The sequence below is a fragment of the Rosa rugosa genome, chromosome 1, assembly GCF_958449725.1.
Source record: "Rosa rugosa chromosome 1, drRosRugo1.1, whole genome shotgun sequence".
NCBI classification, from domain to species: Eukaryota; Viridiplantae; Streptophyta; class Magnoliopsida; order Rosales; family Rosaceae; genus Rosa; species Rosa rugosa.
The window spans coordinates 205490-339068 of NC_084820.1; the positions used below are offsets into that span (position 1 = coordinate 205490).

Sequence of the window (133579 nt, forward strand, 5' to 3'; positions counted from 1 at the left end):
AATAACTCTACCGGTACTTGGATTACCCGCTGGGCAGCGTTCCCGCCCGTTGCTGGTTGGGATGCCCTAGCCAGAGCCTGGGTGAGCGCCTCGTTGTGCTGATGCCTACGGTCCAGTGCTCGGGCCAGCGCTGTGTTTTCATCTTCCAGCTCCTGGATTTTCTGTTGCGTAAGGCGGTTTGTTTCCCTATCGGTACTCTGTTGTTCCCGATCGATCCTGGATTGTTCCCTGAAGGCTGCTATCTCCGCCCGCATGGACTCCAATTCCGATACCGGAGACACTTGGTCCGGGACATGCGGGTCCGAGGATCCGAGACCATGAATTTCTTCAACACCTGGTGCTTCTGCTGATGAAGTACCCGGAGAGAATATCAGTGCCCGGGCGACACTTCTATCCCCTCCTGCCGTTCCTTCCGGCTCAGTCATGATTTCTACCCCTATATCTGGCGCGCCAATGTTTCTGGTGGCTTTCTCCGGGTACCTCACACAGAATGCTATACCGCCTGGGGTATCGATGCACCTCCTAAATCCTGTACCAAGAACACACGCTTAGAGGGGTAAACCGTACCGGACGGTTTACACCTCTCCGATGCCTGAGTGAGAAGCTAATATAGGTGTACAGTAAGTAAATAGTAGACAAAGGAGTTATTACCCGTAAAAGGTGGTTGTGCTAATGCCTTTATACTCGAGCATGTGAAGGAAGTCTCCCCCATCTTCGATGTGGGACACTAGTTGTTCTTCTGATGCCATATCAGTCCTGTGTGTAAATAATTGGGCTGTGCTGACCTTGCCCAGGGTCCTCCTGGGTGCCCGGGGTGGCATCCCCAATGAACCCCGCCATGGTGGGTCGTGAACCCGACCCATGGCATAGTACATGGGAGTACCGATGGGCCCAGCAGATAGTGCCAAACTTAGTTGAGACTTCCCTAGTATGTACAACTGTAATACCCCGATAATTCAATTTAATTTCCGATGACATTTTGGAAATGATTTCGTGGTCGTGGGAGAAAGTACGAAGCTTGGAGGAGTGGTGAAATTAGTTCGAACGATTTTATTTCGAAAACGTACGTTATTTAGGGGCTCGCGAAAGTTGACTTTTTATACTTAGGGAATTTGGGAAAACTTCCTTCATGAAAGTTGTAGAGCTCTTCGACACGATCGCGTGCATATGCGGAACGCAAAAATCGGAGTTCGTATGAATTAATTATAATTTTTCGAAAAAGTTCCAGTTTTGTATAAAGCTTCCATTTTCGGAAATTCCAAAAATATTTTCTTTTTTTTTCCATTTTGGAAACTCAGTTCTCTTTTTCTCTCTCTTGAGCCGCGTCGGCCTCTTCCCTTCGCCGGCGTCTATCTTCCTCTTCCGGCCATCTCTGGACGAGCAACCACGTCTAGCAGCTTCGCCTCACTCCTCTGAAGCCATCTGTGGCAGCCTTGCATGGCGGCGCGGCCTGTACCGGCGGCGGGGAGCTCGACCCGGTTTGTTGTCGATTTTGAGTCAACGCCGATATCTCGAGTTTCCGCCCACCAATCTTCAAGATTCTTGGCTTGTTGAACTCGTCTCAACCTTCTGATCATCCTCCGAGAAGGATCGCACTTGGGGTGAACGTTTTCACGTTCGTCGGAGCTCGCCTCGATTTAGATCGAAAATCACCTGTTGATCCGTATATCTCGAGTTACAGACCACCTCTTTCGGTGATTCTTGAAGCAGTGAGTTCGCCTCGAGTTACTGAACGAATCTCCAGAAGGAATCGAAGCGATTTGTTGAAGTTTATACGTCGAAATCATAGCTCGCCGGTTTCTGCAAATTCTCGCCGGTTTCTGGAAAAATGTCGGCCACCTCGACTGTTCTAGGTAATTTCCGACCAATTCCTTTCGTTTTCAGACTTCATGCTAGTTATGAAAGTGGATCAACTCGTCATTTTGAACAAGTTTGTAGTTGACGACTTTTGCATCGGAGGTGGTTGACCGTCGTTGACCGCCGCGTTGACCGCCCACTGACCGCCGCTTGTGGCGGCGTATTCGACCATATTTCGAGTTTTTATTATCTAGGTGATGATCTACGCATCCTTACGAGCGTTTTGATATATTACAAGGTCATTTTAGAAAACGTTGATAAATAGTGGATTTACGTTTTGACGTTACTATTTAACGTTTTTACGTTTTATCTTCGGTTTACGATCCGCTATGATCCGACCGTCAGATTTACTTCAAATTTGAATATGTTGATCGTATGACTGTCCCGATGACTTTGTGTGGTCACGGGCGAAGATCCGACCGTTGGATCTTCGTATAATTGTGAAATAGTAATTCGGAAGGCGATTCGTGAAAATCTGACCGTCGGATTTTCGTATAATTTTGAGGAGATGTTTGTTAGAGTGATTCAAGAAGATCTGACCGTTGGATCTTTGTGATAATTTTGGAGGATGATCCTAAGGGCGATCCGTGAGGATTCGACCGTTGGATCATCATATAAATTCGATCTGACCGTTGGATCATCATTAAATTAGAATCCGACCGTTGGATTTCCGTATATGTGTGGTTTATGAATGAATGCTAAGTTAAGATCGTATCTGACTAGGTGATTGACGGTTTGAGTTGGTGGACGATTGTGGATTGTATTTTGAGCTGTTAAGAAGACGCAGCGGGATTAGAGGTGAGTAAATCTCACATGGTTCATATTACGAACCAAATGTCGTTAATTTCTTTATTTATATTGTGATTGAAGTGAAAATGTGTTGGAATTACATTATATCATGTAATTGTTGTTTTTTTTTGTGAGAAAACATAAGTGAGTTGAAGTGTAACATTTGAGTCAGATAAGACATTTTTTTTAAATGTTTTGATCTACGGATCTTGTCACAAGTGGTGACTGAGGCAAGATTTTCGTAAGCGTGAACCTTGGCCAAGGTGACACATTACGTAAAATTCAGTTAGAGCTCTAATCTGTCTGCCATAGTATGACATGAATCAGCGAGTTGGACTACTCGGGATTCATGAATACAGTATGACATGAAAGTAGAGAGTTGAATTACTCTTGATCATGAATACATTTTTGAAAATTTCTAGTATGACATGAATCAGCGAGTTGGACTACTCGTGATCATGAATACAGTATGACATGAAAGTAGAGAGTTGAATTACTCTTGATCATGAATACACCTTTATTATTTAAAATGTGTCGAGTGGAGACTACGATGGGCACCCCAACACCTCCACCCAACAAATTCCGGCCACCGAAACCATGAGCCAGCTCTGTCGCTGCAAGGCCGTCGCCACCAAACTCTCGCACCCCCGCCGAGAAGCCGCCACCATCCTGTCCCCGTGAGACTCCGTCCCAACCACCAGCAGAAGCAAATCGGGTCAGATTTCCCCAACCAGTCGCGCCCCCGTTATCGGCCCAGCCAGATCGCAGTAGAATCAACCCCAGACCTCCGAAACCCAACAGAACAATCCACCTCGGATCCCCCGTGAAGCTTCGACAAGAACTCAGATCCAGTTTTCGGGCGTTAGCTCCCAACCAGAGCGGACGGTCACCGGATAATCCAGCCACCAAGACGTCCACCACTGCATCCTCCAACCGAAACACTTGGTTGACGGCAAAAGGAGAAAGAGAAGCCCCAGGCCAAGGTGACTTCCCATATGAACAATCAAACACAGCAAGCAGCAAGAAACAGAGAGCCGCAAGGCTGATGATGACCATGGCCATCGAGGTTTGGGAATTTTGGGAGTTTTGTCGACAATGGAAGACTGCCGAGTAAACCCTAGCAGAGCGCTAGGTCAGAGGAATTTTTCAACAAGATCTAGTCCAGTGCCTTAACGATTAGTAATTTGGAAGAAAATTTTCAGAAGTGATTTACTCATGCATACATAAACATCTAACGATTGATTTGCCGTAATCTAATCGAAAAGTGAGTCTCCCAAACCGTTGATTAGAAAGTCCTTAACTAGTCCTTAACTCATTAAAAGAACTCCCATTAATCAGGCAACAAAACTGACAATAAATAGCAAATATTAAACATAAGAATTTCAACTTTTAACGTCTTTCACCATTTTTTGACAATCATGCGATTTAATTCAATTATCAAGTAGCAAATCGTGCTCCACAAGTTAACAATTTTGCAATTTGACAACTATCATAAATGAATGGAAGTCCATAATTCGTTCATCTCTTTCTAATTCATTCATCTCATTTTCTTGATGTTTTCTTAGTTCTCACAATTTTATAATTGCTTCTCCATATCAAGTTGGTAAAAAATAAGCTGTTTGAATTGAGCTCATTTCAAGTTTGTAAGAAATACACCTCTTGAATTAAGTTCCAATTTTTTTTTATCATTTCCAGATTCTCAGTTCTCACAATTTTATTTCTCGCGAATAATTGCTTCTCCATATCAAGTTGGTAAAAAAATAAGCTGTTTGAATTGAGCTCATTTCAAGTTTGTAAGAAATACACCTCTTGAATTAAGTTCCAATTTTTTTTTTTTTATCATTTCCAGATCAATTTATAAAAAAAAAAAAAAAAAAAAAAAAAAAAAAACCCTTAACCCACCCCACCCTTCCAGATCAATCAACTCTCTTTACTCTTTTGATTCTTGAATTTTGTCTAGAATTTCTGCATTCTCCTCTCTGTACAGAGAGAAAGTAGGGAGAAAGCCATAAAGATCTGCAGTCTTTGTTAACATTGACGACAATCGTTGCCTCGATGATATAAAGCTTCGAAAATTCTGTCTTCAGTTAGGATTCATAATAAGCATGACTCCCTTGAACAACTCCAACAACTTCTCCATATTTTGATTTTTCTCTATTTTAGGAAAAAATAAATCTTTTTTGCTCCAACAAATTTCCTATAACTATCCCTATTTTAGGGATAATGAGGAAAGAGAAAACAAAATTCTCTAAATTTACAGCAATTTCTAAAAATTTAACAAAGAATTATGAAGATTTTAGAGATTGCTGTAAGATAGAGAATCTATTGGAGTTAGAGAAGAAAAATTGCTTAAAACTTTGACTTTTGCTTCTCTATAGTACAAAAATTATAGGGAAGCTGTTGAAGTATGATGCCGAAACTTTGAGAACTAGAGAATAAAATGAACAAACCCTCGACAATGGATTGATTACTACAACACAACATATAACTTTCTTAATTATATAATAAATTTAATCCAACTTTTCTCGCAAACGGTTGAATACACTTCCACCAGAAGTTCAAACGTCAGTTCAAGCGCCTATATAAGTATTATTTTCTAAAATACTCGTACAGATAACAGATAACAGATAACAGATAACAGATGACAGACAACAGCCACTGGTTTGATTGCTCAAGAAAAAGCCAAGGCCAAAGCCAAGGCCCCTCTCTAGTCCTGCAAATAGAAGTTGATGAAATTCATTACAGGAACAAGACAATATTTGAAAGACAAATCAAGCAAATAATTAGGATACTAGAGTATATAAATTCGAATGCATGTGAAGATGCAACGTGACACAGTTTTGTTTGAAATGGATGACATCTTCGGCAGGTATTTGCCAGATTCAATATTAATAATCTGTAAGCAGGGTTATGATGCTGCTAGAAGTTGCGGAAGGGATAGCAAATGTACGTTGGAGGGGTACATTGTCACTAACAATGATACAGAACCATAATACATATAGGTACCATTGTCTAGTCCTTGAGAGATACCAGTCTTATGTATCCAAGGCAAGTGCATTGCACAACCCACATTGGTGTGCCCAAAATCATGGCCCCTTTATCAGTGGTTCTATGATCTTACATGTTTGTAGATACTTGTTTCATGGTCTGGTTCAAGTAACAGATCTAGAAGAGCTATTATTTGTCTTCATAACTATGTAGAGAATGTAATATTTGGCCCCTTTATCAGTGGTTCTATAATCTTACATGTTTGTAGATACTTGTTTCATGGTTTGGTTCAAGTAACAGATCTAGAAGAGCTATTATTTGTCTTCATAACTATGTAGAGAATGTAATATACGTACTACTACGCAGCAGGAGAATCAAAATCCAGTGAAAAGATTACATACCTCATCATCGTCATCATCGTCGCCACCATCTTCCTTGCTCTTCTTGAGGCGTGTAGTACCACCCTCCTTGACAATGGGTAACTTCATGGCCCCAAAGGGAGTATCAACATCGATATGGCCTTTGAAGGTATAACCAGTACCCTTACCCCGGATCATATCCCAGAGCGCAGAGCCAAAATCCTTTGGCCTGAAGGTAATAGGAACGTCAACAAAAGTGATACCCTTCTTTTCAAGGTTGGCAGATTTGGAGAGCTCAGCGCCTCCAATGCTGACCTCGCAGAGCCAAATCTCGTAGTCTAAAGCATTGAGGCCCAAGTCAAAGTCATTCATGTTCTCGAGCTTCAAATGGAGCACTGCAACAGTTTCTTCAAAGGAGAATTTCTGAAACTTGATTTTGTCAACATCAACATCAGGTTTGTAGGGGATGGGGATCTCTCCAGTTTTCTCAACTGGGAGAGTGAGCCTGCCAAGAACAGGGACATCCACAATGAGATCAACCTTGATCCTGTAGGGAATGATGCTTCCAGGCTGGATATCATTGTAGGTGCTCTTGATGTCATCGTAAATCAAGTGAAGTGGAACTTTGACAGTCTCTTCTCCATGGGCCTGGATTGTTCCAGCGTCCGGGATCAATCCGGACACCAGTTTCCTACCATCACTTTCAATCAAGTAGTTTATGTCAATGAGCGGGATGGGCACCGGATTTGGGTTCTTAATAAGCACATCAACCACAATCTCTGCCTTCTCCAGATTTATGCAAGGGATGTGAATTGCAGCGACATCTGCAGTCGGCTTACCAAATCCGATAGCTCCCTCGATCTTCTCGCCAATGTCATGAATGAAATCCTTCACCTTATCTATGAAGCTGTCACCCTCCTCTTCCTCCTCCCCATTGTGTTTCCGCTCTTTTTTCTCCTCCTCCTTAATGCCGCGATCTGATCTTTCTGAGTCATCATAGGATGCCATGGAACTAGTTTATAGGTCCTTGCTTGCTCGATCAACACCTTTAAAAGAGTTGATACGTACAGATTAGCAACTAAGCTCAGCAAATGATTATCAATCAATGAGTGAATACAGATCATAAAATCAATCATCGAAACGATCATCTACAAATGCAGATCTAGTACAAGGGAAGAATAAAGAGATTTGAGGAAATTTTGTTACGATCTAGCTGTACGTGTACACACACACACACACAGAGATATATATATATATATATATATATAGAGGTGAGAGAAGATGAAAGCTACATATTTCCAGACCGTTCCAACAAACTCTGATATCATAATTTTAGCGGCAGAACCAGAACAGTTAGAACTAGTTTTGGAGACTTTGGGTAATTGAAGGATCCCTTTATGTATGTATTAGATCTAGAACTAGTTATCACAATCTATCTTTTGATCAATCAGTAACAGTAACAAGCAAGCTATCGATAGATCAAAACAAATCAAATGAAATGTTGACTTTTGGAATGATGGATGGAGATCAATTCTTACCGGGGATCGATCGAGATGAGCAGCAGGCGCACAGGATCAATCAAACAAAATGAAATTTATTTGAGTATTTTACTACTTAGCACCTTAGCTTAGCAGTAGGAGCAGGCCAGCAGCTAGCTTATCTCTCAACTATGGACTACACTTATATATATTCAGGGCTCGTCTTCTCTCATGAATGAATTTCACCAATAATAATTGCTGATTAATCTTCCAAATGGAGCCTAATAATAAGTAAGTATTGCCATTACATCCGCATTCTATCTACAGACACAGGTGAACTGGCCCCACGTACACGTATCACAATTTATTTTCTCCTTTTTCTTTCCTTTTTCAAAAAAGGATGTGGCTTGGATATACTAATGCCATCCCATTCTCATTAAAAGCGGCTTGATATATTCCAAAACAACAAAATTATCGTTTAAAACCATTATAGTTTCATTTTTGTTTAAGTAAATCCAGAATATGTGTCTGGCCCAAACTCGAGGTTACTTGCTCTAGTTGTAATATGGTTATGAATTAGAGATATTCACGGAGATATTCATAGATATCCGATTAATTGTACAATTATTATATTTCCTTGTACAACTCTGATTCTATGTCTTGTAATCCTCTATATAAGACAGCACGCCACGTCAGCAAGGAGGACCCACTGCCACGTCAGCATCAGTGTCACGTCAGCCTCCGGTCAACGACTTTTCCGGCCACTTTTTCCAGTCAAATTTTCCGACGACCTATTTCAAGGTATTTTTTTACTAAAAGTTCCCGTTTTTTTTCAATTTCTCTTCTTTTTCGGGGACTTGCAAACTCCCTTCTTCTACCCCCCTTTCTTCTTCATAGGGGAGACCAAATTAAGTCGAACTGTGGGGGTTCGTGCTCACTCCAAGCTTGGAGCTTGTAGAGTCCTCCAAACTTAGAGTTTGTTGAGATAAAACGATCGACCGCAAACATCATTGTTTCAATCTAATCTAACCCCTCTTGGAATTGAATTTCTTGGAAGCGACTACGCTCGGAAATTCCTAATTTCTTGGAAGCAACTACGCTCAGAAATTTTATTGTTTTCGTGGTAGCTTTTTTCGCTCCGAAACTAACCATTTTTCTTGTTCTCTTTCAGGATGAGTAACCTGAACAAATTGGACTTTGCTCAATTGGGAACAACTAGCTCTGGATATCAAAGGTGGGTTTGTGATGTCCGCCAGCATCTCAAGGTCGATGGAATCATGGATACGATTCTCGAGCCTAGCCAGGACGTGCTAACTGTTGAGCAAGCTCAAGCTTTGGAAGCAAATAGAGCAGCCTTAGAGGCAAATAAGGCGAAAACTATCATCCTAATGACTCGTTATATGGATGATTCGCTCCAGTACGAGTGTATGAATGAAGAAGACCCCAGAATACTGTGGGTCTCACTCGAAGAAAGATTTGGCAACGTCCGTGACTCCCTGCTTCCTGACCTAGAAGTGAGATGGCATAGCCTCCGCTTCTGTGATTTCAAGTCAGTTCTTGACTACAACCCGGAAGCAATTCACATTAAATCCTTAATGGAATTCTGTGGTAAAGAGATCACAAATGCGATGTTGATTGAGAAGACTCTCTCTCTACCTTCCCCGTCTCTGCATTGATGGTTGCTAAGAACTATCGAATTGATGTTACTGCAGGACAGATCACAAGGTTTCATGAGCTCATTGGAGCTATGAATGTCGTTGAAAAGCATGACAACATCCTTGTGAAAAACTATAATTCGAGATTCGTGGAAACATAGCATATTCCATAATCCAATTATAGTTGCGCCCCTAAGAGAGGGTGCCAAGAGCGAAACCCTAATCTTAGTAATACTTCTGGACGTTCTGGTCCATATAATCGCTCTGCTAAGGAAGGTAACCGCCAAAATAGGCGAACACGAAACCGAAGAGGTCAATGTGGAAAGAGAGAGGGAGGCAACGCCTTTGGTCATGTTGGTGGCGCCACCAACACTAAGAGTCATCTAAATGACGCTTTCAAAGTGCCTCAATCAATGGAGTCTGAGCAAAGAGATGTATGTTCTCGATGTGGAGTATCCGGTCATTGGGCACACATTTGTAGAGCTCGTGAAGAAATTGTCACCGCCTACAAAGCATATTGTGAAGCAAGAGAAGCTCACTATGTGGAACAAGAAGGTCAAGAAGATGATCTAGAGTGAAGAATTGAAGACTACAAATCTGGCTGGGATCAATAGATTGCCAATTCTGTTTAAGTCTTTATTTTTCCAAGAGATGTAATAGGCAATTGTCATATATTTTTGTAGTAAATGAGAATGGTTTAGTATTCCTTCAAAGTAGGCTCACCCAAAGTAAGTGTGATGTCTAGGAAGGTTATGAGATTAGTGGTACTTCACGAAGTGATTCGTGAATGTATATGGATTGGATCCATAGTTACGCATGTTCGAACAATTGTGGTTTAAAGTCTACCACAGATGAGCCTACGTGCATATAGGATAATGCTGCTTGTTTTGAAGCAAAGCTACATCAAAAGCGACCACACCAAGTATAATCAGCAACAACAAACTCTCCTCAAGATCAAAGTGAACTAGGTTCGATCTGAGAACAGTATGGCAGACTTGCTCACTAAGTCATTGCCTAAATTCCACTTTCGAGAAACATGTTGGTAGCATCGTTTGCTGAAGTTATCCAAACTCCAATGACCATAGTCGTCAGGGGGAGGTGTCTACATGTATGGTCTCGAAATGTGAAGGGTGTGTTGTGCTCTTTTTCCCCTTCGACCGAGGTTATTTTTGTCCCACAGGGTTTTTGTTACTCGGCAAGGTTTTTAATGAGGCAACGAGAGGAGCACCACGTTTAGGCGACACATGGGGGAGTATTCAAGTAAATCCAGAATATGTGTCTAGCCCAAACTCTAGGTTACTTGACCTAGTTATAATAGGATTTAGAATTAGAGATATTCTCGGAGATATTAATAGATATCCGATTAATTGTACGATTATATTTCTTTATACAACTCTGATTTTATGTCTTTGTAATTCTCTATATAAAGAGGCCCCTATTATCAATGAAAGTACGACTCAATTCTCTCCCAATTTCAGTTTTCCTTAAACAATTTTGACAATATCCCAACTGTTTTCGAAACTAAATTATCAAATATTGATAATAATCATGTCACAATTGCCATTATATCTATATCTATATCTATATAGCGAAGGTGAAGCACATTGTGATGGTTTAGAGGACAGGTGACCCAAGTCCGAGTCAAGTTTAGCGACCACCAGAACCGATTCATCACCACGACAAACGTCAAGGGATCAGTCAGGGAGGCAACATCCTTAATTTCACTAAACTATATCTCATTTTCCAAAATTTAAAGGTCATGACATTACAATAGTTGGACTTACAAGTTACAACGATATTTTCAATCACCATGACAAAGGGCGCCTAATAAAATGTACTTATCTGCCTTTGTTTCGTCACAATATCACATTTCCCCCCTCTCTCTGACCTTCGTATTGCATACTACGTCTAAAGGTGCTCCTTCAAAATTTCTCTTAGGCAGTCTAGCTGCTCAAACCCACCTTCAAGTTCTTCCCACTTCAAAAAACAGACAAGCCATTATGTTAAAAAACCATACCTAGAAATTTGCTAATGATGAATCAGGAACTTCAAAATTTAGTGGTTCTAAAACTTAAACAATTGATGCAATGATCGAGTCAATCTGAAATAAAAGTCAAGCTATGTGGTTTTAACATGTACCTGTGCACTGTGCACCTATGCTCAGCACAAAGAAACTCAACAAGATAAATTTCTAAATAGTCCATGGATGTGAGAACTCACCTCTTGATGAGACAAAGACACAACTTTCCAACCAGCAGCAGTTATGTAGCGGCGTTTGAGTATAGTGTGTCCCAAGGGAACCCCTGCACAAAACAGAAGGTGATCAATTTGGTTAGAAGAGCAATTATTTGACTCAAATGAACCCAAGCAAACAGACATGCCGTACTATTACATTCAGGATACTCACCAGTATTTCTTGAGAAATGAGTTGGGCCATCAATCTCCATAGCAATCTTCTTATCAATTACAACAGCATCCACAGTGTACCCGTCCACATCATACTCTTTGATCCAATCAAGGCCAGTGCTAACAAGAAGATGAGCGACCTCCTTTTGAAAAGACGAAGTCATTTTCTGATTAAATCTCTTAGTTTTACCGGCACGTGCTATTTTCTCCTCAAGATCTCTCTTTAAAGATAAATGAAGATGTGGGTACTCAAGCTTCAAGCACTGGTTCACTAGATGAACTTGAGAAGCAAACATGATATCCTCCCTATACTGTTCTGAAATTTTTTGCTCTTCAAATTGGCAAAGAGTCCTCCACACATGGGAAAAAAAACTGCGGTCCATTTGTCCTAGAACAGCATAAGACCACGCTATGTTCCCAAGCTGATCCCTTTTGAAACTGAGCACAGGAGCGTGTGCAATGCCATTGATGTCAAGATCTCCTATGTTGTCCACACCATTTTCTCGGTTGAAATTCGATTGTTCTTTGTTTGGGCAGCATATAAATTGGTTTGCATCTTTGAAAACATTATCTAAAGATTCAAGCAAAGGTTCAGCAGACTCATGTAAAGAAGCAAAAGCCCACAAAACCTGAGCAAGCTCTTGCTCTTGGAAAGTGTGAATTATAACTGATGCCCTCTTTGATAACTCAGGAAAAAGATCAGAAGCAGAGTGCTTCATGGAAGCAAAAGCACCAGCGATATTAGCCACATTCTGTGAATTAAACTCCCCAACCTTGGTTAAGGCCACCTCTGCAACTCTATCCATTTCTGACAAGTAAAGCAGCTCACCTCCTATCTTAGACAATGCCCACGAGATATTAGAAATACCTTGAGCTGAACACTCTGGTAAGGCTGTCATTGCTATTCCTACAAGCATAGACATCTCTCTTTGACGAGCAAAAGCCAACCTACGTGTCTCTAGCATCGAAACTTTCTCCATGTTCTTAGCAATTCGATGAAGAGCAGTGGCAATGTTCAAAGGAGAAAGGGGAGAGGGACTCAAGCCTTTTCCCACAGCCATGATTGTCTCAGCAGTAACCTCCAATACTTCTTCTGCAGTTTGTGCTTCAACAATTGCTTTGTTCAAGTTGATTTCTTTCTTACGATCAGATGGCCCTGAGAATTGGGAAAGCCTCTGAACAAAATCTTGCATGGTCTTCTCCTTTTTCTCTTCAAACATCCCACCTCCCAGCATACTCACAGTACTTGTTAAATCGGAAGAACCACCTAATGCATCTATATCTTGCATATCAAAGTCTTCCTCTGAATCAAAGTCTTCTTCGACTTGCTTGCTTTTCTTGTTCATTTTGTTTTTCGTCACCAGTTTCTTCTTGTTCTTTTTCTTTTTCTTCTTTTTGGTAATCATATCTTCCATTCTATGAGACCAGCCCTTGGCTTCAATCGACTTTAGAGCAGTCTTTCTTGCCCTCACACACCAATCCATGCCCTCAGTTTCTTGAAGCAGCCTAGATGATGTAGGTTGGTTTTTCGTCTTCTTGTCAAGCTCTCCAAGAAACTCCAATTCCCAATCCGAATTACCTCTTTCTTCTTCTTCTTCTCCATCACCATAAACACTTGTTGAGCTAATGGCATTGAAGCAATTTCTTCTTGGAAAAACCAGGTCAAGTTTTTGGGAGAGGAGCCCAGTTTTTGTCACGGGAAGCTTGTGAGCAATTTCGGGTTTCAAACGAATTTGATAAGAGAAGGCATTAAGTAATCCTTGCATGTTTACCTAACAACATTGAGATTTGAGAATAAAAAGCACAAAGCTGAGAAAGTATTCTACATGTCAATTCTAGGCAACACTTGATTTAGTGAATTAAAGGCAGCAAGAGAAAATCAAATCAAATCAAATCGCCAATTTTATAGCAGCAAACAGAAGATACCCAAAAACAATACGAACAAGGGCTACGCCAGCCTCTTTACTCCGGCAACACCTACGGATAACCGGAGAAACTGACTCAGCAGCATGTACCATTTCAAATGACTCGCTCGATTTAGCATTTCCATAAAAGCACATGAGACAAGTAGGAAACTCACCACTGTAATGTTTGTTTCGAGTTGATTTTCAACTTTGGGATGACCTGCTTCTGCTACTTCATCTTCATCTCTTTCGGTTTTCGTTAGGATAACAGCTTTGCACCCACGCAGGCGCAGCTTTTCTCTTTAAACATTCCGGATCCGGCCCACAATAGCTAGCCCACTTTTCAAGTTACCCCAAATACTACTGTTTGTAGCCTTTGGGCTTCGCTCAGTTTCAGTTTGACTAGTCAAGTGATTTTCAGTCACTATTATTATTCGAAAACGAACATACACCTAGGGATGGCAATAATCCCCATCGGGTAGGGTACCCATCGGGTATTCGACCCTAACGGGGAGAAATTCGGAGGAAATCGGGTAACGGGGATGGGGATCCCCAGTATTCGAATTCTGAAATCGGGTACGGGGCGGGGATGGTATTTTGATCCCCATCCCCGTACCCACCCAATAACAATTATCTAAAATATACATATATTTATTATATATTTTTTTGATATTATTTATAAATAAATATTTATGTAAACTTCATCTTTTTGTCAATATTTAAATTCTGTCAATATATTTTTGATATTATTCAATTTACCTTGTTGGAGTGAATGAGCAAGTTGTTAGGTTACACTAAGCAGTTGATTGTGGAATTTCTTTGTCGAATGCAAACTTTTATTGTTCTTTTTTAAGCGAGACTTGTATTTGTTTTTGTTTGATTGAAATAAAGAATTTATTTTATTTTGACGTTTGATTTTAACTTCATACTTTACAATCAATAGAGCTAGAACACCGTGTATATGAACTTACAGTTTAAATCAATTTAAATACTTGCATTGCCCAACTTAGTGTTTTTTCTTTGAACCAATTGTCCATTACACGTATATTATATGGAAAGATTTAGAAGCTAAAAGTTGAAGGGTGGAAATAGAAATTGCAAGTAATAAAATATTGTGGAATGCATGCAGTAAAATGGAGAAGAGGAATGCAAGCCAAGCAACGAAAAGAAAGAAAAGAGTGTGAAAATTACACTCCAATTATCATTTATAAATTAAAATGGACAAAAATATAAAACAACGTTTGAATAATGTCAATGTGCATAGGAAATAATGAATGAAGTTTTATTTCATCTCACTAAGTCACTATTGGTAAAAGAATGGGAAGCTGTTTTAGAATTCTCAGAGAATGGTGCCATCTGGGATTACAGCACTATTCCCTGACGAATGACATAGCCATCGGTTTCTCTGTCCCCTTCCTGGGCATTGTCTTTGTTAATGATCTGCACAAAAGACAAATCCATAGTCATCAAAAGCCTCAAGCTAGCCTGCTAAGTTATGAAGAGGTGATATGCAAATTAATATTTGCTATATTGGCTGCCTTCTGGAATCACATATATAGGTCTATGGATGAAGGAGAGGTTGTAACATATAATTAACAGAATGCTATAGAGTCTGTAGTTTGTTCTATATATATATATATATATTTCTTTTTTTTCAGTTTGCAATTAACTTATCTGACCAATGAAGGTACTGTGAGAACACCTTATACTTTTTCTATTACTTGCATTTCTTAGTAAAAAAAAAAAAAAAAAAAAAAAAAAGAGAGAGAGAACACCTTATACTTGGTACTCAAAGCATGCAAAGTGCTATTAGCTTATAAGATTCATACCACTACATTCTTGCCAATCCTTGCATTCCTTATTTGAGTATCTTCCCCAATTCCGATGGGAATGTCTGTGCCTTTCCTGTTTTCACTATCTTCTGCGTTTGGCTGTGAATAGATGTCCTTTGTAGATATAACAGAAGCAACAACATGACTAGAGGAATTTGATCTTAAAGTATGCATGTATTAATGGGACTGCCACAGAAATGAACTCCAAAAAAAAGTAAGTAATGATTTTGATTTCAATCGTAAAAAAGAAAAATGGGATTACTGCAGAACATTAATTAAGAAAAATAAGTGATTTTGATTTCAAGTACATAACTTCCAGACACCCCCTAACTTGTCACAGAAGAAAAACAATATATGCAGAGATGAGAAGCCTCTTACTTGATATAAAGTTGAACCCATGATCACTGAATCCTCGATTATTGACCCATTTCCGATTCTTGTCCTCATACCAATTACTGTACCTTTGATCCTGCAACCCTACACTTGTGCAAGTCCAAAAGTATGTTCCGGAAACATGCAAGACCCAGTCAGTCTAATCGCGGACTATATTGATCATAGTTAAGAAGAAAATCCATCATACTTTATGTATTAGTTATATCAATGCTTGTGCTTACATTAAGAATGCAACCATCTCCAACTACACTATTTGTTATTACAGAATCAGTTATAAGAGTTGGAGGCAGACAACGACGCAAAGTGTGGACTGGACTTTCTTTATCACAAAAGCTGCTATGAAATTAAAAAGTAAAGTTTATGTTAGTCGAAAAAGGGTCCAAATCTAACATGAACAAAACACTAGGACATTCAGTCTTTTCCCCTATAAAAGTTACTGACTTATATCCCACGTCTGTACTCTTTGTACTTTGCATATTTGCTTGGTATAATGCTTCAATATTTCCTCATGTCCTCCCAGTATCCATGAAATGCATAAGCTTGAATCTGAGAAGAAAGAAAGAATCTTTAGTACAAGTAACTGTACACTGAAGCAGCAAAGGCTACAGAGAATTATTTTACTTGCATATATCACAGGAGATACACATTATGTATGTTTATAAAAGGCAAGACCTTCATTCCAATGGATATGGCACCGGGAATCACTTCAGTTCTAAAGTCATTTGCCTCGGGAAAATGTTCTTCTAGGAGCCTTTTCAATGCATCTCTGTTGATGAGATAGATTCCCATACTTGTGATGCTACTTAGAGCAGTATCGTTGGATTTCCTTGAGCCTTTGGCCTGAAATTGTTCCTCTTGCAGAATACAATAAAAGAACTATTTCTGGAAAGAAGTGTGCTGAATACTACTCACTGAATGATTATCAATTAGCCCTCCCTCCAACTTCAATCTGAACTCTAGAACTTGATTTTCAGAATTCACATCTAAAAAGCCAAAACCCGGATCATGAATTCTCCTAGCAACTGTGATGTCTGCCTTATTGTTTCGATGGGCCTTGATGAGTTCCTGGTAGTCCATTTTGTAGAGATGGTAACCAGGAAGGACCAAAAACTCAGACATTGGATACTCTTCCAGCACCCATAGGCATCTTCTAACAGCATCAGCAGTTCCCTAAGATCAAGGTCTCAGTAGCTTTAGGACAGAAGAGGTAAAACTTAAAAGTATCTAATATAGGTAGTAAATAAAACTCAACTTTCAGACCTGAAACCATCCATTATTATGAGAGCTTTGATATGCTGCAATTACTTCAACAAACCCCTCATTTCCAAAACCTAGTCCAGAATAAGCCCTGGAAATGTGGGAATTAAGAGAAGTCGAGTTAAATTGTGTCAGAGCATATATCCTGTGTATATTGCTGCTAATGCAGTTGCTCACAACTGCATCAATCAGTCTATAACTTGCTGCGATAGGTATGGCTCCTTCTGATCTTCTCTTTGTCAATGGATAGAGTTGTGTTTCTGGCCCATCCCCAAACACAATAGCTGCCACACTCTGGTATGAATAAATTGAAATTGTACAAATGTAATGTAATTTGGAGATGCCTTATCAAAAACCATGTTAAAAAAGAAATGATTGCATTAGTGTAGATACAATATATTATTATACCAGCATAAGAGAAAGCAGCATTAGGAATGTCTTGTCAAAACCAATGTATAATTATCAGAAACCATGTTAAAAATGAAATGATTGCATTCTAGATACGAAGTATTATGACAATTGACCAGGATTAGTGAAAGGAGGCGTGAAAGTGTGAAAACTAAACCTCAGTTTGTTGTAGTATTTGCAGGATATAAGCAGGAAGTTAAACCTGATTAGCCGGGGGAAACAAGACAGAGGGATTTTGAGTTTGCTGTGAATTGGATACCAACAAGCTTGGAGGAACAGTAGAATGAAGCTTCAGTGAACGTTTTTCATGATTACAATAGTCTGATCGAACGATAATGGGACGCTTTGTTTGAGTACTACTACTAACAAGGGGGGGGGGGGGGGGGGGGGGGGAGGAAGACAAACCTGCAAGATCACCATGACAATGTAGAAGAGCAACTTGCAAATTAATGCATATTTTGATCTTTCAAGGCATATATTGCTTCCCTTCCTCCCAACTGAGTTAAGATTAAATAGAGAGAACAAGAAGGGCCGGAATATTTTGTTTTCTTCCGCCTCATGACTAGTGAGGAAATCTTCCTTCATGGCCAGATGTTAGAGTCTAGACACAATAAAGAGGCAAGCATTTAGTTTTTGAGAATATCATTTTTCTAATGAAGATGTCACTTAACACATGAAGGATGCCTGATATCAATGTTTTCTGCTAAGTATGTATAACTTTGATTCTAAGCTTCTTATGCCTTTTGTTGTTTCTTTATTCTTTTCAATTGTGCTCTTTGTTTCATAAGACTTGAAAGTCATTCACTAGGACTACTGCAGCGACAGCTTGTTCAACATCAAAATGCCGACTGCAAATGACCTTTTTACCCTAACACCTCTGTGCATTATATAATATGGTATTGGGAGAAAGATTGCTTGAAACGATAACCTAGTGAAGTCTGCTTTCCTTTTATTCTCGCGATGGGGGAGGGAGTAAAAATGCTTGGAAATGCAGCTTGAAGCGTTGTGGTGACTGTTGGGATTTTGGAATGAGTGGGGTTGAAGACAGGCATTCGCCGAGCTTTTATGCATCTTCCTGAGGTAGAACAAATTATACTATTAAAATCCTGTTAAATATGTAGCAATTAAGCGTATCGATCAGGACTTCACACATGCATAGACAGATTGATACAAATCCAAGTAAAGCGAGATCTTAAACATATTGGAGGAACACTAATTTTGATTTTCTTCTTCATATTTTATGTGTTGAGGGAATGTAAAAGCGACAGAATGTAATTGAGCTTATCAGTCCGCTTTTCTCAACCCTCTCAAAGCAACTGAGCTCGGTGTCCAAAACTACTCTCAAATTATTGCCCAGCAGTGCCGATAGACAAACTGTAAATCTTCAACACTTCTTGGTTTGATACTGTCAGTTAGTCGCTCCTTACCAAGAAACAACTTCTCTTAGATTGATATTGTCCGCATTTAGGTTAAATTTGGTAAAGACATTGCTTTTTCGTTAAACATCTTATCATCTTATGTAACCGCCACTTCCCAAATGTGAAAGTTCGGGTGCAAATGTACACAAAAACAACTAAGCTAGTCTGCCATCAATACAGTTCAAGTGGAGATAACACATCCCACGGGTGAAATAGAAACACAAAATCACATGTGCGAAGCAAGAGAGAAACACTTTATTCAAAACTCTTTATACTCACTTTTTGTTTCTTTTCAGCTTCAGCATTAAGATTCATTTGGCAGGGCTTTAGTAATCAACAGATAGCCAAGGTAAGTTTCGGACAATATGGCTACCATGTCTGATCATCCCCCACACATTTTCTAGCAGTTCAAAAACGGAACAGCAAGACCAAGCACATCGATCAGAGAAAATGCTGGTCAAATAAAAAATTATCTGCCTCTCTCCTCAGAGTAACAGTACTTTACTTCAATTGGTGCACAAACAAAGATGCCATCTCAATCTGCAGTACAAGTCAAAGCAATGTACCAAATATCAAATACAAATAAAAAGAAATTACACTTGGAATGAATCTAAGTAATAATATACTGTGTATAAAAGAAACTTTTCTCAGCATGGTACCTACTCAATACCCTTTTGTTTCATGTAAATTTTCATAAAGCCAGAATATCAATGTCATATGACTCATATCAAAGGGTTTTAAGTTCAAACTATAAGTATTGTTCTTTTACAGGAAAAACATATTAATCTTAATGAACTCTAAATGTATTACTATTAATTTTTTATTTCACATCACTTATATATATAAATAGATACTACCTTAGACTACATGTACCCTCTACGGTAAAAATTCAGGAAGAATAAAAGGATAATGCTTCCTTCCAAACTAGTCAGAACAAAGCATAGAAACTAGTTGGTCCAAACTTACAGCTGTCAAGGCAGTCTCTGCACCCTTATTTCCAGATTTACCACCAGCTCGATTTAAAGCCTGCAATGGTAATGAATGGCACAGTAAGATCATTCTTCCTCTGGTAATAAGAAGATAACTCTGAAGAGTAAAATGTGCTACATTTGAATACTTCAATGAAAAGTTTACCTGCTCCATATTATCACAAGTTAAGACACCGAATATGCATGGAACACCTAGAAAGACATATGAGAAGTCATATATTAGGAAACAATTATTCATGGAATTACAGAGAAAAAAGAAACACCAATACAACATTGACAATATGACCAGTTAAATAAGAAGTTCAGGATTTGAAAAGATTTCCTAGACCCTCTTTAACGCTTAAGTTACCGAATACGAACTCCAAGATATAACTAATTCAGGACGAAGAAAACCAGACACCAACCTGATTTTAAACCAGCTGAAAGCACTCCGGATGCAGCTGAATTAGCAACAGCATCATAGTGGGTTGTATCACCTCTTATCTACTGACAAGAAGCAGTTTATAAATTAGGATACTAGATGCAAATACAGTATAGTAAAGGGTGAACCTCTCATGGAGAGACATTATATTTAAGAAAGATGCACAAAATTGCATGGTACTGTACCACAGCTCCAATGCATAAAACTGCATGATATCTCCCCGAACTTCCAAGCCTCTGTGCAACTACACCAATTTCAAAGCTACCAGGAACCCATACCACCTGAGGGGGAAGCAAAAGAATAATTAGGTCATGTCCAATGTACCCAAGCATGAAGTTGGTAAATAATTATTCTTTGGAGCCTCCAAATGACGCGTCTCTGAATTGCAAAATGCTAAGAGTTAGTAGTGCTGCACAGTTTCACTCCTCTTTATTTTATTATTATTATTTTTTTAATGAATTTTCTTAGTTCATTAAGAAGCAAAAACGGAGATAGGAATCCTAGACTTTCATCTGATGAGAGCCTGAGAGGATTTTTTTTTTTTTTTTCTGAGCAATAGCATGAGGAACAGACAGTTCAGACTGCAGTCAAAGTATGGACAGCCAAACTGTGAGTATATCTAACATGCCCAGAAAATTGTGTGAGTTGGGAATCAGATTTTAGTAAATTATGTGCAAGTTAAAAAGTTTGGTAAATGGATCAGGATTGTTATAAAGGATAAACAGCAGAATAAAATTAGTTGGGAGCCAATGGGTAAAACAAGAATGATTGAGAAAAGTAAGAGGTATGAAGCAAAGGCAAGAGTAAAGAGTAAAGAAAGCTACATACATCAATGTCCTCTTCTTGAACAGAATAATTGTTGAAAGTAGTTAAGGCTCCCTCTAGCAGTGGCTTTGTGATAATCTCATTAAACCGTGCTACAACCTTGAAGACAGAAGAAAACAATCATTGAATTATGTGAAGCAGAGATAAGAGGCGTGTTGGAGAATGGAGACTGACTGACTGACCACTGCGAAACGAAGGCCGTGAGCTGTGGTAACGGAACCCACGAGATGCCGAACAGCCGCAGTTTGAGCAAAAGAGGAACGCTCCTTCCTCTCACTTGCAGTTGCAGTTGCAGTTGCAGTTGCAATTGCAGCTGGTTAATTAATTGATTAATTAGCGCTAGATCAAAATTATACACAGAAAGATGAAAACTTGGATTAGAGTAGTTTGATAGAGAATAGAGAAAAGATGGAACCTTTGGAAGAAGAAAGAGAGATGAGGGGTTTGGGTAACTGGGGAAGCAGTACAATCCCGTTATTACGATGATGCTGACATTTGCCGAGTGGGAGGCGTGACCGAACTAAGCACCCAGTGCTTGAAGCCGAAGCAGCAGCAGAAGCCATTTCAATTTCAGAGCAGCAGCAGCAGCTGGTTTCGGCTGGCTCTAACTAATTAGTTAGGTCACCACATGTCTGAGGTCAGACTCACTACTCTCTAGTCTCTTTTAGGCCGTTGGATCACTCTTGCGGCTCAGATTGGACATAAGTCCCGAGGGTTTAGTAATAGTCGAAACAGAGCGAGCTGCCCTGCACTGGGTTCGTTGCCTCTTCCAAGGTAACAACATGCCTCTTTATTTCTTCAAGATTCAAAATTTTCTCTCAATATTATGCTGACTCTGACTCACCGATTCAATACATGCACCATTCTATATATATATACCTACTAACCCCAAACAACACAAGGTTGTAGAATGGCGTCCATGCTGAATGCCCCACCCAATTGTATCTCTGTTCAGCCACAAAAGCCGACACTGCTGCCTGGAACTGCGACCAGTAGAGGATTGGGTGCTACTCGGAGTATCAATCTGAAGCAAAGACTTCCATCACCAGCTGTGAACAAGATGATGATCCCAAAGATGTCAATTTCAGCCCTACCCCTTGACAACCCTACTAAGTCCAACAACAAGTTTGACATTCCTATCATGGTAATTTTTTCTTTTCTTTTCAGATTCATCATTTAATATTTTCTACAGCTTATACCCTAACCTCTGCAATTACTAATGCTATGATTCTGGTATGCTATCATCAGGTAAACGGTTGTAATGGTAAAATGGGGAAGGCCATTATCAGTGCAGCGGAGTCTGCTGGACTCGATGTGGTTCCCGTCTCCTTTGGATCTGCTCAAGAGTCTGGCCAAACCGTCCAAGTCGGCACAAAGGAGATTCTAGTGCATGGTCCTTCTCAAAGAGAAAGCATACTTGAATCTCTTCTTGTCAAATATCCCAATTTGATTGTGGTCGACTTCACTGTCCCTTCTGCAGTAAACGGTAGTGATCAGTCTTCATTATATCAAAAGCTTGAACTCTAATTCAATTTTTTTCTTTTCTTTTGCTTATTTCTGTTGTTGCTGTGGCAAATGCTAAATATTGTAGGTTACTTTATGTCTTGATTCTTCTGCATCTTTCTTTGTCACATACAGATAATGCAGAGCTATATTGCAGAGTCGGAGTGCCCTTTGTGATGGGAACAACCGGCGGAGATAGGGATCGGTTGTATAAGGCTGTAGAAGACTCAAAAGTCTATGCAGTAATTTCCCCTCAAATGGGGAAACAGGTGATCCTAAATACCTTCATAGGCTGTAATATTGTTTACGACTCTGAGACCTTTCCTTCTATACCTAATAGTCTTTTCATATGAATAGGTCGTTGCATTTCTTGCAACCATGGAAATTATGGCTGAGCAATTTCCTGGAGCTTTCTCTGGGTATTCCTTGCAGGTACCTCAATGTTTCTTGTAATTTGTTACTGGTACGATATATGGAGTAAGAGATATTCTAATCATTTTGACAAAGTTTACATTTCATTCTGATTTGATTTTTATTTATCTGGTGGGCTATATTTATCCTATGTCTTTCACATCTGAGAAAGAAAGTATTTTCTTTTTTCCAAGTTAAGTCTTAACAAAAAAATACTAATATTTCATATTGGAATCAAACCTTTTTGCTTTTTTATTTTTCTTTCTTTTGGTATTGGTTTACCTCGGAGAAATATTTGTTCACTAGAACTCCAGTAATTAGTGTTCGTGTTCAGATTTTTGGTTTCAGCAGTACCTCCACCTCCCCTGCCAAAATTGCACAAAATAATCTTGCCACTCTTTACTTACTCTGCTTTTTTTTTTTTGGACACGACTCTTAATTCTTTGTTCATTGTTATTGTATCTTTCACCTTTCAAAATAGTGGAACGTTATAAACTTCAAGTTTCTTGTTTTGTACTTGTTCAATGTATTGTCTTAACCCTTGTAACTGATTCATTTTTCTGAAATTTTAGGTGATGGAATCTCATCAAGCAAGTAAACTTGACACATCTGGAACTGCTAAGGCTGTTATTTCTTGCTTCCAGAAGTTGGGAGTGTCTTTTGATATGGATCAGGTGTGCTAAACAATACCCGGTTAATTTTAGCTTAATTTAATTGGGAAATGGTTAATTGTATCTTCTCTTTTCCTCATCCTTTTCCATGCTTCGCTCTTTTATCTGTTGGGGTGTCTGTTAAAAAGTATTCAACTGAATGTCATTATGTGTGGTAAGGACATAGCAAATGAGAAAGGTATTTGGCTGCTTTCACTATTATTGTTTGGGATTCATGCATTTTAATAGGTGAGAGCATGTCAGAAAACAATGGCTTTGTTTTATTTTTTATATATAAAACTGCCTAGGTAGATTCATATTTTTTGCGTTAATATAGAACCTTAAAACAATATTGTCTGCTAGGATCTGGTCACTATCTGGATCTGGTATGTACCTTTTTGCTTTTAAGTCATCTTGTGATTATATATTGGATAGTTAGTGGCGTTACAGATTGAAGCTTAAATTTTTCTGAATGGAAAAATTGACCTTCCCCTTTCTTGTCCTACATTGCCTTGCTTTGTGGTGAAGTACCAAGCAATTTATCTTTTCTTAATCATTTTGTTTATCTTTTTTAATCTTTTGAAAATTTGTTTCAGATCCAATTGATAAGGGATCCCCAGCAACAGCTAGAGATGGTGGGAGTTCCAGAGGAGCATTTGTCTGGTCATGCATTTCATATGTATCATCTGACTTCACCCGATCTAACGTAAGAAGAAAGATCCTCACTTCTCTTTCTCCAGAACTTTTTGTGTAATGTTTTAACCTTGTTCCTTTGAATTACTTTCTCCTTTGCAGAGTTTCTTTTGAGTTTCAGCATAATGTTTGTGGTAGATCAATATATGCAGAGGGTACAGTTGATGCTGTAATTTTCCTTGCTAAGAAGGTAAGCTTTTCATCATTGTTCTGCTTTACTAGTTATCACAGTGCTCCAAGTTATGCTACGAAAGTTTATCATTCAATCTATATCCTTCAACTGTAATCACATATGTTTAGTGTTCATTTTCTCTTCAATGTCTAACTCAATGAAAAATATAATTTTAGAAAGAGTTGTTATAACATATTAAGAATTGCTTAATTACTGAAAAGAACCAATAATACCGGATAAGGTTTGAATCTTGTTAGTTGTTACTGCATGTGTATATTGGAATAGTCCTCGGTTATTTAGCTAGAATATTGTTGACATGCATTTGGTGGTTTAGTGAAATACTGGTAGGACTATCCACTCCTTCACTTTTTGACATGAAATCTTGCATCAATGCAGGTTCATTCAAAGGCAGACAAGCGGATATATGATATGAGGGATGTCCTGCGAGAGGGTAACATGCGATGAAAGTTGTCTGTACACAAAAGGTTGCATGTGGATTAGCTTAAGAAATTAGGAGTTTGGTTGAGGAGGATCTTGGTAGAGGAAGATATGGAATGAAGTTGGGATGAGCAGTTTTGACCTTGTTCTTTTTCTCTTATTATTTCCTTCCTGCTTGTCTTTTGAAAAACAGTGAGAATATGTGTTGTATAACATGTTTTTGTTATGTACTATTTATTGGTCTTCCATGTTAAGTTGGTGTGGAGTTTGGTAGGACATTTCTTTTTGGTAAATAGCCGCAGCATGCCTAAATTTTCCCATAAACCCAAGATTTGTGGGGTTAAGATCTCCCAGCTGATCAAGGAATTGTTTTTCAAACCCTTGAATAAGAGCCACGATCACTTGATTTTTTTTTTTACTTGGTTCTTCTGTGTGTTTGATGACAATGAGTGAAATCAACGCTACAAAAACAACATGAAAGCATGAAAGAAGCACAAAAATGTCGGGTTCAACAAGAGCCAAAGCCAATGGGTGAAACGTAAGCGAAAGAGAGAGCGTGAAAGGGAGGAGAGATTTGCTAGTTGGATTGCAAAGAAGCCCAAGAGCGAGGTCCAACCAGTCCCCCCAAAGCAAAAGCGTGCAGGAGAGTCCAGGGAGGAACGAGGGAATGGACTGTTTGAGGCTTTTTGATGAGGGAGTGATAAATGATAAATGATGTAGCTTTTTGAAATTTGAGGTGATGGAAGATTGGAATCCCATCGAGCAAGTAAAGTTGACACATCTGGAACTCTGCATGCCGTGTAAGGCTGTGACTTCGTTCTTCTGAGAGAAGTGAGAAGCTAGCTAGGCTTAGGAGTGGATCAGCAGGGATACATGCCTGCTGGGTGCTTAGCTCCCTAAACCCATTTGTTACATAGAGAAGAGAAGCCATAAGATAACGAAAAGAACCCTGGATCCCTTTTTTCTTTTCTTTTCTTTTTTATTCATATCTAATTTTGTTGGGCAAAGCCACTCCTGGACCTGGACCTGGACAGCAGCACTAGAGAGAATGGAAGAGAGGGAGGACCTGAAGTCAATATTAGCATTCTTACCGGTGGTTGCACGGAGCTGGAGTCTTTTCTGGCCATCCCAAGTGGTGGAGACACTCAAGGACTTGGCCAGAGGTCCCCAGCACAGTGGGGTCAATTCCGGGGAGGTTTTATTCGCAGCCATCTCCGACCTCAGGCGCTCTCTCTCTCTCTCCTCCTCTCATCCTCTCACTCCTTGTGCCGCTGACGGATACGCCCTCTTCTTCGATGAGGTGGGCACTCCGCACTCCACTAATTCAATTGCATTACATTACACAATCATATCATATGACTCTAACTAAAATTGGGCTTGTTGCAGATCATGCCCAGGGAGGAATCTGGAAAATGGTTTGGAGAAGTAGTCCCCGCATTAGCAAATTTGCTTTTGCGGTTGCCCTCTTTGTTACAAGTTCACTATCAAAATGCAGATGGGCTTATTAATGGACTCAATACTGCTCTTCGTCTACTTGATTCACAACAACCAGGATTAGTGTTCCTCAGCCAGGTATATGCCCTTTTTTTCTTTGCTTCTTCATGAATTCCGGCTTCTTCTTCTTTTTTTTCCCCCTTATCTTTCGCTTCCATATCTGAAGAAAATTACTCACTGCTTATGCTTTGCATGAAAACTTATAAGAAGTTCGAGTATTTGGCTCATATGTTCTTATCATACAATGCCATCTCTCAGAAAACTGAATATGTTGAGTGCTAAAAACGAGTATCATTTTCATTTTGGAAAGAAAAAAAAAAAAAAGAGTGAAACTTGGCTTCTGAGAATCTGAAATGGATTATGCTGGTAATTATCTGCCCAATCTCTCCCAAAGAAAAGACTTATCTTTTTTTTATATTATTTTTTTTATTTTATAGATTCTTACTGAAGGTTCTACTTTAGTTGTCATGTTGTTTGGTAGATTACATGTATGGCAGTTTTACTCTTTCATAAGTTAGACACTAGTTTTTGAACAATGATATTCCTTCTTTACTCCAAAAGAACTTCCTATATTGTTGTATAGTTTTGCTGATTTTTGTGTACGTTGCATTTCAGGAACTAATTAGTGCTCTTCTTGGGTGCTCTCTATTTTGTTTGTTCCCAGTCATTGATAGAAGTGCCAAACATCTCCCAACAATCAACTTTGATCATTTGTTTGAGTATGTGACACTTTCTTTCCTTGGAATCTCTTTCTTTAATTTTTTTTCTTTCTAACTTTCTATTTCACACATTTAGTGGTACACATAGGGAGTTGGGGCATTTTCAGTTATTCTACTAGATATGTTCTCATGCTATTTTAAAAGATATCTTGTCGCCCATTTTTCTGTACTTGTTTGAGACTATTAATAGATACATTCTCATGTTATTTGCTGATTTATACTCACTACCTCATATTTATTTTCAGCGCTCTATATGACAGTCATAATCAAAAGCAGGAGAGTAAGATATGGTGCATTATACACTACTTTGAAAAGATAACTTCACGTATGCCTACTGGTTTTGTGTCGTTCGAGCGGAAAGTACTTCCTTTGGAACAAACTCCACTAAGAATTTCTTATCCGAAGGCTGAGTTTTGGAGCAATTCAGTCATTCCACTCTGCCGTTTTGAGGTAAAATATGACAGATGGTTAATAATTAATGCTAAGCCACAAGTTATATGCAGATGAATTGTTCTAAATTCTGTTAACCAAATCTTCTTGTAATTCAGTTCAGGCAATCACAACCAACTTGTTATGTTCTCGTTGCGTGTCATTCTAGGTTCACAGGTCAGGCTTGATAGAAGATCAATCAAGTGGAGCTCTCGAAGTTGATTTTGCAAACAAGTATATAGGAGGTGGTGCTCTTCATAGGGGCTGCGTACAGGTCTGATATATATTTTTTCTTCTTCCTCATATATTTTCACCCAAGTATATGCCTGCAATTTTCAAACTATATTTTTATTTTATACCTTCTCCTCATTCACCCAGGCCATGATCTAATTGCAGAAGCACCTAATATTATTTGTTATTATCATCTTGTAGGAAGAGATCCGTTTCATGATCAACCCCGAGTTAATTGCCAGCATGCTGTTCATGCCTTCTATGGCAGATAATGAGGCTATAGAAATTGTTGGAGCCGAAAGATTTTCAAATTATACAGGGTGTGTACTGTAAGCACATAAACACACACACACATGTTAGAAATGTTATGTTCTTCATAAATATTTGCCGATGCATTTAATGACTCAAACTTGACTCTTCTTTTTGAAAATGTATGCATTGTTTTCCTAGATTCCAGGGCATTTCCTGATTCCTGAGTATATTAACTTAGATATATAAATTTCATCCATTTAACTTGGTTACTGTTGAAATGATTTCTAACTCTGATATCTTCTTTTTTTAAGTGGTGTAGGTATGCTTCTTCATTTCGTTTTTCTGGTGACTATGTGGATGAAAGGGATGCAGACTCTTTTGGAAGACGTAAAACAAGGATTATTGCAATAGATGCGTTATGCAGCCCAGGGATGAAACAGTATAAACAAGAGTTAATCCTCCGGTATGTATATTTTAGTTAATACTACTGCAAGTGCGCTCGCGTATATATAAAATTTATATAAAGTGGTGATAAAATGTCAATTGAAAGTGCTGGGCCAAAAAAGGGCAGACTTGTACCAATTACTCAATTAGGACAAGCATTTTGGTTGAAATGGTTTAGTAATTTGGCTAGTGGCAATGATAGCCAGCTGCACGTGCAAATAAATGTACTGTTCCCTTTAGAAGTGTTGCAAGGACAAGTTACAGAAAAACATAAGTGAAGTCCATGAGCACATTCTTTGAAACATGGTAGACAGAGTTCAGGTTCTGCCATTATGTATAATATGTCTATGGTCAAATAACTGAAGTTTGAATATGTTGAACTATCATATGTACATACGGTTCTCCTTTGCGTAACCTTTTCTTAATCAGAACTTTGTCTCTCCTACTTGTTGATTTCAACAGGGAGACCAATAAGGCGTTCTGTGGCTTTCTTCATCAATCGAAATATCAGGAGTACAGTAGATTGGTTCGAGAGAATGAACGACTGAACAGAGATTCTGCTATGATTCAATCTTTGGATTATGTGGATGATATTGGGATTGCAACTGGGAATTGGGGATGTGGTGCTTTCGGAGGAGATCCTGAAGTGAAGGCCATAGTTCAATGGCTTGCTGCATCTCAGGTAGTTGTTTTTAGCCTTCGTAACAAGTATGGGAAGAGATGGAGGGGTTTTCTATTTTCAGAAAAGAAAATTTGAAAAGCCTTGATGGTACACTCAGACAAGTTCATGAAGATTCTCTGTTTGTACTTAAATAAAATAACAAGGGTTAGCTGAAAATGACTGTAATGAGGTTGCATTTGTTTCAGGCACGAAGACCTTTCATTTCATACTACACTTTTGGCATGAAGGCATTGGAAAACCTAGACCGGGTACTGATTTTTTATTGCTTAGTTTGAGCTCTATCTTTCCCCTAAAAGAGATGCTTGGCTTTTCTCTGGCAACGAGGAACTTCCTTCTTGTTGATGGAGTGTCTCACCACTTGCAAAACCAATTCGTACTCGTACCAATGAATTTGAGGGACCAACTGTTTTTCGTACCCTAAAGCACAAATAAATGAATTTTATAAATATGCAATGAGCTTTGCTGTTATGTTTTATATGTGCCTTGCTGATCCCAAATGTTTTCAGTTTTCCAGACCAAGTTTAGCTGTGAATTATACCCCCAAACTCATGTTAAGATTTTCTGTGTACTTTGTGGAGTAGGTAAGTCGATGGATACAGCTGCACCAATGGACAGTAGGAGATCTCTGGGATCTGTTGGTGGATTACTCATTGCAGAGATTGAAGGGAGAGACTAATGATGGATTCTTTACATGGCTTCTTCCATCTCTACTAGCCAGTGATACTGAGATGTTGGATTTGCCTGATGATTGAAGTCGTTGTAGCCTGGTTTCCTGTTCCTATGTGTTTATATGCCTTTCTTTCCTTTGCATACTAGGCTGTAAAGATTATTTTCATAATTTAGAATTTTAGAGCTTTGGTGAATTGGGCCAAGGGTAGAAACGGCTTTCTTGCATATGGAATTGGGCCTAATCTGTACAAGACGAGGAGAATGAAGTAAGCACTCCCAACAAAATGTAAAATCCCCTATTTTTTCCCTCAAAAAAAAAAAAAAGTTCAAATTATCATCTAAGAAAGTGTTGTACAAAAGAAATCCGATATATTCTAAATAATTTGATGCGTAATTTTGGTGACCAAGAGTATATTCCTGGTACCAGATATATAGTAGTGAAAAAGTATGCCTGGGCACGGGCCGAGCCCGGTAGGAGTTTTATAGGGCCCGGGACCGAGCCCGAAATAAACGGGTCGGGCCCAAACTTTACATTTCAAAGTTAGGAACCGGAAAGGCCCGGACCGTTTGGAAACGGGCCGGTCCTTGATGATTTTCGGGCCCAACCCGGCCTTGATGATTTTCGGGCCCAAAGCGGTTTTTGACGGTCTTTTTAAATAATCAAAAGTCAAAACTTCAAATTGTGTCAAAAGTTGTTACAGACCTGGGTACTTGCATGGTTCCATTACATAATCAAACTTCAAAAGTTCAAGAGCACAAAAGTTATTACAGACCTGAGCAAATGAGTTCAAAATGAAATGATCAAAAGTTCAAAATGAAATGAAGTGGTTACAGACAAATGAAGTGGTTACAGACTCGTGGACTCGTTACATAATCAAGAAGGGTATGCAGCTACAGCCACATATAACTTCATTTCCAGCAGAGAGGACCAGTCCACCACCAAAGTCCAAGACTCCCTTTTCAAACTCAAACTCACTTCATGTCTTCATAACTACAAATACAGAATATACATTTTAACTTAAACCAGTTCTCCCAATACATCGAAACTCATTGCCCATGGATAAAGAAAAACCGTTTCAACATCAAAAACAACAAAAACTAGAGCAAACCTAAACAACAAAAACTAGTTTCAGTTCTCCCAATACATCGAAACTCACTGCCCATGGATAAAGAAAAACAGTTTCAACATCAAAAACAACAAAAACTAGAGCAAACATAAACAACAAAAACTAGCGCAAACATATAATAACTTAAGCCACCAACAGATCACATGCTCATAAACCAACACAAAAACTAGAGCATACATATAATAACTTAAGCCACCAACAGATCACATGCTCATAAACCAATTCAGTAAGCATTCACAATTAGGCAGCATCTGTCTCAACATCCTAACTACTCCAAACAGTAACCAAGAGCAAATTTATGAAACACTTAATAACATACATTTAGTAGTAGACTTTGGAGGCTTTGAAGGCTTTGTAGGCTTTGAAGTATTACTAGTAGACAATGCCGGATCTGCCATTGGTGTTTTATTTTGATAATCTGCAAGTTCAAAATATAGAAAGTTACCAACTGGAAAAGCTAGCAACTAGACAAAATGTAGAGAAGTCAATGAAAAATCAAGACATTGAAAGGTACCTTTCTCAATTTGTTCATAGAGTTGCACCTCCTCAAGAGTTGGAACATACTCTAGAGCCATTATTCCCGGACTCTTAAGCCAATTTTGCAAGCATATAAGGGCTTCAACACTTCTAGGAGTTAAGGAACACCTATGTGGATCAATTACTCGCTTGCCTGTGCTAAAGCATGACTCAGAAGCTACTGTGGAGACTTGAATGGCTAGCACATCTCTTGCCATAGCTTGCAAGTTAGGATATTTTGGCCCATTGTGCTTCCACCAGTCCAAAATTTCAAAGGGTTCCCCATCTTTAGGCTTTTCGAAGGGATCAATAAGGTATCGATCAACTTCAGACTCCACCACAACTTCATCAGACTCCGCTAGTTCTTTATCCCAATCTTCCATCATCTCGGCCATTTTTCCACTCACACCTCTGTGGGAAGTCCTAGCAGACATGATTACCTCAGTGGTGGTTACCTTCTGTTTTGGGGTTGAGGTTGAAGATGCATAGATATCAGTCATAGCCACTATCAGTTCTTTGAGCTTTCTTTCCTTTGCTTTAACCTCACCATCTTCCATTCCCAACATTCTCCTGCAAACAGAACCGACATTGCGAAGTTTATACCGCGGATCAAGAACTAAGGCAACCAAAAGAAGCTGATTGACATCATCGATGTTGCCAAAATATTTGTCAAACTTATTTTTCATCCTCACTGCCATCCGAGCCATCAACGATTCAGTTTCATGGTGATAAGCCATTCCGGGCTTCAAAAACAGGCCATTAATCTCGCACTCTATTGCAACAATGTCATGGAAAGCTGATTGGGCAGTCGGCTTCATTGTAGCACTTATCCTCAATGTAACCTCATAGAAAACTCGTAAAAACTTGCAGAAAATGGCAGCCTTTTCCCAATCTTCTTCACTAGGTGGTCCCACCCTCTTCCTACGAGTTTTAGATTTAGGATCCTCTACCAATTGGCCCACGTATAGAATTTCCTCTTCAAGGTCTTCATCTTCCTCGAAATAGCCGGAATACTTTCCCTCTTCCTCTTCAGCTAACCTATCAAAGGCCTTTCTCAACTCCATCGCTGTCTCCAACATTAAAAATGTGGAGTTCCACCTAGTTGGAACATCAAGAATGCAAACTTTCCTAACATCCAATATCTCTTTTTCAACACACATCTTGAACGAGTCGAGCCTAAAAGATGAAGACCTCACATACCTCACTGCATTTCTAATACTTGCAACCGACTTGTCCAAAATAGACAAGCCGGATCTAACTATGAGGTTCAAAATGTGAGCCAAGCACCTTACATGTATATGCTGGCCTCCCAAAATAGGTGGAACTGTCCAATTCATCATCTTCTTTCGAACATACTCCACTGCATGCTTGTTCGCAGCAGCATTATCAACCGAAATGGTCATCACTTTATCAATCTTCCAACTAACCAAGCAGGTTTCCAGAATTTTACCAATGGTGGTGCCCTGATGATTAGGAATCACACAAAAGTTCAATATCCTTTTGTGCAAATTCCACCCCATATCGATAAAATGTGCTGTCAACACCATGTAATTCACATTATGTAGTGATGTCCAAGTATCGATCGTGAGACAAACTCTGTGTTTACTCAACTCACTCCTAAGCTCCTCTTTCTTAGCATCATACATCTCTAAGAATTTCCTAACAATAGCCCTTCTGCTAGGAATTTCCCATCGAGGAATGGCAACCGAACAAAAATACTTAAACCCTTCCTTTTCTACATGACTAAAAGGCAACTCATCCATAACTATCATCACAACAGCAGCATTATCACAAGCATCTGGACTCCACTGCCTCATCACTACAGAGTTACTCGTCCCTTCACTAGTCAAAATCTTCTGCCCATCTTCCAAATCAGTTCTACCAGGATATTGTTTGCACACATTCTCAATATGACGTCTAAGAGTTGAAGTACCATTATAAGAGGAATCAGCTTTGAAAATAGTAAAACAATAAATACATTTGGCTTTGCTAGAGTGTCTGATTACCTCTTCCTTCCCATCCACCAATTTTGTTATTGGTTCGTCAAACTTCTCAAAATGCTCCCAAACCGTGGACCGGCAACTGCTGTTCTGACTCGAACCATCCTCCCTCTTTCTCTTCGCTGGGTTCTTCAAAGTTCGGTGACTCGCCTCACCTTTAGCAACGGCCTCACTCGCCTCACCTCCCTCAGCCGCCTGACTTTCCGTCGTTGCCGGCACCGAACTCTGTATCTCAGACGCTTCCATTTAGACGAATAGAGCTTTTCACTTCTTCGAGATTTCTGATTGAAACTTAGGATTTACGATTGGAAAATTAAGATTGGGATTCGAAATGGATTGGGATTTTGTTGGGGTTGAAATGGATTGGGATTTTGGAACAGAGGATTAGGATTTTGGAACAGAGGCTGGATCGGCTGGGATTGGAAATTTGGGGATTAGGGTTTCTTCAAAGAATAAAGACGAGTACAGACTACAGAGTGAGAGTAGAGAGTAGAGATTCCAATTAAGATTGGGGTTTGTGATTTTGGAACAGAGGCTGGGCCGGCTAGGATTGGAAATTTGGGGATTAGGGTTCTTCGAAGAATAAAGGCGAGAGTAGAGAGAAGAGAGAAACTCAGAAACGAGTCAACGACTTGGAGGCTCGAATGAAGTGGTCAAAACTCTGAAGGCATATATAACTAAAGTACTAAACTACTAAAGTACTAAACTCTGAAGGCATATATATAATTATATACTTATATACAATTATACATTAATTCGGGCTTTTTTCCGGGCTTTCGAGCTGCAGTATCCCTGAACCCGGGACCGGCCCGTTTAATTCTTAAACGGTCCGGGCCTTTAATTTTTCTATTTTTTTTCTCTAAAGCCCGGCCCGAACCCGCCGGTCCGGACCGGGTTTTCGGGTTAAAACGCCCACCCCTATGAAAAAGTAAGTAGGACTGGAAGACGGAGGACCATTTACAAAGTGGGCTTTTCACTGCCGAATCGAAGCCCATTTTGTCGCCTTATCTGTGAGCTCTTCTGGGGGGTTTTAGCTGGGGGTTCCTTCTGCCAGGAGAAGCTAGTACGAGTTCAGTTGAGGTCAGCTTTCTCTTTATATTCTTTAAATTAAGGAACTTGTTTCCAGCTACATATGTATATGTATGAAATGAATCAAACTAGTCTGACTGACTGTTTAATTGTTGCATGTTGTTGTTGGTTTTAGACTGATTGTGTGTTGAAATGGCTCTGCAACATGCTATGAGGCTCCCATATCTCTTCTCCTCATCAACACACAACAAATTTGTAGCACCCATTTCGTTGATTAGTCGTCAAGGGCATCAATTCAGCACAAAAAGAAGAGAGGTTACTAGATTGTATGCCTCTTGTTCAGGCGACCCCTATTTAATGGATTCTGATGAGAGACGTGAATGGAGAGAGAAAATTAGACGAGTGTTAGATAAAAACCCGGATGTGGAGGAGGAGGAGGAGGAGCTAGACCCTACTGATAGGACCAGGAAAGTGCAGGAACTTCTGGCCAACTATCCTCTCGTTGTGGATGAGGATGATCCTGAATGGCCTGATGATGCCGACGGCCGCGGTTTCAAGTTGGATCAATTCTTTGACAAGATTACTATCAACAACACCCCAAGGAAGGATGACGACGACGATAGTGACAATGAACTAGTATGGCAAGATGATAATTATATTCGTCCCATCAAAGATATAACAACTGCTGAATGGGAAGAGACCGTTTTCAAGGACATTAGCCCTTTGGTCATTCTTGTACATAATCGCTATAAAAGGTTGGCTTTCGATCCCTTTTTTTCTTTTTTTTTCTTTTTTCTTTTCTTTGTGATTCTTTAGTCATTGTTGAAATTTATGGTTCCAGGTGGCTCCCTTTTTTCTTCTGTTTATAATTTTTCCTTCTGTTAGGTATCTAATTTTGTTGTACGGTCCTGCCTACTGATTTGGAACTCTACCATGAGACTGCTATTTATGTGACCTTGTCTGTTTGAAAATTGTTAACATTTTATTACTCTCTTCAGACCAAAAGAGAATGAAAAAATTCGGACTGAACTGGACAAGGCTGTACAAATTATATGGAATTGCAGGCTACCTTCACCAAGAGTAAGACTAGGAGTTATACTGTGATTAGTACTGTCTAGTGTCATTGCCCCGCTCTGATCATCCTTGCTATTATTTATGTTCATCCTCAACAGTGTATTGCAATTGATGCTGTTACTGAGCATGACTTGGTTTCTGCTCTCCAAGTGTCTGTCTACCCCGAGATCATCTTCACCAAGGCTGGGAAGATCTTGTATCGTGAGAAAGGTAATTTCAACTTTGGAACAAACGTGCTTCATTCTTGATTCTGTTTCTGCCTTGCAGCGTGATTTCAACTCCTCTTTCTTTTTTTGTCATGTTTCTAGCAATACGAAGCGGAGATGAGCTCTCAAAAGTAATGGCTTTCTTTTACTATGGAGCAGCCAAACCAGCTTGTTTGAATGGAATTGGTGATAGGCAGGAAGAAATTCCATCCATTCGTATCAATGCCCAACCATGATATTAGAATGATGAAATCTTGCTGAAATCGGTAACTTCACCTCTAGTTGCTATTGTTGTTCATAATTTTCTGATCTCTATCTGAAACTAAAATGATATGAGAAACTAGTTACTAGTGCTACTGATGTCTATCATAAATTAATGGGGTGTTCCACCGTTGATGTCGAAACTATGAGTTCATGGATGGACACGTGATAGTAAACGTTCCAAGTAATTTTACTTTTTATTTGGACATTGCCTGCGTATACAAAGTAGCGCAATCTGTGCTTGGCTATGTGCACTTGTATGCACACATCCACACACACAGAATTACAAGACTCTTATTGTTTTAATTGAAATATGATTTGTGTGTCTGAATCGTATATATGACATTGTACAGTTTGTATCATAAATTCATAATATTTGAACTGTGCCAACGGTTAGATGACTATAGGGCCCTGCAAGCACAAATTCATCAGAATCAGATCACTCATTGTGAACACCACAGCAACAGAAAGCTTGGTGGTAATGAAAGCGGAAGGCAAACAGCTGGCCACGGTTTGAGCCATTAAACTTGCAGTCGGCCACACCCACAGTTCGTTTCTTTGTTTTACCTCCAAAAACAGTGAGGCATTTTCCTGTACTGCGAGAGACCCAAAAACGGAACTCGTGGTGATTTAGTTTCTTAGGGGGACTATAAGACTTCCAGTCAGCATCTGCGAAGCTTTCCAGTGATTTCAATGATCGAAGGCTGACCTTGTCATGCTTGTCCACAGTAAGGTAGGTTTGTCCGCCCGAGCATTTGTCCATGTAGTTGCTAAACCTGCACAGTTTAACACAAACAATTATTTGATGATTGCAGTGTCATCTTGCTCATAAGTAAATACTCATTTGGTTTTATGGAAAAAAGTCAAATACCTGAGATCAGATTACACTTCCATTAGGACTGGGAATATCTATAGAATGAGAAAAATTAGCCATAGTTTGTACCTGACACCTACTACCTTAACTCCTTAAAGAGTACTAGATCATTTGGTTAATAGAAGCTGCAGCAGAGAAAGAAAACTGCTGAAAAGGTTGAGCTCCTTGGCTCCTGAGGCATTTTTTTCTTTAATTGCAGATACATAACAAATTAAAGTAGGATGAGCATACCTGTGATAACCAGAAGCTGAACCAGAAGTAGATTTCCAGCCAAAATAAGCATTGTATTTTGTTGACTGGCCACCTTTGATATTTGGCACTGAATAAACTCCTTTGTCATGCAAATCCACATAGTCAGACTGTAAAGCACCAGCAATAAGAGTGTTGTCAAATGCTGTCATGTGGGGGTAGGCTTCACTTGGAGGGCATTTACTGGAGTCGCATTTGGAGCACTGGTTGCAAAGCCGAACACTCTTCAAATGTGGGACTGGAGTTGCCCCATGGGCACGATCAATAGAAGCAGTCGTCACCAGGACAAGCAGCAGGCAGAGAGAAAGGCAGTGGTAGTAGCTCCCCATGTTTGTATATTTTGTTGTTCACTGCCTCTCTGTATAACTCTATTGTTGGTAATTCCTAAGTAGAGATTGTGTTTGTTTTATAGGCTCTCTTCTTCTTGATTTTATCGCTTGTATTTGTTCTGAATCTGATGTATGGAACTTAAGTTGGGATTCATCTGCATGGCTGTCAATTATTTATAATAGATAGAATAGCTGGTAATAGCTATGTTTGTCCTTTCCACTCTGATATTGACGGCTAATTAGATCCTTTGCGATATAATATATAGATGCGTCCCCCTCAGCCTGTTAACACTTTTGTTTGGGCCGGTCCATCTAATAAATGGGCCGGGCCTTGATGGTCTATCTGAAAAACAGTAGGCCCACATCCGAAAATGAGAAGACTATTAGCTAGGCGTATTAGGTAGAGCAAGCAATTATTCTCATCAAGTATATCCTCCGAGGATATACGGGAATGATCCTGCTATATTCTTTTTCTACAATAATAGGAGGTCATCGATGGCAACATATACCAGTACCTCTCACAGTGCTAGAGTCTACGTCTCTCTGCTAAGCTCGCTAGCTATGCAAGTGATTGAGCTTTTCTTCTCTCTGTATTGTACGTTATGATTTGCAGCAGTGGATATGTTTGTTTATGGTCATCTAGTTATTCGATATTCCATCTGCTTCAAGTACCTACTGTTCATTTGGTACGTTAGTCGTTATGATTAGATGACCATCAACAAACACATTCATGAATTGTCATATATATGATATGCATGCAATAGCTTTCTCTCCGGTTTGCTTCAATAGATTTCTACTCATCCCGGTTCATCAATTATCCTTACCGGCCTTCATCCATCCACCGCAGTGATTTTTATTTTTTTCAAGTTTTTGGTACTGTATCCGGAAGATCCATTGTATTCTGTCAAATGTACATCGTAGGTTTCAATTCCCATACATTTCTTCTCCAACAGATCTTTAATTTGTGTAATGGTGTAGTATGTAAGTTGCCCTTTTGTTTCTTTGGATAATTTCCATCTATGACAGTGGTCATGGATAGATTATTTGGTTGGTTTATTAATTAAAGAATTAGTGGTGTTGTATGGATCATACTTTTATGTCTCTGGGGAACTTACTGCTCAGTGAACACTTTACTAACTCACATTAAACTATTTATTGACTCTTAGTAAACCTTCTAATCTCTAAACCTCAAACACGTTACTGATCTCCAATACCTTAATTTGTGTAAATGGTGTAGTATGTAAGTTGCCCTCTTTGTTGGCTTAATGGCTTAGTCAATTTTCATCGTGGTCGTAGATCGATACTTGGTTGTTAATTAATTAATGCCGATGCTGATTGCTGCAGTACGTAATGACTTGTGGTATATATCTTAAAATGTTATTAGCCAAAGACAACGGATCAATTACCACCGTTCACATCTATATGTTTGATTAAGATTGGCATGCTAACAACAAATTCTACGTACACCTAGAACACCAGTAGTTTGAACGTATCGTGAAGTTGGTATCCACTACTTCCCAACCGACCGAATAAATTACTTCCCAACCGACCTAATTATTCGGTCAAATATATCGACATACAATACCGATCTATCAGTCATGTTCAAAACAAAATACATATGTGATACTGGTTCTCTCTCTCAATCATATATACAAGAACCATAACTAATTAATTCATTAATAGTTGCAGGGAGAGCACTAATTAACCAACAATTTGTTTTGAGAAGTATCTTCTTCATAATTTCACTACCAAGAAGAGGATTACAGATTGATGGAGTTGAAAAGTACTAGCACTGCAAGCAACACATTAATTGTGCATGACTTATAGGAATAATTTCAAGCTAGACGGCACCAGAAATGCAGGATGAGAACAACGATGATCTATGGCTCCTAAACCGGACAAGTTGCTTTGCCCGTTGACGATCATTGACCTTTGTCATCTGCTGATTGTTATTATTGTAGTAATTACTGCCCTGATCTAGCTCCTCTGCGATTCCAAATGAGTTGCCTCGATCACCAACTACAGAAACAGATTTGTGGCGTCGGTGGTGAAGGCGATGATCAGTTGTAGCATTGATCTGCTGGATATTAACAGCAGGTGGTGTGATATACAGGTAATTGCTTTGAGTAGCGCTTCCATGCACAGCTGCTGCTGCAGTAGTACTAGTATATTGTTGATGATCTGGAGCAACGTCGTCGTCGACGAAGAAGTAAGGGGTTTGAACTGAGAGACTCCTCCTGTGTTTCTGCCCCCTTATGTTCCTCTTAATCGCCTTGCACACCAATGGGATCAGACCCTCCATAGCTTAAGCTTATATATCTATCAGATTCGAGAGTCGATCAGCTAACAATTAAGCTGCTCAAGTCTCTTCTGTACGTACGTACGTGATCGATGAATATGAATCGCTCAGCTCGATCAAACCAACAAGCAATTAGCACCTGCTAACGAATTTGAGGGCAGTGAGCAAGAAGGCCGATGATATCGTATATATATATAATATATTCATTCAAATCTCAGTTAAGGCGTTGGACTACGGATTTGGTCATTTCTGATGGTTTAAATATTGGCATGCTTGCTTGTATTATATTAAGTACATTCTTGTAACAAGGGGCGGCATGGAAATGGTCAGTCGAATACGCATTTAGCTAGTTATTGACTTTTAACAGGCTAATCAAAATCGAATGCCCCACTATTGGCCAAGTTCCAACTAGAAGTCTAGAAGATACGAATTCTATACATTAATCCATGTCATTTTATTACTTAAGACTAATATTAATGGGCTTCTTGGGCGCGACTTTCTTTCTTAGATGCATATCGAGGTAGGTAGTGTAACCACTGCAATTGACCTAGTGGTTCTAACCTAGTTGGGTGTGCTCCCCAACTTAGGTTCGAACCTCGAAGCTGTCAAAGTGACCAGGTACTGTGCTGCAATGCACAGTTGGAGCATTTCACATGCGCTGAATGGGGTTTATCTTAGGCCTAGGAAGTCTTTGGGTTCCCCTTGACAAAGTCAAAAAAAAAAAAAAAAAAAAGGTAGGTAGTGTGATACAGCAATAGATGGTGTTGCGTTTATTCACCATACAACAAGCAACCCAGAAAATAAAAACGGATAAAATGCATCGTCATCGTTATCATCCTAATTAGTTTATGTATTTAGCCGAAATTAAGAAGAATATCTGTTTTTTTTTGTTGACCTGGTCAAGCACTCAAGCTTAGCTTAGGGTTGTACACCATTTGCCAATGGCATGCTAATATCTAATATCAATATATCATATTATATGGTCAACGAGTGTATCAAACATTCTAAACATCTATCTATCCACATACTCGCCTCAAAGTTATTCCTTTTCAACGTCTTGACACAGAGAAAAAGTTAGATGCAGCAACCGTGTCATGTCAACTAATCGATCGAAACCCTTCATTTTACATTGTAATATCAACAAATATTCTGTCACGAAGTGAAATGCTAAAATTTCTCAACAAATTTTCTGCTTGCATCTGATTGGTAAATCAAGCATATCATGTGACAACATCGCCTCATTCAAAAGTTTATTTTAATACTGATTGTTGTGTGGACTCATATTTAGCTAAGATCATCTTTATTATCAAATGCATCACAATTAATTTGTTTTAGATAAGTTCAAGCAGCAAGGTGGAATGAAAATTATGCCACTAAAAAGAAAACAATGGTATATATACATAGTGAACGCATATCTAGGGGGCAAGGCAAAGAGTTAAAAGAAAATATGTGCTCTGTTAACTTAGGCCTCGTTTGGTTCGCAGAAAGTAAGCATCAGGAAAGGAAAGTTGTTCATTTCCTGTGTTTGGGATGCAAAGGGAAAGGAAATACTTTCCTGAAGCAAAGGAAAATAGGGGGGAAAATGGTTCCTTCCATACTCCAAAGGAATCACTTTCCCCCCTTCTTTCATTGCATTTATTACTCACAACATATTATTTTATTCCATTAATTACATACTTTTTAACAACTTTCCGGATAACTTTCCTTACATTACCAAACATCGGAATGGAAAGTTATTCGGAAAGTTCATTTCCCTTCCCATGGGAAAGACAAAGGAACTACTTTCCTTTCCGCGAACCAAACGAGGCCTTATGGTAACAATGTGATCTATTGAGTTGAGAGGAAAATGAGATACCGTGTAAAGATAACACATAGGCACAATGACTCAAACTACAATGTTTAAAAATCATTAGTTGTGTTTGTAATAAAAGTTTATTGTTTATTCTACTTCAAAGATGTCATCACCTAACATATTAAATTGTTTTATAAGCATCTTCAACAAATATACAGATTTTTCTCTAGATTAGAGAGAAAACAAATTACAGCTGTTAGAAATAGCTTTTAGAAGACTTAAAAAACACTTTTGTACCCAAAAATACTTGACAAATGCCTCAAGTTTTTTTTTTTTGGCTAAGAGAAGGAATCACGTCCGCGCTTGAAGCTCTCCCATATTTGAATTGTTCTTTAATAACAAATTGTTGACATATGGATATATAGAAAACTGTATATCAGAGTATGAACACATACCAAAGATTAAGTCAGCAAGGACATCATTAGCTAATGGTTGGTACAATATAATACTATAATGTGCTTTCTTGTTCCCCTAATCCACTTGCAAAATTATATCGAGTTTCGATTGATCATTGAGACAAATCTCTAGGGCTGTCATTGAATTCAATGTGCCGCAGTCGCACGATACCGGGCATTATATAACGTGTAGTATTCACCTCCAAGATTTACTTAAAAAGATATACCAACAAATATATGCTCTTTCCAATTACGAAAAGAGAAGCAAATTGGCCACCTCCCTCACTATCACTACAAAATCATGCGATCTGATCCATATACTCCATCTAATTCTTTACAAACAAAAAATAAGCTCCCTCTCCCACTCCGTCTCTCCCTCCCTAAAAATGTATGGACAGAGGAAACAATAGTTTTAATCCAGGTAGAACAGCGTCACAATTTTGCGGAGATTTTTTGCCTCTTGACATGTTTCCATTAACAATTTACTGTCATGGAACGCAAAGCATATTACTTGCTGTACATGTGAAATGATGTCCATATTGCACAACCTGCATTTTCAAAATGAGAAACCGAATAAGAATCCATAACAGCAAACTTGGGACTAATTAGAGATATGATGTCTGCCTCGGCTCCTAAATTTCTAAGCTAACAATTATTGGAGTTTGACCATCAGCATCTTTATAATCATCCCAAGAACAGAGACTGAAGGGGAAAAAAGAGAGGAGAGAGAGAGTACAACTCATTCCTGCACTTGTGGTCCTCATGTTAAAACTCACAAATGAGAGCCAGCGAGAATAGCAAAACATCATTCGCTAAGGTCAACAGAAGGAAGCAGACTAAGAGAGTGAGAGACAGCTCTATATTGCACGATAATGCATCATCAAAGTATATTTTTCCAGCTTCTAGTAAACCTATTAAAACAATCTGCACTTGAGCAATACAAGTAGATGCTTAAGATAATATGTGGAGTTACTTGTTGGTCAAACCTTGAAACTTAACAGTCTTGACAGAGTCTGGGTCAAAAATTAGCTGACCTACAGGCTTAAGCTTAATCGTGGTAAATAGCGCAGTGGTGAACTGGTGACTTACAAGCTTAAACTTCAAGAGGCTCTTTTAGCTTCTGTCTAGACACAAGGATACATATTAAAGGCCAACATGCTTCCACAAACGCACTAAGTGCCTAGGCCCAAGTCTATTAGGTAATGCAAAAGCAACTATGGCATTTCACCTCAAGACAGGAGATGATAAATATTAACTGTTTTCCATAAATTGATTTCTTATAACACTTTCTGAAGTTTCAGCATGCAACAAAATATGGATGTTTAGCTATATAACACTGGAAACAAAGGGAAACTGAAATATTAAAAAATAAATAGAGATATAAAAGTGGAGCTACTATACCTGCTGGCTTCTAGCAGCGGTAGATGATCATTGTGAGGCTTCTCTATCACATTCTTGACCTGCAAATTTCAGAATATTATCGACTAGCATATCAGTATTAAATTCTGTTCTTATACGCAGCTAATAAAATTCTTCAATGACCCAGAGGTCAAGATCCTAGTACACAAGACCCTACTATAGAGGTCAAAGAAGTTGTTCGAGACAAATAGCATCGAAAACCAACCAGGAAAAAGAAGAATGATACTGAAAACCATGATGCAAAAAGCTATTGATAACTGCAGTTCTATAAAAACTACAAGATAAGTAATATTAAAGACGAAAAGCTCTTCAGAAATGTTATTTTCAAGAAAATTCTTACTTTTGACAATAATTCCTGGCTCTCTGGAGGTTGCTTTTTCAAGCTTTGAGGCAAGATTACAGTAAGCAGTTCTGGTTTCTCTGCTCTTAAAGCACCCCTGATAACAGCTGCATTAGTACCAGATGCCCCTGATGTATAAATGTGGTTTTTCTGCAAAAAGTTCACAAACAAACAAGGGCACTAGTCATTTAGATTCAGCATTTAACTGATGAAGGCCAGTATTACTGAACATTTGATATTCTCAGTCAGTACTCAGTGCTCATAATACCAGGATGTAAAATAACACAAATTTACAGCTCTTACAGTGATAACCATCGCATAGCTAAGTATCTCAATAAGTTCTTGATGCATGAATCCCATATTCCGGGTCCCAAAAAAGCCAATTGATCTGGGCCCTTGTTGCTGAATGGCTAATAACTCCTGCACATTTTGTTACACAAAAGAAACTGTAAATATCAGCAAAAGTAGCAGTAAAGTAAGACTGAGAGTAATTCTAGTTGCTACTAAACTTGAAAATGAAAGACAGAACAAAATGACAAACTACACTTAAACAAAGCATGCTACATCTTCCAAGAGATGTAGATGCTGCCAAATGACCATTACCATGATATGAACTGTGACCGTTGAAACTAGAAAGAAAAATGATTCCAAAAGGATTATTAAAAAGGGTCTTTCTAAATGTGCCCAGCAAAAATCTTTTTACACCCAGCCCTAACAAAATTAACTCAATTATTCCAATATTATCCTTTATTTGAAAAAAAAAAAAAAGTTTGCTGCACAGCCTGCACTTCATCGCTGAATTTCAGAATTTTTCTGTTAAACAAGAAACCAGATGAAGGTTTCTTTATTCAATTTTCAGTTTCTACTCCTATTATTCTATATAAGAGAAGATTTGGTTGGGCATCTTATCTCTGTAATTTATATCTAGCAATGAGTATATCATCAATATTTACATATTCCTCCATGCTTCTTTGGAATGCAGAAGCATCTAGTTCTTGGAAATTAATTCTAGTTCTCATATTGGAAGAGAAAACAGATGGCTCGTATTGGGGGAAAGAGAAGTGGGGATGCAGATGGCTGCCAAGTTCTATGGAGAAGACGATGCACGCTGCAAGTTCTTTTTTTTTTCTTTCTTTCTTTTTTTCCAGTTACTATTAGTTGTTTAATGAAAAGGGAAAATCTGGAAATTAGACAAATGTTTGCTAGGGCTGGGTGTATAAAGATTTTTGCTGGGTACATTTAGAAACACCCTATTAAAAAAATATCTAACAAACCAATTTAGAATGCATAACTACCCCAAATTCCCAAATTTTTGGTTTGTTTGTAAAAAGTCACTACATACTATAGTTCTTATAAAGCTTTGGGTAATCACATACAAGACAACCAACATTGGTCCAAATTATTATAGAAAACCACACAAAAATAATTATCAAAAGATATCTAAGCACCCTCATTTTGACTACATTTGTCCTAAATCATGCCTTTTAGGTCCCAAATTATTTGTTTGCTTACTAAACTTTGGTTGAGCACAAATATGAAAACTGATGATTACCAAATTATTACATTATTGTCCCTAGAACAATAACTGTCTATATTGAACAACTATTACTTACTGTTACTGAGATATAAATAATGATGCATTGCTAATGGTTTAGGCTAAATTATGTTGTATGCTTGACAATGCAGGAAGATTTGTGATTTCAAATGTTAACAATTGAGTGTAAACATGTTGATGAATGGTTAATCTATTTCTCGTTGTTTTAATTGATTTCTGTTTCTCTGTGTTTATACCTGAATATGGATGTGTGATTATGTATACAGTAGAATTAACTCATTCTATGTCTAAACAAGGGGAGATTGTTTAAATATTTAGAAGAAAATATCATGTGAATGCACCCACAGACAAATGCGTGAAAGTCTCTTATAGAGTATGATATTTTGTTAATTAGAAGTCATTAACTAGAGCTATGCAGATTTGTGGTAGAATCGAAACCTTAGCGGTTTCTCCAATTGAATTTTTTTTTAAATCAATCAAATTTTGAATTAGTTAAGATAAGAACTTTGGAATTAAATTCTTCCACAGCAGTTCTTGTGTGAACAATTCCACAATGCATCCTAAGTCTATATGTCATCCATATACTTGTGAGTTACTGTGGTTTAAGTTGGCATCAACAATAAAATTTGACAAGGTTTGGTAAAGGAAGGAATCTTGAATGCCACACTGGCCACCCATGGTCACATAAAAGAAGGAAATAAAAACGGTAAAAGAAAGAGAGAAGGAATGGAATGAAATGAAGCCAAATAGAAGAGTAGCACACCTGTAGATAATCCACATCAGCTGCAGGTCTAAACTCTGAAACCATAACTGCTCCGGATCCTTCAACAACAGATTGAGCTTGAGTTGGGATTTGGGTGCCTATTTCTTCATCGGAACCAAACATGTTCATGCCACTCTTGTCTTCAGTTGATCGATTATCTATATCTTGATCTCTTCTCATTTGTCCGCAAAGCCACTATACCAGTACAGAAAAACAGAGCCCCTGGTAGTAAATCATTAGTGAAAACCAACTGCCCACAAAGAGTGGTGATCATACGAGTTCGAGCTCAACACTAACATGTGTCACTACGTATTGGTTGTTATCGTTAGTCTTACCACTATCAGGGAAAAAAAAAAAAAACAAATTGTGCCTAAAAAAATAGTAAAAGAAGGCTTATGCTCTTGACTATTAGTGAAACATGTAATACCAACTAAACTCTGCAAAGACTTATTGTAGTGAAGAGTTGCATTGGCTACGTGTTTGATCCCAAAAAAGTTTAGGTGCTCACTGTTCAAGGTTTAAACCCTAAAGGTTGTAGAGACTCATAGAGTTTGATTATGTAAGCGTGCAGGAGGAGGGCAGGTGGAAGAAGCATTCTAAAGTTTACAATAACAGAAAACAGGAAATGCTCTTTTAATTTGTTTTGCAATTAGCAAGAAGCCAAAGTAGACTTGTGATCATGCTTGATTCTTACAATAACCAAACAGTGAAAAGCAAATGAAGTGTACAAGCACATTAACAAAAAAGACAGAAACAAGCACATAGAGCAGCAGTTAAACAAACGAGACCCAATTTGTTAAGGACGCTGTCAATTACTATCTGAAGAATAACCGGTAAGGATAACAATTTCAAGGCCTAAAAGTAGTGTCTTTTCCATCACAAGACATATGTAATTCTGGGAATGAAAGCCTAGGGGGGGAGAGAGAGAGAGAGATACCTTGCGGCGTTTGGAGTGAGACGAGGTTGTGTTCCAGGCACATGTTTGGTGAGATGAGAGAGAGGAGGAGGATTTGAGGAACTTGGAGGAGGAGGGTAAGTGTAATGGATGATATTGGGGAGTAATGGTGGGGGTTAGAGGCAAGAGAAGCCTCAAAGGTACTGCTGGGCTGCTCATTCCTTCCTTGCTGGCTTTGAGGCCGCCGCGAGCAAAGATAAAAGCTTTTCTTTTCCTTTCCTTTCCTTGTGTCTGTCTGTCTGTCTGTCTTTCTGAGCCACCCTTTTCCTCTCTCTCTCTCTCTCTCTCTCTCTCTCTCTCTTAGATAATTGCAAAAATCCAATCAGAACAAAATTGAATAACAAGAGAGCAGAAGAACAGATATATCAAAACAACAACTAATTGTGCATGGAATAAGGAATAGGAATTCTCTCTTGTTTCTTTTTGGCTTTTGCTCAATCTCAAATCTCAAATCTCAATCTCAATCTCTTCTTCTTTTTACTATTATTACTGTTATTCTTATTATTATTATTTTATATTTATCTTATTTTTGACCTCCACACAAGACACAACTCTCTCTCTCTCTCTCTCTCTGACTCTCTCTAACTTATTATTGCCAACACTTTATTTTCACCCATATTCTCTCCGACTATTCTATATGGTCACCACGGTACATTATTCTGATCGACTTTAATGCTCTACCAATCCTCACTATGAATATACCATATTTTAGGTCTGAGACTGAGAGCATGAAGGAGTCCAATTCATTCATTAATGTATGCACGAGAAACATGAATGGACTTGAGAAACGCTCTGGCAGTCGGAAAGTAAGTGAGAAATATAAGCTACATTAGGAGTGGAGTTGGAGACTTGGAGATTGGAGATGGGAGTGGTTTAGATTGGATCTGCATATATCAATCAGCTCAGCAATCAGCTGGTACAAACAAACACGGAAACAGGAAAGAGGGACCAGCTCCCACATGGCATTCGAGGTTGGGAGATGACAAAAAACAATACCAAAGAGCCAGCCAGCCACTTGTTTCAACCCTCTCACTCTTTTGTTCTTTTTTTGCAGCATTAGCATCAGATCCAGCAACAAGTTCTAAAGCCTAGATAGATTTTATGTTTTATTCGCATATAAAAGGTACATTACTTTGTATTTCTTTTCTTAAGGGGACCAAAACCATTTCTGTTTTACTATATCATTCAAACTGCAACAGACGGCTTCCATCAGAGGCATCAGTTGGTGATAAATCCAGCTATAATAAGCTAGAGAGCCTTGGCTACACTTTGCCAATCAAAAATGGTGCTGGAAGCCTGGAAAAGACAAAACTGCCATATATATATATATATATATATATATATATATATTCTCGTGATCAAACTTTGGCTACAGACTGGAGACAGACACACGGGCCCTTCCTTCCTTCCTTAAGGAACTTTGTTATATAACAAGCTGTCAAACAACATAATTCTAGCACAAATAAGCACACGACCTTTTGGTGTTGGTCTCATTGTCTCAATTGAACTTCTGTGGAGTTTGTGACTTGAGACAGACCAATGATCAATATATTGAAAGCAGAAGCACACCTTTTGTGATTTAACTGCTTCTTCCCATTTCGGTCTGCCTGTCACCTGCTGACTATCAAAATATCAATTTAACTGATAAATATAAAACAATTGATCCCGTTATACAGCAACCGCATAGTTAGAATAGCAGATGTTGTGTCACATCTATACCGTGTCATATATTAAAGAGAAAAAAGGAACACCAACATCAATTTTACAACAACGAGACTATATGTCCCATCTCTTTTTAACACGGAACATCAAGGCTGATGATCTAATGTCATCTTGCGGTACTTGGAGCATGAATTGAACTTTCATCTTCAATGGAGCTGTCTTTGCTTTGCCACCTTCATCCCCAACCTGAAACAGGATGGACTCTCATTAATATCATGTTATCACCAATTCCTCAATCAAAACAAACAGTTTCCCAACTCATTATTGGTTTCTGTGCGCGCGCGCGCGTATATCCTATGGTTCCTCCAAATTTTCTTGTTAAACAGTGCAGGCTGTTCAGCAACCTCTTTTTGTGCCAAGTGGTAAACTTTTCAAGCCTTCTCCAAGAACAAAATTAAGAAAAGTCACTCTGGCTGTCCTACACTAGTCTACTGTGGTAACCTCAACATTCATGATCCAACCTTTTACAATATTGTAACAGATCCATGTGTTTTTAAATAAAAAAGAGTAGTTGGCCATACAAACACTTACCCAAAGAGATGCCCAGCCGAGACGCACCTCTGAATCATAACCAGCTTTCAGTTTTAGGTCCTTGCCATATGTGTGCTTGTAAACCGTACTCCAGTAGTTGGAATCAAAATTGTACCAATAACTGTGGATGAAGTCATCATAATGTAGTATTAAAACTTTTCCAACAATCAGGACATAGATGAAGTCATCAAAATTGAACCAGTAAACTGTTATGTGCAACTGCATAACAGCTTGATGAATAATCTTTAACAATTAACATGTACATACAACAAACTTCTCAAAATAGCTTCACAGATAGGTGCAGATCATCCATTTCCAACTTCTATTCTCAAATGCTTGAGAGGAACAACTTACAAGAATCACTCATGCTAAAACGATTAATTATTGGAGATAGAATTTGCTTTGCAACATTACAAGGACCACGCATGAAATAACAATATTAGGTAAGTAGCAAAGGACATAGAACATGTTAAGTGGCCAACTCAACCTGAATTGGATTTCATAAGCACAAAATAAAGCACCTCATTTGTTTCACATAACATTCATATCTAGCGTTACATTATCCTCCAAAAAAGAAAAAAGTACTTACATCTGTCACCACTCACCAAGCAAGTGAAATCATGAACCCAACAGACAAAACCAAAACAAATGAATAAAAATTGCACACTTATAGGGAAGAAAGAAAAATGGAAGAGATTACTAACCTCAACTTGTCTGAAGGACCGAAGCGACGCTTAAAAGCAAATGACAATGCATTTGAAGGCAGAGAAATAGATGGGATAAAAGACAACTCCTCATCCTGTAATAAATTCAAAAACTATCAGCAACAATTTTCACAGAGAGGAAACAACATAATAGAAAATACAACTAAGAGAAACAGAATATGTTTGTAGAGAAAGCAGTCTTCTGGACCGCATATCAACGCAACAAATCCAAGCATCTTTTGCAAGTGAAAAAAAAAAAAAGAAAAAAAAAAAAAGAAAGGAGGAGACCAGACCAGAATAATACATAATGCTTACCTTGTATGAGTATCGTAACTTCAACTCCTCATCCACATAGTGAGCAGTGCAGAGCCCGTCCAAAAGTTGGCCTTTAACAATGCCATTGATAGACAACATTTTGTTCGTCTCCTCCTCTTCTTTTTCCTCCAAAGTAACTTCACCAAGGGGGAATTTAAGGGTAGCTCTTGGCTGCAAGCACCAGAAAAATAATTAAGGCAATAAAACTTACTATGATCATTTTGGGCATGCAAGAAGAAGTATTTCATGTTATGTGGTGCAACAATGTATCCTATTCTTTCTGCCCCAGTAAAAATATCGACAAGGGGAATATGAGGGAATCTTTCTGGCAGCTGCAACAGAAAGATAGTGAACTACTTAAAGGTGGCTACTTTCCTATTTGTCACTAGATATACATATACAAATGCATATTGGAACAACCTGTAAGAGTAAGACAGTGCAATCACATCAAAGAACAAATTGACCAATGGAAATTCAAATGATGACTTATCAAAACTCAGCAAGACAAATCATAAATGATGAGGTATGTTTCAGACAGATCAAATGTGCAAAAACAGAAACAACACTGAATCCTCAGAGCAGTAGAACTCAAAGAGACACATCCTCAAGCAATCTTAGCCTCAGAAAAGTGTTTACTGTGTCTAGTTCGAGTTACTTGCTAAGATTTTGATTTTAAACAAACAAACAAACATGTGTAAATGGAATGGCAGGTCGCAGATGAGAGTTGAAAGGTAAAACATGGTATATTTGACTCACCAAACCAGCAGAAGGGAAAGGAGAAGAGAGTTGAACTGCATATCCAGGGTCAGCAAGCTTGGCAACCATAGTCGCCTCTCCTTGTTGTGCCTGAGGACAAACATTAAAGTGTTTGGGTGAGAATAGATGTGAAATGGAAGCAGAGAGAGAGAGAGAGAGAGGAGGGAGGCACCTTGAGATCATGGGAAGCACGGAATTGCAATCTGGGACCAACATCGAGGGAGCTGTTGAGGAGGGTAGACTGATCTTCGAAGTTGTAGTGAATGGAGAGGTACTGAGAGATAAATGACACGTGAGGCGGAGACACCTCGCCCTTGTGGTCGTTGTTGAACGACACCTTCAGCTTGGCCAGGCTATCCAACAGCTTGCAAGACACCTTGTGGAAGAAGACCGACGAGTCGCTGTCGAACTCCGAAGTCACTCGAACCGAAGGCCTTTTAATTTTGGAGGACAAGCAGCTCAGTATGGGATTCGGAGTCGGAGTCGGAGCTGGCGGTGGCGGTGGTGGTGGAGAATCCGCCGGGTAGTTAGGGTTTGGAAGGGTGGGTGGGGGTGGGGGTGGGAGTGGGAGTGCTGACTCTGCCATTTCGCTACCACTACTCTCGCTGGGTGTGGTAAATGTAGATGGGCATCGAGTGATGACTGATTTGTGTTTGTCTTGCTTGCTTATGCAGGCACCAGGCCTCCGACCTTTTTTTTCTCTCCTCTTTTTTCTATTTCTCCTTTCTTTATTCAAGGTCATTTCACAACAACTTTATCTAATATCACACCAAAAAACAAAACAAAAAACTTATCTAATAAAAATTCGAGGGCTAATGGATGCCTATCTAATATCGATTCCTAAAGGTCATTCAAAAATTATTTTTTAAGCAAATAGCTATTCTGATCTGCAAAATACTTTCATTATATATGATTTTATTTGAATAACAGTGAAGTTTGAACTAAATTAAATTTCTTTTTGACTAAATTTCATCTTTCAGTCTTTTACTATTCTTCAACTACATTGTTGGAGATATTTCAAGTGTCGATTATAAACAGATATCCTCGGTGAAATAGAGAGAGTGGCTGTTGGAGTGTGAGGTATAATTGGCTTATGAGTGAGATATAAATTGGGTTTTTGTGAATCTATTATGACTAATCCAAATGTGAGCTAAACGCTAATAGAGGAGGGTTGTAGACGGAAGAAGAAAGAAGAGTGTAATGAACAGCTCTATTCCAATGTCTTTTCACTCACATTTATCTATAGGTAATTATGGTTCCTCACATTTTTCTTTACCTACAATGAAGGAAAGGTAAAATCACAATTGCTCCTGCATCATCTTTACCTGAATACAAACCAGTGAGAAAAATAAATCAACGTACACTGACAAGTGACCTTTAAACTACGTTGGATTGACAGCCCTTGTAAAACCTTGCCATCAACCAACAGACGAGAAGACATAGTTCCTCATGCAGCCACCGATACAAAATGTAGAAAACATGAAAACTTCTATGAAATGCGCAGTCATTCTGCAATATTAACAGCAACTGGCCTCCCCCGACCCATTGCAAATCCTCTTGTGCCATCTGGCATACGAGGTCCAGGAGGCTGTCTGGCTACACCTACACCTATACCCGGCTGCTCACTACTACCAATTGAACTGTTGTGAGGAGTCCCAACATGATTTCGATTATTGTGGTGGTATTGACCCCGCCCACGCCCCTTGCCGCGTCCTCCTTGTCGATTACGCGCTTTCCTTTGTCCACCCTCCTTATCATTCGCATGTTCCTCTCCCTGGTAAAAATAAGAACAAATTTTAATCTCTTCAAGAGACAATGACTCGATATCAGTATCTCCATGCCCCTAAAGTCTTATATTGATGCCTGTTTCATAACAATGTAACCCTTAGAAAGAGAGGTGAGATCTGTTGACGCACACAGATGCAAAATTCGGCTTGGATTATCATCAAATTAGTGTACTTTCTTGCTTGTGTATTGCAAACATTAATTTTTACCATGTAAATAAGTCTGTACAACATTCAGTGGTAAAACTAGCACATCTGTTTGCACTTACTTGTTCATGTGAATGAGCATCAAATTGCCGGGAAGAATCTTCTGATTGTTTCTCATTGGCATGATGTATTTGTTCATGTGTAGAAGCATCCTCTTCCTCTAATTGCAGTTCCCCATCCTGCCCCTTTTTCCCTCGCACTTGACCAGGTTTTGACTGAATGAAACAAACAGAAACTCATCAACGGACTTTTCAATTCAATTAGATTCAATGGCTTAAAGGATCATTCAGTCTAGTAGTATGGGACCAATCCAGCACATGTGCTTACATGCATTACTAAAGTAACAAGCTAAATAATCTCTAAATTTGTTTTATCACATTAGATCATTCAAATATACAAGAAAGCATACTTACAAGCCTGCAGTTGATCGTATAATTACATACACTAATTGACAATTTATTCAGCATAGAATGAAAAATTTGACCAACAAACCAGCTTTTTTTCTTGAATTTGAACAATAAGCCAACAATTTCTGTTAATTTTGACCATAAATTTCAGGAACTTCAAAGAATTACACAAACAATATGGCCATTCCTTTTTTATTTTGACGGAAAAGGATAATTTCAGGAACTGGAACTGAACTACACAATATAGAACCATATTTTGGCATACCATGCGTTTAAGCATTAATCGTACTCTAAGTCCACTCCTCCAGTTCCCCTCATCATTAAGTTCGGCCACCTGCATGAGAGAAATGCACATTTACCTTCTCTAAAGAGCACGGAAAAGCCATATTAAAGTTGAATCAAGCAGGAGTACTTACAGCTTTCTCCGCCAGCTCAGGGGATTCATATTCCACAAATGCATGCAACTACAGAAAAGGAGCTTAGTTATCACATATTCTGCCATCTATAAGTGTATATAAATAATAAAAAGATTCAATATAAGGAAGAGTAACAATTGCATTAATGTTGAGATAGAGCATCAAGTATGTTTTCTTAAAATAGAATATCCATATAATAATCTGTCAGAAACCTTTCTAACCATCCACTGCGAGAACATCAATACAGCCACTGCAATGTTAGATCTTGTAGTGGTGTTTTAGAGTAGGTTTGGCTAGGAGTAGGAAAATGATCTTAGTTGCAAAGACAATGATAATCTAATTAAGACTGCAATCCATAAGCTACTCCAAGCCAATGCATGCGTATGCGTACCTTTTCTTTTCGTAAATATATATAAATGTATGTATGTATACCTTGTTACTGAAATGCATGCCATCTGCTTTTGCTGATCTGGATGCTGAGGAAGAATTACTATTTGAGGTTTGCGGCTGGCAGGTACGAATTGTCTTCACACTGTCAAAGAACATGCACTTATTAGGATCCATGAAACAGATTGCGAATCTGTGATCACCGAATAAAGAATTTGAGTTAAGAGTTTCCTAAAAAAAGTGATCTTAGTACCTCCCAGCAGCAGAGAAAATCTTCATCAGGTTTTGGTGGCAATGATCCTCAGGCAAATTTTCAGCAACAACAATGCGAGACTACAGATCAGAATGAGTATTAGATGATAAGAAACAAAAGTTCAATTTTTACAAAACCTCAAGAGTTATCAACGTAAACAAGGATATAATTATAACTTTCATAGTACATGAGTGCAGAAAATGATATTATGTGACTGCAGGAGATGATATTATGTCTATATTTTATAATATCACTGTTCACAAAATTCTTGAAATAAACGACCAAAATAGCATCATAGACAAGGCACCAAAGCATATCATGAAACTAGGAAATGGGATTAATAAAAATAAAACCTACTTGCAACTCTTCCATATCTGACTGAGTCAGGGGATGCTGGCGTCTGACCTTCTTCCCATCTTCATGTACTACCTGCAGATTATGGCATCATCAGTGACTCAAAACAAATCTTTGAGAGCCTTTAAGTACAACAACATAATATGAAGCCAGAGCACAAATAAGTGAACTCACAAGCTTTGAGGAGTTCCGCAATACAGTTGCAAGCTGGGAATGACTACTTACGAGGGCCTTAATCTTCTTGAAAGATGCAACAACAGATATTGGCACTATATCAGAATGAATAATAAACAGTTAATAGTGATGAAAACTCAACCCACTGAATCCCAATGCAAAATCAATATACATCCCTTGCATATAAAACTGGTTTGCAGCACTACAAACAAATTAGGTATTTCTGCAGGGACAAATCTTGCCCTTTAACTTGAAAGGTAAGCATCATATTAAGTATATTACAGTGCCCACAAACACTGAATCTAACTCACACACATTTAAAACCATAACAGTTCTCAAAGGGAAAAAAAAAAAATACAGACAGATTAGTAATTACCAAATCCTTCAGGGTCTTTGTTTATGAACCTCATAAGATGATCAGTAGTAGCTAAGTTCAGATCACTGAAATAATACTCCACCTGCAAATGTTAGGAGAACAAAAAGAATATCAGGTAAGGTAAAGAGTAGGGAAAGTTGAGATTACAACTATTTAATTAGATATACTAGGATAGTACCACCAAATAGATTGCCAAAGAACCCAAGGCATCAAAATTTTAGTTATCACTAATAAACCTCAACACACTGATTCTCTCTTTGATTACTGATCCTTCTACAGATCTCGCAACACTTATAGTTCGACTCTACTAGATTTCCTAATTGATCTTACTAATAAGACTTCCTGCTGGCATTGTTATGGTTACTTTATCGAAATAGACAGTTTAATCACACAGATGATCAGTTGACGCTTAGGTCCGCTGTTGTTACCACTACCATTCCAGAAGCTTGACCTACTGTTTCCTCCTCATATACTGTAAGATCAAAATCTTCTCACCAAGGTTCGGTCTAGGTCTTCTGCTCTTTTAGTCAAAAACTGAAAGTGATTACTCTTTTTGTATCGGTGATTACTACTACTAAAGAGGTGATCACTCTTTCAGATATCCTTATCTCCAGTTCAAATCTCCAATATGTGCATATTTCCAAATTTCAAAGAATCTAAAACGGACACTGTTTTGGTGAAGATGGAGAAACTAAAAGCATGAGATTATGAAGTAACCTGATTCAAAATCTTGGAAGTGGCTTCATCGGAAAGCTTGTGAGACTTGGAGGAGGCAGCGTGATCCGGCGGAGGTTGATCCTCTGGCGGCGGCGGCGGCGGCTCTTGGTCTCCGGCAAATCCAGCAGCGTAATACTGATGATGATGATGATGGTACTGAACCGGCAAGTGATGACGGTGATGGACGGGCACCACGTGAGGAGGCGGAGGAGGAGGGACGACCTGGATCGGAACATGGAAAGGCGTGGGAGGCGGAGAGTAGACGTGGACCTGAGCGACAGGAGGAGGAGGTGGTACCACTGCGGGTGGGGCGGCGGAGGTGCGATTGGGGACGAACTCGGGGGCCTGGGCATTGAGGCGGCGGCTAAAGGAAACGGTTCGGGAGAGAGATAGAGATGGATCTAATAGAGAATCGGAGAGTGCGGGTTCGCCTTCTTCTTGGGCCATTTTGATTGATAGACTCTCTACTCTTGCTCCTTTGAGTTGGCCTTGGCCTTGGCCTTGGGAGGCGGCACAATCGGAATAGAGACTAGAGAGAGAGAGAGCCCTGGGCGGGGCGGAGAGGACAGTGGAGAGGACTTCTCGGAGTTCAGGCCGTCCCCGACTGTCGACTATTTATACCGTTTGATTGCCCTTCCTTATTGGTCCACTTGGACTTTGGTGCTCTCGGGGCCTACTACTTTTCTCGCTCCACTCACTCACTCTGCCCTACTACTCTCCCTCTTTTGGACTTGGCCTTTGGGCACTGGGCTGGGCTTTACCCACTCAAAGCATTCGACTCTTGAATTCAAAAACACAATACAGTTATTAAAAAATGAAGGGTTATTATCACAAATGGTACCTGAACTTATCCTCTATCTTATCGATGGTACCTGAACTTCAATTTTGATCACAACCAGTACCTGAACTTTTCGATTTCATTTCAAATGGTACATATCACTAACTTCCGTTAAAAACTAACATGTGCAAAACACATGACCTATATTCAAGAGTAGTTTGACGAAAATACCCATTTAAATAATTTTGTTTACTAGATATTTTGATCAATTAATATGTTAATAAAAATATAAGTTCAATTAAAAATAGAATTAAAAATGTATCTCTACCCTCTTTATGAAAATAAAATTTAAAAACAAGATCTCAACAAAAATTAATTTGTTTTATAGATACAGACAAAACATTTCAAATAAAACTATAAAACATTTAAAACCAAAAGCTTATCAAAACTTTCGTAATTTTTTTTTTTTCCGGTCATTCATATTATTAATTGAAGATGAAAATTTTTCCTTTTGATAGTCTCATTTTTTATAGCCACATTGCCACAATATAAGTGAAAATAAGTGATATTGCAAAACAAAAAAAAAGTAATTTTACAAATTTATCCTTGAAAAATGAGTCACATGTTTGGCACATGTCAGTTTTTAACGGAACATTAACGGAAGTTAGTGATAGGTATCATTTGAAATAAAATCAAAAAGTTCAGATACTGATTGTGATCAAAATTGAAGTTCAGGTACCATCGATAAAATAGAGGATAAGTTCAGGTACCATCGATAAAAATGAAATATGGAATGTAAATTGTAAAATGGGTTGACATTATTACGAGTTGAGCACCTTTTAACGCTATAATCAGCAACACTCTTACCAAAAAAAAAAAACAACTCAGTAACACCAAAACGTGTTGAGAGTATTCACCAACGCACCAAAAATACCTGAACTCTAATTCCTCCTCCGCTAAATACCGAGTGCAATGGTTCTAAGGTTTAGATGATGGAAAGAAAGTTTTAATGGTTTTCTCCAAATGATAATCTTTTATTGCTTAGAGTGCAAGGCTGCAAGGATTTGTAGTATATTACACAACTTATCTCCACATTCAATTCAATTATTACACGTTCCTCTTTTCTTCTAATCACCTGCCATGATCAAATTACATCTTCACTAACCTCCTTTCACATACTAGCCAGCTGTCACTTATTTCTTCCTTTGACTTCAAATTTCTTCTTAACAGCATCCCAAAACGCAGGGATGGCAACTTCATTGGGTACTTCCTTGAATGATGGAAGGTAATTTACATCTACAATGACATGGTCACCAGTACCTTCCTGAATCTGCATCCATATGGCACAAAATATCCAACAGCAACACAAGTGAGCACACAATCCAAGTACATTTACAAACTGGAAGACACATGAACACTTGGAAAAGTTTCGTTTTCTCAAACTAAATAATGCATTAAACCGACTAACTTGCAGGGACATAAGCAGAGCTGGAAAAATTGAAATAAACTACCATGGAATCATTGGAAGCTGCTTGACGTGGATAAGGAAGTTCTGGTGATCCCTAGATATTAGGTCCTTATTGCTATCCCTTTCTTTTCTTATTTCCAAACACATTCCACAATCGATATAATCACTATAAGCCTTCAGCTTCATTTGGTGAAATTGTAGATTTCTATAATAAAATAGCAAACATAAATTGGGTACTTACTACAACATCAAAGCCAAAGATGGTGAGTTCAAGCTTTCTCATAAGAAAATTAGCTGCAGTAGTAACCAAATCAAGATCAAGGCAGTGCTCAGTGGACTTTGAGCTGTTATCATCTACAGAATTTGGATTCTGTTTGCTAGTGGGCAAGGACTTTAGACTGCGAAGAAAATCACACAAATTTGAGTCACTGAATACAGGCATCAACAAAGAAAAGACCAGAAGTCATAGAAGCGATTAAGAACATGCACCACCTGTCAAAGAGCAAAGGTTTTGGCTCATTACTTCCAGATATTTTCATCAAGGTATCTGCATTTGGTGTAGAGTTCTTAACTGCATGGTAAACTTTCTCGCCCAAAACATAAAATTTGTAGAGCGTCGAGGAATGATCCACATATTCCTGAAATTCCAATAATTTCCCTTGGAAAAACGCATAAATAGCATGAATTGAAGCGTTTGATAAACCATGCCTGGACTTTGGACACTTATTATGTTGATATATCACATTGCATTAGGTTGGAATAAACAGGATTCTTATACTGAACAAACTTAGATTAGACGCTAAGTTTGAATTGAAGCGTTTGACAAACCATGCCTGGATTTTGGACACTTATTATGTTGATAATCACATTGCATTAGGTTGGAATAAACAGGAATCTTATACTGAACAAACTTAGATTAGACGCTACACCAAGTTCATCAATTGATAACTAATTATGACTAATTCTTGCTCACCTGTATAATTGCTGGAAGAGGAACAGTCAAATCCTTAAAATCTTCAACTCTAAAGACAATTGCCTGTAGTGTAAGATTAAGCTTTATTACTTTTACAGTATGATAGAGCTTATGAAATTGGCTTAAGAAGAATAATACATTCGAATAGTACTGGCAGCAGTTGAATACAATAAAAATTAGACAGTTGGCGAGAATCTAAATGCAATCAGACATAGTAAGGCGGATAAGAGAAGATAGTGTAGCTATATGACTGATACCCCTATTTCTTACAGTTAATCATCAAGCTTGAATTGCAATGACATGAAATTTTGGATTAATAACACTAAGAATAAATAAACAAATTACCATACTATGAGCATCGGCTACACCACAAGCAACTTGAGGTTTTACTATACTTGGAAGAGCTAATTTAGCTTCAGATAGCATCTGAGTTAAACCAGTCTGGTTAAAATCATCAACCTGCGCATTTCAAATATAAACAATAAACACTCCGCATATAACATCTGAGAAAAAAAACAACCAATTTCTAGACAACTGAATGCCCAAGCCATGCCATAAATTATGAATCTCATAATATCTGCAAACAATTAGAGTGCTTAAAAACATACAAATGATAAATCCCAATTGACTCAATAAGTTAACACAAACAAACACTATCAGGATAGGCCACATTCCTTAATCACTGTTTGTTAAAGCTATAAGTGCAACACATATAAACCACTCAGCATTAATCATGTTCTTAGCGGCCTGTGACTTCGCAAAGTAAGCCAGCAGGATTTTTCCTGACTAGTTATGCTGCATATTACACTAAAGTTCACATATACAAAAAATTAAGATACTTTTTTTTCTTTCTTTATTTTATTATATTGGTAAGATACGAAAACCATTATGAGATGGAGGAAAAGAACCTTGAGATAATGGGGCCCCCTAATTGCACAGCAACTTCCAGTTTTGAGATCCTCCAATGCAAGTAGAATCTGTTGAATTTTCAATCGATCCAATACAGGATAAATAGAGTTAAGTGGGTCAATCACACAGAGGTCCTGGTGATGTTCCATATATCTGAGTAAGAACACAAGGATATCAGAAAGAACCAAAGGGATAGTTCTACATAATTTAGTGCCCTACTGCACACTCTATGAAACTTCAAAACATCTCAGTTTAAGTTTTATATCTAATAAACATTAAGATGTTTTGTTTCCTCTTTGGACTAGACCAACTTTGCTCTATAGGGAAAATAAAAAATTAATTAATTTCACAAGTCACCTTTGCAATTCCTGCATGCCCCTGCTGTATGTTATCTTATTAGAGGAATGTAAAGAGCTATTCAAATCAATGGACATAATTTCATCAGTTGCTTTGTGGAGAAGTACATCAACTTCTTGTAACTGAGGTGATAGAGGGAGTTCAAATGTGAGGGGCATGAAAATCAGCCCATTTTGAGTTGGACACATAGGGAATGCGCCCCTCTGCAAAAATCAAGATGACTTATAAGCTTCAACATCCAAGCACATGTTTTACTAGACTTTGTCTTGATATACACAACAACTTCAAATACTAGCCACAAATAACAGAACCAGACACTCGGAGTCTAGGAACCAAAATCACAATCCACTAGACATTTCCATGCATCCATTGAATTTATCACAGTGCTTTAAAAGCCAAGAGTAGACTCAAAGCCTTTCGCATGGTTACGGCAAATACTTTCACAAGGCTGTTTACCTTACACACGTCAAAGGTGTTACAAGGTCCTCTTACAGGTTATATCTTCCTTTTCTCTTTTAATATTTATTTCACTACTACGATGATTACTTTCAATTTATCAGAGGGCTCACCTTAGCAAAATCTTCTTCACGAGAAGGCTTCATAATATAACCAACTGTCACAACACTGTTTCCAGTTGCCTGTTTGCCACATGAAGCATAAAGATCAGGACCTAAAAGCAATATGAGGAAAGCATTATTTTCAGATATAGAGTTTAACTGTCCCTACTAATCTCTCCACTTTTCTGAAAAATAAGAAAACTTCAAGCATGAAGTCATTTCCGGTCTGTATGTGCAGTGGATCAAGAGCACATAAGACTAGCGTGCTTAAATGTAGAATGGTGCATTGAAGATGACTTGTAGAAAGCATACTGTGTTTCCAAGTAAAAGAGATTAATACTTTAGAAGAAAATATCATAAAACAATACTATTGCCCCAGTCCAAAGTTGAAATAGTAGAATATAGACAAAGTGCTACTCTATAAAACCTTCTTATTTAAGTGGCAAATAGTCAAAGGCAACTCCTGCAGTTTGTTGATGTAAACCATGCTTGAACTCTCACATGCACTGCTGCCTTCAACATCTGAAAGCAATGTAGTTCGAACTTTAGCCAACAACAGGAGCTTATTGTCTCAAAATGTTTAAGACATGTTTAGACCTCAAAAAAATTTAAATACAAATGCCTCAACACCCTCAGTAAAGATGTTATAATGACAATACAGTTACGCAATTTTTCCGGTACAACACAGAAAAAATAACTAGTGCTGCAATTCACAGACAACTGAGTGTGACAACAGAAATAACTAGTACTCACTCATAACAGCAACCAGCCAACCACGTTTGCTTAGTTTAGGAAAGATGTCTTTCTTGTTGTCAGAAGCTAGGTACAAAATACTGCCTCCAATGTCACACCAAGCTAGTATGACCTCATTTATAGCATCATCTATAAAGGATGCATCTAAGATGAAGCAATGGATTGAATACTGCATCGCAATCTCTTTCAGAAGTCTGACCTATAAAAGCAGGGAAAAAAAAAGGCTGGTATATAGTTGGCAGAATATTTCAGATGCAATAATATGAGGAGCAAAGACAGAGTTGTCTCCTCTTTGGCTTCTCACAGGAAACAAGCTGGGGAAACTGATGGTCTAAGCCATCAGGGTCTTGTTTCTTATAATCTTCTTTTACTGAAAAGAGGAAGTATTTAACCAGCAGAAACAGACAAGGTCTTGTTCAATTCAGTGACATAATCAAATTTGTAGGTGGTTTTGGTTATTTGAACACAAGATAGAACTTGTGAGGTTATATTTTGATTAAGAAGAATAATATGCAGGAGATGGGGAAAGGTACCTTGTGAGGTTCAAGACCTGGTCCATAAGAAATTCCCTGCAAAGAGTAGAAAGTGAATATCGGAATATTTATCTTTAATGAGTCCTTGAAAGAAGAATCAAAGACTGAATATTTGTTTACCCAGAAAAAGGAAAATTGGAAGGAAGGAAGAAGAGGTGAAGTGTGTTGTGCTGTACCGTAGGGATGTTGGAATGGCGGAGCTTACGCAGCACAGGGTGGGCAGCTGGTAGCAACCCACTCGATTTCTCAAGTAGTGCAGACTCGTCCAGTATCACTCCTCCAACCGCCATTTCTAACTCTCACTCTCTGTGACGCAATCTCAGACAGACACAGAGAGAGAGTGTGTGTGTGTGTGTGTGTGTGAACACTGAACACAGAAGAAGAAGAAAGTGAAGGTGTCAATGTGTCAGACTCGGAGGGAATCGGATCATACGACCACGCGTTTCTTCTCCTCCCCTTTGTATTTGTATTTGTATTTGTATTTATTCACATCAAGCAGAGCAGAGCAGCCCTTACTCGACCCGGTCCCAGTGGGTCTTGTCTCGTCTCTATTCTCATTTCTCGTCGCCTATCGCCTATCGCTACTCTTCGAGTTTAGCTTAATTTTGATGGAACTGGACTTGATATAATGAACAACATTGTACCCACATGATCATTTACTCTCGCCACTTTTGAGTTTTGATTAATTTTGATGGAACTCAACTTGATATAAAATCGATTTAATGAACAACATTGTACCCACATGATCATAAATTACATACAATTTTTCTTTTGTTTCCGCATGAAATTATTATCGGGAAGGGAAGATGCCTTATGTATCAAGCAAGCAAGCAACATTCAAGCATAACCGTGTAACAACCGGATCATCGGCCCGGTTATGTGCTGTAATGAAAATGGAAGCCAAATCTTCAAACACGCCAACAACAACACTGGTTACTTCAACTTCAAGGGTCCATGAGCCGTTCCATGACCAAGTTGACCACTGTGGGAGCATCAACAGTAACTGCTACCTTCGCCGTGGGTTTATCACACCATTCTGTGACTTCACCGAACCTGATTATTTCAAGGGAAACAAAATGAGAGACGAGTCAACACTATGATCTAGGATTACACAGAGTTGCAAATATACTTCATTATATGCTCAACAGGAGGAACGTTAATGTGTTGCCTAAGAAGGGAACAAAGCAAGCATGTGCAATTTTGTAGTGTACCAAACTAAGTAGACAGGATAATCCAATTGGTATCAATACGTTTTCTTTCAAAAGGAAGGTCTCAAGGTCATATACCTTAACCAAATATAAGACTACTTTCTCTGGTAGAAATATACAGTGACATTTACTAGAATCTATTCCGTCCATCCATGTTTTATACTATAATCATTGGCTAAAATAGGGAGAATCTTAGCACTGGCAATACATTGTGACTCCTGTTCTGTCTACACTGATCTTTCAGGGTTTCATAACCCCTTTGGTCTGTAGTTCACATAATTTTGCTGACTTCCACTATATTCCTCATTTACTTGAATGAATTGGACCTCCAAATAGGAATCAAACACACTCCAATTTTCTTTTATCTTAAAAAAAATAGAACGATACTTACCTTTTCTGTTTGTTATACAAAATTGTGAGCCCTCTTGTGATGCCACTTGTCTGGACTCTAACAACACCCTCTGTGTAAGTTAGAAGTGAAGGATTAACAGCTGCCAGAAGGGCTGTAGGATCATGAAGGTAAACTCCTACACCATGATAAAATCTACCATCAGTAAGTCCATAATTACTGTTTTTCCAGTGCTTTGAGTTGCATCAACTGAGTATAATAAAACAACCAACCTTTCATGCTATAGGCATCATGATGGTAAGAGAAGTACACATCTAAAATTTTGCACAGGTACTGAGCAAATTTTCCATTTGACTTTGCCAACTTGTCCCGATCAGCATCTTCATGTGTCAGAATAAATGTAAAATAAATAAAAGTACAAAAATAATTACAATCATCAAGTTTTCCAGCAACCATTAATCAACTGGTATTGCTTTTTGAGAGATATTGCCAATTCTGCAGAAAATTAGAAGTTCCTGGTGAACCAAAAAAAAAAAAGCAGGTGAAGTTTGGTGGAAGTTTACATACAGGCTAATTGAACTCCAAATGAGACTTAATGCCTGATTGACAAAGTGCTCTCAATGGCTACATGTTTCGAAAACAGATAGAAATCATGAAGAGATAATGCAGTACCACCTAAAAGGTGGGACATGGCCTGTGAAGTTGAATACTTTCTTTGACATGCTACCACATAGGAAGTACCCAGAAATTTGTTTCCGGAGGGTTTTACAAGATATAGTACCTGTCAAGACAACTTGATGGGTAACATTTATGCCCACGGCCAAAACATCTGCTCCACTTGTGAATACTATATCTGCAGCATCTGGATCTCCAAATATCTGGTGACCAAGTGCATACAAGAACATATGATCAACATCTTATTCGAATATATATTGAAGACATCGCCAAAGTTTCTCATGAGAAAATAACTTCAGGCGGAGATGAATAAGCCTGATAATAACACTATAGTCTTGAGACATCCACTGCAATATATGGTAGATGACTTGAACTAGTGCTGATACCCCCAAAACAAATAAAGCTAATAAGAGGCAACAAGTACTCAGGACTCAGGAGAGAATTTTGAACTATGGTTGTAGATGATTTGAACTCATTCCGCAAGCTAGTGAATTAGATAGATAATGAATCAAATTTTATAGCTAGTGAAATGCATAAAAGTTGATTTGACATCTCGGTAAGTTTTGAACCTAAATACATATTAAGTTGCTTACATTGGCCTCTGCTGCTGGATTTACATTCCCATTGACTGCAAAAGCGCCACCAAGAAGAACAATCTGCCCAATGTTCTTTGCAAATGCAGGATCTAGTTGTATAGCCTGTATCAATAGATAACCAGTTACAAAAGATAAAGAATAATTTTAAAAAGAGAAAACCATGCAATGAATCAAAATCTGACCAGTGCAATATTTGTAAGTGGGCCTAATGCTACCACAGTGACTTTTCCAGGGTAAAGGTTTGCTTGCTCCACCAGAAAAGCTGCTGCAGACTGTTCAATTGGCTTTCCATTTGGTGGAGGGAAGTTTTGGTTTCCAAGTCCATCCGTACCATGAACAAAATCAGCAATACGAAGTTTTGTACCTTGCTTTACGGAAACAAGTGGCAACAATTGGGGAGTTATGTCAGACTCACACATATTTAACAATTAATTGAAAATGAAAGACCAGGAAGTATGAGAAGATACAGTTATTGTAACATGGGATCCTTCAGCCACGGGAATATCAGTTCTCCCTGCAAACTCCAACTAAACCAAATGCAAAGCCACAATCAAACGCCTGATTAATCCTAGACATAAAGAAGGGTAGAGGAAACAAAAGCTAAAGCTCAATAAGTTTACCAAATGCAAGGCATTTCTCGTGGCCAGAGTTGTATAAACATTCCCATAGATAGTTGTCAGTCCAATCACTTCCACCTCTGGCGACTTCAATGCCACGAATATGGCCATGGCATCATCTGCATGCATTTTCGACTCAGATAAATGGTAGAGAGCCGCAATTTATCATCGGAAACATAAAACAGAAAAGGCAGAATCGTCTTCAGGATTGCAGCTAATATGAAACGCATAGGAAAATGGATTGTAAGTCAAAACTTTGAATAACACCCACCGAGGGGCTCAGCTAAGCTGGTGTTCTCAGGTTCCATGTTTAAAAAAAAAAAAAAAAAAAAAAAAAGGGTCCGAAATTGATTAGAATCGTGGTCTTATTCATTTAATTTCATCTTTAAAAAAAAAAAAAAATCAAGTTCGGTGCGGGAAGCAAAGAGAGCAGCTTATTCAGTTGATCTAAATCTGAAAACAGAGGTAGCTGCTACATGCAGAGCAATCCATATTTAAAGCTTGATGTTTGATATTTAAAGCTTGAATCTTTAGAGTATCCAGATAGTTGGTGAGGTGGTCCATAATTCAAGTTAGTGTTGCCGTGTTGAGTGTTGAAGAAACAAACAAGGAAAGAAGGCTCACCGATACCAGGATCGGTGTCAATGATGATCTTCTTGGGTTCATTCACTGCCATGGCTTCAGCCTCCTGCTCACTGATGATGATGATGTCACTCGATATATACGTATACCACCACTATCGGTGACGGTGACGGTGACGGTGACGATGACGAAGCCGAGAAAAGTAGTCCAGATTTCTATTTTCCTTTTTTTTGGATGGAACAGTTGAGATTTATACAACAGAAGATGATGGCATTTCAGAAAATATGTTTATAAAGAAGTGGGTAGTTTTGGTAAAGTGAAAGTGTGTTTCCCTTCCCCTCCGTTGGATTTTGAAATTCAGATCTCTGCACACAGAAACAAACAGAGAGTGAGGCTCTATTATGAACCGATCGTCGTCGTCGTCAAAGGCGGCGAAGAAGCCCTCTCCGGCGCCGGCGAATAAGAATAAGAAGAAGAACAACAAAAAAGAGCAGAGCCCTCGAAACCCGTTGCAGGATCTCAATGTCATTAGCACCACCACTAGCAACCATGGGAGCGAGGCTTCTTCTTCTTCAATGTCCATCGAAGCCCCACGAGGTTGCCTCAGGTTCTTTCTCTCTCACTCCTCTTCCTCTAATTTAAAAACCCCTATACGCACACGCACACGCACACGCACCAGGCCTAAAACTCTCTCCAAAACCCCTAAATCAGCTCCTCTTGTGAGGCACCCCTCCAATTCCAAATGCAATGTTTCCAAACACAACCCGCAGAAATCAAAATTCAAGACTAGCTCTTCTTGCTTGTATCACTGGCAGCCTGGGAACCTACCTAGTTGTAGGACTGGGCTCAAGTTGAAAGCTTGTCCAGCTTTCAATTCCTTTGAACAAGGTGCTGTCAGGGTAGGTCAACCCACAGGTTCTAGTGATGCAACTTTTACTCCCTTATGTAAGATACCTACCGGGTTGGGTTTGGACCGCAACACTGAGGAGGAGGATGTGCAACAGAATTCTAACAAGAGTAATAGTACAACTCCTCCTGTTCAGGCCTCTGTGTCTCCAGAGATACAAGTTGGATCGTCTGCCGTGTCATCAGCCTCGCTGGCTTGTTATGCTGCAGGCCATGTTCTTTCCGGGATCGCTGACAAGAGGAAGTGCAGACCTAGGGGAATTCTCAATGTAGGAGAGAATGATTCTGGCTTTGGGAAAGGGAAGGCTTTATGCAGTTTTGAGCAAGTGGTGGAGGATGACGATGCAACTGGCAAAGGAATGGTTGGAGATCCTGATGCTTCTATGCTTCCCTTACCTACTGAAGCTTCAATGCATTGGATTTTATCACCATGTAATGAGGAAGATGAGGCTCACAAGGAGCATTCTGAATCTAGTTTTCAGAATCCTGCAGGGTCCCCCAATGCCAATAGTGGTCGTCGTGAATTCTCTTCAGATGTATGCTGCGATAACAACTATGAAAGCAGTACTTGCCGTAGCAGGAGGAATACTTCCATTTCTCCTAAGTCTCAAGAATTGTTAAATGAGCATGTGCCTGTTTTGTCTTCTCCGCGTTCTACACCTGGTTGTGAGGCTCTACCCTTGAAAGATGAAAGGCAATACATTTATGAGTTTGATGCAGAGAATTCTCCGTTTTCTCTGGCTTCACTGAGTAGTGGGAATGTTATTCTTACACCTCAATCAGACTCAAGTGCAGATAGACATGCTGGCCTCTCATGGTCTAATACAGACAACCATAGGAAACACTACGATTCTGAACTCAGTTCAGTGGCTGAAGCTATTCGGATGGCAAGCTTGTCTCCAAACCGTCATGAACTGATTGAGGATCAGATTGATTCAAGTTTCCAATTTGATTGTCTAACTACAACTTGTAATTCGATCAGTCGAATCCAGAAAATGTTGGATGATCAGGCTCCCTGGCATTCCAACTCCACTCTAGAGAATGTGTCACAATCCCAGCTGAGGATATCATGGAGAGAAGGGTTAATGAGCCGTATGCACGACATGGATGAATATGATTGCTGCAGATGTTTATCAGACGAAGAGGAAGATATCAATGGCTGCAGCAATGACCTTCCCAAAAAGTCCTGTCGAAGTCCTGAAATCACCAACAATGTTGAGGCAGATCAGATTTTAACTGATACTTCCTGGTCTGCTGATATACTGGATGATGAACCAGGAGTTGCGGGAAAAGTTAAAGAAGACTTTCCTCCTCAATCATGTGCCGAGTCCATAAGCACTGATGGAGGCGGCCTGCTTGCTTCAGGGGATTCAGACTGGAATCTCTGCTACAAGAATGAGCTGTTCCATGTTTAACTAATTCATCTTCTCTTGTTTGATTTCAATTCATATTAGAGTAAGTCTGATAATCCTGGTCCAAAGTGGTTTTTCTGGTGGAAATCAATTATTACCACTCAAGGACCATTGTTGTATCCTAGTTTTTTTCCACTTGTGTTCTGCAAGTTAAATTTACCATAGTTTAATTTCAATCGTGTATCATGTTAAATACCCATTCAATGAGATTTTATATTGTACCATATGGAATGCATTTGCAAGTTTGCTATACTAGAAAAGCAACTCATCTGAAACTCAAGAATACAGTTGCTTAAGAATAGAAATGAGAAACTTTGATCACCATTGTTAACTAAGAGCAATCTAGTTTAATATATAGTTGTCCACTCAGAAATTTACATTGTAGCTGCCCCAAAATTAGTCATCTATTTTTAATCAACTCCAAGCCAAGGCCTTTTCATCAAAACATGAATGCCAAAATTTCAAATGTTGTTGAGGAGCTGCCAATGAAATAGCCTTGCTTCAGCACGTAGATGGTCTATCTCAGCAGCAACTGATAATCATCATTTTAGTGTTAGAAAACTCAAAAACTAGATAAACACTTGGGATGTCATGAAGGGAAAGAACCACACTACCAAGTCATAAAGAACCAACAGCATTAAGCACGAAAAAAGGATGCCTGCAATTTTAAAACGCAAAACAACAAAGGATAAAACGAACCTTGGAAATTAGCATCAGTTTTCGTCAGAGAAGTTGCCATCACTATCTTGCTCATAAATCTGGTATTCTTCATCACTGGTATATGCATCTTGTATTCTATTGCCCCCTGCTTCAGGGGATGGAAAACTACCAAAAAGCTCCTGTAAATGAGTTCTTGAAATGTTCTCCATGTTAAGATCTAGATATATATAGGAAATCCAAAGATTACAGGCTTTGAACAATTCTCAAACAGTAAGCATTGGTTTGTTACGAAACTCTTTTTACAAGACTGAGCAATTGCTACACTTTCCTTCTACACTAAACAAGGGAGCATTCATTTCAAAAAAAAAAAAAAACACAAGGGAGCACATGAACGCTCGTTATCTATGTTGAATTCATGTTCATTGAAGTTTTGCTACAAGGATGGAAAAAGTTCCAAAAACAATATGGTCTCTTGTTTCAAATCATGCCAAGAATATCAATTATCAGTATAAAGAAGACTCAAGAAGAGCAATTAAAAAACTAGGCTGTTATAGTTTAACCATAGAAGGATACATGAATGTGGCTGCAAAGAAATTTCACCATCCTCAGCCTACAAACAGGTTAACATGATAAAAGTCAGCAAATGGAAGCACCGCACTAAAATAATTAAGATGCAAAATATGTATATCTGACTTATACGATAATTTAGAGAAAAGAAAAGGTGAAAAAGTGATCTAACAGATAATCATTAAGAAATAACATTTAACAGAACATAATTGAAAGACTAATACCAGATCATGTCCATCATATGTATCTAATGCTTCTTCACCGTTATCAACCTCAATATCATCTTCCTCATCATCCTCAACATTGTTGGGTTCCTCCGCATCTACATCACCTGTAAGTTCTAGGGAAATATACTTGATAAGTAACTCCCAACTAGTTTAAATAATCAAGAAAAAGACAAGCAGTATATCTCATTTTTATTTATCACAAAATGAAGTGTTATGTACGTTACCAGGAAAAAAGAGTTGAACAACCGAATAGGAGTACATAAAGAAGATATCAATTTCTACTTGGGAATGTCAGTAACATTGGAGTATACTGTGACAAATTTAAACACAGATCAAAGAACAAGTAGCAAGATCTTTTGCATATTTGTAGGAATCAGTTTTTTATTTTATTATAAGCCCTCATCCTCAAATATAATATTAAGATATCTGCACAGGGTGCTAGAAAAGAAGCATATATTGTCAACATGGGAATGTAGATTACTTTCCACTATGTACAGCTATATGTATTAACAGTATTCTAGGAGAAGATACTGTTGGTAAGACCTACAGAAAAGAAAAACTGTAGTAGTTTTTTCTTTGATATTGGAATATTTTGTAGCTTGCAAATTCTCAACATAGAAACATGTGAATATATAATGGAAAAATGATGATACAAGAAAAACATACTCTTAATTAAATAGTATATCAGTAATTATGACAGAAACTAATGAAAGCAATTAGATTTGCAACAAGTGAAGTTTTCCTTTTGTACCTGCATTGGCTTGTTGCTGGACAATTTCATCACGCACTAAGTTGTCTTTATTGCATATCCTCTTTGACTTTTTAAAGCTTTCAGTAGCAGCTTTGAGCAAGTGCTCTGCACCCGGTCTTGGGTATACGGATAGGAACCTCACCTGAACGCGATGTTTCAAGTTCTCAAGCAAGTTATATGAAAACCATCCCGTCTCCGGCTGCACACGCATAAGCAAAATGTCCCCAATTAAAACAAAGCTGGAAAACATTGGGAAAAGAGAAATAGTTAAAGTGGCAGCACAGCTTGATTCAAGAAACTTACAGAGCACGTTGTCTGAGCTGGAGCCTTTCTTATCTGTTCTTGAATGTAATCATCATCAAGTTCAAAGAGTTGCAATGTTGTATGGCACTTGTAAGGAAACACTCGAAATGCACATAAATCCCCCCATTTATGCTTTAGTCTGCGTAAGAGCCCCAAAGGAAAAGGTTATAATTACATGAACAACTGGAATGGCAAGATTAAATGTGATCTTCAGCGCTTCTAGCCAGAAAAGATTGATTCAGAGATAGAATGTAGATCAATAATGCACCAATTCCAATTGCAAGGTCCATGATGAGTATCCTCCAAATAATGGAAGATAAATACATACGTTTGAATATTAACATCCAGGACCCAAATTATGATAATTTACAGAGCAGGGGAAAAGTACGATGGCTGATGCTTCTGAAAAGCCAGTTTTTGGACAACTGTATCAGTATTGCATTCAGTATGATTGGTATTCAAGATCCTTTAACAAAAAGTATAGGAACAAAAAGGTGAGAAAAAACACAATAAATGATATTGAAAATTAAACAGGAAAAAAGAGCCAAGATATACACTACATCACGATATTAATGAAGTAACTGAGTTTATATATATATATATATATATATATATATATATATATATATATATATATATATATATCATTGCGAGTCTTAAGCAAACGTGAAGATAGCCAAAAGGAAGATAACAAAAGGAAGGTCTGAAAGATAAACTTACTGATTGGCTGAATTAGCCTCACAATAACCTTGTAATGGTGGTTTTACTCGAAAATCAATTTTCTGATATCTGCTAAACAAAAATTAAAGTAAGCAAAAATGAAGATAAGGTCCAATTATTTCAATTGTGCATTTGATAGTCTCTGTGTGTGCGCGTTTCATATGGCCCATTTATAAATATTATGATACAATTATGAGCATCCTTCTCTTCTACTTTATAGGATTCTTGACTTGATTTTCAAAAACAAAAAAATAGTTTCAACTTTCAACTTTCAAGAGAGTTCTGTTAAGAAATTTTTTTGAAACAAAATAGAATAAAAAAATAATAAACATTTTCGCATGAAGAAACTTTTTTGATTATATGCAAGAGAGAAAAAGAGGATAAATATTAGATAGTAGCTTGCTCTAGTATAAGTCTCACATGCGAGAATCAGGATCTTTCCGAGGATCAAATCCTTTTTTTATCCAGAACCTGAGAAATGGTCCACGAGAAAAGTAGTATGCAACTCTAGAAAGAAGCCTGCAAAAAGAGACTGACCTCAACCAACAGAACAAAGACTAAGAATAGAAGATAGGGACTATACAAGTAGTTAACCTTCTCAGCATATGATCTGAAAAACTGCAGCCCTTATCAAGCAAGCGTTCAGTTACTGAATCCTTTGGCCATACAGGCCTCTCATCAAACAGGCTAGAAACGGCCATCTGTGACTCCCACTGATCTGAATCTTGAGGTATATATTCCTCCCAGTTTGTTCTCTTAGGAATCTGTAAGAATGTTAAGTACAACATATGCGAAACTTTGGAGGAATTGTGTTGAAATTTCAGCCTTTATAATTTCCATGCCATGGATATGAAAGTCTCTGACCTTTCTGGTACTATTCTATTTTTGTGGAGAAGCGAAAATGCATAAAAGAGAAAAACTAAAAGAAATCTATGACAATCTGTACATAAAGTATGACTGGATAAACGACAAGTGACGTTCTGAAACACCCCCAAAAAAAAAAGAGAGAGAGAGAATTATGAAGTTTATAATCTACAATTTCATAACTAAATTTGTGTGTGTGTGAAGCGTAAATGTAAATCTACCTTTTTTCTTTGCATAAGGATAGACACATGCGCTGCAGTTCAAACAGCAAAGCACACCACTGAAGACCTTACTTAATGCCTATATGCTTGATGCAAGACTAGATTAGCTTGACAAAAAGGATTCACAGAGTTCACCGACCTAATCTAGTCTTGACCCAAAAAAACTACTTTATTCCCATGTCATTTTCAAGCAATACTCAGAATGCATTTTAGCATTGACATTGCAATCCAAAGAGCTAGAATAATCACCAGGGAGCTGCACTGATTATTGATTCTTCCCAGTACATTTCTTATCTTTTTGTGGATGAAAACATATAAATGCACAAATGTGGAAACACAAACATGGGACTTTAAAATAAATCTTGGCTATAGGTAATAAATAGCATACTGAAATAAACCATTAGGATATCAGTGATTCCAAAGTCAATTGCAAGAACTGGCTCCATATCCATCTGGGAAAAACAAAATAAATGTCAGTTTGAACACTGCACAGCTACTTAAGATCTTACATGATAAGCTGAAATAAGAACTAAACACTAGGTTACTATCGTAATCTTTGTAGTATCGAAATGTTACATGATACAAGGTTCTTATTGAAGGGAACAGTAAGCTCCTGATTCAAAATTATCCTACATATACATATATATATATATATAATTGAAGATCAAGTGTCTTGCCAGAAAATTCACACAAATTCCGGAGAACATATTTTTATGTATTCAATTTTGTTTTCACTTTTTTTACTACATAGTGAAAAATGTATTACAGATGAGCAGAAAGAGACAGGCCACCACAGTGCATGGGAAATAAAGAAGAGAAACACCTTAAAATAAAAAAGAAGCTAACATCTTTAGTTAAAGAAAATCAAATGGAGTTGCTCATGGGGAACAATTCCATAACATTCAGGCAAGAACTGATCTTCTTAATACATTTGAGTTGGCCACCAAATGTACTCACCTCCGGTTGGTGCTGCACAGGTTCTTCTTGATTCTTTTTTACACTCAATGTCCCTGATGGTTTCAACCTGATAGATAATACGAGATTAATGAAGGGTGGAAACACCGAGTCTCCTAATGGTTTTCCATCTTGAGATACAGTAACACTGAGATATTATTTCTAAAGAAAAAATGAATCATTCCCTTGAAGGCATCCACATCAATATTCTTATAAAATAGAAAGGACAGGCAGAGAAGAAGGGCAACAAGTTCATCTGAGCAAAACCTGTAACAAACTTTAACAAAAAAACTCTTACACTAAATTATCCGGAACATCTTTGGGTGCAAAAAGTTGGGGCAATAGAATCATCACATCCTCCTGATCAATATCCATAAGACCACCTCTGTCTACAAATAGATAGATAAATAATGTAACTAGATATAACAATTGGTGAAGTAAGAAAAATATAATAACAAGCTACAAGCTACCAAAAGAAACCAGTGAAGATAAAGAGTTTTACCAAAGTGCGGCTCCTCTGTCTCGACCCAGTTTCTCTTTCTCTTGCGTGCAACATCAGCATGAACAGCAATGACATGCTGGTAGTCTACCATTCCTTTTTAAAATGTCAAAAGAGGAACAAAGAACCACTCAAGATCAGTTTTGAAATTGTAAGGAAAACTCATAACGTAGGCAATTCAAGGAGACGTAAAAGGTATAGTGCAAGGAGGGCCATTCTAACCATCAAAGTGATAAGCCTGTGGGACACGAGCAACAATATCAGCGCAAACGGTTACTTGATCAGTTTCAGGTTGTTTGCCATCAAGTAAGTCACTTTCAGGTTGAGTTAACTGTACAGAAGTATCCAAGTTATGTGCGGAAACTTGATCGATTTGTCCACCAGCAGACTTAGTTTTAGATATTTTAAGCAGAAAAGTGTTGCAGGAACGAAGGTCTCCAAATGCAGGATGCGAATAGGGGTCATCATGGCGGAAATGGAGCTCCAACCTGTTGTTGTTGTTGTTGGAGTGTGAGCTGTGAGCCTGCAAGGTGGCCACATTTGAGCATAACTTAGTCAGAGAAGCCTATTGCAACAAATTGTCTTAAATGCCAAAAGTATTTTTTGCAATCTTCACAGTAAATCTTAAGTTTAAGGAAGCAAGGAAGGACAACAAGTCAAAATTATACTTGTAGTAGAGAATGAATTGGAAGTTGCAATGATTAATGGGAGGGAGGCAGGATGGATACCTTATGGATTGCTTGGGTGCCGCCGAGAGTGTCGATGGCTCGAGAGATGGAGGAAGGATAACCAGGATAGTGGACACCAAAAACTTGGCTGCTAGGAAGAAACCCAGATATCGTCCCATCTTTTACGACTCCCATTACTGCAAAATTCGGCTCTATTTGGCTACCGGCAAGGAAGTAGGTCATAAAAAGCCGTCCGTCTTCTTGCAACTCTTTATTGTTTTTGTCTTTTTCTTTTTCTTGGGAGTGGGAGTGGGAGTGGGTAAAGCCAGAGTCAACAGTTTAGGCCTATCTATCTATCAGCAGAGAAAGAGAGGATCATATGTCCTCTCAATTTTCATCATCATTGATTAGGACTAGGAGGAATCTCAATCTGCTGCCTTTGATTCGTCCCACAAGTAGAAGAAGGGTGAGTGCCAACCAACTGAGGATGATGATGACGACGAAGAAGAAGAGAGAGCAGGGAGACCCCGAGAGTCGGGAGAACCACAAACCTCGTGGTGTTAACGAGCTTCAGCAACTCTTGCACAGCGACTCTACAGGTCAAAATCAAATGGGTTTTCGGATTTTTTTTTAAATCATTCAAAATGTGTTCCTTCCTTGATGAAGATGATTGAATCAATTATCAACTAGGTGGTGATTGGGACAAGTGCTGGGAGCAAGGTCTCACCCCTTGGGATTTAGGACAGCCAACTCCTGTTATTGCTCATCTTCATAGGTTGGGAGCCCTTCCCAAGGGCAGGGCTCTTGTCCCTGGATGCGGCACTGTATGTCTCTTCCTTCCCTCTTTATTCACTTACTTGCTGCTCTGACTCTGACTCATCAATACATTTGGATGACATCAAGCAGGGTTATGATGTTGTAGAGATTGCATGCCCTGAACGCCATGTTACCGGTTTAGACATTTCACACAATGCCATTAACAAGGCCCTCCAGGTGAGGCCCCGGCCTGCTTTGGCCTTTCGCTGTCTCTTTATTACTCCCTGCTAAAACACCTATTCTTCATCTCTTCTTAATATGAAAATGTATGCCCTTTTTGTATTCTCTATGGTGGCACTTAGTTGCTCAATGGTATTGCCTACTGAATCGTTTCTGATAGGATTAGGATGCACACTGAATCGGTCTTTGGTTAGATATGATCTAGGGTATTCCCGATAAGAATGCTACTTACTCAAATCTTTCGTTTTGAACGTCATGGCAGTTGTTTTCCTCACTACCCACTGCAATGCATTTTACCTTCTTAAAGGTGGACTTTTTTACCTGGCATCCAACTGAATTGTTTGATCTCATATTTGATTATACGTAAGTTAGCTTCGAATTCACACTATTTGTTTTCCATTGAAAAATATCTTCATTGATCATGTTTAATGGAACAGGTTCTTCTGTGCTATTGAACCAGACATGAGATCAGCATGGGCACAAAAGATGAGGGATATCTTAAAACCAGATGGAGAGCTCATAACACTAATGTTTCCCGTAATAAATTAACTCTTTTATATCCTTCTTTTTCTCTGTGCATCTGTTCTTTGATAATGTTCCTTTCAATGAACATGAACACATCTATCTGATATTAAAATAACATCCACTTTCAGTTTTCATTGGTAATAGCCGACCCCTTTTAAATATTCATATCTTGAGGGTAATTAGTTGCAATGTTTCCAACTTTTTTTGCCCATTTCGGAATAGTTTCACATAGTTCTGTTGTATTAAAAAGATTTTATGGCAGATCAGTGATCATCTTGGTGGACCCCCATACAAAGTGTCAGTTTCAGAGTAGGTTCTTACGCCAGATCCTGTTCTAGTTTCTGTTTTTTTTTTAGTTCTGAATTATGTTTTCATTTATACTAAGATTTGGAGTATGTACATATATTACTGACTTCTGCTTACAAGTATTCTTTATTCTTGATTTAAATGTTCAGTTATGAAGAGGTGTTGCATCCCATGGGCTTTAAAGCAATCTCCATCGTGGATAATCATCTGGCTGTCCTACCTCGCAAGGTATGTACAGAAGGTTGCTCTCGTATCTGATCAAAGACCGTAGACTGTGAGCTTGATGCTGATATATCGCTTGTCTATTTATGTTCATGTAGATAATCCCATGTAGTAGCTTTTGCTGCTTTGCACTTTGTTTTGTCCATGAAGTTTCACTCCAGTTGAGCTATTCACCTTTTTGCACAGAACTAATAATATAATGTAGCAACCGTTAAGTTCTAAATACGTCATCATTATTTTGCAGGGACGAGAGAAGCTAGGAAGGTGGAAGAGGCCTGCAAGTAAATCCTCTCTATGACAAGGGTTATCACTCTCCTAATTAAAGCATCGAGTGGCCTCCAACTGAAAATAGTGAAATTTGAACTGGACATTTATGTAGTGATTTTCATTCCTCTTTGTTCGTCTAGAATCCGGACATGTAAGCCTGACTCTGGTATTACCATCATCACTCATTCTTCCTGAGAGTAGATTAGTAGTTGCTGTTGACTCGAGATCATTTGATAAAGGTATCTGATTATTAACTTTAACTTAACTTGCACATATTAAGACGAATCATCTGTATATATTCTCATTCAATCTGCTTTGAACCACAGAGGTCAGAATGTACAGACGAGAACAAATACGTTCTTCAAATGTTATAATGAAGAGATGGCAGTATTAAGAACCGGATATCTTCTCCTCATATTTGGTTGCTAAACCCAATAATACTCTTCAATAGAGACTCCTACATATTTCTAGATATGTCCTCATTTACACCATGTGGGCTCATACAGTCATACAAATAAAATCTGACTGGTTATGCAAGAACAGCAGTAGTTCCAGTCCTAGTATCCTAAACACAAGGGTCGCCCTGCCAACCAAAGCCTTGTGTTTGATTTCTTTGATATGAAGCCTAGCTCCAATCTCAACTTGCATCAATCAATTGTGCTTGAAGCTTCTTACAATGCATACATCCTCTTATACTCACTGTTCAAAATCTCATGATCCGATGCCAGAGACATAGAGAAGGAGGAACGGGACCTGCTCTCAGCTTTCCTAATGTTCCTCAATTTGGACTCCTCCATCCTGTGTAAGACGACACAGTAGCACATGGAGCCAATAGTAGTCAGCATGATTGTACTGCCTATAATAGTTGCGCACACAGCAAGCCACCTGGACTGTGAACCCACCACCACATAAGACAGAGAAATAAAAGCAATCGAAATGGAGAGGCAAGCCAGCCACATGAGCTTGTTAATCACAAAAACAAGCTGCTTTTTCGCTTTCTGATCAATCACAACCACTGTTGTCTGCACCACCACAACAGCAAGGGAGATGAATAGTGCCAGGCTGTCAAACAAGAAGAAAATGATGAAAGCTGCATTTCTTGCTATGTGGGCTTGACCAAGCGTAAACCCTTGTGTTTCCACTTCCACGTACTGGCCTGGAACGGTGAAGATGGCTGCAAAGGCCACGGTGGCAATGAGCACAGCAACAACAGTGGCTGAGGTTATAGCATTGTTGAGGCCGCTAATGTGGAGCTTCTTCAACTTCTTTGCAATTTTCTGGACCCTGGCACCAGTTTGACGTGTCTGCTGGAGTTGGGACTGGACGTCATGCTTTATGTCACTCACAGTTTGCTTCAGCTGCTTTGCTGGATTTGAAGGTTTTCCAGAATTTGTGGCCCCTGCTTCCTTTAATACTGAAACAAGTTCTGAACTTCCAAACTTTTCTGCAATGTCAAACGGAGTCTCCCCACCCTTGTTAACTGCGTTGATGTTAATTCCCTCAATGGACAATAGACAACGTACATTCTGCAATGACATTTTACACTTACATTAAGCTAAATCTCAGTAAGCTATCTGTAAACTAAAATATGAACGAGCTATTCCATTTCATTCCAGAATTTGATTTTATTTCATAATCGGATGAGAAAAACTGCTAGCTTATACTACATTGTCTCCTTCACTGACTGCAATTACAATAGCATAACATATTCCATAGGAGAGCATGCAGACCACACAAAAGAAATTTATGTTACCAACTTACCATACTTGCCAGCTTCCCCATTCATTCAATACAAATGAAACATGATATCACATACGATAATTACAGGCCTTAAACTACTGCATATATAAAATAAACTCTACCATTCTTGACACTTGAATCATTGATATTGATTTGTCATATTTCATAAGACTAGAAAAAAGTTGAAACTTGAAAGTAAAGAGAGGAATATTGTGTAGTCACCTCAAGACGACTCTTCCGTGTAGCAATATGCAATGCTGTGTTTCCCTTGTTATCTTCCACAGCCAAAACTGAGGGGTCAGGTTTTATCAACTCCAGCACAATCTCCTCATTCTGGCCTTTCACAGCCATGTGGAGTGCAGTTTGGCCTTTGAGGTCTGTTCTAAAAGCAGAGGTTGGATCCTTGCTGAGTAGGGATTTGACAACTTCCGAGTGCCCCATCCTTGCTGCTGAATGAAGCACAGTCTTACCATTATTGCGGGCTATCTTAGCAAGATTTGAGTCTGTTTCCAGAAGCAGATTTACAATCTCAATGTGCCCTTGAGTAGCAGCTGTGTGCAAGGCAGTCGAATTTGATAGGTCTGTGGTCATAGCCAAGTTGGGGAACACTTGCAGAAGTTCTTTCAACACCTCTGAAAGCAGCAATTTCAAATGGATTAAAAGAAGTAAAAGGTAATAGAGAATAACAACAACAAAAAATGATCAAGTTCTTAAACTACATCCATAGTATACGTGAAACTGCTTTCTGTTTTCTGTGTTCATAAGGATTCCATTTCTGATACTCTTTAAGTGATACCAAATGCTAACAAACATGAAACCAAATGCAATTTATTGCTTTATATATCCAAATATCCACATGCAATTGAAGCATATAAATCTATTGAATTAGTGGAAATATTATCTATCTTAGTGCCTTACCGAGATGGCCCTGTCTTACAGCAATGTGGAATGGATCATAGCCATTTCTGGCTGCGATGGATGCAGATTGAAGGTCCATATGCTTCAACATTTCCCTGACAACTACGGCATGACCATTCTCAGCTGAGGCATACAAGGGAGTCTCCCCCTCCTGGTTTGTCTTTGACATTAATAAACCAATTGCATCACCACTACTAGTACTAGTATTACAATTCGCAACAATCTCTTTCACTCTATCTAAATTCCCTGCTCGAGCCGCCAAGTGGAGTTGGGAGTCACCTCTTTTACCAGGTGACTCCTTGCTCTTCCTCCTTTCACTGCTGCCGCCCCCAATAAAGCTCAGCTGCTTCTCCATTACTATTCGAAAACTCTTCTGCTTCTCCATAAGTCCGCGAAAACTCTTCTGTTTCTCCATTGCCCCGCGGAAACTAGACTGTTTCTCGATTGCCCCATTGAAACTCACTTGTTTTTCTATCTTTGCTGTCCGAAAGCTGTTTTGTCTCTCCATAATATCAATTCTGATGAAACAACAAAATTTACAGTACCAGTTGGGATCCGGATTCTCCGATTTTGATGCCAAAAGCCTATTTCTACTTTTGCAATGATCAGAGAAACAGTTAATTCACCACAGTAACACTATGAATCCCAATTCCTGGATGAATTAGTTGTTGGAATCATATCATATAGAACTTGAACTTGTGCAGATATCTCAATAAACATGTTCACCAATCTCTACCTACTTGGAATTCCAACTTTGTTTCAGATGCATCAAAAGCTGATTCTTATCCAAACTGAATTGAAATATTGAATATCAAAACCGATGTAACAATCAAAGCAACATGGAAAACCCAGAAAGCAGGTAGCAAGCTAACAGGTGAAGAAGCAGCAGAAGAGATCAATACCCAGCAATAGTACCTTGATCATGAGCTTTTCATCAATACCCGGCAAGTATCGGAAAATCCAAAAACTAGATAGACATACCGATCATGGCTTCAGACAGAAGAAGAGAGAAGACTGGCATGGGGGGGGGTTATAGATCCGGAGCTGCTTGCTTTCTCTGTGTCGCTGGCTCTGCAAGTCTGAAGCTTTTTTAGAGAGTTTGAGAGAGGGAGAGAAGTATAATCAGTGAGAGGACAACACCACGAATGGTGTACACCAACTAATAATTATGTGTATGATATTAATTACAAATTACACGATAATAGGGGATAGGAGACGACAAGAACAAACCACTGCTGACAACGCCATCCACACACTGACACACATGATGTTTTTACTTTGCAAGTTTTAGAGTAACATACTTTAATCTGCCGTGAGATTCTATCTCTCAACTTACTTTCTTTTTTTCTCTTTTTTTGAGAAAAAAAAACACAGAACATTTATTAATTCAAAATATTACAACGACGGGATGACAATCAACCTATTCCAGGAGTCTCGATGCCAACCTCAAGAAGAGACTAACCCCTTCTGACACCATATACCAAAACCGCCAATACACATGATGTAGAGGCGACTCCCCATTACATTGACAACATGTTTTCATTTAAAAAAACTAGTCCCTGGAGAAGACACCATAGAAATGGCACAGCCAAAAGAAACAACCCTAACACTTGCACAAAATTATTTTTTTCAATGAGATTATAACATCACATTTTATAATTATATGAATTCGCAATGAAATTTATTAAAATAAAATAAAAATTCTCACATCCAAATAACTGAAACAAGTAATATGTTGTCAGCAACAAATTTAATATAAATTAAGTTCATCGTTCTCAAGAGTAGAGTTCGTTCATTGTTTACTTCTAATTCATGGATTACAGTCTTACAGCAATGGTGTTGTCTTTCAATCTTATGAACCACAACATTATAACTTCTGTAAACGCACAAGCTACTAGCAAAATTCTCAATGTTGCAAAAAAAATTATCATTTAGTCTTCTTTTAAGATTTTTTTTTTTTTTTTTTTTTTTTTGCTTGTATTATAATGCTTGGATAACTTGAAGGTTATGTCTCCTTTTCTTTTTTGTCTTCCTTTTACTTTTTAGGGCAATGATTTATCTCCTAGAGTGACAATCATTCTCTATTTTATTTAGAGAAATGATAAATAGTATTCGCACAAGTTCTTTTTCTTTTTTTTTTAATCGAAAGGGGATTCATTTATAACTTTGTTATTACATCAATTTCACACAAGTTGGCACTATGCTCTGACCTCATTTATATTTTTTAATAATAAACAAAAACGTTTAATTCATATGTACATATAAAAATAATTTTGTGGACTATAGCTCATTGAAAAATGTTAATTTGCTTAAAGTTGATCATACTGTATTATTCTACCAAAACATTGTTTAATTGAATTGAAAAACCTGCATTTGAGGGAATGTTGATTAATCATTATCCCTAAGTATAAAATGTTACAGCAATGGAAAATTCTTAGGTGGGGGTTTCCCCACCACGTGGCTTTAGAGCCACCCAATCAGAAGAAATGAAATTTTCCCTCTTTTCTGAAATTGCCCCTGCTCTCTAAAGTGCAATACCCAAAACACCCTCCCTGCTGGACAATGATTGGTCCGCCCCATCACGTGTCTGTGCAACTGCCCCACGCAAGATTCTCTCTACAACAATAAGTGGAAATGGCAAATGTTGTCAACATCTGAAATAGTTGAAAAGATGGCATGGGGTGAGTGGTGGAGCACCCCCGCAAGGCCGTAATGTGGTAAAGCAAAGAAAATATGACAAATGGCTACTAGACAGAGCAAATGAAATGCAAAAAAGATATGCAAGCTTGAACATGCAAGATGGATTCTCAAAATAAGATGAGGAGTATCTTATTTTTTGATCATTTTGGTGGACTACTTGTAATTGATTATCTATTGAAATACTCAATTTAGTAATTAATAGCTAATCCATATTCTTAAAAGTAACAATTTTAGTTCAGTTTAATTAATCTAACTTTACAAGTAACATTCTATTCACATCTAATTCAAATTTCTTCATTCTTATATTTTTTAGGGCAATTCATTTTGTCTATACTTGTTTATACCATTTCTCATTATCTCTCACTCTGTATTTCTTTCTTTTCTCTTAGTATTGATCAAATTTTAGTTCAGTTTTTGTGCGAAATTCTTTGGCTTTGTTCTCTTGACGTGAGTTCTAAACCTATATTCACTTGCATAATGGTTGGTTGTCACTTCTTTTTACAGATATAATGCAACCGGTAGTATGAAGGACACAATTAATGCTAATAATAAATATGTATCAAGTCATGCATCACTTTTTTATAATTGTTCGGACATAATAATTTTAAGTTAATAATGCAAGTATAACGTTAAAAAGTAGAAATATTCTTGCTATTGAGATATATGATATGTTATTTATAGTTTTACATATAATTGAGGTGAGAAGATAAGTACATGTTATATATTTAATGTAACAATAACCTTGCAGCATGTGGAGATGCTTATGTATTATGCTACATTTGATTTTGAATCCCATTAAGATATGAAATTGGGGGGAAATGATGTGCATTTTGATGTTTGAAATTAAGAACCTATTATGGAGCTAGTATAGATATAGTGTATCTATACGTACATATAATACGTGTGTTCGACTTCAACGTCTCACATAATACTTAGCTTCACTCCATACGTACAGGACTTGATCATGTGTGTGTTTTCATATCATCAGGTCATAGTCTCATAACTAGCTCATCATCAACGACGTTAATTTGTTTTCAGAATAGAAGAGGCCTAGTGAAAAAAGTATATTAAATAAATAAACTCTTAATTTTGATCGAGCTAGCTTATAGCGCTGGGCGCAGCCCATGTGTGTTTCCTTTTACTTGTTTCCAACTTTTTCTTTTGTCTTTATAAGATTCGGTTATTGTCCAACAAAGAGAGGCAGTGGAGGCTTAAATATACGTCCAGTACGTGGTAGTGACTAGTGAGTAACCCAGTGTTCGATCACCACGAACTATGATCCACATCCACATTCATGCCTGGATATTATTTACCACTTTACCAGATGGGATCGATATGATCAAATTTGACCAGCTCGGTTGATCTCGACTCTATAGCTAGCTAGCTAGTTGACATATACCTAAAGTTTGTTGGACGAAAATGACATATATGTCCACTTATAGCATGGCCAGGCATCCTTTTTTTGACCAACTCAGCGGCCCACTTCGTTTTCTGGGTTTCAAGTCAAACGAGAATTAGTGTCTAAATGTCTGTCACACACTTACGAGTCTATATATGACATACCGGAGTCAAATAAACGACTCTATCCCTACGGGTGCAGCAGCCTGTTATTATATATGAATCTCAATTAAAGGTTCTGGACACCACACTATAAATATAAATTAATATATGTAATTATGCATGAGCTTCTTAATTTTTCTAGATTAGTCCACTTTTGACTCACGTTGGATCGATCCCAAATACTTACAATGATATATATACCTCAGTAATTACTGCAATATTATACAAGACCTGAGTGCACCAAAACATAAAATTCTGAAAAGTAATCCATATAGATCGATACATCCAAAGGCAATATGGGATTTACTGCAACACACAACCATGGAAGCATGGATAATAACTGCATATCCATCTGGTGTGCACACCCACCCATCACTACTATTCCTAATCTTAACAATTAAACAAAACAGCTAGTAATCAAACATGTATAATCAACTTCTCACGCAACTCTGGGGCATGAGTACTCCGGTGCTGCTTCCACCAATGTTCTTGCATGAAGATGTGGCTACCGTATTCATGTATGTAAGCTTGATGTCTTGCAATCTAATCCCTCTGCAAGGATTACTTGGGCTGCAATCAAATGTCACTGCCTCCGCCGTTGCCGACGTCCCTTGTATATTCTTGTATGTCACTTGACTAATCTTCACACCAGAACTCTGAACGTGCGTGCATGCATGTTACATAGATTAGTTGAAGATTAATGGCATTTATAAAGACAACTAATGGTATGTAAGTAGGTGATTTAACTATTCATTACTGGGTACCTGGTTAGGGCAACCTTCGTTATTTGGGCAATAGTTCTGATCGATGATGATGGGGTTCTCAACGTTCCTCATCATGATGTTCTGGAAGAGAATGTTGGTCACAAAACTATTGCTGGGCCTGGCCCATGACTTTATTCGTACTCCATTGTCTGATCCAGTGAAAACTGCATTCGTCAACGTCACATTTTGGACCCCGGCTTCGTTCACTGCCTTGCCTAGACTACCAATGCTGCATCATTATCGATCATCATCAATATTAATTTAAGCACACTTGAGTCAGAATCACTATTAATTGCCACCATTAAGCCCAATACCAACTTCGAGTTTGTTTGTCTTTTTTGATTTATTTATTTATTTTTATTTTTTTAACTTAAGAATGTACCTTACGCCATGTCCTGGGCCGCACTTGATGTTACTCATGTAGAGGTTTTTGGTGCCCGGACCAATTGATACACAATCGTCTCCGGTTTGCAAGGTTGCGCCAGTGATAGTAACACCAGTTGAGCTCTGCACATGAATGCCATCAGTGTTGGGGCTGTCATCCGGAGCAACCAGCTTAACGTTTCGGACCACCACATTGTTGCAGCTGTTGATCACAAGATGAGTTTGCTGACTGTTGATGGATATTAAACCACTAATCACAACGTCATTTGCCCAATTGAACGTTATCGACTGCACATATATGAGATATATAGTAAACAATTTGTTGCTAAGCTAGTAATATATACCAACATGTAAAACCTGAGTGATTCATACCCTAGCTCCAACAGGGCAGCTCTTTCCGGATTTCATGCAAGCCCAAAAGCCAGCTCCCTTGGCGTCGAGTGTACCACCGAAAACTGCAAGTCTATTGACCTTAATGAATAAGATCCAATAGCCGGAGTTTCCCAGAGCCCAATAATCATTAGGGGCAATCAGGGTTCCGTATATCTGAACGTTAATTCTACTCTTGCAAGGGCCTCTGAACACTGCAGCTTTTAGCAAGAACCTTCCTTTGGGAACGTACATGGTGGCTGTCTGAGCAGAGCTGCATGCTGCTGCCCATGTCTTGACAAATGCTTGGGTTGAGTCTGTTTTCCCATCTGCTTTTGCACCATATTTCATCACATTATAAGTTGTGGCTGCATTCGATAACCCGAACAAGGATATCATGAAGAAGAGAGAGATAAGTAGTAGGCACGCGCAGTGATTGATGATAGCCATGTTTCTGGTCGATGGATCAGTTATAGGTGGAAGGAAGGAATGAATTGGATTTGGATATGAACAAAGGAGGCAATTCGGAGGTATTTATAGTGCTTCGATCAATAATTGTTATTCCATGCTAGTATATATTACATTAATTACATATTATCTATTCTCCATCAATTCTTAATTAAGAGTAAATGTGAAAAGGATGGATGGCTGCTTATCGACGGATGAATGCATGTGATAGCTTATATAACAACATATATATATACACACACACACACACACAGAGATTGTTCATACACAGAGAGAAAGACGGCGGGCATGTTAGTTAGTTAGTTAGGAAGAAATTAAGGATGGATGTAGTACTAGTGTACGTTAGAACAATTATTTGATTATCACGGTGGATAGTCTAAACTAATTAAAAATCGAAAGGGCAGATGATCGAGCTTACGTAGGGAATGACCTATATAATTAACAAGTCCTGGCCTATAGCCTCCTGATCAAGCAAGCTAGCAGTTCGTACGTAGTACGGTGTTCCAATATTGCTTTAATTCTGCCATTGTATGCATGTGCCACGTGGAGGAAACCCCGCAGAAGTATCAGGCGGAGGAGTCGCCGAATTAACAGCTCGGGAAGCCATGAACACCAGTCAACAGGAATTAACAGACATCGATATCCAGCAGCGCTTTCGTGACTGCGCATTGCTCCATCATCTCCTAATCATTGAGCCGATTCCAAAACTACCTGATTTTCCATATGACTATACATCCATCCGACTAATTGTTGATCTGTACGTAAGGTCTCATCATGATGACTTTCATTTTAGAATTTAGACCATCACCAATTTACTCCATTAATCAATAAGTCACCCAGTACTTTATCTATATCAGGACTCAAATAGCTAGTCCCCATCTCTTGCATAAAACCAATGATCGATCGAGCTGGAACTACAATGTTGTCTTATTCACATCAACACGGACATCTTATTACAGGCAGTAGCTAGAGACGTACAATAAAATAACATCGGCAATGGCTTAACCCTCAGGGAATTGTAGTAGAGAAGAAAAGTAAAGAGCAACAACTCGGACTAAATTGATTCAGAGATTACGCTGTTTATTTGATTGTAAGAGAGCTCAAGGGACGTTAACAAATTAACACTGCAGGTTTAGAATTATATAGGACATCCATTAGAACGGTGACCTAAGACTTTTGTTTTGGTTACATCGCCTATAATTCTAGTTTCAAATCCAATTTCCTACCTGCTCACCATGTGAGCTAATTCAAGAACTTAATGGTGACCTACATTTTTCTTTCTTTAAATGAAAAATATTACTCCAGTTAATACTAATTATTTATGTCGTCCGAAAAATCAAGTGATCGAGACAGAAACTTATTCTTCAGTAATACTTATTTTAAGGCTTCAAGCTATAGTCGAGAGTCGAGGCCAAATAATTTATTAAAAAGAACTCTGAAAATGCAACCATGTGAAAGGGTTCCAAACTTCTAAACCATATGTTCTATGTATATAAAATATATATCTTCAAGTGGAGCTAAAAGGAGCAACCACTTTTTTTTAATCCAATACTCAATGATCATCTTGTTCAAATTCATGCATGTTCCATATATAATCATGTGTTGATCGGTAACGTGTATTAATTATATAAATACACCACTCTGAAAGATGTTTAAAACTGGAAAAGCTAGTTGCTTAATCCGGCCATGCCACGTCTTCCAAGCTTTGGAGAAGAAAATACAAGTAATTTTACATATATATGTACAAATAAACCTCTCTCTACAGGTTTTAATTGACAATAGATTTGTTGTTCATACTTTAAATTGAATAATTACAAGCAAGAAAGCCAGAGAAGAGGTACAGATCGATATACTGCATGTCATATATTGCTTTCACTACATGTATGCAATACATATATATTGATAATCAGAAACTATTAAGGAAAGGAATCAGAGCTGATACTCTAGGATATGATTGAATAGCTGTAAAGATATGTATAGTTAGTTTCTGATACTTTACTATAGTTATCCCTACTTTCACGTAGGAGAGATTAGCATAGAGTTGTATATAAACTTGTAACTTATTCTTCTTCAAATCAATATATTGGAAACATATTCATCTCCAAATTCTTTATGGTATCAGAGCACCAACGCTTCTGAGGACCTAGAAACCCTACCAATCCAACAAACACACTTACAACCTTTACCTCATGGCCGGAGACGAAGAGAACGCTGTCATTCAAAAGCCTCTCGATCAACAGACCTCCAAGAATGCTGCACCATGGGAGAATTATATTCCAACCATCCGCTATTTCTCCACCACTCAGACCAGCCAGGCGCCATGCTTGTTGCGCAGGCCTTGGTGGAAGACAACTATAATACATGGGAACAATCGATGCTTATGGCACTAACAATCAAGAATAAGAAGGGTTTCGTCGATGGGACTCTGGCGAAACCAACTCATAATCCTTCCGAGCAATTGCAGTGGGAGAGATGTAATACTTTAGTGAAAACGTGGCTGCTGGGAGCCATGTCGAAAGATATCTCCAACAGTGTGATACACTGTAAAGATGCACGAAGCATGTGGCTAGAGTTGAAGGAGAGGTTTTCACAAGTAAACACAGTTGCATTATTTCAAGTTGAGAGTGCTATTCATGGTTGTGAGCAAGGAGGTGCATCGGTGACTTCATTCTTCACCAAACTGAAGGCATTATGGGATGAGAAGGACTCTCTTTGCTCTTTCCCTCCTTGTAGCTGTGATGCCGCTCCAGAAGTCAAGTCTTTCATCGAAGCTCAGAAGACAATGAAGTTTTTGATGGGATTGAATGAAGGATTCGCACAAATCAGGAGCAATATCATCAGTCTTGATCCTCTACCAACACTGAACAAGGCATATGCCATGGTGCTTCGTCAAGAGAAACAAGTGGAAGCAACTGCAGGCAAGAGTGGATCGATGACAGAAGCTTCTGCTTTTGCGGTCAAGAAGCCAGAAAAGTTTGAGAAACAAGAGAAGAGTACTCAATCCTTTTCTCGTGATTCACAGTTCATGGGAGGAGAGAATAAGTATTGTGAGAAATGTAATATGACAAATCATTACACAAGGAATTGTAGGGCACATCTCAAGTGCACTTACTGTGACGGCAATGGTCACACCTACAACTATTGCAGAAGAAGGAAGAGAATGATGGGAGAAGGATCAAGCAATTCAAAAGCCAACCATGTTGATACCATGGATGAAGGAAATGAGTATGCAGTGAACTTTCCACTCTCCAAAACAGTGTGCAATCAAATGCTGGGGCTGCTGAACTGTATACAAGCAGCAGGGAACAAGGTGAACTATGGAAATCAATTGCTAGGCATACCAACAAACCATCCACGACCAACTTTGTAGGTAACGTACCAAACCTTGAAGAAATTCCAGGTAAAATTTGTGCACTTTATCGTGATAACAAGGATGTAGTATGGATTTTGGATAGCGGGGCTAGTGACCACATTGTATGCAGTGCAACCTTTCTTTCTTCTTGTTATCCTGTGCACAATAGGACTGTGAGATTACCAGATGGAAAGAGACTTCCAGTGTCTCACATTGGGACAATGAATTTTTCATCTCATTTCATCCTTCATAATGTTCTATGTGTTCCCACCTTCTACTTGAACCCCATTTCGATCAGCAAACTTGCTTTGGATTCATTTTACATTACCATATTTCTCAAGCATGTTTGTTTCATTCAGGACCTGCGTTCGGGGAGGATGATTGGGACGGGAGTTGAGAGTGAGGGACTATACTACCTCAACATGCCTAAGGAAGGAACATGCAATGCGGTGAGAAGCAAAACCGATGACTTATGGCATTGGAGGCTAGGGCACCCGTCAAGCAAAGTGTCTCAATTTTTCCCTTTCTTGCACAATAAGTGACTTGATACACATTTACGCAAGCGTACGTATCATTGTCAAAATAGGGAAATATTATGCCCAAAGTTTATCGTACCACGGGGATTAGTGGCTAATCCACAATCCTTGGGTAATCGGAAATAAAGACACTTAGCAAACAAAGAAAAGAAAAAGAAAATACATAAAAATGTTAATCTAAGGCACCAAGCCTTAGCAATGCTCGGCTTTGATTTTCACCAAAGCCTAATCAAAACTAAGAGCCTAGTGATGAATATTTACAATGAGTTGGAGTTCAATATTTTGAGAGTTGATTTTAAATTAACAAAATATAATGAAATGTAAAGCAATTAATAAAAATGAAAATAAATTAATAAAAGTGTAACCAAATATATGGGAATGTCGGGTGTTAGGGAGGCTCCTTCACCCAAATTCTATGTGTCGGAAGCTAATATAATGTAGATGCAAATTCCTACTTTGGCGGTAGTCGTATTCAAGGCGGTTCAAGGCTCAATGACCGAAATTCCCTTTCATGGTATTCCTAATCCGGTTCAAGGGCCGTAGGAACTCACTTGGCATGAATTAGAGCCGGTTCAAGGGTCACTAATTCACATCAAGAGGCGTAGAGATTGAGGAATTAGACTACTAAGCGACCCGCCCGCGCAATCACGCAACGGGTGTAAATCACCATGCTTATAACCCCTCGAATATGAAATTGAAGGTTTCTAGTTTAGGAATTAGAGGGGGTCAAGCCTCTAACTCCGTCCTAGACATGCTCAAAATACACACCCTAGAGTTGACTAGGCTCCTAGACATGCATTTTAACCCAACAAAAATAGATATAAGCATTCATCAAATGAAAATTGCATCATTACATTAAATTAAACATCTTTTACACAAAATTTGAGTTAGGGACACAACCCTAACCCCCAACAAGGAAATTACTCACTACCCATAATCATAGACATCAAAATTACAAAATTCAAATACAAAAGAGAAGAGAAGTGTAGGAGAAAACAAGAATAGTCACAAATAGCTAAAAAGCTAGCATGACTAGTCTTGATTTACAACTCCCACAATTACCCAAGTCTTGAATCTTGTAGATGAGAAGTCTTTCATGAATCTTTGAAGTTTTGGGTGAGTAAATCCTTTAAATCCCTAAAATAAAACTAAAGAAAATATGAAAAATGGAGGAGAAGAGGATGGGAGAAGAGAATGAGAAAGAGAGCAGCCCAAAGGGGCTGCCTCTGTTTTGTGGTGCGGCTCTGTGCTAGGGTGAGGTGAAAGGAGATTGGGTCGTGGTCTGTATATATCCCAAGAGAGGAGAGAATGTGTTGATTAGAAATCGACGGTCCTGATTGCAAGAGAGGACAACAATGAGTGGGTAGGGTGACACGTGGTTGGCTTGAGAGAGAATATAAGTCTGATGCCATGCACAACCCACGTGCTTGCCTGGGGATAGAGAAAAAGACAAATTAATTATAGCTTAATTAAAGCTATAGCCATGCCGTTGTAATCAACCCAATCTGGTTTAATTAATATGTAATCAAACCATTCTTCAATTAAGCCCATGCTTAATTAATTTAATTAAATCTGCTCTCATTTCTTTCTCGCTCTAACTTGCATTGATCATAGTTAACCCGCCACCAATTTCATCTCTTTGTCGATAATTCCAATTAGCTTCATTTTTGCATAACTTCTTCCGAAATTCACAGCTCCGCTAATTTACTACAAAATAAATAAAAATAGATTAATTACATATTTATTGACTTGAAGATTAGCCTAATTCTCGTGTTTTAGATACAATTACATGCATCAAAATGCGTGTAATCAATAAGTCATGTGACACAAGCCATTGTTCTATTTGTCCTTTGGCCAAACAAACTCGAAAGCCATTTTCTTTAAGTATTTCTTTGAGTAATCATTGTTTTGAATTGATCCATGTTGACATATGAGGAGGATACCATGTTCCATCCATTTCAGGAGCACAATATTTCCTTACTATCGTAGATGATTTTTCTCGTTTCACTTGGATTTATCTCATGCACAATAAGTCTGAAGCACGAAACCTTCTTATGCAGTTCATCATACTTGTTGAAAATCAATTTGATAGTAGGGTTAAGACAGTCCGCAGTGACAATGGCCCTGAGTTCAAGTGTTCTCAATTTTATTCCTCGAAAGGTATATTGCATCAAACTAGATGCATCAATACTCCACAACAGAATGGCGTAGCTGAGCGCAAGCATAGACATTTGCTAAATATGGCTCGTGCACTCTTGTTTCAATCTCACTTGACAAAACCTTTTTGGGGTGATGCAATACTTTCCGCTGCATATTTGATCAACCGAACACCAATACCTCTTTTGCAAAACAAAAGACCTTTTGAAATGCTCTTCAACAAAGTTCCAAACTACTCCCATTTACGAGTTTTTGGATGTCAATGTTTTGTTTCAACTCATCCCTTACGCCCTACAAAGTTTGATCCTCGCTCTTCCGAGTGTGTGTTCTTAGGCTATCCAAACGGACAAAAGGGCTACAAGGTCTATCGTTTACATGATGAAAAGATTTTGGTCTCTAGAGACGTAGTGTTCTTTGAAACTGAATTTCCTTTTCAAAATAGGGTTTCTTTGAGTCCTAACTCCACACCACCACAAAACACGTTGTTTCCTACCCCAACTCTATCTTCTCATATCGAAGATGATCATGTGAGTGCACCAAATCTCTCTGACTCTACCATATCTTCTAATCAGTCACCAAATCTCTCGGATTCTCCCACATCTCCTAATTCCGACCAATTGTCGAGATTTTCCCTTCATCAACTATACCACCACCAAATCCGGACATTCCTCCTCCAGATACCATTCCTATTCCAGCCTCTACTTCCCAACCTTTTCTACGACGCTCCACACGTGCAACAAAGCCTCCTACCGCATTGCAAGACTTCCAAGTTGAGACGGCCCTGCCTTCACGCTCTGCGTCTCCATCTTCCACGAGCAATGCAGTGTCAGGTACGCCATACTCTATCTCTGAGGTTCTTTCATATGACAGACTATCTCCCAAACATAGAGCATTCACTGTCAATCTCTCTCTCACACGAGAACCTAAGTCCTTCTCTCAAGCCATTCTTGACCCTAAGTGGCGTGTAGCCATGAATGAAGAAATCCAAGCTTTGCAGAACAACCAGACATGGAGCATTGTTTCTTTACCTCCCAACAAACAACCAATTGGCTGCAAGTGGGTTTATATGGTGAAGTATAAACCAGATGGAACTGTCGAGCGTTACAAAGCTCGATTGGTGGCAAAGGGATATAGTCAAGTTTCCGGAGTTGATTACGGTGAGACATTTGCTCCTATAGCAAAACTTACTACTGTGCATGTTTTGTTAAGCCTTGCCGCATTGAAAGGGTGGCACCTTCACCAGCTTGATGTTAACAACGCTTTTTTGAATGGCGACCTCACTGAAGACGTGTACATGAAGCTACCTCCTGGTTTTGGAGGTAAGGGGGAGAATCAACGTGTTTGCAAGCTCCATAAATCGTTGTATGGCCTCAAGCAAGTTTCGAGACAGTGGTTTTTGAAACTCTCAAGTGCATTACAAATTGGTGGTTTCACTCAGTCTCGATCAGATTATTCTATGTTTATTCGAAAGTTTCAAGACAAGATCACAGTGCTACTTGTCTATGTAGATGATGTAATTGTTGCAGGGAATAATCCACAAGACATATATAGAAGCTACAAAGCAGTTTTTAGCAGCACGTTTCAAGCTCAAGGACATGGGAGCACTGCATTATTTCCTTGGGATTGAAGTGGCACGTTCACGACAAGGCATAGTCCTTTCATAGCGCAAATATGCACTGGAGGTGCTTGAAGATGTCGGATTCTTGGGTGCCAAGCCATCTAAATACCCTATTGATCAGAACTTGGTCTTAACTAAAGATGATGGAGTTTTGTTACAAGATGCCTCTCAGTATCGACGACTCGTTGGTAGGCTCATTTACCTAACGATTACAAGGCCTGACTTGGTTTATGCAGTACACATTTTGAGTCAATACATGGACAAGCCTCGACAACCACATCTTGAAGCTGCTTATAGAGTTTTGAGGTATGTCAAGCACACACCAGGTCAGGGAATTTTACTGCCTTCTCATGGACGAATAGAACTTACAGCATATTGTGATGCTGATTGGGCGAGATGTAGAGACACTAGACGCTCTACAACTGGATACTGCTTGTTTCTCAGGAACGCACCGATTTCTTGGAAGAGTAAGAAGCAAGGAACAGTCTGTAGATCGAGTGCAGAGGCAGAGTATAGATCGATGGCTACTACTTGTTGTGAGATTACCTGGATATTGGCATTGTTGGGTGATTTACATGTTGATCATAGAGAAACAGCTAGTTCAGCTTTTTTGCGACAATAAGGCAGCAATCAACATTGCTTCAAACCCTGTTTTTCACGAGAGGACAAAGCACATTGACATTGATTGTCATGTTATGCGCGAGAAAGTTCAAAGAGGGCTTGTGAAGCCCATTCATGTTCGGACTAATGAGCAGACAGCAGATTTGTTCACAAAGCCTCTTGGTTTGAAGCAGCTTACCGCTCTATTAGGCAAGTTGGGTGTTCTTAACTTACACACCAACTTGAGGTGGAGTATTAAGGAAAGGAATCAGAGCTGATACTCTAGGATATGATTGAATAGCTGTAAAGATATGTATAGTTAGTTTCTGATACTTTACTATAGTTATCCCTACTTTCACGTAGGAGAGATTAGCATAGAGTTGTATATAAACTTGTAACTTATTCTTCTTCAAATCAATATATTGGAAACATATTCATCTCCAAATTCTTTAGAAACAACTCCTTGGTATGACTACTCCGCTTTTGCTCCCACCGATATTGGCACAAAAGGAAGTGGCTGCCCTATTCAAATAAGTGAGCCTTATATCTTGCAGCTTGACCCCCCAGCACGGATTACTAGGGCTGCAGTAGAAGTTCATGGCTACTTGTGTGCCTGATGTGCCCCTTATGTTCTTGTATGTCACTCTGCTAATCTTAACGCCAGAGCTCTGCATATATACACACATGCAAGTTCATTAATTATAAATCAACAAAGAAATTAATAGTAATACACCCAAAAAGAAAAATAGCCTAGCTAGGGCTAATCAATAATTAATTACCTGACGAGGACAACCTTGGTTACCAGGGCAATATTTCTGATCGATGATGATTGGGTTGTCGACATTTTTCATGATAAGATTGCGGTAAACAATGTTTCTTACGAAAGCATTGCTAGCTCTGGCCCATGACTTGATCCGCACACCGTTTTGCGTTTTCGTGAAGACGGAACTTGTTACCGTCACGTTTTGCACACCATCTTCATTCACATAACCACCAAGACTACCAATGCTGGATCCATGCATGTAGGTCGATCAATTTATATAGAGGATCATATATTATGAATATGAGGTTTAATAAACTTATCAATTATGGTTAATCTAGGTAAAACTCAAAAACTGAAACACATTCCATATAATTAGGGCCTTTACAGGGCTGGAAAGGAAAAGATGTTTTTAGATTATTTTTGTTTGGGTCAATATTAGGTTTATTTTTTTATTTTTTTAACTCTTAACTCACATAACCCGTACATATGTCAGTAAGAATCGAACCCATGATCATTTTATAATGTTAAGAATTTTAAATTACCAATAGGTTACAGCTCACCAACAAATTCTTAAATTCAAAGTCCGTGTACGTACTATAGTGCTATGACAAATTCTTAGAGGATTTCACCAAAAAAAAATATATACTAATTCCTAGAGGGGAGGGCTTAAGCCGGCCCATGGAAGAAAACTATGAATTAGGAAGAAGAGTATATATGTACCTTATTCCATGTCCAGGGCCACAGGCAATGCGTTCAATCCACAAGTTCCTTGCGCCGGAGCCAATTGATATGCAGTCATCTCCGGTCATTATGGTGCTGGCAGTAATGGTAATCCCAGTCGAAGCTTCTACGTGTATGCCGTCTGTGTTAGGACTACCGCTTGGGGCTCTGATCCACACGTTTTTAACGAGCACATTATTGCTATTGTCAATTGCCATATGCATAATTTGGCTGTTCAAGGACCTCAACCCGCTCACCACCACATTACTACACCAAAATATCGATACTGACTGCATTCATGCAAATGAGCTAAATTAATAATAATTCCATAATCAATTCAGGCTAATTAACTAATTTAAAAGTAATTAAGCAAGTAAGTACCCTGGCTCCCGCTGTGCAACTCTTGCCATATCTCCGGCAACGCCAAAATCCAGCACCTCGAGCATCAACTGTGCCCCCATAGATAGAGAGGCCTGTGACCTTTATGAACAAAATCCAATTTCCGGAGTTCCCAAGTTCCCAGTAATTGGAAGGGGCAACTAGAGTAGTACTGGTTCCTGCTCCCATCTGAAACACAATTCTGCTACTTCTGCATGGCCCGCTGAAAACCACAGGTTTCAACAAGAAGGTGCCGCGAGGAACATAAACAGTAGCGCTTCTAGTGGAGGAGCATGCCGAGGACCATGCGCTGAGGAATGCTTTGGTTGAGTCTGTTTTCCCATCTCCTCTCGCACCGTAGCTCACCACATTGTAGGTTGCACCGCCAGCTGCATGTGATGATTCAAACAACGAGGGCAAGGCTATCAAACTAGTTATAACAACAGACATAACAGATACAAGCTTAGGTGCCATTTTGATTGATTACTTTCCAACTTTGCCAATGAAACAATTTTATTGAAGGACCTACATGTATGAAGTTCCATATATATAAGATTATGTACTGACTTTTTGTGATCAATTAAAAAATATTGGTTAACTTAAATGCAACGTACTCATCTCATGAACATATTCGATCACGATAATACGTATTCTGGCTGGCCGTACTGATCGAGCTGTAGTACTGTAAATGTTTGTTGTGGATTACAATTCACGATCGAATAATCACATCCGGCACATATATGATCGGTTTATACGTCTACTCAATCAATCCTTGCTGAAAAATCTCGATCGTTCTAACAGCATTTTGATTTCTTGGTGTATGAAATGTTAATTTATCCGTTTCCTAATATTATTTTTTTTTCAAATATTTGATGCAAACTCTTTTTTGGTCGGAAAAAAAAAATTGCATCAAATAATAGATATGTTTCTGCAGGGACGACATCGCCTTTCAGCGGATCGAGTGGCATTTTCTGATTAAGTAGAAAACACTACTGGATCGAATCGATCACATTCATGTACAGCTAGCTAGCCAATATATTCGATCTGGACCTGTTCTTTCTATTAATGCCATCATGGGCTTGCTTTCATTTTTAACAAAATTAATGACGGAGACGTATATAGGAATTAGGATGCCAAAATAAAAATGTTTTATCAAATTTTATAATTAGCTAGCTAGCTAGCTATCTGCCTATCTCCAACCCAGAAACACTAGGTACTCGATCATCTTGATCAGCAAGCGAAACTAGCAGTACTGGGCTTATATATGTTTTGAACCGTACGTACGCCCGCATAGTCTAGTCCGTAGTGTAGTGTTCCGTACCATAGGGCCTAATTAAGCACAGATATTAATTAATTAATTAGGTCTTGGCAACGTCCGTACGTAGAACTCGATATATATGCAGTTATGCAGATAACAGAAGCCTTGTCGATCTGATATTAACAGAAAAAAAAAATGATCGATCGAGGCGAGGAGAGGAAGGATATTAACAGCAAGGACATGCACCTGCTTATATCTATCTATCTATCTATCTCTACTACTATAAAGCCAGACCCTCTTTTGGTGTCAAAGACTTCACCAAATTTTCAATTGCCCAAAAAACAAAGGTAACAAAAAAATCTCAAAAGGCATGGAAATAATAGTTTCAATGGGCATGACCGTAAAACCCTATGAAACACTACCATCTAACCTACAATGAGATCGAGAAAGAGAGGAAAAACTGCTTCGTCAATATGAAAAACTGTCACACACACGATCTCAAAGAATTTCAAATCGTGGTAGTTTTGGAGCAGAGATGGTTTCACCACTATTTCTCCCTATCAGTTTATACAAAAGAAGAGACGCATCCAGAAATAGACAACAAGGGAAATCAAACCTAGAAAGAGCAATAGAGGAATATCAAATTCGGATATGAGAATCCTTATTCGGCGTGAGCCTTATTGTTCATTGGATGATGATAGGGTTTCATTTTCCATTAATTTTGGGATTTCCTATCTAATTGGTTTTTTCTTTCTCTTGCTTTAAGGGATCTTGAAAAACATGAGGAATTTTTTTATAATGTGAAATCTCTTAGATTCCAGGTATTGCATGATTTTTCTTTTTCTTCTACATTCAACTGCTTCTCAACTGATATTGGTGTTGTTTAATTTTTTTTTTCTCTTTTTCTTTTTCCTTTTATAGTTTTCAACTGTTCAATTGTTTGTTGTAATTTAAGAGTTAGATTATTAGTTTTTGGAGTACTGATTTGATTGATTTCTATGTTTCTGTTTACTTTGGTTGTTTCAGTGATTTTGAAACTTAATTATGGGAAAAAATCATGAATAGTACCCGAAGTAAGGCCCACTACGAATTTCAGTACATAAATTTCCAAAACATAAACTTTGGTACATCAAATATGAAGCCCGACCCAATATCCGTACACGACGTCAATGACTCCGTCAGACGTCATGCCATTACGCACATAATGAAGGGCAGAATTTGTTTTTTAGTTTGAAAACCCTTATCCCTTCGACCTGGTCAGCTGTCGTATATAAGGACATGTAGTCCACCACGGTCAACTCATTTCTCTCTCTCTTTTATCCCTTTGACAGCCACAGCTCAGAGAAAGGGAAAGCACAGCAACAGCTAATACTATGAGTGAATAAGGACAGTTAAGGGCAGAGGGAATCAGAATCTTATCAGAAAGAATAGGAAAAAGTGGAGTGAATGGCACAATACTGGAGGTATTTTCGGTTGGATGGAGATCCAGCGAGATATGGAGGTATGGAGGTATGGATAAATTATTCCCTTTAATAGATCTGTTTGCTTTTGATGCTTTTGTCGCAATTTAAGGGTGTTTGATTGAGTGTGGTAAAAAATACTTCCTTCTTTGTTTATCATAGTCAAATATTAACTGGCTAGGGTTTGTGGGCACTGTTTGTTTATCCCATTTTTTTGTCTTGTTCTGCCTTTTCTATTAAAAAACCCCCTTTTTGTCGGTGAAAATGGTTGAAATTGGTTGGGAATTGAATACAGTTGTGATTAGGGTTTCTGGTTGGTGGGTGTGAACTGGTGTTGAAGTAAATGAATCTGTTGACCCGATTTGGCATGTGAATGTATTTGTTAGCATTAATGGAAGTCCCTTACTGACATTAGAAAAAGGAAACAGTATAAGTATAATGGGTTTGTTTGATCTGATTGGATTACTGTTGGTGTGATTTTAGTGTGAAGGATATAATCTGACATGAAATTCTTTTGAATTTCCCAAATCCAAGTTTGTTTACTGTGAAGATTCATCACGGCGGCAGGTTTTACAGTAATGGAGGTATCAATAGGCAGTACAGGGGGAGTGAAGATCCGGTGTTTGTGGATGACGTCGATCCGGATAAAATATCTGTTACAGGATTCAACTACTGGGCGAATGATCTTGGTTATATTGGAGGTCCGATCATGTATTGGTATAGGATTCCTGGGAGTGAAGATGGAAGTGGGTACCTACCAATAGTGACTGATTTAGATGCAATGGATATGGTGCAGTTTGTTCCCAGTAATACTAGGATACTGGATGTATATATTGTTTGTCTGGGTGGACGGAGGCATTTCCAAGATTGGGAGTTGGATGGTTATGCTAGTGATGTGGACCACCTTCTTTATTTCGGGTATTTCATTGAGGATCTGCCTTTATCAGCAATTGAAGATGGAGACTTGGACCCAGTTGCAGAGGGCAATGAGGAAGCAGATGTGGTCATCAACAATGAGGAAGGGCCAACTATGGGCCAAGAGGAATATATGAGGGGCCAACAAGATGGGACAGTGCTGGGCCAAGATGTTGGCAGGATGGGCCAACAAGATGGGTCAACAACAGCTGGGATGCATAGTTGGGTGACTAGAGATTGGCCGAGTACTGATCAGGGGAGGACTGGTGGACCAAGTACTGGTGGGCCAAGTACAGCTGGGCCAAGAAATGGTGGCCCAAGTACAGTGTCAAGAGCTTCTGGGCCAAGAAATGTGTCAAGTACCCGTACAAGAAGGGATGCAGGTTTTGGGAAGCCAGCTGCTGGGATATCAATTAGGGAGCCTGAAGCCAATCAGAGGTCTGAAGCTCAATCTGTTCAAACATCCTCTAGGGTGACTTCCAACTCTACAAGGGATAAAGGGAAGCAAAAAGTGGTTGAGGCACCGAAGAAGAAGGCTATGAGACCTAAAAAGGCAGAGGCAAGGAGGTATTCAACAAGGGGGAATGAAGGTTGCTCTTATGCAGTTCCGGATGGAGACTTTAGCTCTCAGTCGTCTGATTCTGATGACCCTAATTATGATGGGATTGTTGATAGTGACTATGAACTGTTGGATGAGGAAGATGAAGTTGACTTTGAGAGAAATGTGGATGGTGATCCAAGTTTGGTAGGGGAGTTTGAAGATATGGGGTTTGAAGGGAATATAAGTGATGTGGAGGATGATGGATCAGATGGTTTTCCAAGTATTCATGGGTCTGATAGTGAGGGTGAAGATGTTGGCCCTTACAAAGTGGGATGCAAGAAGAGGTTTTCTGATTGGGTGGAGTTCAACCCAAAAACTGACATGAGGAACCCAAGATTTCAGTTGGGAATGGTGTTCCCAAACTCTGTAGTTTTTAAGAATGCGGTTAGAAAGTATGCTGTTTTAACAAGGAAGGAGCTGAGGTTTGAGAGGAATACCAAAGACAAAGTCCTTGTAAGGTGCAGGACCTCACCAGGGTGCCTATTCTGGCTATATGCAAGTTCACCGAAGGAAAAGACAGCTCAAGTAATGATCAAGGTTTACAGGCCAGTACATGAGTGTTCATCACTAGAGGGTAGAGTTTATCACTGCCACGCACCATTCATTGCAAATGAATACATGGACCAGTTCATGGCAGATGGGAACTGGTCAAGATAGGGAATCCAGAATGCAGTCAATAGGGATTTTGGAATGGATATTGGCTACCATATGGCATACAGAGCTAAACGAATGGCAACGCAGAAGGCACAGGGGACATATGAAGAGCAGTATAATCTTCTGGAGAGTTATGCGAATGAGCTGAAGAAAAGAATTCCAGGAACTTCTGTCTGGATCCAGACTGAGCTACAAGGTGAAGTTACGAGGTTTAAAAGGATTTATATTTGTTTAGAAGCTTTGAAGAAGGGATGGAGATGTCACGCCCCTGATTTTTAACATAAATAAAAATCGATGTACAATCCCATAATTATACATGCGTGATCGTTCAGTCATTAATATCAAAAGCCTGGAAACTTTTTCCCTTTAAACTACCCACATATTGATGCCCTGAACCCATTATGTCAATATTGACCCGCTCCTCAGAGTCATATATATTACATAAGCTTACGAATTAAATTGTCAACAACAAAGTAAAACGTAAATGCTCCTCAGAGCTTACTACAACGGAAGTCCAAATAACGGTAAAGTCACAAAATTGGCTTCCTACCGTTTAGCTGCAAGTATGCAACCCCAACTTCAGCCACGATTATCCTGACCTGCAGGATTAACCCCTACACCGTTTGAATGGTGCACCGGGTTATCACACAACAAACCCGGTAAGCTTTTGCAAGCCCGTATGAGTAACTCAAAACAACTCACACCAAATTCACGGGATGAACCCCGCACGTTTCAATTGAGAAACCAATCACATTTTATTATCTTAAGGCACGAAATAAAGGAGAACAACTCACACTTGAATTCTATCAATATAACATAGAAAGCAACTCACACCATGATTTCTATCAATCGTACCAAATCGTTAATAAGGAAAACAACTTGCACCTTGTCTCCTTAAAAACAGTTAATAAGGAAGCAACTCACACCCTGTTCCCTAAAAACACGTAATGTCATGAGTTATCAATAACCAATTCCCGTTACCCCATGAATTACCTATATGGCAGACAGACTAGAGCTCTAACTGAAACTTAACCACTCGTCCGGCCAAAGACGTGATTACCTGATATTCTGCCCAAGGTCATAGACCTTCGTTCCTCGGGCCGCACAGTCCCTTTGAGCAAATCATTAAGCAGTCGCACTGGACTCAAAATCATTACACAAATCTCAACGCTTTTGAAAACAATCGAAATCAACATTTCCATAATCATTGTTTTCCGAAAAGCCACAAAACAATAAAAAGCATCATTTCATGCATATTGTTTTCATACACAAATCTCAACGCTTTTCAAAACAAATCGAATCAACAAACCACCAAAACATATATATTTCACGTAAATATATATATACGTAGTCATCCGCTCAGGAATGCCTACTAATACCAACTATAGTTTGCAGTTACTAAATAACTCTCAAAATAAAGGTATTCCGTTCATTAATGAACCTTGTGAGATTACTCACCTCGAAACTCCCGCTGCGTCTTCAACCAAGAACAGAGCAGCCAATCCCCAAAACAACCGTCCAAAATACTTCGTCAAGTACCTAATCACATACGGTTTCCACTCAGTAACAATTCACAACCGATTTAAGTTCGAAACCCCTGTTTTGAACTAAAATCCCCCAAAGTGGCGCCAATCGAGGCAAAACCACATCCGAGACCTCCCAAAGTCTCCGGAATACGTCCACGATCGATATGACCAAACCTCAAGTCGATCGGACGCTCGAATCCCCACGGATTGAATAAATCCACCGGTATGAAACCGTAAAAATCATAACAAATCCATTCGAACTCCAAAATTTGCATATTATATATCGAAACGCTCGTATCAACGAGTAGAACATATATAATACCGAAAACAGTTCCTTAAATGGCCGGAACACCGCCGGAACGCCGCCACAGGAGGTGGCGCACCGCTGCCGGCCAAAACTCAATATTTTACAAAACTTCCAACATCAAAAAGCTTCATCTAAGCATGCTTGTGAATTCTCATAACTAGCTCGAAGTCAGAAAACAAGCACAAAGGGTCGAAAACTACCTCACAAGGTTTGGATTTTTGCTCAATCTGAGTTGAACCGATTTCCACGTAAATCGATCCAAACAAACACCATAGATCAACTCAGACGACCCCCACGAAGCCAAGGAAGGAAACTTGAATCCGTGCCGTCGCCGGAGCTGCGTTTTCTGGACGGGTCCTAAAACACCAATCTGCACGGCCTTGTTGCGCCGTACACGGTAGATATCGCCGCCAGAGAACACCACAGGGACTAGGGCTGGGCACGGGCCGGTTACTGACTAATACCGAGCCCGGTACCGAAAATATTATCCGGGACGGGACGGGACTACGGTTTTTCAAGGTTGGTACCGAAGGTACCGAAACCGACCGGGATCGGGTCGGGCCCGGGCCCAATTCGGGATACCCGATTCCTTTTTCTTTTCTGTTTTTCCCCACTTTTCTGTTTTTCCCCACACAGATGATCACATTATCTGATTCAGACTGTGGATCTAAATGAACTAATTCAGTAATAATCCACTCAACAATACTATAAACAAGTGGAAACCGGAACAAGACCACCCCACATCATAGATACAGAATCTACTGCAACCAAAATATGTCATATCGAACGATTAAGCCGAAATCACAGTATGCAGAAACAAGTGGTCAATTGCAAACAGGTAAAAACATGGATTTTCTATAGTACCTTGAGCAGTGTATCCACGCTCACAACGATCCCTGAGAAAAGGAAAGTCTTGCGAACCAAATATACCATTCTAATACCAGAAAGAATCATCATTTTGCTTGATCTCAACCAAGTCCAGAACTCAAACCACAAGATTTGCATCAACGTAGCACAGAATTCAAGTGGCAATTCCTATATAAAACATCACAATTCACAAATCTGAGGCCGTAACAACAATTTAAAGATCCGTCTGATAAAATAAAGAGAGACTCGTAGCTTGTAATAGATCCAAAGGAGCGAAATTATGAGAAGAATTCAGTAACTCCTGAAGAAATTGGAAACCCTTGCGAAAGAGGACGAGATACTCAACCCCAGATCTTCAACCCTCCCTCCACACCTTCGATTCTCCTCGATTTCAAATTCAAAATCAAATCGATTTCATATGGCACAGATCGAACAGATTAGCGAGTACCAAGCTTCCTTGATTGTTGATGATGACGAAAAAAGCCACGATTCCGGATCGGACTGCTCCAAATCGAGCTCCTCCTCGGTTGTTTCGGATATGTTCGAAAGTAAGGTCGAGGATGGTGCTTGAAGCCTTGAATCCTCACAATAAAGTAAGGATTGGGGATCGGGCTTGCTGTGCCTGTGTGAAGGGAAATTGGAAAGAAATTGGGGATCGGGGATTTAGATGAAGAACAGAAGAAGAATTTGAGAGTGGAGAGTGGAGAGTAGAGAAGAGAGTGGAGATCGATCGATGTCTTTGGAAGTTTGGAGAGTGGAGACTGGACTAGAAGAATTGGGGATCGATCGGCTTAGGGCCTTAGGCCGTTTAGTTTAGGTCAAAATGTTTTGATCAAGTGTGGACATTCCTTTGTGTTCCCACAAACTATCCAATCAAAACCAACCAAGTAATATAAAAAATTAAAGATTTAATTTAATTAATTTTACCGGGACGGGACAGGATCAATCGGTTTCGACTAAGCTAGTACCGGTACCGGGCCCGTTTCCACGGGACGGGCCCAAATAGTAAATTTCAGAATTTGGTCCCGGCCCGTACCGACTGATTTCGGGACGGTTTCGGAACGGTACCGGGACTTCGGTTTTGGATGCCCAGCCCTAACAGGGACGACCAGACGGAGGAGGCGAACCTGCTGACCAAGTTTCACGGCCAGAGACCGCCGCAATTCGCCGGAAAAGCCGGGTCGGGTCGCCGGGTTCTGGTCGGGTCAGACGGAAAATTTCGTTTCTGAAGGAGTCGACCGAGAGAGAAAAGAGAGAGAAAAACCTTTCCGGAAATGGAAAGTGAAATAATGAAAATAATTTCTGATTTTCCTCTATTTATACTAAAATGGAAACTTCTTCCGCTAGCAATAACTTTCTCATACGAACTCCGATTGACGCGTTCCGCATGTCCACGAACTCGTATCGACGCGTTGTACAACTTTCGTGAAGGAAGTTTTTGAAGAATCCCAACGTATAAAAAGTCAAACTTCACGCAACCCCCTAAACTGTGAAATTCAAATAATTATACGTACAAAAACCATTCCACTTCACATACAACCTATGAATAAAGCACAATAACAATTATTCATACAACTGGTCCATTACTAATTACCAAAATTAAATAACAGAAAATCCAGGTCATCACAGGAGAGCAGGTTGCAGACCTATCATAGGTCTTGATGGATGTCATTTAAAGGGTGTGCACAAGGGCCAGTTGTTGTCTGCAGTAGGGATCGATGGCAACAATGGCATGTACCCGATTGCGTATGCAATTGTAGAGCAAGAAACAAGGGATTCTTGGACCTGGTTTCTAACATTCTTGAGAGAGGACCTCCAGATATACTCTTCAGTGCATTATGCATTCATTTCAGATAAGCAAAAGGGACTGGAGCAGTCAATCAAGGACCTCTTTCCCAACTCTGAGCATAGGCATTGCGTACGACACTTGCACAACAACTTGAAGGGAGATGGCCACACTGGTTTGGCTTTAAAGCAACTTCTCTGGGCAGTGGCACGAGCTAATACTATGTCTCAGTATGACAAGGCAATGGAGGAATTGCAGAAGGCATCTTTCTTGGCTTGGAAGTGGTGTGTTGACAGGCCAGCTTGCCATTGGTCTAGGTCACACTTTAAGGATCAGATTAAGTGTGACATCCTTCTGAACAACCACAGTGAGTCATTCAATAAGAGCGTCTTAGATGCAAGGAAAAAACCAATTCTTCCATGTTTGGAGGATATTAGGAAAGCACTGATGGTGAGGTTAAACCATAGGAGGAATTCTGCTGCTAAGTGGAGGTGCATGGTAGGGCCTAGAATTGAGAAGTTGTTAAAGAAAAATGCAGTCTGGAGCCATGAATACAGAGCACTTGAGTCTAGTGACATGAGGTTTGAAATACAGGGAAGGGGTGTTGCTTGCCAGAGTGGAGTTGTGAGTCAGCATTCTGTGCAGCTGGACACCATGTCATGCACCTGAAGAAGATGGGATTTAAGTGGACTGCCCTGTGGCCATGCAATTGCTGCAATTTATAGCAAAGGAAGGAGCCTGGATGATTATGTTTCAGAATGGTATACTCAAAAGAGATATATGGAAGCATATGAGGTGCTCATCAATCCCATTGCAGGTGTTGCTGAATGGGAGTTGATTCAAAGGGCAATAGCACCTCCACTATATAGGAGGCAACCAGTGAGGCCCAAAACAAAAAGGACAAAGGAACCAGGTGGCTAATGTGATTTTTGAACTTGTGTTTTTATAACTTGCAAGTACATTTTCAGTTAGTTTGTTGGGTTACTTACTGGAAATTACCTTCATTTTTAGGTGAGGAACCTCCTCCAGCTGGAAGTGAAAGGCTGTCGAAGAGCTACTATTCTCAGATAACATGTGGGAGATGTCACATGAAAGGTCACAACAGGAGGACTTGTGAAAGAAGAAACGAGGTATGGTTCGCATTAATATTGATGAAAGTTAATGTTTTGAACTGTGCTAAGTTAATGTTTGTATGCTCAACATTAAGGGTGTCAATGAAGAAGGCCATCAAGATCATGCTGAGCCTCAAACTGTGGATGAAGCTGCAGAACCTGGAGTTCAACCTCCATTGCAAGAACAACCTCAAGATGATGATCAAATTAGAGATGCACCACCTCTGCCAACTGAAGAATCAATTCAAGACAATGCATATTCTCAGGCATCATCTGTGCAGCCAAATCTGGTTAATGACAATGTCAACCGGAATATTAATTTTCGAGTTAATGTCAATCTCAATCTCAATATTGATTCCGGAGGGCCTGATAGGAATGGAAACCTTTCTCAAAACATGACTGCAATTGGGCAGAGTGCTTCTCAGGTAAATTTTGTTGGATGGTTATTGTTGGTCATTGTGATTGTGTGAAATACTAGGTTAGCTGGTTTGGTTGCATCATTTTTATACGAACCATTGCTATTCAACTGTCTATTTCATCATTTCCTAGGCTGAACTAGTGAATGAGACATCATCAGCAAGTGCTGGAGGGTCAAGGAAGAGGTACAAGATGCTTGCAAGGAGAATTAAGCCAAGAAAGTCACCCAGACTTGCTGCTGCATCTGTTCAACCTCAAAAACCGAAACTGCAAAGGGCTTTGTGGAAACCCTGAATTCTGTGTTTTAGGAACCAAGCTTGGTAGTTATGGCATGAAACACCACCTGTTAATGTGGCATTTGTTTTCTTTTGTTATAGGACAAATGCCATAAGCTTTTGTGTAACAGGTGGTTTTTGGAGAATCTGTAGTAGGGGGCAATATGAACAATTGCTTTCCATTATTTGGAATTTCTATGTCATGCACAATTGAACCATTAACTAAGTAATTTCATTCCTATCATTGCCATTTTTTTTTCCCATTTTCCCCACTACTAATAGTCCATTTTTAAAGAAGAGTATGGTTAGTTGCAGACTTTATCAGAATTATGGCGGGAAAAATATGTGTAAGGAGTGTAGGTTGTAGGTTGGAGGGAAAATGTCGTACAGACCATTTTACCCCTTCAAATACGGCCATCTGGCACCAAACTAATGGCGTCATTGACGTCGTGTATGCGTACTGGTCACTTTTTAAACCTCATGTACTAAAGTTTATGTTTTAGAAATTTATGTACTGAAATTCGTAGTGGTCCATAGTTCAGGTCCACTTACCAAATTTTTCCCTAATCTTTTTGTTGAAATAGTAAATCAGTACTTTTTGTGGCTTTCAAATACAGAGGATCCCACACACCAAAGCCAATAGAGCTTCCAGTGCTATGATCATGGACCAAGGTGCGGTGAAAAAAAAAATCAACATCTTGATGCAAAATGGGAAGAATCATGATAAGTATTCTTACTGCCAGAAGAAACCATAGAGCAAGCTCCACGGGAAGATTAGCTCCCCTATATATGCTACTAATGCTTAGAATTTGATTAAAAGGTTTCCTTTTATTGTTGTCTGTTTCTGTGATAGAATACGGAACGGGACTAAGTGTGGATCATGATGGGGAGAGAGAGAGAGAGAGACACAAGCATGTATAGTGGTTCACCTTGCCCTTGAGGCAAGGCTACGTCCACTTAGAGATTCCACTAGTAGTGAGAGACCAAGTAGCCTTTGTAGTGATACAAGTATAAGGATCATGGATCCATCCCTTCTAAGAAGGGGAGGACTTCCCTTTATAGCTAAGGGAAGTCCCACTCTATTCTATATTTCCAATGTGGGATACAACATACATATTGCTTCTCTTGAAGCCTCTTGGAGAGCATGGGAGGATGGCCTCCCTACGAGGTACCGGCCGACCTCCACCATAGCGAGGTAGCTCGGGTGTCGGACTACCGGATGCATGTCATAAGCGGGACTAGCCATGTCGCGGGGCCCACCTAAGAGGTCGTTGCTTATGCTTGGCGGTATGTGATATAGGTGGTATGTACAAGTCCCCCAAGTCCCCGAGTAAGAGGCGCTTCTTGGTTGGGGAGTTTAAATGTGATGCCGCCAAGTATGAGTGATGACCTTGTTGAACGCCATACCCATACTAGTCCCCCAACTCCGTAAGTAAGAAGGGACTCTACGGGTATGTTGGTGCCCCGGGGCCCTCATCAAGCTAGTACCTACAAATATGATGAGAGTGCACAAAAGCATATGGATTGCTCTAGGGCAATCGAAGTGACATTTGTGTTAAATGCACCAAGGTGCATGAACGTTTATGAGATGCATGATGCAAAGATGTGTGATGAACACGGTAAGACATGATATGTGTGATGAACACGGTAAGACATAATGATATGTAAATGTTGTATGTACGTGATGCACATGTGTTAGGATAGGGAGTGTTGTTACTCGCCAAGTCCCCCAAGTCACGCAGTTAGTAAAACGGGAATTCGGACTTAGATTATGTTCGACGATGCCGGTGAGACTAAGAATGAAGCCCCGGTATCGAAGTTACGTGTCATACTAGCGAGATTATGGCAAGACCATGATAGTCCCCCAAGTATGAATGTAAGAATTGCGATCGCTCATATTGAGCGAGCAGTAAGTTGTGTGAATTAGGTCCTATGGTCCTATTAATGGGATGTAAAAGAAATTTAATTGTTGCGATCAACAATAGGTGAAAAATTTCAATATTTCCATTAATAGACCGTAGCACGGAAAGTATGAGCGTGAAGCTCAATGATAGTCCCGGGCGGGTACCACCCCTAGTGATAAGTGGTATGAATAAGTCCCCCAAGTATAGAGAATGCTCGGGAGGTGAGATGACTCAAAAGCAAAGGATCGAACCTTGGCTTATGTAAGGGAGCTACCCTTTAGTTATCTCGTTGGGATACCTCGCTCAAGTAGAGGATTTAATTGAGAGCTAGGTGTCTCGTACCCAATAGGGTATTATGGCCTTGGGCATCCAGTACCCGATGAGGGTGTCTAGCATTGGGCCTCCGGTACCCGATGAGGGTTGGGCTGACTCGTATACCTAGTGGAGTAGATAGGCTCGAGGCCTCATGTACCCGATGAGGTGAGGGAGCCCGTGATCCCGGTGGGATTGAGAGCTATGGAGTCTCGTACCCGATAAGGTATTTATGGCCTTGGGCCTTTGATACCCGATGAGGGTTGGGCTGACTCGTATACCTAGTAGAGTAGATAAGCCCGAGGCCTCATGTACCCGATGAGGTGAGTGAGCCCATGATCCCGGTGGGATTGATGAGGGCTTGAGCCTCCTTAACCCAATGGGGTTGAATGAGGGCCGGTAGGCCTCCTTTACCCGGTGGCGTGGCCCCGGGTAGAATGATGTAACCCCGTTGGGGTAACCGGTAGCCATGGGCCCCGGTACCCGGTGGCATGGCCCCGGGTGGAATGATGTAACCCCGTTGGGGTACCCGGTGGCATGGCCCCGGGTAGAATATATGATGGCATTGGCCTCGTAACCCCGCTGGGGTACCTCGCCGACTGGAGAGGATTTTGTAAGGACATGACCTTGACTTACCCCTTGGGGGTACCGCGCTCGGAGCGAGGATTTTAAGTGCCGCATGTATGCATGTAGTAATTTTAATTGACGGGCAATTAAATTAACGTTTGACATTAATACATAATCATATTAATAGATATGATATCGAAATTATCTCAAATTGAAAAAGTAATGACGATGACTTATCTGGAGCCGATCGGAAGTAAGCCGGAGGATACAAATTGTAAATGTTACAGAAACCAAATCATGTTGGAGTTGTACCCAAGTATGACGCTCCTTGTCGGCTAGCAAGTGCTGGTAGTTCGTTCGGCCTTGTTTGTAGAAGTGGCCCGTTGGGTAAGTGTACCTCCTCAAAAATAAATAAGTGACTAACAACTTATTTCATTTGATGTAAATGAGTAGCCATATGTGAATGGTTTATTGCATGCACAATGAAATGGAAAAATATAGCAGAATGACTTATGAGAGTAAGCAAATTGGTGACTTTGGCTCGGTGACATGCGGAGTCCAAGTGTGCGATTAATAATCAAAGAGCAATGAAGCAAAATCATATATGTCCACTCCATTCTTGATGAAAAAACCAAGATATATGTTTGATTGCAACTACTTACGCATGGCAGCATGCAGCCAAGAATTAATATAGTTAAGACACTTGTGAGTGTGTATGATATCACATGATGAGGCTGGTGCATTAACTACGGTGCAAGAATAAATAGTATATGAAAGTATAGTCTTGAATGCATGTGTGCATGGCACTTAGTGGGGGTGCATGAGAGGTGTACGTGTCTATTACCCATCATGCATGCTGTAACCATCAAATGAATATAATCAAAAAAGCTTGTGTGGCAACATTGCTGCAAGCATATAATTAAGATGAAAAATGACTATTCATCACAGCATGAACAGCTAGCATAGAAAATGTGTGATTAATTTGAGCAAATCTGAACCCCATATATATGTACATATATAATATGATATACATGTTAGGTGGCCAGTGAAGACATATCTCATATAGCAACAGACAGAAGCATGATATCAGCTGAGCCAAGCATGACTGTATTTTATGGTCAGTACGTAAGATAGAGAGAAGTAAGAAAAACACATATCTTTTGAAGTGTTGCATTGAGACCTCCAGGAAGAGAGCCCAATCTGTATCTCTAACGAAAGCTGTTGGAGAGCCTCGATTCGATTCTTCGCTGAAGCAAGACCTGAGAGTAATGGTGTGGCTTGCTGGGTGTACTGAGCAATTTCTTCTTCTCCTCCCCCTTTTTTTTTTTTTTTTGATGTCCCGGAGAAGAAGGAGACAAGGAGGTCCCGGAAGGATATGTGCAGGTACCCGATCCCAAACTCGCATATAGAGACAGGTGCAGGTTGGGCTGTGCCGTACCGTAGAACCTTGTTAGAGAACCAGGTGATCAACGGGAACTGAGGTCGTGAAAAGTGATGATAAGTTGCTGACTTGCTGGTACGGGTGCCGGAAGCTCAGTTACTGCTGCGAGATGGTTAATTGCTTAGATGAAGCATGGGTGTCCGGATATGATTTGGGTGCCGTCTTGGTCTCTAATGTGATAGTTCCCGGCGGCTGTGATTCGATCCACCAAAGCTACTTCAAGGATGAGTCGAGCTAGCGCTAGTACTTTAAACGAGCGGTGCAGTGAGAGTGCCGGGGTGGGTGGTGCCGGGAGGTTGAGTACCAGCCCTCCAAGTGCCCACCAGCTTTTTTTTTTTTTTTTGAATCCCGGTTGCTGTCATGGGCATGGGCGAGACCGCAGAGCCAAATATCGAACTCACACTTTGGAAAGCTAGAGAATGCCAGTTAGATACCGGGAGTTGAAGCTCTGAGTGCCGGGAGAGGATATTGGAAAAGGGTACCGGAGGCTTTCTCCGGGTAGCAGTGCTGCAGTGTGGCGTCGGCAAGATGTGAGGTTCACCGAGATAAAGGAATTTATGGGGAGGTCACCGGGATTTGTCATAGGTGGTTCCCGGATGGATAGGGACCATGCTGCTTGGTTTTGCTTGTTCGTAGAAGTGTACTGCTGGGAGCGATGCACAGTTCCGGCAACTCACGAGGTAGAGTACTCGGACAGAGAAGATTCTGGATTGGGTAAAATCCATGGATCCCGGATGGTTGTTGCATTGGAGTTGGCGTGTCGAGTCGAAAACCTGCTCGGGTGATCCCGGTGGCCTATGCTCTCCGGGTAGGTGTCCAAATCAGCTTCCCGGGTGCTTAGAGCAATTGTCTGAGTACCGGACTAACCATTATTTGCGGTAAGATGATGATGTTCCCGGAGGTGAAGAAATCAGAGAGGTCCCGGAAAAGTGTACAAGTACCCAGTGCCGGAAATATGGCTCCTTGACCGGGGTCGTGTTCCTAACCAGTTGAGGTCTTGCCTTGCTGTGGTGCCGGACAGCCAGAGAAGCAAGAGAAGCTACTGGGCTGGTCACCGAGAGGAGGTAGATGAGGTGCTGTTGCTGCCGGACGAGTTTGTTGGGAGGGAGGCAGCGAGAACACGTTTGATTAGTCTCCGAGACCGAGGTATGTGTCACTGAGATCCGAGGGGATGAGTCACCGAGAGCTACCGGGGGATGGAGGCCAGTATGCCAAGCTTGTTGCACGGAATTTACTTGAGATTTAGGGTACCGATACATGTTGAGTGCCGGTAGAGTACTGGTGCCTGGTTCACCAAGAGTTGGTGTCGCGGTAAGTCACCGGGGTGGGTGTTTTGTCTCGGCCAGTAATTAATGATGACGACCCCGTTGAACTGAGCTACTCATCGATGGTGGTTGGCAAATGCATGGGATGCATGCATGCATGATCTCAATGGGTTGGCTTTGTATGATTAAGAGTGCAGGGTCTTGTGCGTACCCGATGACTCATGAAAGTCCCGGAAGCTCATGTACCCGGTGGGATAAGGCTTGGGTGAGGTTGAGGGTGGGTGTCCTGCATGTACCCATGTACCCGGAAGCTCATGTACCCGTACATGACCCTTGCTCAAGGTCGGAGGTTCACACCCAAACATAGGGACCCTCCTTCTAGCGCCAATGTTTCTGTGATAGAATACGGAACGGGACTAAGTGTGGATCATGATGGGGAGAGAGAGAGAGAGAGAGACACAAGCATGTATAGTGGTTCACCTTGCCCTTGAGGCAAGGCTACGTCCACTTAGAGATTCCACTAGTAGTGAGAGGCCAAGTAGCCTTTGTAGTGATACAAGTATAAGGATCATGGATCCATCCCTTCTAAGAAGGGGAGGACTTCCCTTTATAGCTAAGGGAAGTCCCACTCTGTTCTATATTTCCAATGTGGGATACAACATACATATTGCTTCTCTTGAAGCCTCTTGGAGAGCATGGGAGGATGGCCTCCCTACGAGGTACCGGCCGACCTCCACCATAGCGAGGTAGCTCGGGTGTCGGACTACCGGATGCATGTCATAAGCGAGACTAGCCATGTCGCGGGGCCCACCTAAGAGGTCGTTGCTTATGCTTGGCGGTATGTGATATAGGTGGTATGTACATTGTCTTTTCTTTTGTTATTGATGAATGAAATCTGCAATTCAAAATATGGGTGATAATTTACTTTAATCTACTGTGTTCTTTTTTCTTTTGGTTTCTTTTATTTTGTTTTGTTTTGTTTTTTTTTTTTTTTTGGTGCATGACTAATCTTGATGGAAACTTTGAGGTACTTTCTTGGTCACTTCCAGAAACATGTATTCACATGTAGTAAAGGGGTGATTCAATTCTTCTACAGTTGCCTTTGCTTTTTAATTTTAGCATTTACATATTTTCTTAGCATTAAATTCTTATACATTTGTCAATGTTTTCTACTCTTTTACGTATGCTTAGATTAGTTTTTTATTTCTTGACGTAATTATTGTAGTTGACGAATTGCCTTGGAAATGTGTTTAGTGAATGGCTCAGGTTCTCTACTTTGATCACATAATTAGTTCTTATCGAGAAAAGAATTATCAATCAATTTACAAGAGTGCAAATGCCGAGATGGAAAGATTATATGGAAATTATTCTATGCACCGACGGTGCAAGTGACCCAACCCTTATAAAATAATCTCAACCCTTGATATTTATTATCAACTTTATTTTTAATAAACAAAAAGTGTATTTAATGCAATCTAACCATTCATTTATGTTGGTGCAAGTGCACGGCGGTGCTCTGAATAATCTCTCAAGATTATATACTCTTAGATTTTGTTATTTTATTGGTCACTCTCCCTCCTCCTCTTCTTCTTTTTTTCTTTTTGACAAGTTCTCTTTCCAACCTGCAGCAGCCTCCACGCCTCCACCACGTTTATGAGACCATAGCCACTGCCACGAGTAGACGTCGGACGACCATACACCCGGCCATCATCGCCAGCACGCCGACAAGAAGCACCACCTCCCCCAAAACGCCTCTTCCCCGCATGGTTCCGAAGCACCCATACCAGATCGGAAAACTCCGATCCAAAACGAGCTCGTCGAAGCCCCACCTCACGCTATCTTGCCAGCCACCGCCGTCGATCAAGGGAATAAAACGCTGATACCACCAGTCTGCCGCCGCCAGAGCCTCCAAACGATCAGAAGACGCAGGCCCACCATAGGCTTGTAAGCTTGTCAAGGTCCAAGCCATGTCGTCGTAGCACAGGCTGAGAAACGACCATCAAAACATCCCCACCCGGCTGCACTCACCGTTTACCGACAAGGCTAATAGCCTGGTGCGGCACAGGGGGGGAGCCGCAGGAAGAGAGCCTCCAAGCTTACCTAAGGAAACCTAGTCGCCCTCTCCTTTCTCTCTCTCTCTAGAGAGAGAGAGAGAGAGTGAGTGATCTTGGAATGGAAAAATGTTTAGGAGTTGAGAGTTGAATCCATTTCGAGTTGTTAAAGAGTTAATCAATTTTTATGCACAATTTGGAGAATTTGATATTAAGAATTGTGATTGGGATTGATCAATCAAGATTTAAACAAAAGATGGACATGAAAGATGATGAGGTAGAAAGAAGAATGTTTGAACACTTTGTTATAAATTGGGTTTTTGTTCATTTACCCCATTTCTAGGGATTTTTTTCCCACTTACTCCATTAAGTTTTTTTAATTCCCTCTTACCCCATTAAGTTTTTTAATTCCCTCTTACCCAAAACACTCTAAGAAAGTCTTCCCTAATACCCCATAAAGTTTTTTTTTTGTTTTTTGTTTTTTGTTTTTTGTTTTTTGTTTTTTGTTTTTTGTTTTTTGTTTTTTGTTTTTTGTTTTTTGTTTTTTGTTTTTTGTTTTTTGTTTTTTGTTTTTTGTTTTTTGTTTTTTGTTTTTTGTTTTTTGTTTTTTGTTTTTTGTTTTTTGTTTTTTGTTTTTTTTTTTAATACCATTTTACCCTCACCCCTTTGTTACTTAGAGAAAGAGAGAAAATGGAAGAGAGAGAACCCATAGGAGACTTCGCCGGAGCCCCGTCACCGGTCGTCGGATTCCGGTCACTGGCCGCCTCCCACCGGACTTTTTTGAAAACCTTGCTGAAGGTCCCTAAAGAGGTCGCCAGAAAGGTTTATTGCCCTCAATAGACGTCTATTGTCCCTAATAGAGGGGCAATAATCTAGGCCTGGGCATTTTTACATACGTCTATTGCCCCCTAATAGAGGGGCAATAATCTAGGCCTGGGCATTTTTACCCGGAAACCCGAAAGCTCGGATCGGACCGGTCCGGACCTCCGGGTTCGGGCCGGGCTTTGGAAAAAAAAAAAGGCAAAAGTTTAAGGCCCGGACCGTTTAAGAATAAAATGGGCCAGTCTCGGGCCTGAGGGTACATCAACGTGAAAGCCCGAATAGATGTATATATGGCATTATGCCATATGTCTTTCGATGATAGGCTGTATATACAACTATACAAGCCTAAATTTGTATAATGAAATCGACCACAGGAGATCATCCAAAAGTCTTCATCAGTCTACTTTCTAATCCCATTTCTCTAACTCCAATTCTCTCTGTTCTTCGAAGAATAAGAACAAAGAACCCTAAATTTCTCTAACCCCAAATTTCCAATCCCAGCGGACCCAGCCTCTATTCCAAAATCCCAATCCAATTCGAAACCTCAATCTTAAATTTTCCAATCCTATTACCAATCCTAAATCCAAACAGAAATCTCGAAAAAGTGAAATACCCAATTCGTCGAAATCCCAGTTCGTCTAAATCCTATTCCCAGAAATGATCAAGTTGACTTGATGAAGCCTGATACCACTGTTATTCTCCGGAATGCTAAGATCGACATGTTTAAGGGATCCATGAGGCTAGCAGTTCACAAATGGGGCCGTATTGAGGTGACCGAGCTTGCAAACTTTGTAGTCAAAGAGAACAACAATCTCTCTTTTGTTGAATATGAGCTGGTGGAGTGGTGGGTGTTGTGGAATAATGAACGGGGTGGAAATGTAAACTTGGTTATCATCACTAAGGAAGTGCTTCAATTCTTTCTTCTAAAAAAAAGAAAGTAGAACTGCAAAAGAATGAACTCACTTTTAGGTTTTTTCACCTTTTTTTTTTTCTAGAAAATTTCCAGTTATGAATTTGGGCCCGAAAATCATCAAGGATCGGCCCGTTTATATCCGGTCCGGGCCTTTCCCGGTCCCTAACTGTGGAAAGTGCAGTTTGGGCCCGACCCGTTTTATTCGGGCTCAGTCCCGATCCCTATAAAACTGCTAGCGGGCTGGGCCTGTGTCCAGGCCTACAATAAACCTCTATTGTCCCCCAATAGACCCCTATTGCCCCCCAATAGAACTTTCAGTCGGTGGAGTGGGAACTAATCTTCCTAAAATTAGACAAATAAAACTTTGATTAAAGAAAAAAAAAAAAAAATTACATCAATTCAAAACGTCTATTGCCCCTCAATAGACGTCTATTGCCCCCCAATAGATCTTTAAGAGGCCTCTATTGCCCCAATAGAACCTTTTTTTTTTCTTTCATTTTGGGCTTCTGAACCAATTTACAGCAAAAAAAAAAAAAACAGAATTTGATTTGGGCACCCAGAGCTTTCACCAAATCGTCGTTCTCCTCCGCCACCGGCATACCAGATCAATGTTCACCTCTGCCACTGGCCTGTGTCGAGGCCGGAGAGCCTGGGTCGAGCACCAGAGGTCGAGCTCGAGCGCCAATTCCTGCCGGAGATGAGCTGCGGTTTTGATTTCCGTCTTCAGCACGAACTTGCCGCCGGCGATGGATGGCGCGAACTCCGACCTAGCTGCACGGAGGTGACGTAAAGGAACTCCGAGCTCGCTACACGAACTCGCTGCCAGCTGTACGATCGATGGCGCCGGCTGCACAAAGTCGCCGCCGACTGCACGAGCGCCGGCTTCTGGGTTGCACGACCATTGCCGGTTGAGAGAGAGAGTCAGATCGGAGGGGAGAGAGGAGAGAGAGCTCGATGACATATGGTGTAATTTATTAATTTGATTGAGGGTAAAATTGTCTTTTTAAGTTAAATTGGGTAGTGGATAATAAAATCTGTTGTTGGGGTAAATGGGATAACTTTGACTCATTTTGGTGTTTTTGGTCAAGAACCCTTGTTATAATTCTGTTTTCAACCAAATCTCCTATATGATTATTGGTAGTAACAAAGTAAGCAAAAAAAAAAAAAACTAAAAAAGATTCAGAAAATCACAAAACAAAGGTGTTATTATACAATGTCATTTTGAACAATAGTGTGGTGTGGATTATAGAAAAACAACACAAAAAGATATTGAACCCAATGAAACTATAGACATTGATAAATAAATAGCCGCCTGTTAATAACATAACATAATGAGCGCACGCGTGAGCCCGACCCTTTCGCACGGGCATAGCGCGTGCAGGAAGGCTAGTTACAATAAAGCGAAGCCCTTAAAAGTTTTACCAAATTTTGAATTACCTTAATTACCTCTATAGAGTTAATTGAAACGAATAAATATAAGTGTTATTATAGTAATAAGTAAAAGAAATAAACAAAAATAAATAAATAAAGAGATAATTATGGAAGAGAGACGTGGGTAGTGGGGGAGGTTTAGGATAGATAACTGCATTCATTTTAAATTTTCACATCCAAACAAGTGGAAAAATTGATAAACCAAAATTACTCACCTCTTTATTTTTTTATGTGACTTTGTGAGTCCTTGCAGGTGCACGGGTATGAGGCTAGTATATAATTAGTCAAAGCCATAGTTAAAAGCGTCAATTAAACAATAGTTTGGGCTTCTGTGAGTGCTTAATTTTTCTTTGTGTCATGGTGACTAATTTGGGCTTATTATGTTGGCAAAATGAATGAGGTATAATAAGTGAAGGATTTCAGGGTGGAGCGAGCCCAAGATGACACATTGACTTTTCAAAACAACAAGGATTTGTTACTTATTCATGATATCAATTGCAAAATTTATTGTTTATGTTAGTCAGATAATACAACATTGTAGGATATTTTTGTAAAGAATGAAAAGATTGAATATTTTCATTTTCTTTTATAATGTAACCCCTATCAAAGTCAACCCGAACATGATTCTCCACCCTCCTTCATATTCTTTAACCTTTTGTTTTCCTGGCTTGATAATATGATGTCAAGACTCGAGAGCTATGCATGTATAATTGGGCTTTTTGATAGAGCGGCCCAAAAATTAAAAGTAGTTATGCCCGCTTCTTGGCCTGGATCGGAAGTGCATAATTCCCATGCTTAATTGGTGAATTAAAGATTAAAAACAGAATTTGATGATCCTTATTACGATGAAGTAAAAGTGTATTGAGTGCCATGCATATTGATTAATTTGCTATGTAGAGTGGGCAGGAAAGCCACTTTGTTTGAGTAATAACCAGTTTTCTGGTCTGAACCCTAATTCAAACAAGTAACGTACCTGTTGACTTAATTAAACACATCTTAACAGTCGACTTGGAAATTAAGTTAATCACTATTGACGTATTTATGCACCTTTTCCTACTTAGTTTGGCAATTGAAGAAATACCCATGTGGTTAACCAATTAATTAGGTTCTCCCTAATCATGGAAAGCTTCTACGTACAGTATATACAGTAACTCGATGGAGTGATCTGCTTAATTATAACTTCATTTGCAAGAAGCAGTATTAATGTATATAGCTAAGTTTGTGTTTCTTCTAAAGTCATACACGTCCTTTCTTTCGGTACATAATTTGACAATGTATATGGACCAAACTAAATCACTTTATATATATACTAGCATTAGCTTCGTCATCAAGTTATTTACTAGTACTGCGAACTATACGAACGTACCTTTGCTTAATTCGTCATCAAGCTACTAATTAGCAGCTTGATCTAAATATAACAGGATTGATGTGTACACAATATCATGCACAAATATGCGACACAATTTCACTCGCATAATTTGATAATATATGGCTATATAGTGTATTAAAACCACATAGTGTTGTGATTAATGTTTTTTGATAGCATTGTTTGATGGTTAGCAGCTAGCTACAGTTTAACGTACTACTTACACAAGATTAACTAGCTACGGGAAATAGATTGAGTTAAGTGAATAGCCTCTTTCTAAGTAGCTCTAATTTTAATTAGAAAAGAAGAAGATAGAAAAAAGCTCTAAGTTAGGTTTCCCTAGTAGTTCAGGAACGTTCAACTTCACAAATCCCATCTACATACATAAAGATCAGTTAATTTGTGTGTGAACAGTATATGTATGAGATCAACACTCAACACCAAATCACATGGCCGCAGCCTGCAGGCAATGACATTATGGAAATTAGCTCCACAAACAAATACATATGGCCTGATAACAGAAGATCCCCTAATCGATCAAGTAATTAACCTGCATTCATTCATGCATGAGTATCAACTCTTCTTTGCGGGCATGACATATATATGCCCTGTATCTAGCTCATTATGAAATTTAGACGGTCTGCATGCATATGTACGTGGGCTCAAGAAGCTTGATCCCACTGACATAACATTCTTGGCTCGCAGACAAATCTAAGACCATCCAATTCATTAGTGCACCCGGAAATTTGTTCATTTCAAAACGTATTATAATCATCTGAGTTACTCATGAGCGGGGAATATCTATTCCTAATTCTAATCTGAATGTGATCAAAGCAATCATCAAATTCAGATTGAAAAATAATATTGAATTTGCTTATAATTATAGATAATATCTTGCTACTGTTTTAATATGAGAAAGCATAATCAGTCATCGTATAGATTACCAACAAAAAATAATATATTACATTTCTCGAAAATGACTATAGCCACTGGCCATTGAACCCTTCATCACCACCATTATATATATGTGAATGAAACTGCAGGCACATGGCATTTTGTCATATGGAATTTCTCCATGTATTAACAACTATTTCTTCACATGGCAATTGGAAAATTCAATTCGATCAGCTTCTCTCTTCTTTGATTAGTAAATAACTAATTAATCCTCTACATACATTTTTTATTTGTTTCACTCGATCAGTACTTCTACGCGCGCAAACTGTTCATGGTTGACGCCAGTATCAATCATTGAACATGCACCTCGATCGCTAGCTAGCTATATATGGTGTTCCACGATCGTTACACTATACGATACATCATTAGCTATATATCTACTTTGACCTGTATACAATTAAATACAAACACATAACTTATGAGATTAGTTAATATCAGTAGTCTTTCTCAACATTGGCACGTTAATCATCAAATGCATGAACTTAAATAATTATTAGCTATATATATATATATATATATATATATATATATATATATATATATATATATATATATATATATATAGGGGTAATTGCATCCTCTTGATTGAAAACTCTTTGCTCTTGCATGATGCTGGCTCATCAAGCACTTTCAATCGCTATAGTAGCTATATATCTAAAAATGTTTCTCGTAATTTGAAGCCCTTTTGGCAATTGTAGAGAAAGCACTACATATGTATATGTAACTGCATGACTTGAATCAAACCTTAGATTGTTAATACTACTACATCAAATTTCAGAGAAGACCTTGTGTTTTTTAGGGAGGGGATACCGAATGGAAACTTGTGTATATGTATGTTGCTCAATCGATGATTACAATTACAATTGTAAATTGTTTGATAACATGGGGTGTAGAACCTGCGCCTTGGGGCTTGGGCTCACATGGTTTGCTCTGATTGATTCTGAAGCTCACCAACATAATTCTGCCACGTACGTACTCAGTAGCGCGCTTGAGAAACCCTAAATCATGCCCTAAACTCATGGAAGCAAGCAAGGAAAACCCGCAAGGAAAAAGTATATAAATATATATACATATACAATCCAATTTTTTATTGGTAAATTTAGACAACATTTTAATCAAAGAACCCCAGGAATTTAAATTTGTCAGTTAGGATATACTATGTTACAATGATGAAACCTGGAATCGAGGCTTCAACACATGCATCGTGAGGATCTTACTTTAAAATTTGATTGGATAATTCATCAGTATATATATATATATATATCAGTGTCCCGGACTCCCGGTCTAAAATTCCCAGTTCATATTGCTCTAGTTGATTTTTCCATATTGGAGATTTGGAGGGAGTGATTATTGTGTCTTGGTGTTTGCTAAAAATAAAGGTACGTAGTACTGCGCGATCACTCATTGGCCTCTGCCCTCTGAAGCCAGTGAGCACGAAGTTATAAGTATGTGGTTTGAAAACATATGCCCATAAAATTCACGCAATCATGAGTTCACATTGTACAAAAGGTTTTTCTTGCCTCACAAGTTATAAGTGTATCTGTTGGCATGGGTAAGTAGCTACTTATATGCCTACAACTCCAGAAGGGAAAACAAACTCTGTAACTGAGTCGAAAAAGGTGCGTTAATTATGATACAATACTATGTAAAGAAGCAAAGCGACCAGTTGTTTTTAGGTACTAAATGTAGCGCATGTATCGTGTGGCTGGTAAGTGGTAACCGGTGAGATGATTGATTAAGAAAGCTTGATTCAGATGGACGATCGATGCATGCATGCAAGCACAAAACCTAACTAGCTAGCTACTTGGGCCCAAACATATATGCAGCTAGCTAGCAGATTACAGTAATGAGAACACAATTAACTGGAGGGGATAAAAGCATGCTGGTATGAGAATATTGTTATTCCACCCCCATAACGATCGAGCAGTCAGCAGCTGCAGCAGTTCGAAAGAAAAGAGAGTTTCTTTTTTAGACTAATTGGATATATTATCCAGAACATTGATCGATTATATAATTTAGAGTTTTGGGCCATGAGAATTACGCCGGTTACTTCTCCGTCTTCTACACCATTTGTCACGCTGCCTAGCCCTTCTATATATTCTATATATTTATTAATCTAATTTGCCTCTGCATTTTCCATCAAATTGCATTATACACCCAACTTATCGTCATAGATTCATTATAAACTTAACAAAAGTAAATACTTAAGAGAGCTAACATGCTGTTTCTCCTTCCTCTCCCATTAACATATCCATATTTCCCATATATATGTAAATATACTTTAGTTAATTCGGCAAGCTATTGCTAACATATCATTAAGTAATGATTATAGTTACAAAGCTATTGCAAACAGCTATATCTTGATTCTAGCCTCAAGAGAACAAAACGTTATCATGTATATCAGATATATAAGTGACAAACGAAGTATTTGAAGAATCGTTACTCGACATATGATGATCAGTTCTTAGTTTTACTCTTTTAGGGTATTAAAGTTTCGCTATATTCAGTCTTTATTGTTTGGTTTATACTGTCCAACTGGAAGAAGACGGAATATACACATGGTGTTTTCTGTTTTTTGGTTACTGGCCGGAGTGGAGGCTCAATGCAAAAAAGCCAGACATGTCTAACTACAAACTATCGAACTACTTGATATGGGAATCCTCCACAACTGAACTAGTCCAAATATGGATCCACAACTGTTCAATATGGGAATCCTCCACAACTAGTTCAATATGGGAATCCTCCACAACAGTCATTCATTTTTTTTAGTTTTTATTTTTAAGCATTACTCGATTGACCTCATTCAATAGTTAATTACAATAATTTAAACACAAACTCTCAACACCACCAATTGACAAGAAAAGCAGATGGTGGCTTACTGATGGTTTCTTTGCCTTCCACAATGTTATTTTTCTTGCTTTGATCGATTTCTGTAAATATTATGTTTTAACTTTTACAGTATAAGCATGTATGACGGTTGAAGCTAGGGTTCTTAATTTGAAGTAGTACAAAGCAATCAAGTACGTAATGACAGCATAAAGGGAATAGGACAAGAAGAAGTTAATTAATGTGGCAATATGGAATAGACATAATGTCATATAGCTAGCACGGTGTGAATGTAAAACAATATACTTGCCGGTGAAGCAAGATAAAGGCAAAACAATAGCAAATATTGTCACGCATTATAAGCACCCGAAAAGAAGAAGCAAATGGGGATGGGTACGTTGATCGATCACCTGATGCTGTACGTACTACTTGTAACAAATTAACATCTAAAATGAATAAGTTTACGCAAGATCAATTTGGTTAAGAAAAGAGGAGAGCTAAACCTAATTATGAGAAAAGCAATTTATCCCTCCAAGTCTAAGTTCATAACTTCATATATAGCAACCTACGTAAGGACATTTCGGCGCCGTTTGCTTGCTTGCTTTAGGGCGCTTATTTTTTGTTACAAGCCCAAATTAATTAACTAATAAAACATACTCTCTCACCTCACCTCATTTTAAGCCTATAAATACCCCCTTCAACCGTTTCAACTTCCTCACAATCAATAGCATCGAAAAAATCTTCCTCACAATCAACCTGCTTCCGATCCCCACAAGGCCTTCTTTCAACTCCACCCATCATTAGCCTCTCCATTATTTTCTCAAATTATATAAGACATACTGTCTTTCTTTCTCATTTTCAATCGATTATCTCAGCAAATCGATCAACTAGTCAAATGGCAAACCACAAATGGCAAACCATATTCCTATTTATTTTCATCAACTCCGCCATGGCCAAGGCAGTCACTTACAGCGTGACCACCTTAGGAGCCAAACCAGATGGCAAGACCGACTCAACTAAGGCCTTCCTTTCTGCATGGGCTAAAGCTTGTGCCTCGGTGAAACCAGCTGTGATTTACGTGCCGGCAGGGAGGTTCTTGCTCCGCAATGCCCTGTTCAGCGGACCATGCAAGAACAGCCTCATCACCTTCCGCATTGCTGGCACCCTCGTTGCTCCGTCCGATTACCGGGTCATTGGAAATGCCGGTAACTGGCTCCTCTTTCGGCAAGTCAACGGTGTTACCATTTCCGGTGGAATTCTTGACGGTCAAGGCACTGGTTTGTGGGCGTGCAAGAACTCCGGCAAGAGTTGCCCCACTGGAGCCACGGTAAGCAATTAAGCAGCATAATTACTTCTCCAATATAATTAAACTTGTCCTTTAATTAGGGCTAACATTGTTTATTCACACAAGAGTGCCTCATATTATAAGAAAAGTTGAAGAGTCCATCTGAATCCCACTACAGTACCTTTCACGCATTGGGTAAAATGTTGAATAGATTAATGGGCATGATCGACTAATTAAAGCATGATTACTGTTAATTCTCACTTCTTTCGCATTCTAGGTCACCAAACTGGTCATATATATGCGCATTAGTTACGTGTGAGGTTTATAGTTTTCTTGGGAATGGAATATAGACAGGTACGTAACCGTTTCACTAGCTTAATTTAAGAGCATTAGTCTCCTTGCTTTACTGATTAAAGTTGAGGATTTTGAGTTAAACTTACAAAAGAGTACTATATTGAAAGTTGTTATTTGATTCTTAATCTGGAGATAATCCCATGATCCCTGTGATGATGCATGCATATGAACCCAACACCCTCTCTTCCGTCCATCACTCGCACAATTTTTCTCCTGAAAATGTCAGCCATTTATAAGTTGTCAGAACAAGAAACTTTGATAAATATCCAATGCATGTGCTTATAGCCTGTTTGTCAATATTAGCTAGTGAAAATTTCAAAGGTCAATGTACTATAATTATTGATTGCTTCCATAACTGATTCTTACTTAGCATGAATTATGTTGTGTATTGATTAATTAATATCTCGATTATATGCAGACATTGAGTTTTTCCAACTCCAACAATATTGTGGTTAGCGGATTGGTATCTCTAAACAGCCAAATGTTTCACATAGTCATCAACGGTTGCAACAATGTTAAAATGCAAGGGGTTAAAGTATCAGCCTCCGGCAACAGCCCTAACACCGACGGTATCCATGTTCAAATGTCGTCGGGTGTTACCATTCTCAACTCAAAGATCTCTACCGGTGATGATTGTGTATCAATTGGTCCCGGCACTTCTAACTTGTGGATTGAAAATGTTGCATGCGGACCGGGTCACGGAATTAGGTACTTAAACCCTTGGAGATATACATACATATCATGGTAATAAATTATATTTTTGGGGTTTAAAAGTTTCTAAGATTTGGTATGGTTGTGGTGCAGCATTGGGAGTCTAGGCAAAGACCTACAGGAAGCTGGTGTGCAAAATGTAACGGTCAAAACAGTGACATTTACCAATACTCAAAATGGTGTGAGGATCAAGTCCTGGGGGAGGGCTAGCACTGGATTTGCCAGGAACATTCTTTTCCAACATGCTGTCATGATTAACGTTCAAAATCCGATAGTCATCGATCAACAATATTGTCCCGACAAGAAAGGCTGCCCTGGCCAGGTAAGATATCGTGAGCCCACTTTTATCAGATATGGGCCACGGCCACAACACCTTTCTTGTTAATAAGCATGAGATCTGACTTAATCTGTTCATGTATGTAGGTTTCTGGAGTTAAAATCAGTGATGTGACATATCAAGACATTCATGGTACATCGGCAACAGAAGTTGCAGTGAAATTCGATTGTAGTTCAAAGTACCCATGTAGCAGAATCAGATTAGAGAATGTGAAGCTCATTTACAAGAATAACCAAGGAGCTCTAGCTTCATGTAGCAATGCTGGTGGAACATCTGCGGGTACGGTGCAGCCTACAAGTTGTCTGTAGTAGGACGAGTGCTTGGAGCAAAAGGAAGATATCGAATTAAGTAAATTATAGCCTAGAAGATCTTCAGTGTGTGTGTAGTAGTTGATTGTTTGAACGAATTGAAGTAGTAATTGCTTGAGCCTGTGGTGTTGGCAGCTCCGATCCTATTATTTGTTGATCGAGCGTCCTCTGTACGTAGCCTGGCCTTGCTATTAGCTGCGAACTGCTAGTTACTTAATAAGTTGTCTTGGGCTAACCGCTTTGGTGGTATTAGTATGTGGATATATCTTGCAAGATTTTTTGATCGATCTGAGGTGTCTTTTTTTTTTAATTTTTTTTTTTTTTGCTTTTTGTTTTTTTACAATAAATGAGATGAAGCGAAGTTGACAATACAATAAAAATGACATGAATTCAACAAAATTATAAGTAAAGACTGATAAGTCATGCTTTGAAAGTGGATAACAAAGTGATTAAATATGATGCATATTCATACTTTGAACTTATATCACATATAAAATGGTTCACCTCAAAGAACCCTCCTCCGGCCATTTCTGTCTCTCCCACTTTATTCTTTTTCGTTTTTGCTTTCAATGGTAAACGTGACTTTAGAAATCAAGTTCAGTTGGTTGTTCATTGACTGGCTTAATGTCCCTTTTGATCTGCATTTTTCTTTTTCTTTTCATTTATTCTTTAATTTGAGAGTTTACCGGTTCCAAATTCCAATATGAACTTCTTCTGCATAAAATTTTTATATTCTGAGATAATTGTATGGTTTAATACGACAACTGAGTTCGTCAGTTTAGCTGGTTAGGAATCTAAGAGGAAGAAGATCGGAGTGATATCCACTTCCTTGAAGTTAAAGAGTCCCCGGAGGACCTAGCTTTGAAGTACCTTCATTAGCAAGGTAATGGAACTTCAACAAAGAGCACAAAGACAGTTTTTTGGGCATGTATAGCAGCATTCACCATGACTACTAAGATGTTGAATAATTACTTTGACGGTTTGACCCAACTAGTAGCAAACTAATTACTTTGATGATATATGACGTCCCTACATTCATCCTTAAAGTTCAAGGAACGTACTGTTGGTGTCGAAAAATTCCGTAGAGGAGTTTGACTCACCAATGAATGCGGACTGGAGCGGGAGCTGACCGGGAACAATCGAGAAGCTTCCTTCGAGCGTTGACCTGGAGTTTGATCGTCGGCTCGAGGAGAAGGGGGGGGGTACCTGCAGAAAACTCTCCGATGCCTAAGTCAGTACGTTTCTTAGTAGTGGAGTAGAGAGAATTGGAATTCGATGCCTTACCTCGACGTCGAGCAGCCTATTTATAGGTGTATTTCGGCGTGGGCTGCAAGTAAACTTGCACGACAAGTCGCAGTGACTTGAGCGGCACGCCACCATTAAGGCCGTATTCACTCCTGCAATAATCGTCACTTATTGGCGGCCATGATTGCCATACTGAATATCGCATTTATCATCGCATTTATAGCTACATTAACCGTTGCATTTACTGTTGCTATTACTTCCCTTTAATTGCCTTGATTGTAGGGTCAATTTTGTTGACCACCCCCACATGTACCTTCCAAGTTCTATTCATCCTCCTGACTCAAAGAACCATCCTTCTACGTCGACCTTCAATGATTATATTTTTAACAAGGGTTGTTGAATTTCAACAACTTATTACACGCTATTCTACTTTTGAGAATGTGTCGTGAGGGCCGGGGGTAGGCAGTAACGGTCGAGAGAGGAAGTAATAAATTGGGATTCTATGAGAATAAATAAGTAAAATAGTAAATTTGACCTTTGATCCTTGTGAAACAGCAATGACGGACCATCAGTTGAATCTCTGTAGAGATTTTTTTCTTATATACGTAGTTGACCTATTGTATAGTTATGGTCATTTATACCTTGTAATTATAGGAAGATTGTTTCCTATTAGAATACGACTTGCATCAGTATACCTCCAATTGGAGAAGAATAAAGCATTGAAACATTTCAATTCTCTTATTCTACTTGGTATCAGAGCAACTTCGATTCTTCGAACTTGTTTCGTATTTTCAGAATCCCGAATTTCGAAGAACACCCGAAACCCTAAGTATCACCACCATAAACCGCTACACTAGGAATATACCTTGAAACCTGAAAGTCTCAGATTTGCCTTCTTTTTTCTTTTTTTTCTGCTCGAATGGCAATCCAAGAAATTATTGAAGGCTCCGACAGCCAGGGATCTGATGAAAATTAGGTTCCTCAACCACAAATCATCAACCACTACCATACCACTACTCAGGACAACTCAGCTTTTCCCACTAGCATTACCTTGAATGAGTCGAACTACACCATATGGGTTCCTCTCATGTGGATGCAAATTAGAGCACGAGGAAAAGTTGGCTATCTAACTGGAGCCAAGGTCAAACCCAACATTAACTCTGCTGAATATGAAGCTTGGGCAACTGGCAATGAAAAAGTGAAGAGCTGGCTCATTGATCCACGGAGCCATCCCTTATGAATTGGTACATACGTCTTCCCACTGCAAAGAATGTTTGGGATGCTGTTGAGAAGACCTTCGATGATGATTTAGATGAGACCCGGATTTTTGAATTGAATAAGAAGTGTTTTGGAGAAAATCATAATGGCTAGTCTCTTCCTGCCTACTACAATGAACTAGTGAGTATGTTTCAGGAGATTGATCAATGCATGGCCTTTCAGACCAACATCATTGCTGCAGTGATTCAAGAGGCAACGACAATGGCCCGGATGCGAGTCCATATGTTTTTGAGTGGGCTCGACTTAGAATATGATCAAGTGCGTGGTGAGATTCTGCTCAAGGACCCAAAATTTAATTTAGAGCGGAGCTAACCCTATGTTCGAAAGGTGCAATATGACAGGCAAGCTATGGGTCACTCCATATAGTCCTCTGCTCTGGCTGCTCAATGGAGGCAGAGTCCTCCTCCGGGTTTTTCTGGTCTTCCTCCTCGCCGCCCCACAAGTAAACCGAGTAGCTCGACGGTTCGCAACTGTACTCATTGTGGAGACACTGGCCACTCCAATAAACGGTGCTATGAAATCATTAGCTACCCAAATTGGTGGGATTTCACCAAGAAACCTCGGAAGAACTTGGGCAAAGCTGCAGTTGCTACTACAGAGGAAGAAAGTCCACCAAATGCCTCCGCTAATGTAGCACAGTCATGTATGAAAGGTAAGGCATCTAGGAATAGTACATGGATAATTGATACAAGTGCATCAGATCACATGACTAATGACCCTAGCCTTTTGAAAACACTTAACCGTTCCTCTCAAAGTGTTGTGTCAACAGCTTATGGTACTCCAACTTCGGTTACCGGAGAAGGTTATGTAGTTTTATCTGATACATTGACTCTTACCTTTGTGTTAGTTGTTCCCTCTTTGGCGTATAATATTTTATCTGTGAGTCAAATTTTTTAGCTCTTGCATGTATTGTGACCTTCTATTCGTATTTCTGTATGTTTCAAGACATTCTGACTTGGCGGATTCTTGGTTATGGTGTTAGAAGGGGAAACTCTACTACCTGGATCTAACAGACAGTTGAAAGCAACAGTTGTATCCCTTGGGTCAAGCCCAGCCAATCAAACCAGTGGAGTAGAGAGTGCTAAGGTAGTTGTATGGTTATGGCATTGTCGTTTAGGTCATCTATCTTTCAGTTATCTTAAGAAGCTGCAACCTCATTTGTTTTCGGTTTTCAGCGAGTCTGATTTTCATTGTGATGTTTGTGAATTGGCTAAGAGCCATCGTATTTCATATTCTCCAAGTATTAATAAAAGTCTCATTTTGTTTATGAAAATTCATTCTGATGTTTGGGGGCCCGCCAAGGTTCCTTCTCTTTCTGGAGCTCGTTATTATGTGACTTTTATTGATGGTTGTACTCATATGACTTGAGTTTCATTGTTAAAGAACAAGAGTGATGTGTTTGCTATGTTTAAGGAATTCCACATAATGGTTTCTACTCAGTATCAACAACCCATTAGGGTATTTCAATCTGATAATGGTGGAGAATTTGTTAATGGTCCCATGACAGAGTTTCTACTTTCTCCTGGAATTCGTCATCAGACCTCCTACCCATATACCCCTCAACAAAATGGATTGGCAGAACGGGAAAATAGACAGTTGTTGGAATTTGTTCGTGCCTCTTTGTTTGGTATGAATGTGCCTGATAAGAGCATTTTAATGCGACATTTTAATATTTAACTCCCCATATTTTGCTTAGTTATTTCCTTTACTTAATCATTTTTAATTTAGTTTCTATTTTCTAGGTACAATGGAGAAAAGAGGTGAAAAAGAGCAGAAATGAGCGTAAATGAAGGATAAGTCATTTTAGAAACTTTCCTCTTTCATTTTAGGAAATATTTCCTATTTTGTTTTAGGGAACTTTCTTCCTTTGAACTTTCCTATTTCTGATTTTCTTGTTTTAAAGAGGGAATTTAGGAGTCCATCCCATTGAAAACTCTTGAGTGATGAAATCAAGGAAACATGAAGGATAAGAAGACTAATTACATAAATAAGGAGGAATTCAAGGAGTTTTCATTCACATAAATTCTTCTTCTTTCATGGAGATAAAAGGGGAGTGTTTATATTCAATATTTATCCTAATTATCTTATTTCCTATTGATCATAACTCTAATTAATTTCTGATTTTTCTTGATTATAGGAGTTTGTTGTGTCCACAACTCTTGGAAGAAGAAATTAGTGCAATTCAAAGGAGGGAAAGGTGGAGTTTGCCGTGCAAAATTCTAGGGAAGTTAAGAGGAAGGAATAAAATCAGAAAATACTACAGAGGAATAAGGGATGTATCCGGTCACTATTTAAGGGAAAAGTAATCAGAAAATTCATGACTCTGTCATGAGAAAATCAAGGAAATTTGGAGGAGAAACCACCTCTAGATGATTGGCCATGATTGCATCACAAGAGAGGAGGATTCCTCTATAAATAGCAGCCATTCTCAACACCACTTCACACACCACTTCTCCCATAATTCTAAATACAAAAAATTCTCTCCATTCTCTAGTCTTCAGAAGCTCTGCGTCTTCAAGCAAGGAGGAGAAGAAGTCATGCAATACATCAAGATTCTAGCCGCTATCCACCTTTGTGTCGTCCCTAGAAGATTGCTTGCTTTCAAGGATCTTCAAGTTCTTCGTCTCAAGGCTTTGTCATTCCTCTTTCACGGTGTATTTCATACTTTCTTTTGTTTTCCTTTGTTTGATTCGTAGTGTTATGAATTCTAATTAACATGACGTTAAGGGCAAAGTTTAAAGCCCGTTTATATGTTTTGAAATAAAGATTGCGATTTCTTTATAGTTGGTTTCTATGTTACTTATGTGAGATTACTTAATTGATTTTGGATTACAGAAAACTTTTGCATGTTTATGTTCTTTGGTGGCCAACTTAGGATATATGCATGTAATTTGAGCTAGATTTAGGTAAACAATTCACCTAATAGTTTTGTGACCCTAAATCATAAGTAGTAAAGGCTTTGGACAAAAGTCGAAATCAATTAAGGAGGATTGTAAATAGATGAACTTTTTCATACTAGGTTGTGCACTTTGGTTGACATCCTTTCTTTGTTCTTCATGCGTTGAATGTGTTCTTGATTAGCTAGCTTTCTAGACTATGATTGCATGTTCAATAGGATTGATTTAGGTACGTGCTTTCACTTAGATCAATTATTCAAGGAAAGTAAATTATGGGAAATCGTTTGCTTATTAACGTTTCACATGGTCAACTTCTTTCTCATGACATAGAAACTCAACTATATAGGAACTGTAATTGGATTTCTTGCATATGGTTGTGGTTTTGATATTTGTTCTTTGCGTTCCACCCTTGTATATGTATTTTACATTTTTGTTTTTGTTTCTTTTATTTTTTTTATTACAAATCCTAAAATCCCCCCTCTTTACGTTAACTTGTATATATCTTCATTCTTTGTTTTATTTTTGTAAATAATATTTTATACTTATATTAATTCTTTAGTTTTTTATGCAATTACAGGTGTACCCTCATTCCCCGGCTAGAACGATCCCTACTTATTCTATACTGACAACTACATTTTGCAGGGTTAAATTGTGCGCTTGTTTTTAGCGTATCAGTGCCTTGTTCTTATTGGGGAGAAGCGGTGAAATTAGCAGCATATCTCATTAATCGTACTCCTTCTCGTGTAATTGAGTTTCAAAATCCTCAACAAAAACTCCAAAAGCTTCTTTATGTTCCTTCTATGCCCAATTTGGAGCCCTGAGTGTTTGGATGCACAGTTTATGTACATATTCCCCAACATCAACGCAGCAAGCTTGATCCGAGTGGTAAGAAGTGTATTTTTGTTGGTTATGCAGAGTTCTAAAAGGGTTATCGTTGTTATGATCTGCTCACGGATACAGTTCATGTGTCTCTTAATGTTTCATTCCGTGAATCCGAGACTTATTATTCAGGGGGAGTTTCTCAGTCTTCCCTTTAGGGGGAGAAAGGGTGTGAAGGGAATTCTCTGCCTATCTTTGAGTTTGAAGAACTTGAAGAATTGGAGAATTGGAGAATTTGGAGGCTCGTTTTGGAGGATAGGACGGCGAAGACCAATCTCAACCGGAAGTGAGACTAGTCTTACCGTCGACGAAGGAGCCTGAAAGGGTTGAGATCGGTCTCATGAAGCTACTGTATCAGGGGATGATTGGTCTCAAGAAACAGTGAGACTGGTCTCAGACGCTGAGAATGTTGAGACTTTTACGTATGATGGAGACAAGTCGGCTCAGGATGTGAGACCGGTCTTCGACACATCTGAAGCTGCTACGTACATAAGACATTCCCCCTTCTACATCATCAACTGAAGAGTTCGCTCAGAATGATCAACCTTAGGTATGTCCCAATTTAAATGAGTCTTCTGGGGTAGAAATTATAGAACCTAGGAGGTCACATAGGGTGAATAAGGGTGTTCCCAAAAAATAGTATGAACCAAACATAGAAGCCAAAGCTAAATATCCTAATAAACCATAGGCTGT

General features: G+C 39.1%; 21 protein-coding genes across 32 annotated transcripts; 7 read left to right on the top strand and 14 right to left on the bottom strand.

Moving 5' to 3' along the window:
* Window positions 1–5113: 5113 nt before the first annotated feature.
* On the bottom strand, window positions 5114–7744 carry LOC133707905 (uncharacterized). The gene is made up of 3 exons (XM_062133366.1): window positions 7532–7744; window positions 6036–7039; window positions 5114–5359 (listed from the first exon to the last, which is right to left on the bottom strand). Exons 2-3 carry the CDS (start codon window positions 6999–7001, stop codon window positions 5354–5356), a joined length of 972 nt encoding a protein of 323 aa, XP_061989350.1. The 5' UTR covers window positions 7002–7039; window positions 7532–7744; the 3' UTR covers window positions 5114–5353.
* A 3097-nt stretch (window positions 7745–10841) lies between these two features.
* On the bottom strand, window positions 10842–13750 carry LOC133707915 (RAP domain-containing protein, chloroplastic). 3 transcript variants are annotated; one of them, XM_062133372.1, is made up of 5 exons: window positions 13613–13716; window positions 13459–13509; window positions 11534–13304; window positions 11347–11429; window positions 10842–11103 (listed from the first exon to the last, which is right to left on the bottom strand). In XM_062133372.1, exons 3-5 carry the CDS (start codon window positions 13296–13298, stop codon window positions 11035–11037), a joined length of 1917 nt encoding a protein of 638 aa, XP_061989356.1. In that variant the 5' UTR covers window positions 13299–13304; window positions 13459–13509; window positions 13613–13716; the 3' UTR covers window positions 10842–11034. The 3 variants fall into 3 exon arrangements, with proteins under 3 accessions (XP_061989356.1, XP_061989359.1, XP_061989370.1); XM_062133375.1 differs by lacking the exon at window positions 13459–13509 and having other exon boundaries at window positions 13613–13750; XM_062133386.1 differs by having other exon boundaries at window positions 11534–13509; window positions 13613–13721.
* An 853-nt stretch (window positions 13751–14603) lies between these two features.
* On the bottom strand, window positions 14604–18395 carry LOC133726896 (inactive glucose-1-phosphate adenylyltransferase small subunit 2, chloroplastic). Its single transcript, XM_062154530.1, is given in 11 exon segments — window positions 14604–14810; window positions 14813–14876; window positions 15266–15382; window positions 15647–15745; window positions 15883–15994; window positions 16103–16167; window positions 16169–16207; window positions 16334–16501; window positions 16574–16831; window positions 16922–17212; window positions 17732–18395. Coding segments are annotated over 11 exon segments (1428 nt in total). The 5' UTR covers window positions 17912–18395; the 3' UTR covers window positions 14604–14775.
* Window positions 18396–18910: 515 nt separating this feature from the next.
* LOC133707954 (6,7-dimethyl-8-ribityllumazine synthase, chloroplastic) lies at window positions 18911–21592 on the bottom strand. The gene is made up of 8 exons (XM_062133415.1): window positions 21395–21592; window positions 21162–21292; window positions 20983–21078; window positions 20340–20435; window positions 20138–20216; window positions 19879–19925; window positions 19711–19770; window positions 18911–19284 (listed from the first exon to the last, which is right to left on the bottom strand). The coding sequence occupies exons 1-8, from the start codon at window positions 21540–21542 to the stop codon at window positions 19246–19248; spliced, it is 696 nt and encodes a 231-aa protein (XP_061989399.1). The 5' UTR covers window positions 21543–21592; the 3' UTR covers window positions 18911–19245.
* A 24-nt stretch (window positions 21593–21616) lies between these two features.
* LOC133707947 (4-hydroxy-tetrahydrodipicolinate reductase 2, chloroplastic) lies at window positions 21617–25092 on the top strand. The gene is made up of 9 exons (XM_062133412.1): window positions 21617–21753; window positions 21882–22123; window positions 22228–22465; window positions 22618–22751; window positions 22840–22914; window positions 23466–23567; window positions 24140–24249; window positions 24339–24426; window positions 24805–25092. The coding sequence occupies exons 2-9, from the start codon at window positions 21890–21892 to the stop codon at window positions 24871–24873; spliced, it is 1050 nt and encodes a 349-aa protein (XP_061989396.1). The 5' UTR covers window positions 21617–21753; window positions 21882–21889; the 3' UTR covers window positions 24874–25092.
* A 139-nt stretch (window positions 25093–25231) lies between these two features.
* On the top strand, window positions 25232–30208 carry LOC133707930 (poly(ADP-ribose) glycohydrolase 1-like). 3 transcript variants are annotated; one of them, XM_062133394.1, is made up of 10 exons: window positions 25232–26146; window positions 26233–26418; window positions 26956–27059; window positions 27305–27509; window positions 27658–27762; window positions 27921–28039; window positions 28291–28434; window positions 28878–29097; window positions 29283–29345; window positions 29679–30208. In XM_062133394.1, the coding sequence occupies exons 1-10, from the start codon at window positions 25895–25897 to the stop codon at window positions 29847–29849; spliced, it is 1569 nt and encodes a 522-aa protein (XP_061989378.1). In that variant the 5' UTR covers window positions 25232–25894; the 3' UTR covers window positions 29850–30208. The 3 variants fall into 3 exon arrangements, with proteins under 3 accessions (XP_061989378.1, XP_061989390.1, XP_061989385.1); XM_062133406.1 differs by having other exon boundaries at window positions 29676–29813; XM_062133401.1 differs by lacking the exon at window positions 27921–28039 and having other exon boundaries at window positions 28283–28434.
* Window positions 30209–34336: 4128 nt separating this feature from the next.
* LOC133707964 (thioredoxin-like fold domain-containing protein MRL7L, chloroplastic) lies at window positions 34337–37511 on the top strand. Of its 3 annotated transcripts, XR_009845466.1 has the most exons (7): window positions 34337–34489; window positions 34614–35193; window positions 35437–35518; window positions 35611–35722; window positions 35821–35984; window positions 36377–36712; window positions 37053–37511. XR_009845466.1 is itself a non-coding variant. In XM_062133426.1 (6 exons), exons 2-5 carry the CDS (start codon window positions 34631–34633, stop codon window positions 35952–35954), a joined length of 891 nt encoding a protein of 296 aa, XP_061989410.1. In that variant the 5' UTR covers window positions 34337–34489; window positions 34614–34630; the 3' UTR covers window positions 35955–35984; window positions 37053–37511. The 3 variants fall into 3 exon arrangements, 2 of the variants coding, with proteins under 2 accessions (XP_061989410.1, XP_061989416.1); XM_062133426.1 differs by lacking the exon at window positions 36377–36712; XM_062133432.1 differs by lacking the exon at window positions 36377–36712 and having other exon boundaries at window positions 37208–37511.
* On the bottom strand, window positions 36209–37431 carry LOC133707983 (uncharacterized). The gene is made up of 2 exons (XM_062133441.1): window positions 37085–37431; window positions 36209–36755 (listed from the first exon to the last, which is right to left on the bottom strand). Exons 1-2 carry the CDS (start codon window positions 37429–37431, stop codon window positions 36419–36421), a joined length of 684 nt encoding a protein of 227 aa, XP_061989425.1. The 3' UTR covers window positions 36209–36418.
* Window positions 37512–42093: 4582 nt separating the features above from the next.
* Window positions 42094–47554, bottom strand: LOC133707994 (uncharacterized). 2 transcript variants are annotated; one of them, XM_062133451.1, is made up of 6 exons: window positions 46992–47554; window positions 46055–46249; window positions 44040–44156; window positions 43737–43886; window positions 43379–43437; window positions 42094–42525 (listed from the first exon to the last, which is right to left on the bottom strand). In XM_062133451.1, exons 1-6 carry the CDS (start codon window positions 47166–47168, stop codon window positions 42390–42392), a joined length of 834 nt encoding a protein of 277 aa, XP_061989435.1. In that variant the 5' UTR covers window positions 47169–47554; the 3' UTR covers window positions 42094–42389. The 2 variants fall into 2 exon arrangements, with proteins under 2 accessions (XP_061989435.1, XP_061989437.1); XM_062133453.1 differs by having other exon boundaries at window positions 46055–46276; window positions 46992–47131.
* Window positions 47555–48627: 1073 nt separating this feature from the next.
* LOC133708059 (outer envelope pore protein 37, chloroplastic) lies at window positions 48628–51762 on the bottom strand. Its single transcript, XM_062133511.1, has 6 exons — window positions 51210–51762; window positions 51038–51127; window positions 50282–50452; window positions 49967–50061; window positions 49263–49383; window positions 48628–48917 (listed from the first exon to the last, which is right to left on the bottom strand). Exons 1-6 carry the CDS (start codon window positions 51621–51623, stop codon window positions 48786–48788), a joined length of 1023 nt encoding a protein of 340 aa, XP_061989495.1. The 5' UTR covers window positions 51624–51762; the 3' UTR covers window positions 48628–48785.
* Window positions 51763–52238: 476 nt separating this feature from the next.
* LOC133708052 (la-related protein 6B) lies at window positions 52239–56710 on the bottom strand. Its single transcript, XM_062133502.1, has 10 exons — window positions 56113–56710; window positions 55396–55477; window positions 55020–55114; window positions 54849–54920; window positions 54492–54571; window positions 54284–54383; window positions 53852–53899; window positions 53701–53769; window positions 53091–53243; window positions 52239–52811 (listed from the first exon to the last, which is right to left on the bottom strand). Exons 1-10 carry the CDS (start codon window positions 56557–56559, stop codon window positions 52542–52544), a joined length of 1416 nt encoding a protein of 471 aa, XP_061989486.1. The 5' UTR covers window positions 56560–56710; the 3' UTR covers window positions 52239–52541.
* A 1168-nt stretch (window positions 56711–57878) lies between these two features.
* LOC133708044 (inositol 1,3,4-trisphosphate 5/6-kinase 4) lies at window positions 57879–62914 on the bottom strand. The gene is made up of 12 exons (XM_062133497.1): window positions 62617–62914; window positions 62441–62476; window positions 61908–62106; window positions 61582–61676; window positions 61167–61235; window positions 60598–60800; window positions 60240–60393; window positions 59677–59790; window positions 59332–59394; window positions 58851–58996; window positions 58600–58756; window positions 57879–58220 (listed from the first exon to the last, which is right to left on the bottom strand). Exons 1-12 carry the CDS (start codon window positions 62728–62730, stop codon window positions 58080–58082), a joined length of 1491 nt encoding a protein of 496 aa, XP_061989481.1. The 5' UTR covers window positions 62731–62914; the 3' UTR covers window positions 57879–58079.
* Window positions 62915–63143: 229 nt separating this feature from the next.
* LOC133708067 (probable uridine nucleosidase 2) lies at window positions 63144–66696 on the bottom strand. Its single transcript, XM_062133521.1, has 9 exons — window positions 66510–66696; window positions 65889–66004; window positions 65736–65795; window positions 65451–65636; window positions 65266–65370; window positions 64779–64875; window positions 64270–64377; window positions 64040–64175; window positions 63144–63493 (listed from the first exon to the last, which is right to left on the bottom strand). Exons 1-9 carry the CDS (start codon window positions 66559–66561, stop codon window positions 63385–63387), a joined length of 969 nt encoding a protein of 322 aa, XP_061989505.1. The 5' UTR covers window positions 66562–66696; the 3' UTR covers window positions 63144–63384.
* Window positions 66697–66730: 34 nt separating this feature from the next.
* LOC133708009 (uncharacterized) lies at window positions 66731–69009 on the top strand. The gene has a single exon (XM_062133459.1). The coding sequence runs from the start codon at window positions 66869–66871 to the stop codon at window positions 68786–68788; it is 1920 nt and encodes a 639-aa protein (XP_061989443.1). The 5' UTR covers window positions 66731–66868; the 3' UTR covers window positions 68789–69009.
* Window positions 69010–69073: 64 nt separating this feature from the next.
* LOC133708022 (transcription factor tau subunit sfc1-like) lies at window positions 69074–75462 on the bottom strand. 3 transcript variants are annotated; one of them, XM_062133487.1, is made up of 15 exons: window positions 75280–75462; window positions 74774–75074; window positions 74555–74647; window positions 74351–74441; window positions 74056–74122; window positions 73507–73550; window positions 72608–72778; window positions 72434–72532; window positions 72014–72082; window positions 71294–71432; window positions 70991–71189; window positions 70237–70343; window positions 70019–70055; window positions 69485–69662; window positions 69074–69317 (listed from the first exon to the last, which is right to left on the bottom strand). In XM_062133487.1, the coding sequence occupies exons 1-14, from the start codon at window positions 75460–75462 to the stop codon at window positions 69499–69501; spliced, it is 1764 nt and encodes a 587-aa protein (XP_061989471.1). In that variant the 3' UTR covers window positions 69074–69317; window positions 69485–69498. The 3 variants fall into 3 exon arrangements, with proteins under 3 accessions (XP_061989471.1, XP_061989459.1, XP_061989466.1); XM_062133475.1 differs by having other exon boundaries at window positions 70237–70352; XM_062133482.1 differs by having other exon boundaries at window positions 69074–69443; window positions 70237–70352.
* Window positions 75463–75598: 136 nt separating this feature from the next.
* LOC133708077 (probable thiol methyltransferase 2) lies at window positions 75599–77999 on the top strand. 3 transcript variants are annotated; one of them, XR_009845561.1, is made up of 10 exons: window positions 75599–75818; window positions 75910–76043; window positions 76126–76212; window positions 76478–76578; window positions 76653–76752; window positions 77003–77049; window positions 77196–77274; window positions 77367–77428; window positions 77513–77774; window positions 77862–77999. XR_009845561.1 is itself a non-coding variant. In XM_062133530.1 (9 exons), the coding sequence occupies exons 1-9, from the start codon at window positions 75599–75601 to the stop codon at window positions 77526–77528; spliced, it is 846 nt and encodes a 281-aa protein (XP_061989514.1). In that variant the 3' UTR covers window positions 77529–77795. The 3 variants fall into 3 exon arrangements, 2 of the variants coding, with proteins under 2 accessions (XP_061989514.1, XP_061989522.1); XM_062133530.1 differs by lacking the exon at window positions 77862–77999 and having other exon boundaries at window positions 77513–77795; XM_062133538.1 differs by lacking the exons at window positions 77367–77428; window positions 77862–77999 and having other exon boundaries at window positions 77513–77795.
* LOC133708016 (ankyrin repeat-containing protein At5g02620-like) lies at window positions 77811–81355 on the bottom strand. The gene is made up of 3 exons (XM_062133468.1): window positions 80194–81355; window positions 79498–79907; window positions 77811–79061 (listed from the first exon to the last, which is right to left on the bottom strand). The coding sequence occupies exons 1-3, from the start codon at window positions 80699–80701 to the stop codon at window positions 78207–78209; spliced, it is 1773 nt and encodes a 590-aa protein (XP_061989452.1). The 5' UTR covers window positions 80702–81355; the 3' UTR covers window positions 77811–78206.
* Window positions 81356–84884: 3529 nt separating this feature from the next.
* LOC133726848 (polygalacturonase-like) lies at window positions 84885–86432 on the bottom strand. The gene is made up of 4 exons (XM_062154494.1): window positions 85974–86432; window positions 85600–85889; window positions 85218–85446; window positions 84885–85109 (listed from the first exon to the last, which is right to left on the bottom strand). The coding sequence occupies exons 1-4, from the start codon at window positions 86418–86420 to the stop codon at window positions 84885–84887; spliced, it is 1191 nt and encodes a 396-aa protein (XP_062010478.1). The 5' UTR covers window positions 86421–86432.
* An 8718-nt stretch (window positions 86433–95150) lies between these two features.
* Window positions 95151–97036, bottom strand: LOC133726850 (polygalacturonase-like). The gene is made up of 4 exons (XM_062154495.1): window positions 96566–97036; window positions 96185–96474; window positions 95481–95709; window positions 95151–95369 (listed from the first exon to the last, which is right to left on the bottom strand). The coding sequence occupies exons 1-4, from the start codon at window positions 97034–97036 to the stop codon at window positions 95151–95153; spliced, it is 1209 nt and encodes a 402-aa protein (XP_062010479.1).
* Window positions 97037–101525: 4489 nt separating this feature from the next.
* Window positions 101526–106605, top strand: LOC133726851 (uncharacterized). The gene is made up of 2 exons (XM_062154497.1): window positions 101526–101646; window positions 105761–106605. Exons 1-2 carry the CDS (start codon window positions 101526–101528, stop codon window positions 106603–106605), a joined length of 966 nt encoding a protein of 321 aa, XP_062010481.1.
* Window positions 106606–124347: 17742 nt separating this feature from the next.
* LOC133726897 (polygalacturonase-like) lies at window positions 124348–126748 on the top strand. The gene is made up of 4 exons (XM_062154531.1): window positions 124348–124919; window positions 125650–125939; window positions 126036–126264; window positions 126366–126748. The coding sequence occupies exons 1-4, from the start codon at window positions 124488–124490 to the stop codon at window positions 126585–126587; spliced, it is 1173 nt and encodes a 390-aa protein (XP_062010515.1). The 5' UTR covers window positions 124348–124487; the 3' UTR covers window positions 126588–126748.
* Window positions 126749–133579: the final 6831 nt, after the last annotated feature.

Coding starts and splice junctions, on each gene's coding strand:
- LOC133708052 (XM_062133502.1), bottom strand. CDS start 56,559: ATGGCCCAAGAAGAAGGCGAACCCGCACTCTCCGATTCTCTATTAGAT. Junction 54,921..55,019: donor TGCGGAACTCCTCAAAGCTT/GTGAGTTCACTT, acceptor CATAATCTGCAG/GTAGTACATGAAGATGGGAA. Junction 53,244..53,700: donor GATTAATGCTTAAACGCATG/GTATGCCAAAAT, acceptor TGTTTCATTCAG/TCAAAACCTGGTCAAGTGCG.
- LOC133708067 (XM_062133521.1), bottom strand. CDS start 66,561: ATGGCAGTGAATGAACCCAAGAAGATCATCATTGACACCGATCCTGGT. Junction 65,796..65,888: donor CGAGAAATGCCTTGCATTTG/GTAAACTTATTG, acceptor CATTTGGTTTAG/TTGGAGTTTGCAGGGAGAAC. Junction 65,371..65,450: donor CACTTACAAATATTGCACTG/GTCAGATTTTGA, acceptor CTATTGATACAG/GCTATACAACTAGATCCTGC.
- LOC133708022 (XM_062133475.1), bottom strand. CDS start 75,462: ATGACCTACTTCCTTGCCGGTAGCCAAATAGAGCCGAATTTTGCAGTA. Junction 73,551..74,055: donor CTGTGCAGCACCAACCGGAG/GTGAGTACATTT, acceptor TGTTTTTCCCAG/ATGGATATGGAGCCAGTTCT. Junction 72,533..72,607: donor TCAGATCATATGCTGAGAAG/GTTAACTACTTG, acceptor CTCTTTTTGCAG/GCTTCTTTCTAGAGTTGCAT.
- LOC133708059 (XM_062133511.1), bottom strand. CDS start 51,623: ATGGCAGAGTCAGCACTCCCACTCCCACCCCCACCCCCACCCACCCTT. Junction 50,062..50,281: donor AGTTACGATACTCATACAAG/GTAAGCATTATG, acceptor AATTTATTACAG/GATGAGGAGTTGTCTTTTAT. Junction 49,384..49,966: donor GGTCCTTCAGACAAGTTGAG/GTTAGTAATCTC, acceptor CTTCATCCACAG/TTATTGGTACAATTTTGATT.
- LOC133726850 (XM_062154495.1), bottom strand. CDS start 97,036: ATGGCACCTAAGCTTGTATCTGTTATGTCTGTTGTTATAACTAGTTTG. Junction 96,475..96,565: donor GTTGCACAGCGGGAGCCAGG/GTACTTACTTGC, acceptor GCATGAATGCAG/TCAGTATCGATATTTTGGTG. Junction 95,710..96,184: donor GGCCCTGGACATGGAATAAG/GTACATATATAC, acceptor GCATGGATCCAG/CATTGGTAGTCTTGGTGGTT.
- LOC133726851 (XM_062154497.1), top strand. CDS start 101,526: ATGGCAACGCAGAAGGCACAGGGGACATATGAAGAGCAGTATAATCTT. Junction 101,647..105,760: donor GATCCAGACTGAGCTACAAG/GTGAAGTTACGA, acceptor ATTAAATAACAG/AAAATCCAGGTCATCACAGG.
- LOC133707905 (XM_062133366.1), bottom strand. CDS start 7,001: ATGGCATCCTATGATGACTCAGAAAGATCAGATCGCGGCATTAAGGAG.
- LOC133707994 (XM_062133451.1), bottom strand. CDS start 47,168: ATGAGCAGCCCAGCAGTACCTTTGAGGCTTCTCTTGCCTCTAACCCCC. Junction 46,250..46,991: donor CTCACTCCAAACGCCGCAAG/GTATCTCTCTCT, acceptor GTACTGGTATAG/TGGCTTTGCGGACAAATGAG. Junction 43,438..43,736: donor GCCAGGAATTATTGTCAAAA/GTAAGAATTTTC, acceptor TGAAATTTGCAG/GTCAAGAATGTGATAGAGAA.
- LOC133707983 (XM_062133441.1), bottom strand. CDS start 37,431: ATGGGGAGCTACTACCACTGCCTTTCTCTCTGCCTGCTGCTTGTCCTG. Junction 36,756..37,084: donor TCAGCTTCTGGTTATCACAG/GTATGCTCATCC, acceptor TAAACTGTGCAG/GTTTAGCAACTACATGGACA.
- LOC133707915 (XM_062133375.1), bottom strand. CDS start 13,298: ATGCAAGGATTACTTAATGCCTTCTCTTATCAAATTCGTTTGAAACCC. Junction 11,430..11,533: donor TCATTTCTCAAGAAATACTG/GTGAGTATCCTG, acceptor TGTTTTGTGCAG/GGGTTCCCTTGGGACACACT. Junction 11,104..11,346: donor TGTCTTTGTCTCATCAAGAG/GTGAGTTCTCAC, acceptor TGTTTTTTGAAG/TGGGAAGAACTTGAAGGTGG.
- LOC133707947 (XM_062133412.1), top strand. CDS start 21,890: ATGGCGTCCATGCTGAATGCCCCACCCAATTGTATCTCTGTTCAGCCA. Junction 22,466..22,617: donor TGTCCCTTCTGCAGTAAACG/GTAGTGATCAGT, acceptor TGTCACATACAG/ATAATGCAGAGCTATATTGC. Junction 24,427..24,804: donor TAATTTTCCTTGCTAAGAAG/GTAAGCTTTTCA, acceptor GCATCAATGCAG/GTTCATTCAAAGGCAGACAA.
- LOC133726848 (XM_062154494.1), bottom strand. CDS start 86,420: ATGGCTATCATCAATCACTGCGCGTGCCTACTACTTATCTCTCTCTTC. Junction 85,890..85,973: donor GCTGCCCTGTTGGAGCTAGG/GTATGAATCACT, acceptor ATATATGTGCAG/TCGATAACGTTCAATTGGGC. Junction 85,447..85,599: donor GGCCCAGGACATGGCGTAAG/GTACATTCTTAA, acceptor ATAATGATGCAG/CATTGGTAGTCTAGGCAAGG.
- LOC133708009 (XM_062133459.1), top strand. CDS start 66,869: ATGAACCGATCGTCGTCGTCGTCAAAGGCGGCGAAGAAGCCCTCTCCG.
- LOC133708077 (XM_062133530.1), top strand. CDS start 75,599: ATGTCCTCTCAATTTTCATCATCATTGATTAGGACTAGGAGGAATCTC. Junction 76,579..76,652: donor GATCTCATATTTGATTATAC/GTAAGTTAGCTT, acceptor TTAATGGAACAG/GTTCTTCTGTGCTATTGAAC. Junction 77,050..77,195: donor TACAAAGTGTCAGTTTCAGA/GTAGGTTCTTAC, acceptor TTAAATGTTCAG/TTATGAAGAGGTGTTGCATC.
- LOC133708044 (XM_062133497.1), bottom strand. CDS start 62,730: ATGGCGGTTGGAGGAGTGATACTGGACGAGTCTGCACTACTTGAGAAA. Junction 60,394..60,597: donor GGCATGCAGGAATTGCAAAG/GTGACTTGTGAA, acceptor GTTCTTACTCAG/ATATATGGAACATCACCAGG. Junction 59,791..60,239: donor GGGGGCCCCATTATCTCAAG/GTTCTTTTCCTC, acceptor TGAAATGCGCAG/GTTGATGATTTTAACCAGAC.
- LOC133707954 (XM_062133415.1), bottom strand. CDS start 21,542: ATGGCTTCTGCTGCTGCTTCGGCTTCAAGCACTGGGTGCTTAGTTCGG. Junction 21,293..21,394: donor CTCTCTTTCTTCTTCCAAAG/GTTCCATCTTTT, acceptor TTAATTAACCAG/CTGCAATTGCAACTGCAACT. Junction 20,217..20,339: donor TTTTATGCATTGGAGCTGTG/GTACAGTACCAT, acceptor TCTTGTCAGTAG/ATAAGAGGTGATACAACCCA.
- LOC133708016 (XM_062133468.1), bottom strand. CDS start 80,701: ATGGAGAGACAAAACAGCTTTCGGACAGCAAAGATAGAAAAACAAGTG. Junction 79,908..80,193: donor TGTAAGACAGGGCCATCTCG/GTAAGGCACTAA, acceptor TGCTGCTTTCAG/AGGTGTTGAAAGAACTTCTG. Junction 79,062..79,497: donor CACGGAAGAGTCGTCTTGAG/GTGACTACACAA, acceptor ATGTCATTGCAG/AATGTACGTTGTCTATTGTC.
- LOC133707964 (XM_062133426.1), top strand. CDS start 34,631: ATGGCTCTGCAACATGCTATGAGGCTCCCATATCTCTTCTCCTCATCA. Junction 35,519..35,610: donor GCAGGCTACCTTCACCAAGA/GTAAGACTAGGA, acceptor CATCCTCAACAG/TGTATTGCAATTGATGCTGT. Junction 35,723..35,820: donor GATCTTGTATCGTGAGAAAG/GTAATTTCAACT, acceptor TCATGTTTCTAG/CAATACGAAGCGGAGATGAG.
- LOC133726897 (XM_062154531.1), top strand. CDS start 124,488: ATGGCAAACCACAAATGGCAAACCATATTCCTATTTATTTTCATCAAC. Junction 124,920..125,649: donor GTTGCCCCACTGGAGCCACG/GTAAGCAATTAA, acceptor GATTATATGCAG/ACATTGAGTTTTTCCAACTC. Junction 125,940..126,035: donor GGACCGGGTCACGGAATTAG/GTACTTAAACCC, acceptor GTTGTGGTGCAG/CATTGGGAGTCTAGGCAAAG.
- LOC133707930 (XM_062133394.1), top strand. CDS start 25,895: ATGGAAGAGAGGGAGGACCTGAAGTCAATATTAGCATTCTTACCGGTG. Junction 28,435..28,877: donor AAACAAGAGTTAATCCTCCG/GTATGTATATTT, acceptor TGATTTCAACAG/GGAGACCAATAAGGCGTTCT. Junction 29,098..29,282: donor AATGGCTTGCTGCATCTCAG/GTAGTTGTTTTT, acceptor CATTTGTTTCAG/GCACGAAGACCTTTCATTTC.